Raw genomic sequence first — 123,560 nt, 5'->3', positions numbered from 1 at the left:
CCAACCAAAAGCCCTGAATGAACCATGAGATGAGCAATCAGCTGAGGGCCGGATTAGAGGCTTTCAAGTCCAGTGACTGATCATGGATGACCCATCTTCCCTCTCAGTACTAATCTCCTGCCTTCTCCCCATATCTGTTCAAGCACTGACTAGTCAAGAATCTATCAATCTCTGCCTTAAATATACCCAATGACTTGGCCGCCTCAGCTTCGTTCTAAAAGGACATTCCTCTTTTCTGAGGTTGTGTCTTACGGACTTAAGACTCTCACACCATAGAAAACACCATCTCCACATCCACTCTATTGAGGCCTTTCAACGTTCTATAGGTTTCAGTGAGATCTCCCCTGATTCTCTCAATTCCGATGACTGGAGTCCTAGAGCCATCAAACTCTCTTTATAAAATAAGCCTTTCAATCCTGAAATTATTTTTGGTGAACATCCTTCGAACCCTCTCCAATGTCAGCACATCCTTTCTTAGATAGGTATAATTAAATATAAGTATAAATTTCAGTGAGTATAATTAATTACTACAATATTTTAGGTAATTAATGCACACATTAATTTCCTTTGTGCGCTGGTTGAAAAATGTGTGTGCACGCGCTCAGCTTAGAGGGAACATAGCCTGTGACTATACATAATGATTCAACACCTTCCAATCCTATGTCACCTCTTTCTAATGATTTGATTCATTTCTTTTTACTTACAAAGTCATATCACCCCATCAGCCGACCTGGCTGTCCTTTTCATAAGACCATAAGACATAGGAGCCCATTATCGAGTTTGCTCCATCATTCAATCACGGCTTATCCTTTTTCTCCCTGTCTCCTCCTCAGTTCCCGGCCTTCTCCCCATAACCTTTGATGCCGTGTCCAATCAAGAACCTATCAATCTCCACCTTCAGTACACCCAATGACCTGGCCTCCACAGCTGCATGTGGTAACAAATTCCACAAATTCACCACCCTCTGGCTAAAGAAATTGCTCCACATTTCTGTTTTGACAGGGTGCTCCTCTATCCTGAGGCTGTGGCCTCTTGTCCTAGACTCTCCCACATCTACTCTGTCTAGGCCTTTCAACATTTGAAAGGTTTCAGTGAGATCCCCCCCTCATCTATCTGAATTCCAGCGAGTACAGACCCAGAGCCATCAAACATTCCTCATATGATAACCCTTGCATTCCTGGAATCATCCATGCGAACCTACTCTGGACCAATGCCAGCATATCTTTTCCAAGATGAGGGGCTCAAAACTGTTCACAATATTCCAGGTGAGGCCTCACCAGTGTCTTATAAAGCCTCAGGATCATATCCCTGCTCTTGTATTCTGGACCTCTTGAAATGAATGCTAACATGGCATTTGCCTTCCTCACCACTGACTCAACCTGCAAGTTAACCTTCAAGGTGTTCTGCACAAGGACTCCCAAGTCCCTCTGCACCTCAGATTCCTGGATTTTCTCCCCATTTAGAAAATAGTCCGTACATTTATTTCTACTACCGAAGTGCATGACCATGCATTTTCCAACTTCGTATTTCATTTGCCACTTTCTTGCCCATTCTCCTAACCCGTCAGTCCTTCTGCATCCTACCTGTTTTCTCAACATTAACTGACCCTCCACCAATCTTTGTATCATCTGCAAACTTGGCAATAAAGCCAACTATTCCATCATCTAAATCATTTTTATACAGCATGAAAAGAAGTGGTCCCAACACCAACCCCTGCGGTACACATGAGCCTGAGGCTCCGGAGGGTTCCTGTACTGTGGAAGACGTCCTGCCTCGTCCCTGTGCCAAAGACGCCGCGCCCCAGCAGCCTCAATGACTACAGACTGGTGGCATTGACCTCCCACATCATGAAGACCCTGGAAAGACTTGTTCTGGAGCTGCTCCGGCCTATGGTCTGGCCACACTTAGATCCCCTCCAGTTCGCCTACCAGCCCCGACTAGGAGTTGAGAATGCCATCGTCTACCTGCTGAACCGTGTCTACGCCCACTTGGACAAGCCAGTGAGCACTGTGAGGGTCATGTTTTTTGACTTCTCCAGTGGATTCAACACCATCCGCCCTGCTCTGCTGGGGGAGAAGCTGACAGCGATGCAGGTGGATGCTTCCCTGGTATCATGGATTCTTGATTACCTGACTGGCAGACCACAGTACGTGTACTTGCAACGCTGTGTGTCAGACAGACTGATCAGCAGCATTGGGGCTCCACAGGGGACCCTCTTGTTTCCTTTTCTCTTCACCATTTATACCTCGGACTTCAACTACTGCACAGAGTCTTGTCATCTTCAGAAGTTTTCGGATGACTCTGCCATAGTTGGATGCATCAGCAAGGGAGATGAGGTTGAGTACAGGTCTACGGTAGGAAACTTTGACGCATGGTGTGAGCAGAACCGCAGCTTAATGTGAAAAAGACTAAGGAGCTGGTGGTAGACCTGAGGAGAGCTAAGCTACCGGTGACCCCTGTTTCCATCCAGGGGGTCAGTGTGAACATGGTGGAGGATTACAAATACCTGGGGATACGAATTGACAATAAACTGGACTGGTCTAAGAACTCTGAGGCTGTCTACAAGAAGGGTCAGAGCTGTCTCTATTTCCTGAGGAGACTGAGGTCCTTTAACATCTGCCGGACGATGCTCAGGATGTTCTACGAGTCTGTGGTGGCCAGTGCGATCATGTTTGCTGTTGTGTGCTGGGGCAGCAGGCTGAGGGTAGCAGACACCAACAGAATCAACAAACTCATTCGTAAGGGCAGTGATGTTGTGGGGATGGAACTGGACTCTCTCATGGTGGTGTCTGAAAAGAGGATGTTGTCTAAGTTGCATGCCATCTTGGTCAATGTCTCCCATCCACTACATAATGTACTGGGTGGGCACAGGAGTACATTCAGCCAGAGACTCATTCCTCTGAGATGCAGCACAGAGCATCATAGGAAATCATTCCTACCTGTGGCCATCAAACTTTACAACTCCTCCCTTGGAGGATTAGACACCCTGAGCCGATAGGCTGGTCCTGGATTTATTTCATAATTTACTGGCATAATTTACATATTACTATTTAACTATTTATGGTTCTATTACTATTTATTATTTATGGTGCAACTGTAACGAAAACCAATTTCCCCCGGGATCAATAAAGTATGACTATGACTATGACACCGACACCTCTAGTCACTGGCAGCCTACCAGAAAAGGATCCTTTTATTCCCACATGTTGTGTCCTACCAATCAGCCAATGCTCTATCTTAGTAACTTGCCTGTAATAGCATGGGCTCTTAACTTGGTAAACAGCCGCATGTGTGGCACCTCGTCAAAGGCCTTCTGAAGACCCAAATATACAAGATCCACTACATCCCCTCTATCTATCCTTGTAATCTCAAAGAATTCCAACGGGTTTGTCAGGCAGGATTTTCCCTGAAGGAAACCATGCTGACTTTTTGCTGCTGTTGTGACTCCCGTCTCCCCTTCCCCCACCAATACTCTGCAGCCCCATCTTCCTCAGATCCCACCGTCAGCTCCTGGGCCCTCGGAGGCTCCATCTTCCTCTCACCCCAACCCTCCCCTCTCCACTGACACCCTCAGCCTCCCCCCTCCCCCCTCTGATCCCAGCTCTCATCCGTGCCAGGTCTTTACCATCCCCTCCGACCTTCAACTGTCGGAGGCAGAACGCTCTGTTCTCAGTAAGGGCCTCACGTTTGTCCCCCTTCGCCCACACCTCAGCGAGTTCCGTGTTCACCATGATGTGGAACTTTTCTTCCACCGTCTCCGTCTCCGAGCCTACTACTTCGGCAAGAACTCTTCCACCCCCACCGATGACCCCTTCTCCCGTCTTCAACCCTCCTCTTCTTCATGGACACCCCGCTCTGGTCTTCTGCCTGCTCTGGATCTCTTTATCGCTAATTGCCGACGGGACATCAACCGTCTCGACTTCACCGCACCTTGTCCCCATTCCAACCTCACTCCTTCGGAACGCTCTGCTCTCCACTCCCTCCACACTAATCCTAACCTTATTATTAAACCCGCCGATAAGGGGGGTGCTGTTGTCTGGCGTACTGACCTCTACCTTGCCAAGGCACAGCGACAACTCGCGGATACCTCCTCTTATTTACCCCTCGATCGTGACCCCACTAAGGAGCACCAGGCCATTATCTCCCACACCATCACCGACTTTATCCGCTCAGGGGATATCCCATCCACTGCTACCAACCTTATAGTTCCCACACCCTGCACTTCCCGTTTCTACCTCCTACCCAAGATCCACAAACCTGCCTGTCCTGGCTGACCTATTGTCTCAGCTTGCTCCTGCCCCACCAAACTCGTTTCTGCATACCTCGACACGGTTTTATCACCCCTTGTTCAATCCCTTCCTACCTAAGTTCGTGACACTTCTCACGCTCTTAAACTTTTCGATGATTTTAAGTTCCCTGGCCCCCACCGCTTTATTTTCACCATGGATGTCCAGTCCTTATATACTTCCATCCCCCATCAGGAAGGTCTCAAAGCTCTACGCTTCTTTTTGGATTCCAGACCTAATCAGTTCCCCTCTACCACCACTCTGCTCCGTCTAGCGGAATTAGTCCTTACTCTTAATAATTTCACCTTTGGCTCCTCCCACTTCCTCCAAACTAAAGGTGTAGCTATGGGCACCCGTATGGGTCCTAGCTATGCCTGCCTTTTTGTTGGGTTTGTGGAACAATCTATGTTCCGTGCCTATTCTGGTATCTGTCCCCCACTTTTCCTTCGCTACATAGACGACTGCATTGGCGCTGCTTCCTGCACGCATGCAGAACTCGTTGACTTCATTAACTTTGCCTCCAACTTTCACCCTGCCCTCAAGTTTACCTGGTCCATTTCCGACACCTCCCTCCCCTTTCTAGATCTTTCTGTCTCTGTCTCTGTCTCTGGAGACAGCTTATCCACTGATGTCTACTATAAGCCTACTGACTCTCACAGCTATCTGGACTACTCCTCTTCTCACCCTGTCTCTTGCAAAAACACCATCCCCTTCTTGCAATTCCTCCGTCTCTGCCGCATCTGCTCTCAGGATGAGGCTTTTCATTCTAGGACGAGGGAGATGTCTTCCTTTTTTAAAGAAAGGGGCTTCCCTTCCTCCATTATCAACTCTGCTCTTAAACGCATCTCCCCCATTTCACATACATCTGCTCTCACTCCATCCACCCGCCACCCCACTAGGAATAGGGTTCCCCTGGTCCTCATCTACCACCCCACCAGCCTCCGGGTCCAACATATTATTCTCCGTAACTTCCACCACCTCCAACGGGATCCCACCACTAAGCACATCTTTCCCTCCCCCCCCCCCGCATTCCGCAGGGATCGCTCCCTACGCAACTCCCTTGTCCATTCGTCCCCCCCCATCCCTCCCCACTGATCTCCCTCCTGGCACTTATCCGTGTAAGCGGAACAAGTGCGACACATGCCCTTACACTTCCTCCCTTACCACCATTCAGGGCCCCAAACAGTCCTTCCAGGTGAGGCAACACTTCACCTGTGAGTCGACTGGGGTGATATACTGCGTCCGGTGCTCCCGATGTGGCCTTTTATATATTGGCGAGACCCGACGCAGACTGGGAGACCGCTTTGCTGAACATCTACGCTCTGTCTGCCAGAGAAAGCAGGATCTCCCAGTGGCCACACATTTTAATTCCACATCCCAATCCCACTCTGACATGTCTATCCACGGCCTCCTCTACTGTAAAGATGAAGCCACACTCAGGTTGGAGGAACAACACCTTATATTCTGTCTGGGTAGCCTCCAACCTGATGGCATGAACATCAACTTCTCTAACTTCCGCTAAGGCCCCACCTCCCCCTCGTGCCCCATCTGTTACTTATTTTCATGCACACATTCTTTCTCTCACTCTCCTTTTTCTCCCTCTGTCCCTCTGAATATACCCCTTGCCCATCCTCTGGGTCCCCCACCTCTTGTCTTTCTTCCCGGACCTCCTGTCCCATGATCCTCTCGTATCCCTTTTGCCTATCACCTGTCCAGCTCTTGGCTCCATCCCTCCCCCTCCTGTCTTCTCCTATCATTTTGGATCTCCCCCTCCCCCTCCCCCTCCAACTTTCAAGTCCCTTACTCACTCTTCCTTCAGTTAGTCCTAATGACGGGTCTCGGCCTGAAACGTCGACTGCACCTCTTCCTACAGATGCTGCCTGGCCTGCTGCGTTCACCAGCAACTTTGATGTGTGATGCTGACTTTGTACTACCTTGTCCTGTGTCACCAAGTACTCCGTCACCTCATCCTTAACAATTGACTCCAACATCTTTTCAACCACTGAGGTCAGGCTACCTGTCTATAATTTCCTTTCTTAAAGAGTGGAGTAACATTTGCAATTTTTCAGGCCTCTGGCACCATGCCAGAGTCCAATTATTTTTGAAAGATTATTTCTAATGCCACCACAATCTCTAATGCTACCTCTTTCAGAACCCTAGGGTGCAGTTCCTCTGGTCCCGGTGACTTATGTACCTTTAGGTCTTCCACGTTTTGAGCACCTTCTCTCCTGTAACAGTAACATAGAAACATAGAAAGTAGGTGCAGGAGTAGGCCATTCGGCCCTACGAGCCTGCACCGCCATTCAGTATGATCATGGCTGATCATCCAACTCAGAACCCTGTACCAGCCTTCTGTCCATACCCCCTGATCCCTTTAGCCACAAGGGCCATATCTAACTCCCTCTTAAATATAGCCAATGAACTGGCCTCAACTGTTTCCGGTGGCAGAGAATTCCACAGATTCACCACTCTCTGTGTGAAGAAGTTTTTCCTAATCTCGGTCCTAAAAGGCTTCCCCTTTATCCTCAAACTGTGACCCCTTGTTCTGGACTTCCCCAACATCGGGAACAATCTTCCTGCATCTAGCCTGTCCAATCCCTTTAGGATTTTATACGTTTCAATAAGATCCCCCCTCAATCTTCTAAATTCCAATGAGTATAAGCCGAGTTCATCCAGTCTTTCATCATATGAAAGTCCTGCCATCCCAGGAATCAATCTGGTGAACCTTCTTTGTACTCCCTCTATGGCAAGGATGTCTTTCCTCAGATTAGGGGACCAAAACTGCACACAATACTCCAGGTGTGGTCTCAACAAGGCCTTGCACAACTGCAGTAGTACCTCCCTGCTCCTGTACTCGAATCCTCTTGCTATGAATGCCAGCATACCATTCGCCTTTTTCACTGCATGCCTACTTTCTATGATTGGTGTATAATGACACCCAGGACTCGTTGAACCTCCCCTTTTCCTAATCAGCCACCATTCAGATAATAATCTGTTTTCTTGTTTTTGCCACAAAAGTGGATAACCTCACATTTATCCACATTAAATTGCATCTGCCATGAATTTGCCCACTCACCTAACCTATCCAAGTCACCCTGCATTCTCTTAGCATCCTCCTCACAGCTAACACTGCCGCCCAGCTTCGTGTCATCCGCAAACTTGGAGATGCTGCATTTAATTCCCTCATCCAAGTCATTAATATATATTGTAAACAACTGGGGTCCCAGCACTGAGCCTTGCGGTACCCCACTGGTCACTGCCTGCCATTCTGAAAAGGTCCTGTTTATTCCCACTCTTTGCTTCCTGTCTGCCAACCAATTCTCTATATACACATCAATACCTTACCCCCAATACCGTGTGCTTTAAGTTTGCACACTAATCTCCTGTGTGGGACCTTGTCTTTTGAAAATCCAAATATAACACATTCACTGGTTCTCCCCTATCTACTCTACTAGTTACATCCTCAAAAAATTCTACGAGATTCGTCAGACATGATTTTCCTTTCACAAATCCATGCTGACTTTGTCCGATGATTTCACCACTTTCCAAATGTGCTGTTATCACATCTTTGATAACTGACTCCAGCATTTTCCCCACCAGCGATGTTAGGCTAACCGGTCTATAATTCCCCAGTTTCTCTCTCCCTCCTTTTTTGAAAAGCGGGGTTACATTAGCCACCCTCCAATCCTCAGGAACTAGTCCAGAATCTAAAGTGTTTTGAAAAATTATCACTAATGCATCCACTATTTCTTGGGCTACTTCCTTAAGCACTCTGGGATGCAGACCATCTGGCCCTGGGGATTTATCTTTCTTTAATCTCTTCAAATTACCTAACACCACTTCCCTACTAACATGTATTTCCCTCAGTTCCTCCATCTCACTGGACCCTCTGTCCCCTACTATTTCCATAAGATTATTTATGTCCTCCTTAAGTGAAGACAGAACCAAAGTAGTTATTTAATTGGTCTGCCATGTCCTTGCTCCCCATAATCAATTCACCTGTTTCTGTCTGTAAGGGACCTACATTTGTCTTAACCAATCTCTTTCTTTTCACATATATATAAAAGCTTTTACAGTCAGTTTTTATGTTCCCTGCCAGTTTTCTCTCATAATCTATTTTACCCTTCCTAATTAAGCCCTTTGTCTTCCTCTGCTGAGCTCTGAATTTCTCCCAGTCCTCAGGTGAGCCACTTTTTCTGGCTAATTTGTATGCTTCTTCTTTGAAATTGATACTATCCCTAATTTCCCTTGTCAGCCACAGGTGCACTACCTTCCTTGATTTATTCTTTTGCCAAACTGGGATGAACAATTGTTGTAGTTCATCCATGTGATCTTTAAATGCTTGCCATTGCATATCCACTGTCAACCCTTTAAGTGTCATTTGCTAGTCTATCTTAGCTAATTCACGTCTCATACCTTCAAAGTTACCCTTCTTTAAGTTCAGAACCTTTGTTTCTGAATTAACTATGTCATTCTCGATCTTAATGAAGAATTCCACCATATTATGGTCACTCCTACCCAAGGGGCCTCTCACGTCAAGATTGCTAATTAACCCTTCCTCATTGCTCAATACCCAGTCTAGAATAGCCTGCTCTCTATTTGGTTCCTTGACATGTTGGTTCAAAAAACCATCCCGCATACATTCCAAGAAATCCTCTTCCTCAGCACCCTTACCAATTTGGTTCACCCAATCTATATTCGAAGAAGGAGTCTGAGAGTCTGAGTGGGAGTACCGAGAAAGAGATTTTTGAAATTTTCGTTATTTTTTTTCTCCAACGGCTTTCTGAGAGGCGGGACTGCACAGGCGTGTGACGTCGGGCAGTGCAGCGCGGCAGATTTAAAAGGGCAGACATCCTGCTTCGGATTTGATTCGAAGAAGGAGTCTGAGAGTCTGAGTGGGAGTGCCGAGAAAGAGATTTTTGAAATTTTCGTTATTTTTTTTCTCCAATGGCTTTCTGAGAGGCGGGACTGCGCAGGCGTGTGACGTCGGGCAGTGCAGCGCGGCAGATTTAAAAGGGCAGACATCCTGCTTCGGATTTGATTCGAAGAAGGAGTCTGAGAGTCTGAGTGGGAGTGCCGAGAAAGAGATTTTTGAAATTTTCGTTATTTTTTTTCTCCAATGGCTTTCTGAGAGGCGGGACTGCGCAGGCGTGTGACGTCGGGCAGTGCAGCGCGGCAGATTTAAAAGGGCAGACATCCTGCTTCGGATTTGATTCGAAGAAGGAGTCTGAGAGTCTGAGTGGGAGTGCCGAGAAAGAGATTTTTGAAATTTTCGTTATTTTTTTTCTCCAACGGCTTTCTGAGAGGCGGGACTGCGCAGGCGTGTGACGTCGGGCAGTGCAGCGCGGCAGATTTAAAAGGAACAAAGCCTCATAGAGCGGGCAGCGTAGTTTGCGGGCTGCGGAGTGAGCCGGGAGCAGAGTGAAGACTTAAGGGCTTCGGCTCACCGGGCTAAGGTGGAAGCGGGCGAGGCGAGGAAGATTTGACATTCATTTTCTGTTGCTATTTGAGGAGAGGGGCATTATGACTGTGAGGGCAGTTTGCTGTTCTCGGTGTCGGATGTGGGAGGCCCTGGAGTCTCCAAGCCTCTCGGACGTCTACATCTGCGCCAAGTGCATCGAGATGCAGCTCCTAAGGGACCGCGTTACGGAACTGGAGCTGCAGCTCGATGACCTTCGTCTGGTCAGGGAGAGCGAGGAGGTGATAGAGAGGAGTGGAAGGCAGGTGGTCACGCCGGGGCCACGGGAGGCAGACAAGTGGGTCACGGTTAGGAGGGGGAAGGGGAAAAGGCAGGTGATGGGGAGTACCCCGGCGGCTGTGCCCCTTAACAACAGGTACTCCTGTTTGAGTACTGTTGGAGGGGACAGCTTACCCGGGGGAAGCGACAGTGGCCCTGCCTCCGGCACAGAGTCTGGCCCTGTAGCTCAGAAGGGTAGGGCAAGGAAGAGGAGGGCAGTTATGACAGGGGACTCGATAGTAAGGGGGTCAGATAGGCGATTCTGTGGACGCAGTCCAGAGACTCGGATGGTAGTTTGCCTCCCTGGTGCCAGGGTCCGGGATATTTCTGATCGTGTCCAAGATATCCTGAAGTGGGAGGGTGAAGAGCCAGAGGTCCTGGTACATATAGGTACCAATGACATAGGTAGGAAAAGGGATGAGGTCCTGAAAGAAGAATATAGGGAGCTAGGAAGGGAGTTGAGAAAAAGGACCGCAAAGGTAGTAATCTCGGGATTACTGCCTGTGCCACGCGACAGTGAGAGTAGGAATGCGATGAGGTGGAGGATAAATGCGTGGCTGAGGGATTGGAGCAGGGGGCAGGGATTCAAGTTTTTGGATCATTGGGACCTCTTTTGGCGCAGGTGTGACCTGTACAAAAAGGACGGGTTACACTTAAATCCTAGGGGGACCAATATCCTGGCAGGGAGATTAGCGGGGGCTACTGAGGTGACTTTAAACTAGAATGGTTGGGGGGTGGGAATCAAATTAAAGAGGCTAGGTGTGAGGAGGTTAGTTCACAACAGAGGGATGGGAACCAGTGCAGAGAGACAGAGGGGTGTAAAGTGAGCGTAGAAGCAAAAAGTACAAAGGGGAAAAGTAAAAGTGGCAGGCTGACAAATCCAGGGCAAGCATTAAAAAGGGCTAAGAGAGTTATAAAAGAGCGCCTGAAGGCTTTATGTGTCAATGCAAGGAGCATTCGTAATAAGGTGGATGAATTGAAAGTGCAGATTGTTATTAATGATTATGATATAGTTGGGATCACAGAGACATGGCTCCAGGGTGACCAGGGATGGGAGCTCAACGTTCAGGGATATTCAATATTCAGGAGGGATAGACATGAAGGAAGGGGAGGTGGGGTGGCGTTGCTGGTTAAAAAAGAGATTAACGCAATAGAAAGGAAGGACATAAGCCGGGAAGATGTGGAATCGATATGGGTAGAGCTGCGTAACACTAAGGGGCAGAAGACGCTGGTGGGAGTTGTGTACAGGCCACCTAACAGTAGTAGTGAGGTCGGAGATGGTATTAAACAGGAAATTAGAAATGTGTGCAATAAAGGAACAGCAGTTATAATGGGTGACTTCAATCTACATGTAGACTGGGTGAACCAAATTGGTAAAGGTGCTGAGGAAGAGGATTTCTTGGAATGTATGCGGGATGGTTTTTTGAACCAACATGTCGAGGAACCGACTAGAGAGCAGGCTATTCTGGACTGGGTTTTGAGCAATGAGGAAGGGTTAATTAGCGATCTTGTCGTGAGAGGCCCCTTGGGTAAGAGTGACCATAATATGGTGGAATTCTTCATTAACATGGAGAGTGACGTAGTTAATTCAGAAACAAAGGTTCTGAACTTAAAGAGGGGTAACTTTGAAGGTATGAGTCGTGAATTAGCTAAGATAGACTGGCAAATGACACTTAAAGGATTGACGGTGGATATGCAATGGCAGGCATTTAAAGGTTGCATGGATGAACTACAACAATTGTTCATCCCAGTTTGGCAAAAGAATAAATCAAGGAAGGTAGTGCACCCGTGGCTGACAAGAGAAATTAGGGATAGTATCAATTCCAAAGAAGTAGCATACAAGTTAGCCAGAGAAAGTGGCTCACCTGAGGACTGGGAGAAATTCAGAGTTCAGCAGAGGAGGACAAAGGGCTTAATTAGGAAGGGGAAAAAAGATTATGAGAGAAAACTGGCAGAGAACATAAAAACGGACTATAAAAGCTTTTATAGATATGTAAAAAGGAAAAGACTGATAAAGACAAATGTAGGTCCCCTGCAAACAGAAACAGGTGAATTGATTATGGGGAGCAAGGACATGGCAGACCAATTGAATAATTACTTTGGTTCTGTCTTCACTAAGGAGGACATAAATAATCTTCCAGAAATAGTAAGGGACAGAGGGTCCAGTGAGATGGAGGAACTGAGCGAAATACATGTTAGTAGGGAAGTGGTGTTAGGTAAATTGAAGGGATTGAAGGCAGATAAATCCCCAGGGCCAGATGGTCTGCATCCCAGAGTGCTTAAGGAAGTAGCCCAAGAAATAGTGGATGCATTAGTGATAATTTTTCAAAACTCGTTAGATTCTGGACTAGTTCCTGAGGATTGGAGGGTGGCTAATGTAACCCCACTTTTTAAAAAAGGAGGGAGAGAGAAACCGGGGAATTATAGGCCGGTTAGCCTAACGTCGGTGGTGGGGAAACTGCTGGAGTCAGTTATCAAGGATGTGATAACAGCACATTTGGAAAGCGGTGAAATGATTGGACAAAGTCAGCATGGATTTGTGAAAGGAAAATCATGTCTGATGAATCTCATAGAATTTTTTGAGGATGTAACTAGTAGAGTGGATAGGGGAGAACCAGTGGATGTGGTATATTTGGATTTTCAAAAGGCTTTTGACAAGGTTCCACACAGGAGATTAGTGTGCAAACTTAAAGCACATGGTATTGGGGGTAAGGTATTGGTGTGGGTGGAGAATTGGTTAGCAGACAGGAAGCAAAGAGTGGGAATAAACGGGACCTTTTCAGAATGGCAGGCGGTGACTAGTGGGGTACTGCAAGGCTCAGTGCTGGGACCCCAGTTGTTTACAATATATATTAATGACTTGGATGAGGGAATTAAATGCAGCATCTCCAAGTTTGCGGATGACACGAAGCTGGGTGGCAGTGTTAGCAGTGAGGAGGATGCTAAGAGGATGCAGGGTGACTTGGATAGGTTGGGTGAGTGGGCAAACTCATGGCAGATGCAATTTAATGTGGATAAATGTGAAGTTATCCACTTTGGTGGCAAAAATAGGAAAACAGATTATTATCTGAATGGTGGCCGATTAGGAAAAGGGGAGGTGCAACGAGACCTGGGTGTCATTATACACCAGTCATTGAAAGTGGGCATGCAGGTACAGCAGGCGGTGAAAAAGGCGAACGGTATGCTGGCATTTATAGCGAGAGGATTCGAGTACAGGAGCAGGGAGGTACTACTGCAGTTGTACAAGGCCTTGGTGAGACCACACCTGGAGTATTGTGTGCAGTTTTGGTCCCCTAATCTGAGGAAAGACATCTTTGCCATAGAGGGAGTACAAAGAAGGTACACCAGATTGATTCCTGGGATGGCAGGTCTTTCATATGAAGAAAGACTGGATGAACTGGGCTTGTACTCGTTGGAATTTAGAAGATTGAGGGGGGATCTGATTGAAACGTATAAGATCCTAAAGGGATTGGACAGGCTAGATGCGGGAAGATTGTTCCCGATGTTGGGGAGGTCTAGAACGAGGGGTCACAGTTTGAGGATAGAGGGGAAGCCTTTTAGGACCGAGGTTAGGAAAAACTTCTTCACACAGAGAGTGGTGAATCTGTGGAATTCTCTGCCACAGCAAACTGTTGAGGCCAGTTCATTAGCTATGTTTAAAAGGAAGTTAGATATGGCCCTTGTGGCTACAGGGGTCAGGGGGTATGGAGGGAAGGCTGGGTTCTGAGTTGGATGATCAGCCATGATCATAATAAATGGCGGTGCAGGCTCGAAGGGCCGAATGGCCTACTCCTGCACCTATTTTCTATGTTTCTATGTTTCTATATGTAGATTGAAGTCACCCATTATAATAGCTGTTCCTTTATTGCGCACATTTCTAATTTCCTGCTTAATACCATCCCCAACCTCACTACTACTGTTAGGTGGCCTGTACACAACTCCCACCAATGTTTTCTGCCCCTTAGTGTTATGCAACTCTACCCATATCGATTCCACATCCTCCTGGCTAACATCCTTCCTTTCTATTGCGTTAATCTCCTCTCTAACCAGCCTTTTCTACCCCACCTCTTTTTCTTTCATGTCTATCCCTCCTGAATATTGAATATCCCTGAATGTTGAGCTCCCATCCTTGGTCACCCTGGAGCCATGTCTCTGTGATCCCAACTATATCATATTCATTAATAACAATCTGCACTTCTAATTCATCCACCTTGTTACGAATGCTACTTGCATTGACACACAAAGCCTTCAGGCTCACTTTTACAACTCTCTTAGCCCTTATACAATTATGTTGAAAAGTGGCCCTTTTTGATTTTTGCCCTGGATTTGCCGGCCTGCCACTTTTACTTTTCACCTTACTACTTTTTGCTTCTACCCTCATTTTACACCCCTTTGTCTCTCTGCACTGGTTCCCATCCCCCTGTTGTGAACTAACCTCCTCTCTCCTAGTCTCTTTAATTTGATTCCCACCCCCCAACCATTCTAGTTTAAAGTCACCTCAGTAGCCCTCGCAGATCTCCCCGCCAGGATATTGGTCCCCTTAGTATTCAAGTATAACCCATCCTTTTTGTACAGGTCAAGCCTGAGCCAAAAGAGGTCCTAATGATCCAAAAACTTGAATCCCTGCCCCCTGCTCCAATCCCTCAGCCACGCATTTATCCTCCACCTCGTTGCATTCCTACTCTCACTGTCACGTGGCACAGGCAGTAATCCCGAGATTACTACCTTTGTGGTCCTTTTTCTCAACTCCCTTCCTAACTCCCTATAATCTCCTTTCAGGACCTCTTTTCTTTTCCTACCTATGTCATTGGTACCTATATGTACCACAACCTCTGGCTCCTCACCCTCCCACTTCAGGATATTTCAGACATGATCAGAAATATCCCGGACCCTGCCACCAGGGAGGCAAACTACCATCCGGGTCTCTGGACTGCGTCCACAGAATCGCCTGTCTGACCCCCTTACTATCAAGTCCCCTATTACAACTGCCCTCCTCTTCCTTTCCCTACTCTTCTGAGCTACAGGGCCAGACTCTGTGCTGGAGGCAGGGCCACTGTCGCTTCCCCCGGGTAAGCTGTCCCCCCCAACAGTACTCAAACAGGAGTACCCATTGTCAAGGGGCACAGCCACCGGGGTACTCTCTATTATCTGACTCTTCCCCCTCCCCCTCCTAACCGTGACCCACTTGTCTGCCTCCCGTGGCCCCGGTGTGACCACCTACCTGTAACACCTCTCTATCAACTCCTCACTCTCCCTGACCAGACGAAGGTCATCGAGCTGCAGCTCCAGTTCCCTAACGCGGTCCCTTAGGAGCTGCATCTCGGCGCACCTGGTGCAGATGTGGACATCCGGGAGGCCTGGAGACTCCAGGGCCTCCCACATCTGGCATCAAGAACAACAAACTTCCCTCACACTCATATTGCCCCTCTCCTCAAATAACAACAAAAAATGAATACCAAACCTTCCTCGCCTCACCTGTTTCGGCCTAAGCCCGTTGAGCCCAAGCCCTTAAGCCCTCACTCTGCTCCTGGCTCACTCCGCAGCCCACAAACTACGCTGCCCGCTGTATGAGGCTCTATTCCTTTTAAATCTTCTGCGATTCACTGCCCGACGTCACACGCCTGCGCAGTCCCGCCTCTGAGCGCCAATGGAAAAAAAATGAAAAATTCAAAAATGGCTTCCTCCGCACTCCCGCTCCGATTCTCAGACTTCCTTCTTCGAATTAAACCCGAAGCAGGATTTCTGTCCTTTTAAATCTTCCGCGCTTCACTGCCTGACGTCACACGCCTGCCCAGTCCCGCCTCTCTGAATGCCGATGGGAAAAAAACCGAAAACTGCACCCACTTAATGTGCATATCCTTGGATGTTAGGCTGCTTAACAAGCTATGAGCCCATGGTATTACAGCAAAGATTCTAGCATGGATAAAGCAGTGGCTGATTGGCAATAGGCAAAAAGTGGGAATAAAGAGAGTCTTTCCTGGTTGGCTGGTGATGTTCCACAGTGGTCTGTGTTGGAACAGATTCTTTTTACTTTACATTAATGATTTGTTACAAAGTTTGAGGGAGCTAGGGCTTTACTCTTTGGAGAGAAGGAGGATGAGAGGAGACATGATGGAGGTGTACAAGATATTAAGAGTAATAGGTTGGACAGCCAGCGCTTCTTCCCTAGGGCACCACTGCTCAGTAGAAGAAGGACATGGCTTTAAGGTAAGGGGTGGGAAGTTCAAGGGGGATATTAGAGGAAGGTTTTTTACTCAGAGAGTGGTTGGTGTGTGGAATGCACTGCCTGAGTCAGTGATGGAGGCAGATACACTAGTGAAATTTAAGAGACTACTAGACAGGTATATGGAGGAATTTAAGGTGGGGGGTTATATGGGAGGCAGGGTTTAAGGGTCGGCACAACCTTGTGGGTCAAATGGCCTGTACTGTGCTGTACTATTCTATGTTTGCAGATGATATGAAGATAGGTGGAGGGGCAGGTAGTTTTGAGGAAGTAGAGAGGCGACAGAAGATCTTTGACAGATTAGGAGAATGGGAAAAGAATGAAAGGGTTGACTATTTTCTAAATGGAGAGAAAATACAAAAAAACTGAGGCTCAAGGGGACTTGAGAGTGCTTATGCAGGATTCCCAAAAGGTTAATTTCCAGGTTGAGTTAGTGGTGAGGAAGGTAAATGTGACGTTAGCATTCATTTCAAGAGGACTAGAATTTAAAAGCAGGGATGTAATGTTAAGACTTTATAAAGCACTAGTAAAGCTTCACTTGGAGTATTGTGAGCAGGTTTGGGCCCTTTATCTTAGAAGGAATATGTTGAAACTGGAGAGGGCTCAAAGGAGGTTCATGGAAATGATTCCAGGATTGGATGGCTCGTCATATGAAGAGCATTTGATAGCTCTGGTCACTGGAATTCAGAAGAATGAGGGGTAACCTCATTGAAATTTATCTCATGGTGAAAAGCATTGATGGGCGACATGGAGAGGATGTTTCTTATGGTGGGAGAGTCCAAGACTAGAGGACACAACCTCAGAATATAGGGCAGTCCTTTTAGAATGAGATGAGGAATTTCTTCAGTGGTGAATCTGTGGAATTATTTGCTACAGGCAGCTGTGGAGGCCAAGTGTTTATGTATAGCAATAGTTTTGGGCCCCATAATCTCAGCAAGTATGTGTTGACATTCGAGAGAGTCCAGAGGAGGTTCACAATGATGATTCTAGGAATGAAGAGGTTAACACATGAGGAGCATTTGGCAGCTTTGGGCATATACTCACTGGAACTTAGACGAATGTGGGGAATCTCACTGAGGCCTACCGAATGTTGAAAGGACGAGAGAGGGTGGATGTGGAGAGGATGTTTCCTGTGGTGGGGTATCCTGAACTAGATGGCACAGTCTCAAAATTGAGGGGTGATGTTTTAAAGGAGAAGTAAAGAGGAGTTTTTTTACCCAGAAAGTCTTAAATCTGTGGAATGCTCTGCCACAGACTGTGGTGGAGGCCAAGTCCATGCATATATTTAAGGCGGAGGTTGATAGTTTCTTGACCTGTCAGGGCATAGAAAGGTAGAACATAGAAAATCTACAGCACAATACAACTTACAGCACAATACAGGCCCTTCGGCCCACAAAGCTGTGCCAAACATGTTCTTACCTTAGAAATTACCTAGGGTTACCCATAGCCCTCTATTTTTCTAAGCTCCATGTACCTATCTAGGCATCTCTTAAAATACCCTATCGCATCTGCCTCCACCACCATCGCCAGCAGCCCATTCCACGCACTCACCACTCTCTGCGTAAAAAAACTTACTCCTGACATCTCCTCTATACCTACTTCCAAGCACCTTAAAACCGTGTCCTCTCGTGCTAGCCATTTCAGCCCTGGAAAAGAGCCTCTGACTATCTACATGATCAATGCCTCTCATCATCTTGTACACCTCTAACAGGTCACCTCTCACCCTTCATTGCTCCAAGGAGAAAAGGCCGAGTTCACTCAACCTATTCTCATAAGGCATGCTCCCAATCCAGGCAACATCCTTGTAGATCTCCTCTGCACCCTTTCTATGGTTTCCATGTCGTTCCTGTAGTGAGCTGACCAGAACTGAGCACAGTACTCCAAGTGGGGTCTGACCAGGGTGCTATATAGCTACAACATTACCTCTTGACTCCTAAACTCAATCCCACAATGCACCTTATGCTTTCTTAACCACATAGTCAACCTGCACAGCAGCTTTGAGTGTCCTGTGGACTTGGACCTCAAGATCCCTCTGATCCTCCATACTGCCAAGAGTCTTACCATTAATACTACATTCTGTCATCATATTTGACCTACCAAAATGAACTACCTCACACTTATCTGGGTTGAACTCCATCTGCCACTTCTCAGCCCAGTTTTGCATCCTATCAATGTCCCGCTGTAACCTCTGACAGTCCTCCACACTATCCACAACACCCCAACCTTTGTGTTGTCAGCAAATTTACTAACCAATTCCTCCACTTCCTCATCCAGGTCATTTATAAAAATCACGAAGAGTGGTGGTCCCAGAACAGACTGAGGCACACCACAGGTCACCGACTCTACTGGTGACTGACCTCCATGCAGAATATGACCCGTCTACAACCACTCTTTGCCTTCTGTGGGCAAGCCAATTCTGGATCCACAAAGCAATGTCTCCTTGGATCCCATGCCTCCTTACTTTCTCAATAAGCCTTGCATGGGGTACTTTATCAAATGCCTTGCTGAAATCCATATACACTACATCTACTGCTCTTCCTTCATCAATGTGTTTAGTCTGTGACGACAAACCAAGTTATCAGAAGATTGATGCTGATGAGAGAGATAAGTGAGACAATGGAGAAACATTCAAAATGCTAATAAGAGAGAAGAGAGAGATTAACGAGAAAGAAACACATTTCAGAATATTGACAGACCGGTTGCTTTGAACCTGAACTGTTTGAAGTCTGATGGACAGGCGATACCCCAGCAGGGGATAAAAAGAACAAGTTCGCTAAGGCACGACACACACCACGAGATCACAAGATAACGAGACCCCGGAAGAGCGGTGTGCCCCCACAAGTTGGTGAGAGTTGGAGGTCTGGTTCGAGGGAACTGATCATAGACTGACAGGGTGAAAAGGGACGATCGGTGGGAAACTGGTGTGTGTGTCCGCCCTTGCCTGGGTGCCGGGTTCACCGTGAAAGAACGGTCGTATCCGGAATGGAGGGGTCACAGTCGGTGACTGCAGAAGACATAAAAGGGTTCGCCCGAAAGCTAACTGCGAAGAACATCAAAGGTCTGTTTGAATCAAAATTTGCATTCTCTCTCTCTCTCTGTCCAATGGCACAACGATTACTGTGAACTGTACTAAGCTGAACTGAACTCTGCGTCACTTGAGACTGATCATTTTACCCCTAGACTGCGATAGAGCTTGATTGATTCCTATTACCCTAGATCTGTGTACATGTGTGTTTTATCATTGCTAACCTGTTGCATTTATATCCGTATGATTAGAGTACTGTGTTACTTATTTCTTTAATAAAACTTTATTAGTTTCTGTTAACCAGACTCAACTAAGTGGTCCATTTCTGCTGGTTTGGCAACCCAGTTACAGGGTACGTAACATAAGTGGGGATCTCGTCCGCGATTTCGAACGCCAAATTTGGGACTGGGTAAATTGATTGGGTTAAAATTCCTGAAAGAAAGAAAGGGCATACAGCAGAAATGGAGATTGAGGAATTTCTAAAGGCGCCAACCTTGGAGGCATTAGAGGATGCCAGGAAATCAGAATTGGCAACTGTTGCCAAACGGTTGAATCTTTTTAAGGGAAAGTCGACAATGAGGAGAGTGGAGATGCACAGAGCTATCATAGAGCATTATGTATCTAAAGGTGTGTTTCCCCAAGGGGAGCTGGAGGTGGTATCTATGGGCAAACCTGGTGGAGAAGCAGTTCAGCTGCAGATTGAAAAATCGAGACTCGAGCACGAGTTCCGGGTAAAACAGCTGGAACAAGAAGAGAGGGACAGGCAGTTAGAACGAGAAGAGAAGCAGTTAGAACGACAAGAGACAGAGAAACAGAGGGAAAGGGAATTTGAGCTGGAAAAGTTAAGGATGACGCTAGCGCAGGGGCCCATGCCAAACCAAGGTGGAGGGTTCAGGGCGACCCAGGAGGTTAGGCTGGTTCCCCCATTTGAGGAGGCCGATGTTGATCGGTACTTTCTACATTTTGAAAAAGTCGCTGCAAGTCAGGACTGGCTGAGGGATAAGTGGGCTGTTTTGCTTCAGAGCGTAGTTAAAGGAAAAGCCCAGCAAGCTTACTCGGCATTGTCCGCAGAAGATGCCCAGAGGTATGATGTGGTGAAAGAGGCAATACTCAGGATTTATGAGTTGGTACCGGAGGCATACCGGCAGAGGTTCCGAAATGCGAGGAAGCAGTGGGGCCGCACGTATTTAGAGTTTGCCCGTGAGATGCAGATGTATTGTGAGCGTTGGTGTGCCTCGAAAGGCGTCAATAGGGCTTATGACAGACTGCTACAGTTAATACTGATTGAGCAGTTTAAAGGTTGTGTCCCTGAAGGTATGAGGCCCTACCTAGATGAGAGAGAGGCAGAAACCTTAGCCGCAACTGCTAAGTTAGCAGATGAGTACACGTTAACACACAAGGCAGTTTACCCCGAGTAAAAACTACCACAAGGGTAGTCAAGAGGGTGGAGAGAGTCCGCCAGAAAAGTCAGAAAGTAAGCCGGGGACTAGTGAGAAGGATAAGGAAGACCGGGAGCAGTTTGGTAGGAAGTCTCCTGGGGTCGTATGCTATAATTGTGGGAAAGCTGGACACTTTGCGTCCAGGTGCTTTGCCCCAAAGAAGGAGACGGGGAAAGGAAAAACGACAGTTCCGACTGGCTGTATTGAGCTGGCAAACAAACCGCTAGGGGAGAAGAGGTCTGATAAAGTTCAGGAAGGGCGCGAGAAGTTTATCTCGGCCGGATTGGTGTCGGTGAAGGAGGGGTTAAACCCGGTTCCAGTACGGATCTGGAGAGACACTGGGGCTTGTCAGTCATTGATCTTAAAGAGTGTGTTAGACTTTAGTTCAGAGACCCAGACTGGGGAGGTCAGAGTGATAAAAGGCATTGGGAAAGGGACTGAAGCAGTACCTTTGCACCAGATACAGCTAAAAAGCGACTTGGTCTCCGGACCGGTCATGATAGGGGTGAGGCCCGAATTACCGATGGAAGAGGTGGAGGTCTTACTCGGTAATGACCTCGCCGATAGAAATGTGTTCTCAGCAGTAAAACTGACAAGCCAGCCTGCCAGCATTGAGGCCCCGTCCATGGACTCACAGGTTTATCCCGTTTGCGCAGTGACTCGGCGCATGTCCAGAAAGGCTGCCGAAGTGAAAGTAGATTCAGCTGAGACGTTTTTACCAGCCTTGTGCCAGGAGGGGTTAGAAAGTGAGAAGGGGCATAGTGAAATGGAAGTTGAGGTAGACTTATCATTAGCAAGGAAGGAATTTATACAGGCACAGAAGCAAGACGAGGAGCTGATGGTTTTGATGGAGACAGCTCTCTCCGAAGCAGAATTAAAAAGGGGGCCAGTGGGCTATTATGTGAAGGAGGGAGTACTAAGGAGGAAGTGGAGCCCAAGTACCGTGCCCGCAGATGAGGAACGGGGGGTGGTGCACCAGGTAGTAATGCTCAAAATTTATGGGGATGAGATTTTTAACCTGGCCCACAAGATACCCCTCGGTGGACATTTTGGGGTGAGGAAAACAGTCGATAGAATCATGAAAGAGTTTTACTGGCCGCACAGGAGGAAGGATGCTATTGACTATTGTAGACGTCTGCGGATGCTATTGACTATTGTAGACGTGAGCTAACACAGTTACAGGCTATTAACATGTTAAAAGCTTACCACGATCAGAAAACAGATCTAGTTGGTGTTATCACGAAAATTAATGAGGCTAGGGTGCCACCTGATAAGGGGAAAACCCATTTTGAAAAGATAAGTATGGTGCCGACCAGATGGGAGAACTCTATTGTTTTGGCCAACTTTGCTGATGAGTTCTCTCACTTAACCCCTGAACAGAGCAAGCCGCTGATAAAGCTAATTAACCGGCACGCAGACGTATGTCCGGATGTCCCGAGGCGATGCAAAGAGCTGGTACATGGTGTTGTTGTCACATCAGGTCAGCCTAGTAAGCAACACACCTATAGGATGATTAATTCAGTGACAAAAGGGCTAAGGAACACAGAAGCGTATATTGACGATTTAGTGGTCTGGAGTGACACGTGGGAGGAGCACGTTGTGGCAGTAGAGGAACTGTTTAAAAAGCTGTTTGAAGCCAGCCTGACAGTGAACCTCGCAAAAAGTGAATTCGGCCATGCGAAGGTCACTTATATGGGATTTGTGGTGGGACAGGGGCAGCTGGCACCGATGCAGGCTAAGGTGCGGGCTATCTCTGAAGTCCCCACCCCGACAGACAAGAGAGCCCTGAGAAGGTTCTTGGGGATGGTGGGGTACTATCGGAAGTTTTGCAAGAACTTTGCGGATATTACCCTCCCTCTTACTAAGCTCTTGCCAAAGAATGCTAAGTTTGCATGGGACGACCTTTGTTATATTTGTCCGGGACGGAAACCACTGAGAATTTACACTGATCACAACCCATTAGTGTTTTTGGCCACTATGAAGGATAAAAATAAAAGGTTACTCAGTTGGAGCCTGGTCTTAGAGGGACTTGATATTAAAATAAAACATATAAAAAGAACGGAAAATGTGATTGCTGACTGTCTGTCAAGGTGTTGACAACTTAAAGTTCTCTGTATTAGCCGAATAGCTGATGACCCTGTATATTAGCGTGTATCTAATAATGTATTCATGCCTATAATTTTTACCCTGGTAAAAATCCTTTGAAGGATACGGGTGTGACGACAAACCAAGTTATCAGAAGATTGATGCTGATGAGAGAGGTAAGTGAGACAATGGAGAAACATTCAAAATGCTAATAAGAGAGAAGAGAGAGATTAACGAGAAAGAAACAAATTTCAGAATATTGACAGACCGGTTGCTTTGAACCTGAACTGTTTGAAGTTTGATGGACAGGCGATACCCCAGCAGGGGATAAAAAGAACAAGTTCGCTAAGGCACGACACACACCACGAGATCACAAGATAACGAGACCCTGGAAGAGCGGTGTGCCCCCACAAGTTGGTGAGAGTTGGAGGTCTGATTCGAGGGAACTGATCATAGACTGACAGGGTGAAAAGGGACGATCGGCGGGAAACTGGTGTGTGTGTCCGCCCTTGCCTGGGGGCCGGGTTCACCGTGGAAGAACGGTCGTATCCGGAACGGAGGGGTCACAGTCAGTGACTGCAGAAGACATAAAAGGGTTCGCCCGAAAGCTAACTGCGAAGAACATCAAAGGTCTGTTTGAATCAAAATTTGAATTCTCTCTCTCTCTCCAACGGCACAACAGCGATTACTGCGAACTGTACTAAGCTGAACTGAACTCTGTGTCACTTGAGACTGATCATTTTACCCCTAGACTGCGATAGAGCTTGATTAATTCCTATTACCCTAGCTCTGTGTACATGTGTGTTTTATCATTGCTAACCTGTTGCATTTATATCCGTACGATTAGAGTACTGTGTTACTTATTTCTTTAATAAAACTTTATTAGTTTCTGTTAACCAGACTCCAACTAAGTGGTCCATTTCTGCTGGTTTGGCAACCCAGTTACAGGGTACATAACAAGTCACATCCTCAAAAAATTCAATCAGGCTCGTAAGGCACGACCTGCCCTTGACAAAGCCATGCTGACTATTCCCAATCATATTTTGCCTCTCCAAATATTCATGAGTCCTGCCTCTCAGGATCTTCTCCATCAATTTATTGACCACTGAAGTAAGACTCACTGGTCTATAATTTCCTGGGCTATCTCTACTCCCTTTCTTGAATAAAGGAACAATATCCGCAACCCTCCAGTCCTCTGAAACCTCTCTCGTCCTCATTGATGATGCAAAGGTCATCACCAGAGGCTTAGCAATCTCCTTCCTTGCTCTCCACAGTAGCCTGGGGTACATCTCATCCAGTCCCAGTGACTTATCCAACTTGATACTTTCCAAAAGCTCCAGCACATCCTCTTCCTTAATGTCTACATGCTCAAGCTTTACAGTCCATTGCAAGTCATCCCAACGATCACCAACATCCTTTTCCGTAGTGATACTGAAGCAAAGTATTCATTAAGTATCACTCACAACACGCTGGAGGAACTCAGCAGGTCAGGCAGCATCCGTGGAAAAGATCAGTCGACGTTTTGGGCCGGAACCCTTCGTCAGGACTGAAGAGGGAAGGACAGAGGTCCTATAAAGAAGGTGGGGGGAGGGTGGGAAGGAGAAGGTTCCAGGTGAAAAACCAATAAGGGGAAAGATAAAGGAGTGGGGGAAGGGGGGCAGGGAGGTGATAGGCAGGAAAGGTGAAGAAAGAATAGGGGAAAACACAATGGGTAGTAGAAGGAGGCGGAACCAAGAGGGAGGTGGTAGGCAGCTGGGGGAGGGGGCAGAGTGACATAGGGATAGGGGAGGGGAGGGGAAGGGAATTACCGGAAGCTGGAGAATTCTATGTTCATACCAAGGGGCTGGAGACTACCTAGACGGTATATAAGGTGTTGCTCCTCCAACCTGAGTTTAGCCTCATCATGGCAGTAGAGGAGGCTATGTATGGACATATCTGAATGGGAGTGGGAAGCAGAGTTGAAGTGGGTGGCTACTGGGAGATCCTGTCTGTTTTGGCAGACGGAGCGGAGGGGCTTGACGAAGTGGTCCCCCAATATTCATTAAGTATCTCTGCTATCTCCTCCAGTTCCATACACACTTTTCCACTGTCAAATTTGATTGGTCCTATTCTCCCTTGTAGAGTGTGTTGGGGTTTTCCTTAATCCTGTCCGCTAAGGCTTTCTCATGGCCCCTTCTGGCTCTCCTAATTTCATTCTTAAACTCATTCCTGCTAGCCTTATAATCTTCAAGATCTCTATAATTACCTAGTTTTTTGAACCTTTCGTAAGCTCTTCTTTTCAAAAGATGCTTGCTGAGGCTCTTAGGGAGAGTTTAAAGTAGAATTGCTGTGGGGTGGGAGCTGAACGGAAGTGATGGAGGAAAGGGAGGTTGGCTCATGAACAGAGAAAGCTTGGAGACAGTGCAAGAGGGAGGATAAGCAGGTGATAGAGAAACATAGAAACATAGAAAATAGGTGCAGGAGTAGGCCATTTGGCCCTTCGAGCCTGCACCGCCATTTATTACGATCATGGCTGATCATCCAACTCAGAACCCCGCCCCAGCCTTCCCTCCATACCCCCTGACCCCTGTAGTCACAAGGGCCATATCTAACTCCCTCTTAAACATAGCCAATGAACTGGCCTCAACAGTTTGCTGTGGCAGAGAATTCCACAGATTCACCATTCTCTGTGTGAAGAAGTTTTTCCTAATCTCGGTCCTAAAAGGCTTCCCCTCTATCCTCAAACTGTGACCCCTCGTTCTGGACTTCCCCAACATCGGGAACAATCTTCCTGCATCTAGCCTGTCCAATCCCTTTAGGATCTTATACGTTTCAATCAGATCCCCCCTCAATCTTCTAAATTCCAACGAGTACAAGCCCAGTTCATCCAGTCTTTCTTCATATGAAAGTCCTGCCATCCCAGGAATCAATCTGGTGAACCTTCTTTGTACTCCCTCTATGGCAAAGATGTCTTTCCTCAGATTAGGGGACCAAAACTGCACACAATACTCCAGGTGTGGTCTCACCAAGGCCTTGTACAACTGCAGTAGTACCTCCCTGCTCCTGTACTCGAATCCTCTCGCTATAAATGCCAGCATACCATTCGCCTTTTTCACCGCCTGCTGTACCTGCATGCCCACTTTCAATGACTGGTGTATAATGACACCCAGGTCTCGTTGCACCTCCCCTTTTCCTAATCGGCCACCATTCAGATAATAATCTGTTTTCCTATTTTTGCCACCAAAGTGGATAACTTCACATTTATCCACATTAAATTGCATCTGCCATGAATTTGCCCACTCACCCAACCTATCCAAGTCACCCTGCATCCTCTTAGCATCCTCCTCACTGCTAACACTGCCACCCAGCTTCGTGTCATCCGCAAACTTGGAGATGCTGCATTTAATTCCCTCATCCAAGTCATTAATATATATTGTAAACAACTGGGGTCCCAGCACTGAGCCTTGCGGTACCCCACTAGTCACCGCCTGCCATTTTGAAAAGGTCCCGTTTATTACCACTCTTTGCTTCCTGTCTGCTAACCAATTCTCCACCCACACCAATATCTTACCCCCAATACCGTGTGCTTTAAGTTTGCACACTAATCTCCTGTGTGGGACCTTGTCAAAAGCCTTTTGAAAATCCAAATATACCATATCCACTGGTTCTCCCCTATCCACTCTACTAGTTACATCCTCAAAACATTCTATGAGATTCGTCAGACATGATTTTCCTTTCCCAAATCCATGCTTTGTCCGATCATTTCACCGCTTTCCAAATGTGCTGTTATCACATCCTTGATAACTGACTCCAGCAGTTTCCCCACCACCGACGTTAGGCTAACCGGTCTATAATTCCCCGGTTTCTCTCTCCCTCCTTTTTTAAAAAGTGGGGTTACATTAGCCACCCTCCAAGCCTCAGGAACTAGTCCAGAATCTAACGAGTTTTGAAAAATTATCACTAATGCATCCACTATTTCTTGGGCTACTTCCTTAAGCACTCTAGGATGCAGACCATCTGGCCCTGGGGATTTATCTGCCTTCAATCCCTTCAATTTACCTAACACCACTTCCCTACTAACATGTATTTCACTCAGTTCCTCCATCTCACTGGACCCTCTGTCCCTTACTATTTCTGGAAGATTATTTATGTCCTCCTTAGTGAAGACAGAACGAAAGTAATTATTCAATTGGTCTGCCATGTCCTTGCTCCCCATAATCAATTCACCTGTTTCTGTCTGCAGGGGACCTACATTTGTCTTTACCAGTCTTTTCCTTTTTACATATCTATAAAAGCTTTTACAGTCCGTTTTTATGTTCCCCGCCAGAAGGGACGCACTCAGACTGATGGTTTGAGATGTGTCTATTTTAATGCGAGGAGTATTATGAATAAAGTGGATGAGCTTAGAGTGTGGATCAGCCCTTGGAGCTATGAGTTGTGGCCATTAAAGAGACTTGGATGGTTCAGGGGCAGGAATGGCTACTTCAAGTGCCAGGCCTTAGGTGTTTCAGAAAGGACAGGGAGGGAGGCAAAAGAGGTGGGGGCATGGCACTGTTGATCAGAGATAGTGTCACGGCTGCAGAAAAGGAAGAAGTCATGGAGCAGTTGTCTATGGAGTCTCTGTGGGTGGAAGTTAGAAACAGGAAGGAGTCAATAACTCTACTGGGTGTTTTTTTATAGTCCACCCAATAGTAACAGGGACATCGAGGAGGAGATAGGGAGACAGAAACTGGAAAGGAGTAATAATAACAGGGTTGTTGTGGTGGGAGATTTTAATTTTCCAAATATTGAATGGCATCTCCCTAGAGTGAGGGGTTTAGATGGGGTGGAGTTTGTGAGGTGTGTTCAGGAAGGTTTCTTGACACAATATGTAGATAAGCCTACAAGAGGAGAGGCTGTACTTGATCTGGTACTGGGAAATGAACCTGGTCAGGTGTCAGGTCTCTCAGTGGGAGAGCATTTTGGAGATAGTGATTGCAATTCTATCTCCTTTACCATAGCATTGGAGAGCGATAGGAACGGACAAGTTTGGGAAATGTTTAATTGGAGTGAGGGGAAATATGAGGCTATCAGGCAGGAACTATAAAGCTGTCTCCTTTTAAACTCTTCTCACTGTTCTACCTGGCTGACTTTCACGTGCTTATGCAGTCATGCCCTGATCAAACAGCTGAAGAAATAAAAGGTTATGGCAAGAAGGCAAGTGTACGGGGTTGAGTGGGATCCGGGATCAGCCATGAAGGAATGTCAGAGCAGACCCTGGGCTGAATGGCCTCATTCTGCTCCTATGTCTTATGGTTAAGCTCCCAGCCATAATCTCCTTTCAGCCTCGATTCAGTGATGCCCACATACATGCCAATCTGTAACTCTGCTACAAGTTCATCTACCTTATTCCATATACTGTGTGCACTCAAATATAACACCTTGCCCTGTATTCACCCTTTTCGGTGTTGTCCACCTTTTACATTTCAACTCATCCTGTAGACTGCAATTGTGCCCTATCATCAGCCTCTACTTGCTAGCAGCCTCATTACACACTGCCTCATCCTCAGCCCAAGGAATCCCATTCCCATCTCCCTGCCAGATGAATTTAAGCCCTCCCCAACAGCTCGAGCAAACGCCCGCAAGAGGATATTGGTCCATCTCGGGTTCAGGTGCAGCCTGTCCTTTTTGTCTAGGTCATGCCTTTCTCAAGAAGAGATCCTAATGAGCCATAAATGTGAACCCCTGGCCCCCCCCCCACTAGTTCCTTGGCCATGTGATCATCTGCCAAATCATCCTATTCTCATACCTCTCACTGATGGGTGACATGGGTAGCAATCCAGAGATTACTACTCTGGAGCTCCTGCTTTACTGCTCTCAACCCAGCTCCCTAAATTCTCTCTTCAGGATCCGCATACCTTTCCTACCTATGTCATTGGTGCCAATATGTACTAAGACTTCTGGCTGCTCACCCTCCACCTTTGGAATGTCATGGACCCGTTTTGACACATTCGTAATTCTGGCAGCTGGGAGGTAACATACTATCCAGGTGTCTCTATTACGCCCAAAGAATCTCACCTCTGTTCCTCTGATTATAGAATCTCCTGTCACTGCAGTCCTCTCCACCTCTTCCCTTCAGAGCCACAGCACCAGACTCAGTCACTGCGGTTACCCCGGGACGTCATTTCCATCAGTGGTGTATTTATTACTGAGGGGAACAGCGACAGGGATAAAATAAAAGGCAAGGCTAACAGGGGAGGGAACTGTGGTTAAGGGATATTGAGGCCCTGGTAAAGAAAAAGGAGGCATATATCAGTGTTAGTAGTTCAGCTTTGGCTCAATAGACTTTGACGAGAACATGCTTGGGCAAACACAGGCACAGCTCTAAGTAGGTTTCTAGTAAGTTTCTTCTTCTGTTAGTACATAGTGCAGAAAGAATGGATCCAGAGGTAGTGTTATGTTCCTTGTCTGAGGTTTTGGAACTATGGGAGAGCTCCAGTCTCACTGAAAACTCCATCCGCACAACGTACTTCGAGCTGCAGCTCCTTAGAGATTGTGTTAAGGAACGTGATGATGACTTTCGTCTCATATAGGATTAGATTATGAGGACACTCAGTCCTCGTTTATTGTCATTTAGAAATGCATGCATTAAGAAATGATACAATGTTCCTCCAGAATGATATCACAAAAAATGCAAGACAAACCAAGACTAAAGCTGACAAAACCACATAATTATAACATATAGTTACAACAGTGCAAAACATTACTGTAATTTGATAAAGAACAGACCATGGGCACTGTAAAAAAAAAGTCTCGAAGTCCCGATAGCTACATCATCTCATACAGGCGGTAGAAGGGAGAAACTCTCCCTGCCATGAACCTCCAGCGCTGCAAACTTGCTGATGCAGCATTCTGGAAGCATCCGACCGCAGCCAACTCTGAGTCCGTCTGAAAACTTCGAGCCACCAACCAGCCCTCTGAAACTGAGCACCATCCTCTGCCGAGCGCTTCGACCCCACCCCGACCACCGAACAACAAGCAAAGCTGAGGACTCGGGGCCTTCCCCTCTGGAGATTCTGGATCACACAGTAGCAGTGGCAGTGAAGCAGGCATTTCAGAAGTTTCACCAGATGTTCCTCCGTGCTCTCATGTCTGTCTCCAGCAAATCAGGATTGTGCATGGACCCTATTTGACAGATAACAGATATTCTTCACCGGAGTGGCCGCTGTGTGCTGCGTCGCGCTGCACCGCCATCTTCTCCTCCTCCCGCTGATGGAGGGTATATTATCTGTCAAATATACAGGACAAGATGTTATATTTGACAGATAATGAGGAGCTGATAGATATGAGCTACAGGGAGATCGTCACCCTAAGTTGCAGGAGGCAGGTACATAGGTGACTGACAGGAGAGGGAAGGGAATAGGCAGACAGCTCACACCTGTGGCTGTTCCCCTCTATAATACTGCTTTGGTTACTACTGGTGGGTGGGGATGGGGTGACCTGCCAGAAGCTGAAATGAGGAGGTTTCTGGCACTGTCTGACTCTATCATTCAGAAGGAATGGGAAGAGAAGAAGACTGCAACAGTGATAGGAGATTCTGTGGATGTGAAAAAGACACCCAGATGGTATTTTGATTCCCAAGTGCCAGGGTCTGGGATCTGGGTAGGAAACTGAAAAGCAGGACCTCCAGGATGGTAATCTCTGGATTGCTGCCTGTGCCACACACCAGTGAGGGTAAGAATAGGATGCTTTGGCAGGTGAATATGTGGCTGAGAAATTGGTGCAAGGAGCAGGGTTTTTGATTTCTGGAATATTGGGATCACTTCTGGGGAAGGTATGAACCCAAGGGGGGCCATTATCCTTGTGGGCAGGTTGTGAGAACAGTTGGGGAGGGGTGAAATTAATTTGGTAGTGGGATGGAAACCAGACTGACAGTGCTGAGAACATGGTAGTTGGTATACAATTTGACGGACTGTGTCGTGAGACTTTGAGGAAGGACAGGCAGATGAAAAGGCAAAATAGCAGTTACTGGGATAAGTACATCAAAGTACATACATGTCACCATTTACGATCCTGAGATTCATTTTCTTAAAGTGTAAAATAGGGCAAAATTTAAAAGGGAGATGACTACAAGACTGAAGATTTCTGTGGAATAATGTAGATGAACTTCTAGCACATTTGGGAATTGGGAACAGATGTTCTCAGGGAAATGTACAGAAGAAATGTGGGAAATGTTCAGGGGATATTTGCGTGAAGTTCTGCACAGGTGCGTTCCAATGAGACAGGGAAAGTATGGTGGGGTACAAAGGCTGTTGTACATCTAGTCAAGAAGAAAAGAAGACCTTATGAAAGGTTCAAAAAACTAGGCAATGATAGAGATCTAGAAGATTATAAGGCTAGCAGGAAGGAGCTTAAGAATGAAATTAGGAGAGCCAGAAGGGGCATGAGAAGGCCTTGGCAGACAGGATTAAGGGAAACCACAAGGCATTCTACAAATATCTGAAGAGCCAGAGGATAAGACATGAGAGAATAGGACCAAACAAGTGTGACAGTGGAAATGTGTATATCAGGGGTCCCCAACCTTTTTCGTACTGCAGACCGGTTTCATATTGCCAATATTCTTGCCGACCGGCGGGGGGGGGGGGGGGGGGTAGGGTTGCCAACGTGCAAGAGTAGCAGTCAAATACGTTGGGTTTACCCCGAAAGACTACAATGACCATGAAGCCTTGCGCGGGCACCAGTGCGCATGCGTAATACGTGCCGATTTCTTTAAAACTGTTTTTGCCGAGTTGGCGGCGGCGGCGGCGGCGGGGCGTGTTAATCACGACCGGAATATAGGTGATAAGTGGCTAATACACTCAATTTCGTTTTTAAAAGGGTTTATCTAACGAATTTAATACTAAACACACAGCGCATATTTTCCTAGCATGAATATAGCGATAAGACAATTATCAGGGGAGGACGGGGGAGCTTGAAGTGTTGAACGAACTTCCAGTAGAAGTGGTAGAGGCAGTTTCGATATTATCATTCAAAGAAAAATTGGATGGGTATATGGACAGGAAAGGAATGGAGGGTTATGGGCTGAGTGCAGGTCGGTGGGACTAGGTGAGAGTAGCGTTCGGCACGGACTAGAAGGGGCGAGATCGCCTGTTTCCATGCCGTAATTGTTACATGGTTATATAAGTCACTTATAATAGCATCATAACATTTTAAGTAACGTTTGGATATCAGACACACAGCGCACATTTTCCTCGTATGAACATATAAAATCATTGCAACGCACCAATATCGCTGAATCAGTGGGAGCCCTGGGCTTGTTTTCCTGCAACAAGACGGTCCTATCGAGATGTGATGGGAGACAGCGATACTCGAAGGGCGTTCCTTATATCCAGTCTATTCCGCAATTTAGTTTTCGTTGCATTCATTGCAGAGATATGTTGGAAATGGAAGCAACCTTTTCAGTGCTTTCCTGACTATCTCAGGATATTTAGCCTTGACTTTGATCCGGAATGCCGGCAGAGATGTTATGTCAAACATACTTTCCAGCCCGTCGTCATTTGCAAGCTCATGGAGTTGATCACCTTCCCGCGCTGACATGGATGACGCGCGGGTCATGACCTCACGTGCGTTCAAGTTCAACAGTGGGCGTGACAGGGGATGAGGAAAGGTGCAGCTGACTCCTATCGCCAAATCATATCGTTTCTTCGCGGCCCGGTAGCGCATGCCTTGGGGCCCGGTACCGGTCCGCGGACCGGTGGTTGGGGACCGCTGGTGTATATGGAACTGGAGGAGATAGCAGAGGTACTTAATGAGTGCTTTGCTTCAGTATTCACTATGGAAAAGGATCTTGGCAATTGTGGGGATGACTTACAGCGGACTGAAAAAGCTTGATCATGTAGATATTAAGAAAGAGGATGTGCTGGAGCTTTTGGAAGGCATCAAGTTGGATAAGTCACCAGGACTGGACAAGATGTACCCCAGGCTACTGTGGGAGGCGAGGGAGGAGATTGCTGAGCCTCTGGCTATGATCTTTGCATTATCAATGGGAACAGGAGAGGTTCCAGAGGATTGGAGGGTTGCAGATGTTGTTCCATTTTTCAAGAAAGGGAATAGGGATAGCCCAGGGAATTATAGATCAGTGAGTCTTACTTCAGTGGTTAGTAAATTGATGGAGAAGATTCTGAGAGGCAGGATTCATGAATATTTGGAGAGGCAAAATATGATTGGAATAGTCAGCATGGCTTTGTCAAGAGCAGGTCATGCCTTACGAGACTGATTGAATTTTTTGAGGATGTGACTAAACACATTGATGAAGGTAGAGCAGTAGATGTAGTGTATATTTATTTCAGCAAGTCTTTTGACAAGGTACCCCATGCAAGGGTTATTGAGAAAGTAAGGAGGCATGGGATCCGAGGGGATATTGCTTTGTGGATCCAGAACTGGCTTGTCCACAGAAGACAAAAAGTAGTTTTAGATGGGTCATATTCTGCATGGAGGTCAGTGACCAGTGGTGTGCCTCAGGGACCTGTTCTGTGACCTCCTACTCTTTGTGATTTTTATAAATGACCTGGATGAGGAAGTGGAGGTATGGGTTAGTAAGTTTGCTGATGACACAAAGGTTGGGTTTGTTGTGGATAGTGTGGAGGGCTGTCAGAGGTTACAGTGGGACATTGATAGGATGCAAAACTGGGCTAAGAAGAGGCAGATGGAGTTCAACCCAGTTAAGTGTGAGGTGGTTCATTTTGGTAGGTCAAATACGATGGCAGAATATAGTATTAATGGTAAGACTCTTGGCAGTGTGGAAGATCAGAGGGATCTTAGCGCCTGAGTCCATAGGACACTCAAAGCTGCTGCGCAGGTTGACTCTGTGGTTAAGAAAGCATATGGTGAATTGGCCTTTATCAATTGTGGGATTGAGTTTAGCAACCCAGAGGTAATGTTGCAGCTATATAGGACCCTGGTCAGACCGCACTTGGAGTACTGTGCTCAGTTCTGGTTGCCTCACTACAGGAAGGATGTGGAAACCATAGAAAGGGTGCAGAGAAGATTTACAAGGATGTTGCTTGGATTGGGGAGCATGCTTTATGAGGGTAGGTTGAGTGAACTCGGCCTTTTCTCCTTGGAGCGACAGAGGATGAGAGGTGACCTGATAGAGGTGTACAAGATAATGAGAGGCATTGATCGTGTGGATAGTCAGAGGCTTTTCCCCAGGGCTGAAATGGGTAGCATGAGGGGGCACAGTTTTAAGGTGCTTGGAAGTAGGTACAGAGGAAATTGCAGGGGTAAGTTTTGTTATGCAGAGAGTGGTGAGTGCAGGGAATGGGCTGCCGGAGACAGTGGTGGAGGCGGATACAATAGGGTCTTTTAAAAGACTCCTGGGTAATTACATGAAGCTTAGAAAAATAGAGGGCTATGGGTAACCCTAGGTAATTTCTTAGGTAAGGACATATTTGGTACAGCTTTGTGAGCCGAAGGGCCTTTATTGTGCTGTAGGTTTCCATGTTTCTATGACACACTTTGTATCAAAAAGACAGGCAAGTAGGCAGAAGGGGCACAGTGGCTCGATTGGTTAAAAAAATGAAGTCAAAAGGAAGAGGTAACATGGGATTTATAGATACTGAATTTCTTTTGGGTAGAGTTAAAAAACTGCAAGAGTAAAAAGACCCTGATGGGAGTTGTATACAGGCTGCCAGACAGGAATGAGGATGTGGGCTACAAGTGATAGAGACAGATAGAAAAGGCATGTTAAAAAGGGCAATGTTATGCTTGTCATGGGGGATTTCATTGGGGTGGATTCATTGATGGAGGCGTTGACCAGTCTGACGGCTTGGGGGAGCCTAGTGGTCCTGGTGCATAGTGTCCTCAAAGATGGGACTGAGTGAGACAAACAGTCCATGAGCAGGGTGGGTGGAATCCTCCATGATGGTGCTGGTCTTTTCCCAGCACCGTTCTGTATAAATGTCCTCAATGGTGGGTAGGCTGGTGCAGATGACGAGTTGGGCAGTTTTGACTACCCATTGCAGAACCCTGCTGTCCACCACAGTGCAGTTTCTATACTAAGCAGTATTACAGCTCTTTAGGATGCTCTCCACGGCGTATCTGTCGAATGATCTGGATATCCTTAGAAAATAGATGCGTTGGTGAGCTTTCTTGACTGTGGGGAAAAAAAAGTCTTGAAGCCTGGTGGTACATGTTTTCAGTCTGCTGATGACGGTCTTGGCCCGAAATCTCGACTGTTTATTCCCCTCTTTTGATGCTACCGGACCTGCTGAGGTCGTTTTACCAGTTTGGGTATCAAACCTGGTGGCACCAGACCTGCCCGTACTCGGCACAGACATACATCGGTATATCCCGTTACGCCCAGACCCCGTGCCCCGGAAAGACATGGCGATCGTTTCCGCTATTCAACTCACAAACATGGAGCCAGTTCCCTGTGCTGTGGAGAAAATACATCAGTTCCTCCTGCGTGATTTTTTTTTGTTTTCTTCTAATAATTTCGTGTTTGCAGTATTATGCGTCTATGGCGAGTCTCTTACTCTGTCAGTCACCAATTCCACCCCACCCGCCTCGCACAGATGGACACAAGATCACAAATAAAAGAAAATCTAAGCAACACACACAAAATGCTGGAGGAACTCAGCAGGCCAGATAGCATCTGTGGAAAAAAAAAAGAACAGACGACGTTTCGCGTCGGTTCGACGCTTCGGCAGAGCTGTGTGTGTTGCTCGGATTTCCAGCATCTGGAGATGCTGGTTTCTTTTAAGTCCTGATGGGGTCCGGACCCAAAAGATCGATTGATGATTCCTATCCAAAGATGCTGCCTGACCTGTTGATTTCCTGCCCTATGCCCACCGACACTACCCCACACAGACATGGCATCTGTTTCCCCACTGCCCCGCACAATCATGATACCAGTCATGTGCCCCGATTAGACATGGCATCGAACTCCCCCTTCCCCACACAATCATGGTACCAGTCATGTGCCCCGATTAGACATGGCATCAATCTCCCCCTTCCCCACTGCCCCGCACAATCATGGTACCAGTCATGTGCCCCGATTAGACACGGCATCGATCTCTCGCTTCCCCACTGCCCCGCACAATCATGGTACCAGTCATGTGCTCCGATTAGACATGGCATCGATCTCTCGCTTCCCCACTGCCCCGCACAATCATGGTACCAGGCATGTGCCCCGATTAGATATGGCATCGATCGCCCCCTTCCCCACTGCCCCGCACAATCATGGCACCCGTCCTTGTGCCCCGATTAGACATGGCATCGATCTCCCCCTTCCCCAACTGCCCCGCACAATCATGGTACAAGTCACGTGCCCCGATTAGCCATGGTCCCGATCTCCTCCCTTCCGCACTGCACCGCACAATTATAGTACCAGTCACGTGCCCCGGTTAGACATGGCATCGATCTCCCTCTACCCCACTGCCCCGCACAAGCATGGCACCGGTTCATGTGCCCCGATTAGACATGGCATCGATCTCCCCCTTCCCCACTGCCCCGCACAATCATGGCACCCGTCCTTGTGCCCCGATTAGACATGGCATCGATCTCCCCGCTTCCCCACTGCCCCGCACAATCATGGCACCCGTCCTTGTGCCCCGATTAGACATGGCATCGATCTTCCCCCTTCCCCAACTGCCCCGCACAATCATGGTACCAGTCATGTGCCCCGATTAGACATGGCATCGAATTACCCCCTCCCCACTGCCCCGCACAAGCATGGCACCCGTCCCTGTGGCCCTTTGAGGCGGAGCGGGTAAGAACTCCGCCTCCCGGTTGTTACCTTTGTCGCTCGATGCTGATGTGTCTGCTGTCCGGTTTGAAGGAAGCCCGAGTGTTGAAGCTGCAGGCCTAGGACCGCGAGGCGGAGGCAGGGCCTGCTTCTCTCCGGCGGCAATGGGCCGCCGAGGTGCCGCTGAGTTGTATCGCGCTCCTTTCCCGCTCTACACGGTCAGTGTTCCGCGGGCCGACCTGGTGGTGACCGCGGGAGGAGGAGGCGCCTCTAAGACCGGCATCAGCAATGGAGTGGTAAGTGAAGCGAGGCTCAGCGGCTCCAAGCCCTGAACAACCCAGGCCAAGGGACATCCGTCTGGCCCAAATGGCGGGCGCGTCTCTAGCTGTCATGTACTTAATGGGCCGAACGATCTCCCTGGCCAGGAACACTCGAACAGAGAATATCTGCACTTTTGGATAGTCATAGCTCAGGTGATTACAGAGGCAAGAGAGAGGAGCTGGCCAAACTTGATTGACGGGGGACACGAACATAGATGGCAGTAAAGCAGCAATGGCTAGAGTTTCTCGGAGTAATTCGGAAGGCGCAGGATGGGTTTATGGAAAGAAGAAGCTATTTCAAAGGGATGATGTGGGAAAAGGGGAGTCAGCGAAAGTATTAAAATCAAGAGAGATAGTATACAATATGGCAAAAAATAGTGGGAGGATTGTAAAAACGAACCGAAGGCAACTAAATGTTCAGCACAGAAAATAAGAAGTATGAAGGAGATGAGTTTGTTTGGAATTATGGTATTGGAAGTCAGAGCCTAAGTCAATAAATAATAGTCTGTTTTAGGTACCTTTGTTGTGTGGATGTCCCGGGAATGACAGCTGTCTATACCTTGGCAATTGAAATGCATGTGTAAATGCTTCTTAAATAGCATGAAAGTCTTGCCTCCATCACCTCCTTCAGAATTGTGTTCCAAATTCCAAATGTGCTCTGTGTGGAGAAAAAATAGCTCCAAGGGTCTCTCTAAGCCTCGCGTATCTCACTTTTTACCTATTTCTCCCTCCCAAAAATGTTTACTATTACAAAGTGTATCTCCATATAATTTTATGTATGAGCAAGTTGATGCCTTGAACAAGTGATTCCAGTGATTAAATATCATTAAGGAGACACAAGATTCTGCAGAAACTGATGTGGCAGGGAAATGAACGAACTGCTGAAGGAACTCAGTAAGTTCGGTAGCACTCGTGAAGGCAAGTGGACACCTCTGTATCTTTCACCAATTAGCTTCCCAACTCTTTACTATACCCCTCCCCCAAGTTTCACTTATCACCCTGTGTTTCTCCCCCCCCCCGCCACCTTCTAATCCTGACTCCTCATCTTTTATTCTCCAGTCCTGCTTTAGGGTCTTGACCCGAAACGTCAACTGTACTCTTTTCCATAGATGCTGCCTAGCCTGCTGAGTTCCTCCAGCGTTTTGTGCCTGTTGCTTTGAATTTCCAGCATATGATAAGGTACCCCATGCAAGGCTTATTGAGAAAGTAAGGAGGCATGGGATCCAAGGGGACATTGCTTTGTGGATCTTGAACTGGCTTGCCCACAGAAGACAAAGAGTGGTTGTAGACAGGTCATATTCTGCATGGAGACCGGTGACCAGTGGTGTGCCTCAGGGATCTGTTTTGGGACCCCTACTCTTTGTGATTTTTATAAATGACCTAGAATAGATGAGGAAGTGGAAGGATGGGTTAGTCAGTTTGCTGATGACATGAAGGTTGGGGTGTTGTGGATAGTGTGGAGGACTGTCAGATGTTACAACGGGGCATTGATAGGATGCAAAACTGAACTGAGAAGTGGCAGATGGAGTTTAACCTAGATAAGTGTGAGGTGGTTCATTTTGGTAGGTCAAATATGATGGCAGAATATAGCATTAATGGTAAGACTCTTGGCAATGTGGAGGATCAGAGGGATCTTGGGGTCCGAATCCATAGGACACTCAAAGCTGCTATGCAGGTTGACTTTGTGGTTAAGAAGACATGGTGCATTGGCCTTTATCAATCGTGGGATTGAGTTTAAGAGCCGAGAGGTAATGTTGCAGCTATATAGGACACTGGACAGACCCCACTTGGAGTACTGTGCTCAATTCTGGTCACCTCACTACAAGAAGGAACGTGGAAACCATAGAAAGGGTGCAGAGGAGATTTACAAGGATGTTGCCTGGATTGGGGAGCATGCCTTATGAGAATAGGTTGAGTGAACTCGGCCTTTTCTCCTTGGAGCGACGGAGGATGAGAGGTGACCTGACAGAGGTGTACAAGATAATGAGAGGCATTGATTGTGTGGATATTCAGAGGCTTTTCCCAGGGCTGAAATGGCTAGCACGAGAGGGCATATTGTGAGGGGATCCAGGATTGCCCCTATTAACTGTTTGAAGAAAGACAGAGTTATTTACCACCGATATGTTGTGTTGAAGAGAGAGAGAGACAAAGATTAACGGTTGGACTGTCACTTTAATGCATTGGAAGTAACTTTGGATTTCTACTGAATTGGGTTTGGAGACAGCACCGAGCAGCTTGAAGGTTGCTATGGTGACTGAAGGCAGATTGTTGATGTTACTTTCAAGGACATGTTGCCTGCCTGTGCATTTCTTCACAGACAAAGGGAGGAGGAACTCTTTGAATGACAGGTGATGCTCAGCACAGAGAAATAAATAGGAGGTCAGATGATACAGACCTCAGACACATGATCTGGATACTGAATGAGCATTGTTGTGCCCGCAGAGAAAGTGGGTTTTTGCAGGATCAATCAGGCGGATTGATCCAAATTGCTATTCTATCGGTGAGGAAGGGGTTGACTGGTGGGGAGTTGTCTATGTGTCCACCCTCGCCTGGGTGATAGCTCCACCACAGAAGACCGATCCCCCGGTTAAAGTCACAGTCGATGACTTGTAAAGGATTTTGGAGGACGACGAGAAGATCGACAGCATCAGCTCACCTGAAGACTCAACTCGCTCTCTCTCTCTCTCTCCATCACTACTCAACTAAATACCACGAACTGAACTGAACTTTACTCAACATCGTAAGTCTGTATCTTTTTACCCCTAGACTTAAAGAAGCTTGGTTTTTCATACATATATATTCCACACTTACTTTTATATATAATCATTGCTAACCTGTTTGATTTATCTACATTTATATTTACTGTATTGCATAGTTACTAATAAATATTAGTAGTTTATAGCAATACGAGACTCCAAAGTGGTTTCTATTTCTGCTGGCTTCTTTATCCCCGTCACGGGGTAGGTGACATAATTGGGGCCTGCGTCCGCGATATGAACAAATTGGTCAGGAGGCTGGTTTGATTGATTGGGGAAAATCCCTTTTGATTTGGACTTTTGATTTGGTTGTGTGGAAAAACAGCAGAAATAGATGTTAGGGACTTTCTGAAATCACCAGACCTGGTGACTTTGAAGTTAACTAAAAAGTATGAGTTACGGGACATTGCTAAAGAATTGAAAGTTGAGGTAAAGAGAGGTATGACAAAGGTAGAAATTAAAAGGAAAATAGTTGAATATTATATAGATAGGGGAACATTTGATGAGGAGGCGTTAGAGGTGTTCGTGGAAGGTGAACCTACTGAGGATGAGTTTCAGCTTCTGTTGGAAATATTAAGAATGGAGCATGAATTGAAATTAAAACAGCTCAAGAGAGAGGCCAGAGAGGCAGAGAAACGGAGAGAAGAAGCAGAAAAACAGAGGGTCCATGAGGCCAGAGAGGCAGCAAGACAGAGAGAAAAGGCAGCAAAACGGAGAGAAGAGGCAGAAAGACAGAGACAGCTCAAGACGGAGAAATGGCAACGTGAAGGTCACGTGGCAGAAAGGCAGAGACAGATTAAAAGGGAGAGGTTGCAGCCAAGAGGTTTAGTGTCGGACCCTGATGATTTTTACAGCTCAGAAGGACTAGAGTTGTGTGATGAATTTAAGAGTTGTGTTCCTGATGAGGTAAGGGCATACCCAGTGGCAGAGGATGCCCCTACCCTGCAGGGGTCTGTTGAGAAAGCAGATGAAGAAGTTTTAACCCACGAGGTTGGGTTTACTCCAGAAAAGAGTTTGCTGGAGCTGGGAATAGCTGGGAGGATCAGGATAACCTGGAATTTGAAACTGGGACTAGTGATGAAGGCCTAGAAGAGGCAGCTGTCCCAATTGAATGTGTTCAGGTTGTTGAAGTACCTGTGGATTCACAGGGTGCTGAACCTTGTGTTGAAACTCAGTTAAGGTCTGAGGTGTCTGACTTGGTTGAAAGGGAATGCAGTCCTCTTGTGTCAGATGATCTTGGTTCAGTGAGTAAGGGGTTAACCTTGGTACCAGTGGAATGTGAGGATTCTCAGTCATTTGTAGTAGACCGTGTTTTAAAAATTGGTGAGGTCAATGTTGCTGGAAGTAATGGGAAAAGTGCTGTTCCTGGACTTTTGGATAAAGTGCTGGAAAAGGTTGGATTGGTTGTGCGACCTTTGACCCTGCTTGCAGGACAAAGGCCTGCTGAGACAGGATGCTCTAGTTTGTTGGATTTTGTTTGGACATGTGGAAGTGAGCACCTGCAAGGTCATGCTGTTATTCAGAGTACTGTGATGGAAGCAAGGCGTAGTGAACGTCGGAGAAAGTTGATAAAGAGATTGTTTGGCCTCTTTTATATTCTGATCACCCTGATGATGGTACTGAGTTTAATAAACAATGGAGGCATGTTGACAGCTCTCCAAGATAAGAGTGTTTCAGCAATTCAGCTAATGAGCAAAGTTGCTATTGAGACCTACAATAGAAAAACCAAAGGTTTAAATTATGAGGTGTCACAGACTTCTCTACCTTCCAGATTTCAGCAGGACTTAGGAGGTAGTACAATTGATAAGGGTAAGGTGTATAAGAAAGGTTTGTCTTTATTGAGGAAGGATTTTACAGAGGAAGAGAGTGAGATTCTGGAATGGTGGCTTTAAGGGAGATGGCTGTCACAGGAGAGGAGGTTCAGAGAGAGTCAGTGGGATGTTACCTTAAAGATGAGGTGTTGATGAGGAAGTGGAGACCAGCCACAGTGCCGGCAAGTCACGTGGTGGTTCTGGAAGGTTACAAGGCTGAAATTTTAAACATGGCTTACAGTATGCCTTTAGGTGGACATCATTGTGTGAGAAATGAGGAAAATGGGAACGAGGGGGTTCCTCTCTTCTTATTTAGTGGTGGAGATTCAATTCAGAAGGCAGTGAAGGGTAATTTGTTGGAACCTGTGTTCAGTTACAGGCCAAAAGGACCTTTGACCCTACTCAGAGAACTCTGGAAGGGATTTAGTAAGCTTCGTGACTTTGCCAAGGAAAGTTTACAAAATGGTTGAGTCAAAATGAGACACTTGTTTACTAGAATTGCAGCTGGGAGAATGGCTGTAGAACAAAATGGAATCGTGAAATCTGATAATGGACTGGAAAGGCATGTTTACCCACTGAATCTAGACTCACCAAGATGTCAGAATTCCATTGTTTTGAAAAATATTACTGATAAGGTCCACCAGTTGGACCCAAAGTGGAAAAAACAAGTAAAAGGACTAATTGGTGTTTTGAAATGGTGCACAGGTACAGTGGAATTATGAATTTAGTCCAGTTTATGAAATGGTATCTTCACAGATTGAGCTTTGAGGAAAGTAAAATGGGTGAAGAAGAAATTAGAAACAAGAAAGAACAAAGAAAGAGAATGGATGACTGTATTGATAGAGTGGGGAAGGCTAAATACCTTTTTGAGATTGACTTGTTAACAGGATACCTGGGTGTTCCTTTAAAGAGATATCAGTATTTGTGACACCGTCTAGACTGTATGAATACAATGTTTCACACTTCGGGATGAAAAATCCTCTAGAAACGTCGTGGGAGCTGAATTCTGAAGGAAGGCAGTTTTTTTTTAAAACTTCTTCGAGTGCAAGAAGGACGAGACTGCGCAGGCGTGTGACGTCAACAGGACCGCGCGGAGAGTTTAAAAAGGAGACCACCCTATACAGCGGGCAGTGGAGTGAGTGGGAGCAGAGTGTAGGGCTTTGGCTTCAACAGGCTTCGGCGGTAAACGGGAAGAGGCAAGAGCGAGGCACCAACTCTTTTTTTCTCCCCCCCCCACCCCTTTCGCGAATCAGCCCGGACAGACTGGAACAGCAGGGCTCTCACAGCTAACGGTACGAGCTAACGGTTTAAAAAGTTTGTCTCTTTGGCGAGGTAAGTGGGTGAGTAGACTTATTTTTCCTGTTTCATTCCTGTAGAATTAGGTAGCATGCCTGCAGGGTTAGTGCTTTGTTCAGAGTGTCAGATGTGGGAATCCTGGGAGACCTCCAGCCTCCCTGATGGCCACATCTGCGCCAGGTGCACCGAGTTGCAGCTCCTCAGAGACCGTGTTAGGGATCTGGAGCTGCAGCTTGATGACCTACTGCTTATCAGGGCAAGTGAAGAGGTGATCGACAGGAGCTACAGGGAGATAGTCATCCCTAGGCTACAGGGGTCTGAAAACTGGGTCACTGTCAAGAGAGGGAAGGGAAATGCCCAGATAGTGGAGAGCACACCTGTGGTTGTCCCCCTCAGCAACAAATATCTTGTTATGGATGCTGTTGAGGGGGATGACCTGACAGGGGACGCCCACGGTGACCGGGTCTCTGGCACTGAGCCTGGCGCTGTTGTGCAGGAGAGAAGGAGGGAGAAGAGGAACGCGGTAGTCGTAGGGGATTCCATAGTCAGGGGAACGGACAGTAGATTCTGTGAGCCTGACAAAGATACCCGCATGGTGTGTTGCCTCCCAGGTGCCAGGGTACGGGATGTCTCGGATCGGGTCCTGAATATTCTAAAGGGGGAGGGTGAGCAGCCAGTTGTCTTGGTACAGGTTGGTACCAATGACGTAGATAGGACAAAGGAGGAGGTCCTGAAGAGAGATTTCCAGGAGTTAGGAAGGAAGCTGAGAAGCAGGACCTCCAGGGTAGTAATCTCAGGATTGCTACCTGTGCCACGTGCTAGCGAGGGCAAGAATAGTCGGATCAGGCAGATGAATGCGTGGCTGAGAGACCGGTGTAGGGGGCAGGGCTTCAGATTCTTGGATAATTGGGATCTCTTCTGGGGGAAGTATGATCTGTTCAAAAAGGACAGGTTACACCTGAACCCGAAGGGGACCAATATCCTGGCGGGAAAGTTTAATAGAGCTGTTAGGGAGGGTTTGAACTAATTTGGCAGGGGGATGGGAACTGGAATGATAGAGCGGAGGAAGGGCAAACAGAAATAAATCTAAGATAGTGAGCAGTAAAGATGTCAGGAAAGACAGGTAGGTGATGGGGCAAATTTAAGCCATTGGGATGAGTTGTAGTGCAATAAAGTTGCAGTGAAATCAAAGCAAAAAGTATCAAATACTGGTCTTAAGGTGTTTTACTTAAATGCACGCAGCATAAGGAATAAGGTGGATGATCTTGTTGTACGGCTACAGATTGGCAGGTATGATATTGTGGCCATCACTGAGACCTGGCTAAAGGATGCATGTCTCTGGGAGCTGAACATCAAAGGATACACAGTGTATCGGAAGGATAGGAAGGTAGGCAGAGGGGGAGGCATGGCTTTATTGGTAAGAAATGATATTAAATCATTAGAAAGAGTTGATATAGGATCGGAAGGTGCAGAATCTTCATGGGTTGAGCTAAGGAATAGCAGGGGTAAAAGGACCCTGATGGCAGTTATTTATAGGCCTCCAAACAGCTGCAGGGATGTGGACTACAAATTACAACTGGAAATAGAAAAGGCTTGTCAGAAGGGCAGTGTTATGATAATTGTGGGGGATTTTAACATGCGAGTAGATTGGGAAAATCAGGTCAGCACTGGATCTCAAGAGAGAGAATTTGTAGAATGTCTGCGAGATGGCTTTTTAGAACAGCTCGTTGTTGAGCCCACTAGGGGATCGGCTGTACTGGATTGGGTATTGTGTAATGAACCGGAGGTGATTAGAGAGATTGAGGTGAAGGAACTCTTAGGAGGCAGTGATCATAACATGATTGAGTTCACTGTGAAATTTGAAAAAGAGAAGCCGAAATCTGATGTGTCGGTATTTCAGTGGAGTTAAGGAAATTACAGTGGCATGAGAGAGGAACTGGCCAAAGTTGACTGGAATGAGACACTGGCGGGAAAGACAGCAGAGCAGCAGTGGCTGGAGTTTATGCGAGAAATGAGGAATGTGCAAGACAGGTATATTCCAAAAAAGAAGAAATTTTCGAGTGGAAAAAGGATGCAACCGTGGTTGACAAGAGAAGTCAAAGCCAAAGTTAAAGCAAAAGAGAGGACATACAAGGAAGCAAAAATTAGTGGGAAGAGAGAGGATTGGGAAGTTTTTAAAACCTTACAAAAGGAAACCAAGAAGGTCATTAAGAGAGAAAAGATTAACTATGAAAGGAAGCTAGCAAATAATATCGAACAGGATACTAAAAGCTTTTTCAAGTATATAAACAGTAAAAGACAGGTGAGAGTAGATATCGGACCGATAGAAAATGATGCTGGAGAAATTGTAATGGGAGATAAGGAGATGGCAGAGGAACTGAACGAGTATTTTGCATCAGTCTTCACTGAGGAAGACATCAGCAGTATACCGGACACTCAAGGGTGGCAGGGAGGAGAAGTGTGCGCAGTCACAATTACGACAGAGAAAGTACTCAGGAAGCTGAATAGGCTAAAGGTAGATAAATCTTCTGGACCAGATGTAATGCACCCTCGTGTTCTAAAGGAAGTAGCTGTGGAGATTGCGGAGGCATTAGCGATGATCTTTCAAAAGTCGATAGGTTCTGGCATGGTTCCGGAAGACTGGAAGATTGCAAATGTCACTCCGCTATTTAAGAAGGGGGCAAGGAAGCAAAAAGGAAATTATAGACCTGTTAGCTTGACATCAGTGGTTGGGAAGTTGTTGGAGTCAATTGTCAAGGATGAGGTTACAGAGTACCTGGAGGCATATGATAAGATAGGCAGAACTCAGCATGGATTCCTTAAAGGAAAATCCTAACTGACAAACCTATTACAATTTTTTGAGGAAATTACCAGTAGGCTAGACAAGGGAGATGCAGTGGATGTTGTATATTTGGATTTTCAGAAGGCCTTTGACAAGGTGCCACACATGAGGCTACTTAACAAGATAAGAGCCCATGGAATTACGGAAAAGTTACATTAATGGATAGAGCGTTGGCTGATTGGCAGGGAACAGAGAGTGGGAATAAAGGGATCCTATTCTGGTTGGCTACCAGTTACCAGTGGTGTTCCACAGGGATCAATGTTGGGGCTGCTTCTTTTTACATTGTACATCAATGATTTGGATTATGGAATAGATGGCTTTGTGGCTAAGTTTGCTGACGATACGAAGATAGGTGGAGGGGCCGGTAGTGCTGAGGAAACGGAGAGTCTGCAGAGAGACTTGGATAGATTGGAAGAATGGGCAGAGAAGTGGCAAATGAAGTACAATGTTGGAAAGTGTATGGTTATGCACTTTGGCAGAAAAAATAAACGGGCAGACTATTATTTAAATGGGGAAAGAATTCAAAGTTCTGAGATGCAACGGGACTTGGGAGTCCTCGTACAGGATACCCTTAAAGTTAACCTCCAGGTTGAGTCAGTAGTGAAGAAGGTGAATGCAATGTTGGCATTCATTTCTAGAGGAATAGAGTATAGGAGCAGGGATGTGATGTTGAGGCTCTATAAGGCGCTGGTGAGACCTCACTTGGAGTACTGTGGGCAGTTTTCGTCTCCTTATTTAAGAAAGGATGTGCTGACATTGGAGAGGGTACAGAGAAGATTCACTAGAATGATTCCAGGAATGAGAGGGTTAACATATGAGGAACGTTTGTCCGCTCTTGGACTGTATTCCTTGGAGTTTAGAAGAATGGGAGACCTCATAGAAACATTTTGAATGTTAAAAGGCATGGACAGAGTGGATGTGGCAAAGTTGTTTCCCATGATGGGGGAGTCTAGTACGAGAGGGCATGACTTAAGGATTGAAGGGTGCCCATTCAGAACAGAAATGCGAAGAAATTTTTTTAGTCAGAGGGTGGTGAATCTATGGAATTTGTTGCCACGGGCAGCAGTGGAGGCCAAGTCATTGGGTGTATTTAAGGCAGAGATTGATAGGTATCTGAGTAGCCAGGGCATCAAAGGTTATGGTGAGAAGGCGGGGGAGTGGGACTAAGTAGGAGAATGGATCAGCTCATGATAAAATGGCGGAGCAGACTTGATGGGCTGAATGGCCTACTTCTCCTTTGTCTTATGGTCTAAACATTTCAAAGAATAATCAATTCTGTGATTGGAGGGTTAGAAAGCACAGGGGTTTATATCAATGATTTAGTGGTCTGGAATGACACGTGGGAAGAGCATATTGCAGCTGTGGGAAAACGGTTTGACAGACCTTCCAAGGCCACTCTTACGGTGAACCTTGCTAAAAGTGAATCTGGCCATGCCACAGTCACATATCTGGGTTATGTGGTGGGCCAAGGCCAACTGGCTCCTGTACAGGCCAAGGTTCAAGCTATTGCTGAAGTTCCTGTTCTAACCGACAAAAAAGCTTTAAGAAAGGTTTTAGGAATGGTTGGGTATTATAGAAAGTTACATAAGAACTTTGCTGACATCACTCTCCCCCTAACAAAACTCCTAGGGAAGAGTGAAAGATTTGAATGGAGTGACCTTTGCCAGGAGGCATTTGAACGTCTGGAAACCATCCTGTGTTGTCATCCTGTGCTCAAAGCACTTGATTTTTCAAAGCCATTTTCTATAACGACCGGTGTTAGTGACGAAGCTGCTAGGGCAGTACTGTTACAGAAGGGAGTGGATAACATTGAACATCCAGTAGCTTATTTCTCAAAGAAATTTATTGTGAACCAAAAAAATTATTCAACTGTTGAAAAGGAATTACTAGTACTTATTCTGGCTTTACAACATTTTGAGTCCTATGATCAGAGACCTCAAAACCTTTCTGTTGCTCAGAGACCACTTGTGGTTTACATAGGTTATAACCCTTTGATGTTTCTAACTAAGATGAAGGATAAGATTAGAAAGTTGTTAAATTGGAGTCCGATATTGCAGGAAGGTGACTTAAAAATCAAACATGTGAAAGGTACTGACAATGTTATAGCTGATTAGTTATCCAGATGTTAAGTTGAAAACTGTAACCGTTTTTGCTTGTCACCCTGTGATGGACATTTTAAAAAATATCTTTGACAATTTTTTTCCCCTGAGGAAGGGGAGTGTGAGGGGATCCAAGAGTGCCCCTATTAACTGTTTGAAGAGAGACAGAGAGAGACATTTATCATTGATGGTTTGTTTGGAAAGGAGAGAGAGACAGTTATTTACCACCGATAGGTTGCTTTTGAAAAGAGAGAGAGAGAGAGAGAGAGAGACGAAGATCAACAGTTGGACTGTCACTTTAAGGCATTGGAAGTAACTTTGGATTTTTACTGAGTTTGGAGTTGGAGACAGCACCGAGCAGCTTGTAAGTTGCTATGGTGACCGAAGGCGGTGTTATTTAATGGACACTCGATGTAATGATTTTCAGCAGGTTGTTGATATTTCTTCAAGGACTTGTTGCCTGCTTGTGCATTTCCTTTACAGACAAAGGAAGGAGGGGCTCTTTGAATGACAGGTGATGCTCAGCACAGAGAAATAAATGGGAGATCAGATGACACAGACCTCAGACACATGATCTGGACCCTGAATGAGCATTGTTGTGCCCGCAGAGAAAGTGGGTTTTGGAGGATCGATCCAAATTGCTATTCCAACGGTGAAGAAGGGGTTGACTGGTGGGGAGTTGTCTGTGTGTCCACCCTCGCCTGGGTGATAGCTCCACCACAGGAAAACTGGTCCCCCTGGTTAAAGTCACAGTCGGTGACTTGTAAAGGATTTCGGAGGACGACGAGAAGATCGACGGCATCAGCTCACCTGAAGACTCAACTCACTCTCTCTCTCTCTCTCTCTCCATCACTACTCAACTAAGTACCACGAACTGAACTGAACTTTACTCAACATCGTAAGACTGTATCTTTTTACCCCTAGACTTAAAGAAGCTTGGTTTTTCATACATATATATTCCACAGTTACTTTTACATATAATCATTGCTAACCTGTGTGATTTATTTGCATTGATATTACTGTATTGCATAGTTACTAATAAATATTAGTACTTTATAGCAATACTGGACTCCAAAGTGTTTTCTATTTCTGCTGGTTTCTTTATCCCCGTGACGGGGCATGCGACAATAGTTTTAAGGTGCTTGGAAGTAGGTACAGAGGAGATGTCAAGGGTAAGTTTTTTTTACGCAGAGAGTGGTGAGTGCGTGGAATGGGCTGCCCATGGCAGTGGTGGAGGCGGAAACGATAGGTTCTTTTAAGAGACTCCTGGATGGCTACATGGAGCTTAGAAAAATAGAGGGCTGTGGGTAAAGCCTAGGTAGTTCTAAGGTAGGGACATGTGCGGCACAGCTTTGTGGGCTGAAAAGCCTGTATTGTGCTGTATGTTTTCTATTTTTCTATATGTTTCATATGCACATTTTGTCTTGTTTGTAATTGGTTTAATGGGTTGAGATTCCGTCCGGATGAAGGGTCATGACCCGAAATATTGTCTGTTGGTTTTCTTTACAGATGCTACCTGACCCTCTGAATTCCTCCAGTAGTAATGCGATCACTCGAGTCGAGTATGATGTTCTTCTGAGGGATTATTTCCTGTCTGGAGAATGCCCTTACGTGACTTTGTTTAACGTGGGGAGGCTGACGCATGGTCTTGACAGAATGGGGTTGGAGTCCAGTGGCACGGAATGATGGCCACTGTGGACCCTCCACAGCTGTAGCCTTCCTCCAGCAGCTTGTTTTATACCAGACAGGTCCTGTTTAAAGACTATTAACCCTAAGGAGAGTTTGGTGCATTGAAGGGTGAGAGGACAACTGACAGAAATTTGTAAAATGTTGAGAACTATAGACAGACTTGACAGCCAAAGTCTTTTTCCCAGGGTGGAAATGTCAAATGCTAGAGGACTTAGGGTTAAGGAAGTTTCAAAGGATTTTTTAATGGAACAATTGGAAGGCGCCTGGAATGCATTGCTGGTGGAAACAAACACGAGATTTTTAAGAAGCATTTAGACAGGTACATGAACAAGCAATGTGCCACACATCAGGGAGGGTAGAAACAAGATGATTTGGTAAATTAATGTGTGATTGAGAAGCTGGAGCAGGGGGCAGGGCTTCAGGTTTTTGGATCATTGGGATCTCTTCTGGATGAGGTATGACCTACTCAAAAGTGATGGGTTGCACCTGAACCCAAGCAGGACTAATATCTTCAAAGTTGCTGGTGAACGCAGCAGGCCAGGCAGCATGTCTAGGAAGAGGTACAGTCGACGTTTTGGACTTAGTCCTGACGAAGGGTCTCAGCCCAAAACGTCGACTGTACCTCTTCCTAGAGATGCTGCCTGGCCTGCTGCGTTCACCAGCAACTTTGTTGTGTATTGCTTGAATTTCCAGCATCTGCAGAATTCCTTGTGTTTAAGGACTAATATTCTTGCGGGTTTGTTAGAAATGTTGGGGAGGGTTTAAACTAATTTGGCAGGGGGGTAGGATCCTGAGTGAAGAGACTCAGGATAGGACTGGTGGTAAAAAAGCAATGAAAGCATGCAGTCAGACTGTCAGGTAAATGATGGGGAATAATTGCAGCCAGCAGGGTGAGTACCAGTGCATTAAGGATGTAAAATCAAAAAGGGTAGCAAATATGTTATGTTTCAATGCACAGAGAATCAGAAATGAGGTGGATGATCTTGCTGCACTATTACAGATTGTCGGGTATGATATTGTGGCCATCACTGAATCGTGGCTGAAGGGTGGTTGTAGTTGGGAGCTGAATGTCCAGGGTACACGTTGTATAGGAGGAGGAGGAAGGTAGGCAGAGGGGGTGGCGTCAAATCGGTAGAAAGATGTGAGTGGGATTGTAAGATGTTGAATCCTTATGGGTTGAGTTAAGAAACTGCAAAGGTAAAAGGACCCTGATGGCAGTTATATACAGGCCTCAACCTCCATATGTGGACCACAGGTTACCACAGGAAATAGAAAAGGTGTGTCGAAAGAACAATGTTGTGATAGTCACGGGAGGTTTCGACATGCATGTTTGATAGCTCTGGGTTTGTACTCACTGGAATTTAGAAGGATGGAGTCAGGGAATCTCATTGAAACCTTTCGAATGTTGAAAGGCCTAGACAGAGTAGATGTGGAAAGGATGTTTCCCATGGTGGGGCAGTCAAGAGGGCACAGCCTCAGGACAGAGAGGTGTCTAGTTAAAACAGAGATTCAGAGAACTTTCATTTGCCAGAGTGTGGTGAATTTTTAGAATTTATTACCACGGGCATTTGTGGAGGTCAGGTCACTGGGGGTATTTAAGGCAGAGCTTGATGGGTTTTTGATTGGACATGGCATCAAAGGTTATGGGGAGAATGCTGGGGAGTGGGGCAGATGAGAGGAAAAAAATGATCAGCCATGATTAAATGGCAGAGCAGACTCAATGGGCCAAAGGCTTCATTCTGCTCTGGTGTCTTGTGGTCTTATGTTCTAAGCAAGGATTGGAGAGACATGCATCACGCTGAGGCAGATGGGATTAATGTAAGTTGGCATCATGCTCACACAGTGCAAAAACCACACTTAAAAGCTATTTGGCTACATAGGTGGTGAGAAAAGGTTCGCAAAAAGTTTAAACTAGATTTACAGAGGGGTGGGAACCGAATTGAAGAGGCAGAGGATGGGGCAGTTGGCGCACAAGTAGAGACAGTTTGTAGGGAGTTTGTGAGGGAGGATAGACAGATGGTAGAGCAAAGAGGCACTCAGCCTGATTGTGTGAGATGTGTCCATTTTAATGCAAGGAGTATCATAAGCAAAGCGGACGAACTTAGAGCGTGGATCAATACAGGGAATTATGACATTGTGGTCATTATAGAGACTTGGATGTCCCAGGGACAGGAAAGGCTGCTGAGTGTGCTGGGCTTCAGATGGTTCAAAAGGGACAGGGAGAGAGGCAAAAGAGGTGGGGGGAGTGGCAATTGTAGGAACGACTTAAAAGAACCTTGGGGGCGTGGCATTGCTAATCAGGGATAGTATCGCAGCAGCAGAAAAGGAGAAAGTCATGGAGGGATTGTCTACTGAATCAGATTGGATGGAAGTCAAAAACAGGAAGGGGGCAGTAACTCTGCTGGGTGTTTTTTTATAGACCCCCCCCCCAAGTAGTAACAAAGATATCGAGGAGCAGACAGGGAGGCAGATTCTGGAACAGTGCAATAATAATAGGGTTGTTGTGATGGGTGATTTTAACTTTCCTAATATTGACTGGCATCTCCTTGGAGCAAGGGGTTTTGATGGGGTGGAGTTTGCTAGGTGTGTTCAGGAAGGTTTCCTGACGCAATCTCTCCCATGACTACTACAACATTACCCTTTTCTATTTCCTGTTTTAATCTGTGGTCCACCTCTCAGCCACTGCTATCAGGATACTTTTACCCTTGCAGTTTCTTAACTCAACCCTCAAGGATTCAGTGTTTCCTGACGTAATATGTAGACAAGCCAACTAGAGCAGAGGCTGTACTTGATCTGGTATTGGGAAATGAATCTGCTCAGGTGTCGGATGTCTCGGTGGGAGAGCATTTTGGAGGTAGTGACCACACCTCTACCTTTTTCATCATAGCACTGGATTTCAGTAAAATTTAATAAGGTTCCCCATGCAAAGTTCATTCAGAAAGCACTGAAGCATGTGATCCAAGGGGACCTTGCTTTGTGGATTCAGAATTGGCTTGCCCACAGAAGGCAAAGGGTGGTTGTAGATGGTTCGTATTCTGCACGGAGGTCAGTGACCAGTGGTGTTCCGCAGGGATCTGTTCTGGGACCCCTCCTCTTTATGATTTTTATAAATGATCTGAATGAGGAAGTAGAAGGGTGGGGTTAGTAAGTTTGTTGATGACTCAAATGTTTGGGGTGTTGTGGATCGTGTGGAGGGTTGTCAGAGGTTACAGTGCGACATCGATAGGATGTAGAACTGGGCTGAGAAGTGGCAGATTGAGTTCAACCCAGATAAGTGTGAGGTGGTTCATTTTGGAAGGTCAAATTTGAAGACAGCATATAATATTAATATAACATTCTTGGCAATGTAGAGGATCAGAGAGATCACTCAAAGCTGCTGCGCAGATTGACAGTGTTGTTAAGAAGGTGCATGGTGTGATGGTCTTCATCAACAGAGTGATTGAGTTCAAGAGCCATGAGGTAATGTTACAGTGATATAAGACTTTAGTTAGACCCCATTTGGAGTGTTCAGTTCTTTGTCATCTCACTACAGGAAGGATGCGAATATTACAGAGAGAGTGTAGAGGAGATTTATCAGGATCTTGCCTGGATTGGAGAGCGTGCCTTTTAAGAATAGGTTGAGGGAACTTTGCCTTTTCTCCTTGGAGCGACGGAGGATGAGAGCTGATCTGATGGAGGTGTATAAGGCTACATCCACACTAGACCGGATTAATCAGTAACCGAAGCTTTTGCTCTTCGTTTTGACCCTCTGTCTACACTGAAACGGCGTTTTCATCCCCTGAAAACGGAGCTTTTCTAAAACGCCCTCCAGAGTGTGTAAATTTGAAAACGCTGATTGTTCAGACCAGTGTTGATGGGGTAACCACAGATTTCTAAAAACGCTGTCATGACGTGCCGGAACAGATGGTGGTGGCAGCGCGGCATTTCATTGTTTTCTTGAACACAACTCCCCACACAACCTAACAATTTCAGAACAGACAGCAACGAGACTGAAGCCAGAAGAGTTAGAAATGTACTCACCAAATGCTTTGACCCATATCTTACTGAATAAATAAGTATACTCACTTTGCCCTGTTTTCTGTCCTTGCTTGTATGAAGGTGGTTTACCTATTTATGCAAGTACTTCTCTGACAGTAGATGTGTAACAGCCTAATGTAACATTGTATGGAAATACAAGATAACACTGATGCAGACATGTTTTATACGTTTAACAAGGTGCTTTATTAATGCAACAGAGTTAGTCAGTTTTTCAGTGTTCGTCGTCAGCTGGGTCATACTGTCTGTGAACTCCCTGTTGGTTGCCTCCATACGCTCCAGTATTTGTTTTTTTTTAGTTTTAAGTCCTGCTGCATGAGAGCCAACAGCTGTCCCTCGTTTGGCAATTTCCTTTTAAGTTTTTCTAGTCTGTAACTGCACAAACGCGCACTTTCACAGTGAGATTTGACGGCAAACATGTTGCTTGTTTTCTGTAGATGTGTCCTGCGCATGCCCTGTAGGAGAGGATTTGCCCAAATACCCATTTTAATGTGGGCGGAGGTATTTTCAAAAATGCTTATCATTTTTACGCAAAACCGGCGTTTTCAAAATTATCCGGTCTAGTGTGGACGTAGCCTAAGATGATGAGGGATATTGATCGAGTGGATTTTCCCCAGGGCTGAAACGGCTAACACAAGGGGGCATGGTTTTAAGGTGCTTGGAAGAAGGTACAGGGGGGATGTCAGAGTTAAGTTTTTCACACTGAGTGGTGGGTGCGTGGGAGGCACTGCCAGCAACAGCGATTGAGGCGGATACAATAGAGTATTTTAAGAGACTCTTCGATAGGTACATTATGCTTAGAAAAAGAGAGGGTTATGTGGTAAGGAAATTCTAGGCAGCTTCTAGAGTAGGTTACATGGTCAGCACAACATTGTGGGCCGAAGGGCCTGTACTGTGCTGTAGATTTCTATGTTCAAAATGTTATAACACCTTTAGACAGAGGAGCAGAATTAGGGCATTCAGCCCATTGTGTCCAATCCATCATGGCTGATTTATTATCCCTCTCAACCCCACTCTGTTGCCTTCTCTCTGTAACCTTTGCTACCCTAGCTATCTCTCTTTCAATCTTTTTTTTATTGATTTAAAAGAATAAGGATAAATACAAACCAGAGGAGAGGTTGTCTCAAATACATATTTAAATAATAGTACAAACAAAGAAAGGAACATACATTGTCAGAAACATATATAGTATTAAGCTAATATAAGGAGAGAAAAGAACCACTTCTCCTCTTAACAGTTCATGGAAAAAAGACTCAAGATTTCCTGTTATTGAGGAAAAAAAAACCCCACTAAACTAACCTAAAACAAAAAAAAGGGGGGACTGAGCAGTCCATTTTGAGGATACAGTTTAAAAAAAAAGGGAAAATCCTTCTGGTCAAATCTAAAACTTCGCGGAGAAGAAAAAAGAAATAACTGGAAAAGTGAAAGGAATTAGATCATATGAAAATATTGAATAAAAGGTCGCCAAGTTTGCTCAAATTTAAAAGATCTATCAAACATCCAACTCCTTATTTTCTCCAAACTTAAACAAGGCATAATGGAGGAGAGCCAAAAAAAAACAGGTGGATTGGGTTCCTTCCAGTACAATAGAATAGCTCTCCTAGCCAATAAAATTGAGAAAGCTATCGTGCGTGGAGCGGAAGCAGGGATTGGAATAATCCCAAAGATCTCCCCCTCCCCCTGCCACTTTCAAATCTCTTACTAGCTCTTCTTTCAGTTAGTCCTGACGAATGGTCTCGGCCTGAAACGTCGACTGTACCTCTTCCTAGAGATGCTGCCTTTCCTGCTGCATTCACCAGCAACTTTGATGTGTGTTGCTTGAATTTCCAGCATCTGCAGATTTCCTCGTGTTTGCGTCATGCTCCTTTATACTGATTTGTGCCACGAGTTCACTGACCTTATTTTGAATACTATGGGCATTAAGATAAAGTTCCCTTTCACTCATTGGGCTTTTAAAATGTTGTAATTTTTTACTCTTTTGCACTTGACTTTTCTTCACTCCACTCTTACTTTTCTTTTTTTATCTTTTGCTTTTTCCATACTTTATCCACACTTCTCTTTTTTATTTTATCCATACTTCTCCAATCTGTTGAACTGACCCCCCCTACTATTTAGTTTAAAGCCCTATCCACAGCCCTAGTAATGTGATTCACCAGGATCCAGGTCCCATCACAGTTCAGGTGGAGCCCGTCCCATTGGTACAGCTCCCTCCTTCCCAATACAGGTGCCAGTTTCCCATGAACTCAAACCCACTTCTCCCACACCAATCTCTGAGCCACACATTTAACTCTCTAATCTTCTTGATCCTATGCCAAATTACCACTCAGGTAGTAATCCAGAGATTACGACCTTTTTGGTTCTGCTTTTTAATTTAGTCCCTAGCTGCTCAAATTCCCTCAGCAGAACCTCTTCCCTCATTCTACCCATGTCGTTGGTACCACATGGACCACGACAACTGGATCTTTCCCCTTCCACTACAAATTCCTCTGCAGGTCAGATAAGATGTCCCGAACCCGGGCACTAGGCAGGTAACACAGCATCTGGGAGAACTCTGACTATTCCCCTGACTGTACTATCCCCAGTTATCTCTAGATTTCTCTTCTTTCTTCCCCCCCCCCCCGAATGGTTCGCTGAACTACAGTGCCACCGTTATGTTGCTCATCCTTCCTACAGCGACACAGGGAGCGAGAATCTCAGACCTGTTGGACAAGCACTGCCTCCAGCACTGTCTCTTGGATCCCACTACCCACCTCACTCGCAGTCTCACTCTCTTGTCCCTGACCACAGAACGAATTTGAGGCAGCTAATGTAATAGGTGTGACTACCTCCTGAAACAGACAATCTAGGTAACTCTGCCCCTCCCTGATGTGTCGCAGTGTTTGAAGCTCAGATTCCAGGTCATCAACTTTGAGCCCGAGTTCCTCGAGCAGCCAACACTTGCTGCAGATGTGGTCACCAGGAACCATAATGGGGTCCACCAGGTCCCACATCATGCAGCTACAGCACATCACCTGATCTTGAATCATCCCCTAATTTAATTAGTTGTGATTTAGTGACTTTTTATTCAACCACTACAAAAACCTTACCTGCTACTTGCCTGGGTCTCCTCACCAAAGCCTCAAGTTCCCACTCCTGCATTGGTCCACTCACACAATGGCAGCTTTGCTTTGACCCTGCTTTACTTTTATTTGCTCCTGCTAATGAATCGCAAATCGATTGGTCCGCCACTAATATGCTCCTTTTTTAAACTCTTCTCCCCGATGTGTGTGAATCAATCTCCCCCTCTCCCCTCTCCCCTCTCCCCTCTCCCCTCTCCCCTCTCCCCTCTCCCCTCTCCCCTCTCCCCTCTCCCCTCTCCCCTCTCCCCTCTCCCCTCTCCCCTCTCCCCTCTCCCCTCTCCCCCCCCCCCCCTTCCCTGAATCAATTGGTCTGCCGCCAATGCCTACTGGAGTCTAGGATAACAGGGCACAGCCTCAGGGTAGAGGGATGTCTTGTTTAAAACAGATGCGGAGAAATTTCTTTAGCCAGAGGATGGCGAATTTGCGGAATTTATTACCACAGACAGTTGTGGAGGCCAGGTCATTGGGTGAACTTAAGGCGGAGATTGATATGTTCTTGATTGGACACGGCATCAAAGGTCACAGGGAGAAGGCTGAGGAATTGGTTTGCAGAAGGGGAGAAACAATCAGCCATGATTGAATGTTGGAGCAGACTCAATGGGCCAAATGGTCTAATCCTGCTCCTGTGTCCTATGGTGTTATGAGATTTGGGTGGTGACAAGGAGTTCAGTAGTTTATGGCCTGGGGGAAGAAGCTGTTTTCCATTCTAACAGTCCTTCTCCTAATGCTACGGTACTTCCTGCATGATGGTATGGAGTCAGAGATTGTTGGACCGATGGGAGGGATCATTGACAGTGCTAAGGGCCCTGCGTATGCAGCACTCCTGATAAATATCTTGGATGTCTCGGTTTGCAGATGGTTGGTGGTGTTGTGGATCGCATAGAAGGTTGTTGTAGATTATAACAGGGCATTGATAGGCTCCAGGTAGGATAGAGAAATGCCAGATGGAGTTCAATCCGGAAAAGGAGTCACACTTTAGAAGATCAAACCAAAGGCAGAGTATAGGGACAATTACAGGACTCTTAGCAGTGTGGAGGAACAGAGGGATCTTGGGGTCCAGATCCATAGATTCTTCAAAGTTTCTGTGCAGGTTATAGGATTGTTAAGAAGATGTATGGCTTGTTGGCCTTCATTAGTTGGGTAATTGAGTTTAAGAGCTGCAAGATAATGTTGCAACTCTGGAAGATCAGAATGATAATCCATGTTTGGAGACAAAAGAGATTTTAAATGCATTTTTTTGCATCTGTATTTACTGAGAAGATGGACACGGAGTCTATCAAAGTGAGGTAAGTGGCATCAACTTTCATGGAACCTGTACAGATTACAGAGGAGAAGGTATTTGATATCCTGAGGCAAATCAGGGTGAATATATCCCCAAGGGCTGATAAGGTGTTCTCTCTGCCTCTATGGGAGGCAAGTGCAGAAATTACTGGGGCCCTGGCAGAGACATTTAAATCATCCTTGGCAATAGGAGAAATACCAGAGGGTTGGAGGATAGCCAATGTTCTTCCACCATTAAAAAAATTAAAGGCCAGTGAGTCTGACATCAGTAGTGGGAAAGTTATTAGAAAATATTCTAAGGGACCAAATATATGAGTATTTGGATAGACTTGGACCGATTAAGAATAGTCAGCATGGCTTTGTGTGTGGTAGGTCATGTCTAAGATAGACATAGACATAGACATAGAATAGTACAGCACAGTACAGGCCCTTCGGCCCACAATGTTGTGTCGACCCTCAAACCCTGCCTCCCATATAAGCCCCCCACCTTAAATTCCTCCATATACCTGTCTAGTATTCTCTTAAACTTCACTAGTGTGTCTGCCTCCACCACTGACTCAGGCAGTGCATTCCACGCACCAACCACTCTCTGAGTAAAAAAACCTTCCTCTAATATCCCCCTTGAACTTCCCACCCCTTACCTTAAAGCCATGTCCTCTTATATTGAGCAGTGGTGCCCTGGGGAAGAGGCGCTGGCTATCCACTCTATCTATTCCTCTTATTGTCTTGTACACCTCTATCATGTCTCCTCTCATCCTCCTTCTCTCCAAAGCGTAAAGCCCTAGCTCCCTTAATCTCTGATCATAATGCATACTTTCTAAACCAGGCAGCATCCTGGTGAATCTCCTCTGTACCCTTTCCAATGCTTCCACATCCTTCCTATAGTGAGGTGACCAGAACTGGACACAGTACTCCAAGTGTGGCCTAACCAGAGTTTTATAGAGCTGCATCATTACATCGCGACTCTTAAACTCTATCCCTCGACTTATGAAAGCTAACACCCCATATGCTTTCTTAACTACCCTATCCATCTGTGAGGCAACTTTCAGGGATCTGTGGACATGTACCCTGAGATCCCTCTGCTCCTCCACACTACTAAGTATCCTGCCTTTTACTTTGTACTCTGCTTTGGAGTTTGTCCTTCCAAAGTGTACCACCTCACCTTCTCTAGGTTGAACTCCATCTGCCACTTCTCAGCCCACTTCTCCATCCTATCAATGTCTCTCTGCAATCTTTGACAATCCTCTACACTATCTACAACACCACCAACCTTTGTGTTGTCTGCAAACTTGCTAACCCACCCTTCTACCCCCACATCCAGGTCGTTAATTAAAATCACGAAAAGTAGAGGTCCCAGAACAGATCCTTGTGGGACACCACTAGTCACAGTCCTCCAATCTGAATGTACTCCCTCCACCACCACCCTCTGCCTTCTGCAGGCAAGCCAATTCTGAATGCACCTGGCCAAACTTCCCTGGATTCCATGCCTTCTAACTTTCTGAATAAGCCTACCGTGTGGAACCTTGTCAAATGCCTTACTAAAATCCATATAGATCACATCCACTGTACTACCCTCATCTATATGCCTGGTCATCTCCTCAAAGAACTCTATCAGGCTTGTTAGACAGGATCTGCCCTTCACAAAGCCATGCTGACTGTCCCTGATCAGACCATGATTCTCTAAATGCCTATAGATCCTATCTCTAAGAATCTTTTCCAACAGCTTTCCCACCACAGACGTAAGGCTCACTGGTGTATAATTACCCAGACTATCCCTACTACCTTTTTTGAACAAGGGGACAACATTCGCCTCCCTCCAGTCCTCTGGTACCATTCCCTTTGACAATGAGGACATAAAGATCCTAGCCAGAGGCTCAGCAATCTCTGACTAACCAGTCTTTTAAAGTTTTTTGAGGAAGATACCAGGAAAATGGATGAAGGCAAGGCAGTGGATGTTGTCTTCATGGTTTTCAGTCAGGATTTGACAAGGTTAGTCAAGAAGGTTCAGTTGCTCAGCATTCAAGATGAGGTTGGAAATTGGATTAGACATTGGCTTTGTGGGAGAAGCCAGAGAGTGGGAGTAGATGGTTGCCACTAGCGGAGCGCCACAGGGATCAGTACTGGGTCCATTGTTGTTTACCATCCAGATCGTTGATAAAGGTGACAATGTGGTTAACTGGATCAGCAAATTTGCAGATGACGCCAAGATTGGGGGTGTAGTGGACAAAGTTTAAAATTACATTTATTATCAGGGTACATAGAGTTACCACATGAAACCCTGAGATTCCTTTTCTGCAGGCCAAACTTAGCAAATCTATAGAACAGTAACTGTAACCATTAGGAACTGTTAACTGTAAGCAAACTGTGTAAATGCAGATGGAAATAAATAGCAATAAATAACGAGCATGAAATAGGAATATAACAGAGTCCCTAAATGAGTGTAGCTGTCCCCTTTTGTCAAGAACCTGATGGTAGAAGCTGAACCTGGTGGTGCGAATAATGAAGCACCTGTACCTTCTACTTTATGATAGCAGTGAGAAAAGAGCATGGCCTGGGTGGTGAGGATCTTTGATGATTGATGCTGTTTTTCTACGGCAATATTTCATGTAGATGTGCTAAATGGTTGGGAAGATTTTACCCGTGATATACTGGGCCAAAGGGACAGCAAAGAAGGTTATCATGGCTTGCATAGGGATTTGGATCAGCTGGAAAATGGCAGATGGAAATTAATGCAGACAATTGCAAAGTATTACCCTTTGGTAGGACCTGCCAGGGTAGGTCTTGCACAGTGAATGGTAGGGCACTAAGCAGTATGGTAGAACAAGGGGATCTGGGAATACAGGCCCATAATTCATTGAAAGTGGCATCACAGGTAGATAGGATCATAACGAAAACTTTTTGCACATTGGCCTTCATAAATCAAACTATTGAGCACAGGAGATGGGATGTTACATTGAAGTTGTATAAGATGTTGGTGAGGCCTAATTTGGAGTATTGTGTACAGTTTTAGTCACCTATCTATAGGAAAGATGTAAACAAAATCTTAAGAGTGCAGAGAAGATTTACAAGGATGTTGCTGGGTCTGGAGGACCTGAGTTATAAGGAAAGATTGAATAGCTTAAGACTTTATTCCTTGGAACATAGAAGGCTGAAAGGAGATTTGATAGAGGTATACACAATTGTGAGTGCTATAGGCAGGGTAAATCTAAGCAGGCTTTTTCTACTGAGGTTAGATGGGACTACAACCAGTCGTCATGGGTTAAGGGTGAACGATGAGAAGTTTAAGAGGAACATGAGAGGGACGCTTCTTTGGTCAAAGGGTCGTGAGAGCATGGAATGAGCTGCCAGCACAAGTGCAAGCTCGATTTCAATGTTTAAGTGATGTTTGGATAGATACGTGGATGGTAGGGGTATGGAGGGCTATGGTCCCAGTGTAGGTCAATGGAAGTAGGCAGTTTAAATGGTTTTGGCATGTACTAGATGGGCTGAAGGGTTTGTTTCTATGCTGAACTATTCTATGTCTCTATAACTCTTAAAAAAAAAAACCCTGGTTAGGCCACACTCACAGTATTGTATTCTGTTCTGGTCACTTCATTATTGGAAGGGTATGGGAGCTTTAGAGAGGGTGTAGAGGAAATATGCCAGGATGCCTGTCTGGATTGAAGAGCATGTCTTAGGAGGATATGCCAACTGAGCTAGGGCTTTTCTTTCTGGAGCAAAGAGGATAAGAAGTGATGATAGAGGTGTATAAGATTATGAGAAGTGTAGAAAGAGTGGACATCAAACTCCTTTTTCCCAGGGTAACACTCGCCAATTCTAGAGGACATCCTTTTACAGTGATTGGAGGAAAGTGTAGAGGGGATGTCAGAGATATTTTTTTTCTAACACAGAGTGTTGGGTGCTTGGAATGCTCTGCCAGAGGTGGTGGTCGAGGCAGATATATTAGGGACATTTCAGAGACTCATAGATAGGCACATTAGTGGAAGAAACATTGAGGATAATAGGGTGTGTAGGTGGGAAGGGTTAGATTGATCTTAAAGTAGGTTAAGAGGTTGGCACAACATTGTGGGCTGAGGGCCTGTAATGAGCTGTATTTTTATTTATTTATTTTATTGAGCTACAGCAACAATTAGGCACTTGTGGCACTTTGAGCCGCGCCACACAGCATCCCCCTATTTAACCCTAGCCTAACCACTGGACAGTTTGCAATGACCTATTGACCTATTAACCGGTACGTCTTTGGACTGTGGAAGGGAAACGGAGCACCCAGAGGAAACCCACACGCTACGGAAAGGACTTACAGGCTCCTCAAAGATGACACTGGGATTGAACTCTGTATTCCGATGACCCACTCTAAACACGACAAGGCTATGTTCTATGTACACCATGGACTGAAGGGCTTCCTCCTAAGCTGAATGACGTGATTCTACAGTTTTCCATCCAAATCCATTTGCTTTGTACATTCACTGATTTGACTTCTCCCTTGTTTGATGTTCCTGCAGCATTTCCTGCGATTGGAGCGTGTCGCTGGCAACTTGTCAGCAACGCTCCTCCATTCCCATGACACGGAGACCCGAGCCCCCATGAACATGGCCGTGGCCGGAGATATTCTGGCCATTGGACAAGACTCCACTTGTCACATCCTCCAAATCCATGAAGAGAAACGGAAACCTGTCGAGCCAAAAAACAGCAAAAAAGAGGAAACGGGTAACAATGAGAGTCCGATTTCAGCTGGAACCTCCACCCACCCTGATCAACCCTTGTTGACCCCCTCCCCACCCACCCCTCCTTCCCTTTAACCCATCCACCCTGCTCTACCTCTTCTACTGTGGTCAGTCTGTCTGTCTCCAGTCTCAGTTCCTGTTTGGTTTTCTCTGGACAGTGAAGAAGATGGAAACAAAGAAGCGAAGACAAGCCACTAAAACGAGTAATGCAAGTGGGGACATGCGGAATGAGAGTGCGGAGATTGTGGTGGAACCACTTCACGTTGTCCACACTGACTTCAGTTCAGACGCCCTTCAGAAGAGTGTTCGTTTTAACCAGGAGCACTCCATTCTCGTAACCGGTGGTGTGGATGGATGTATTCGGCTATGGGAGGTACAAAGATTTTGTGTGTGTTAATTTGTGGTTGTTGTTGGCACGTGGCCAAGTGGTTAAAGTGTCAGTCTAGTGATCTGAAGGTCGCTAGTTCGAGCCTCAGCTGAGGCAGCGTGTTGTGTCCTTGAGCAAGGCACTTAATCACACATTGCTCTGCGACAGCACCGGTGCCAAGCTGTATTAGCCCTATTGCCTTTCCCTTGGACAACATTGGTGGTGTGGAGAGGGGAGACTTGCAGCATGGGCAACTGCTGGTCTTCCATACAACCTTGACCAGGCCTGCGCCCTGGAAACCTTCCAAGGTGCAAATCCATGGTCTCATGAGACTAACGGATGCCTAAAAAAAATATTGTGGTTGTGGTGCCTGCGTCAGTAAATTAAGTGCAAGTGTTCTAACTAGCTTGTGCGCAACGTGTGTCAGAGTCTAGCCCCTACACTGAGGGCCTCTGCCTGCTGTCTCTGACTGTAACAACTAGAGTAAGTCCAGTGCCACTCAAAATTACAAACCGCACACAGCACTGACTGTCATCAAATCTCCAGGCAGATTCAAATCAGGGCATCACTGTTTCACTTCCTCTATTCTGCATTCTTACAACTCGGATCAGGTCCACTGCAGTGGCCTCTTCCTCCTCCCTCCATGGAACAAGGTCTTAAAGTTCCAGCACCACAAAGGGCCCGAACATCAACTCCAAACAGGTGTCCCTTTGTACCAGAGTCCTGTCTCAACCTATTTCTCCCCTTTGCCCCCACATCTCAGTAACGTTGGGTTACCCTGGATTGATGCCAAATGGGGTAAATATGGATTAGACCAAGTTAGTATCCTGACTCAAGTGAAATCAAAATGGTTCCCTGCTGCTGGTCACCATTCTGTGGCTTCATTTGAAAGCTGGTTGTTCACCAAGGCAGCAGTGAGCTGAGTTTCTCTGACTGATTTCCTGGATCCCTTGTTCCCTGTTGCTGGTCACCAATCTGTGGCCTCATTTGAAAGCTGACTATTCACCAAGGTGCCAGTGAGCTGAGCAGATGTTGCACATGTGGAAGATTATACCCACAGATATGCATCTAGCTCTCAGGGTGGACTTCAATGACTGTTTTGCTCTGAGGGAGTGTCTAAACAAGGAATAGGACTTTAAAAAAAAACTAGTTAATGGGATTTCAATGTGAACCATGTATATTTCTACTTCCAGTTCCCAAGTATGAAGAAATGTTTTGACTTCCAAGCTCATGAAGGAGAGATTGAAGATTTGGACATTAGCCCTGACAATAAGGTTTGATTTCCCATAGATTCCACTATTTTGTTAATTTACTGAAGTGTGGTAATGGAAGAGTCTAATGTGGTTTACTGCTCTGTCAGTTAGAAATAAGAGACCAAGGGTTAGGACATACAGCAGTGCAGTTCAACATGTAACTCTCGCTTTGGGAAGCAGCTTAATCTAGGGGGTGATAGCCCCCAGCCCGGCCAGACTTAAGAAATCTCGTTTGGGTGGATGCTGTGCGATCTGTCCCCTATTACAAATCAGTACTCCGAAATAACAAACAGTACACAATATGCGATTAAACGATTAAGCTTTACAATTCTTACTTTGACAATATGGTTAGTAAAGAAAATGTAAAAAAAAGGGCCCATTCTTATGAAACAGTCTATTGTGCAATGTTGGAGCTCACTGATAAGCCGGTCGTCCACCATCAACCTCTTCCGATCGTCACTGCCCTTCGGACCCTTGCTCCAAGTCCACTCGGTCCAGTGGTCTACCAACTCTTTCCATTCGCTTCTTCTCTCCTCATCTCTCCCCGGCAAAAGACCACGAAAATCTCTTCCAAACTCATAAGAAAGAACAACAGCATTCCAAACCCTGTTATCTCTAGTCATAACCCAAACATTGCTGCTACAGAGAAACCAATACATTATCAGTGAAACCTTACAGCATGTTACACAGCAGTAAAACCTTAGGCATTCAACAGACTCACTCTCTTGAGATCCATTACCAACCTGATTTTCCCAATGTTGAAATCTCCCATGACTATCATAACATTGCACTTTTGACCCACTTTTTGTATTTCCTGTTGTAATCTGTGGTCATATCCCAGCCACTATTGGGAGGCCTGTATGTAACTGCCATCAACATCCTTTTACCCTTGCAGTTTCTTCACTCAACCCACAAGGATTCAACGTCTTCTGATCCTCTGTCACATCTTTCTACTGATTTGATGCCATTCTTTACCAGTAGAACCATACCATCCCCTTTGCCTGCCTTCCTATCTCTCTGATACAACATGTAACCTTATACATTCAGCTCCCAACTACAACCATCCTTCAGCCATGATTCAGTGATGGCCACAACATCAAACCTGACAATCTGTAATATTGGAGCAACATCATCCACCTTATTTCTTATTACCCTGTGCATTGAGATATAACACTTTGAGTACTGTATTTGCTACCGTTTTTGATTCTGCATCCCTAATGCACTGACACTCACCCTGCTGGCTGCAATTTTGTCCTATCATCTGCCTGCCCTTCCTGACAGATGACTGCACACTATCTTTGCTTTTTTACCATCCATCCTATTCTGAGTCCCTTCACTCCGGTTCCCACCCCCTGCCAAATTACTTTAAATCCAGTCCAAGGGTTCTACTCCATGTCTTATGGTCTTGTCCTTCCTTATATTCATGTTACACCCATCATCAACTTGTAAACCTGCTGGCTCATCCTCAGCTCTATCTTTCTGGTTCCCATCACTCACAACACGCTGGAGGAACTCAGCAGGTCGGGCAGCATCAGTGGAAAAGATCGGTCGACGTTTCGGGCTGGAACCCTTCGTCAGGACTGTAGAGGGAAGGGGCAGGGGCCCTATAAAGAAGGTGGAGGAGGGTGGGAAGGAAAGGCTGGTAGGTTCCAGGTGAAAAGCCAGTAAGGGGAAAGATAAAGGGGTGGGGGAGAGGAAGCAGGGAGGTGATAGGCAGGAAAGGTGAAGAAAGAATAGGGAAAAGAAGGAGGTGGAACCATGAGGGAGGTGATAGGCAGCTGGGGGAAGAGGCAGAGTGATACAGGAATAGAGGAAGGGAGGGGGAGGGAATTACTGGAAGTTGGAGAATTCAATGTTCATACCAAGGGGCTGGAGACTATCCAGACGGTATATGAGGTGTTGCTCCTCCAACCTGAGTTTAGCCTCATCATGGCAGTAGAGGAGGCCATGTATGGACAAATCTGAATGGGAGTGGGAAGCAGAGTTGAAGTGGGTGGCTACTGGGAGATCCTGTTTGTTGTGGCGGATGGAGCGGAGGTGCTCAATGAAGCGGTCCCCCAATCTGCGTCGGGTTTCACCGATGTAGAGGAGGCCGCACCGGGAGCACGGATGCCATAGATGACCCCAACAGACTCACAAGTGAAGTGTTGCCTCACCTAGAAGGACTGTTTGGGGCCCTGATTCCCATCCCTCTGCCATATTAGTTTGAACTACTCCTAACAGCTCTTGTAAATCTGCTCGCAAGAATTTCAGGCCCCTTCAAATTCAAGTGCAACTCTTCCCTTTTGTACAGGTCCCAATTTTCCAGAAATCTGAATCCCTGCCCTGTGCTCCAATTCTTCAGCCACGTACTTATCTGCTACCTCATTCTATTCCTATACTCACTGTCGCGTGGCACAGGCAGCAGTCCCGAGATTACTACCCTTGAGGTCCTGCTTCTCAGCTTCCTCCCTGGCTCCCTGTGTTCTTCTCTCAGGCCCTCCTCCCTTTTTCTATCTAAGTTGTTGATACCAATATGTACCATAACTTCTGGCTGCTCACCCTCCCTTTTCAGGATATTGTGGACACGCACAGAATTATTGCGGACCCTGGCACCTGGGAGGCAAACTACCATCCGTGTTTCTTTTCCACGTTCACAGAATCACCTATATGTCCCTCTAATTATAGAGTCCCTATTACTGCTGCCCTCCTCTTCGGTTCCCTCCCCTTCTGAGCCATAGGGCCAGACTCAGTGCCAGAGACACGACCACTGTCCCTTCCCCCAGGAAGGTTATCCCCCTCAACAGTACGTACTCAAGTGCTCCATTTTAAGACCAGGGTCTTGTATAGCCGTAACATTACCTCATAGCTCTTGAACTCACTCCAATGGTTGATGAATGACAACACTCCTTACACCTGTGTTTTGTTATTGTTGAGCTGACGGCCGCAGGGGTGCTCTCCACTATCTGACATTCCTCATTTCCTCTCCTGACAGTCACCCATTTATCTGTCTCCTGTAGCCTTGGGGTGACTACCTCCCTGTAGCTCCTGTCTATCACCTCTTCACTTTCCCTAACAAACTAAAGGTCATCGAGCTGCAGCTCCAGTTCCTTAACACGGTCTCAAGGAGCTGCATCTCGATGCATCTGGTGCAGATGTGGCCATTGGGGAGGCTGGTGATCCCCCAGAAATCCCACATCTGACCCAGAACAGAACACTGGCCCTGCAGATATATTCTATATTTTCTGAATAGTTAAATAAGAAATAAGGGATAACCTCTGCATGTTCTCGCCGAAGCCCTGTTAGGCCAAAGCCTTACCATTCTGACCCAGACCACTCTCACAATGATCACTCTGCTATTCGGTACCCCTCTTTTATGAAGACTGGGTTTTTAAAACTGTTCGCTGGACCTGCACGGGAATGATTCTGCTGCGTCTGTACAGCACTCTAATCAACAATCAAGTTGATAGATTCCTGATTGGTCAGGACATCAAAGGATATGACTAGAAGCTAGGTGTATGAGTGGGATTGGGGATCAACCGTGATGGAATGGCATTGCAGACTGAGTGGGCTGAATGGCCTAATTCTGCTCCTCTGAATGGTCTATGGTCTTGACTGTCACGCTACATTTCAATGGAAAATTCTACAAAAGGTAGTGGATTCAGCCCAGTATATTATGGGAAAAGCCCTCCCAACCATTGAGCACACCTACATGAAACTCTGTCATAGGAAAGCAGCATCCATTATCAGAGATCCCCACCACCCAGGCAGAATCAGAATCAGGTTTATTATCACCAGCATGTGTTGTGAAATATATTAACTTAGCAGCAGCTGTTCCATGCAATGCATAGTGTAATGCCCTGGTTCACATCTGTACTGTTATGGTGTAGGTGTTTGATTTGGCAGCTCTGTGGGAGTGATTTGCTCTGCTTTCAGCCTGTTTGGGTTATTGTTGAAGATGAGGGATGATGTGCAATGTGTGCCATCCAATTAGCGGGAGGTTTTTCTTGGTGACGGACAATAGGTTAGTCGGGCTTGTGTTTGTCGAGAGATGAAAAGAGAAGACACCGGGGAGAACCAGTGGTAGGACACGACCCGGTGGGAGACTGGTTTGTCTGAGATGGATTGCGAGTGACACTCGGAAAGTGGTGTGTGCTTTCACGCTGACCAAGGGCCCAGCGTGTGCGTGACAGTGAAGTTCAAGATGAGCTCCAACTTGTGCACATTTGACTGTTGGGCCCTGTTCTTTTTGATTTTCTTTACTAACCCTTTAGTTAAGTTAAGATTCATTAATATATTTCCTTTAATTGTATGCAGTGTGCTGTCTGTTATTTCGTGTCACTAATTTGTAACAGGGTAGCAAATTATACAGCATTCACACAAACTGGGGTTTGAGGTGGGATGAGCCATCTCAATCTCCCAAGTCTGGTGGGACTTGAGAGTTTCTTCCCTAGAATTATGCAAGAAGCCAAGGTGTTTCACTAATATAGAAGAAGAATGCTCTTCTCTTGCTGCTGCCATCAGGTAGAAGGTACAGGAGCCTCAGGATGCACAGCACCAGGTTTAAGAACAGTTTTTACCCCTCAACCATCAGGCTGTTGACCTAAAGGAGATAACTAAGGACTCTTTATCTCTTTATTCATTGCTATGTACTTATATTGCACATTTTGTTGTCTTCTGCACTCTGGTTGATCTTTCATTGATCCTGTTAAAGTTACTATTCTATAGATTTGCTGAAAATCCCCACAGGAAAAACAATCTCAGGGTTGTATGTGGTAACATATATATACACTGATAATAACTTTTACTTTGAACTTAAACCTAAATGCTAGCAGGTTCTAACCTTCAGAATTGTCTCCAGTAACTTGCCCACCACTGATGTCAGACTCAATAGCCTGTAATTCCCTGACGTGTCTTTGCTGTTCTTCTCGATAACACTACAACACTAGCCAGCCTCCAATTTTCCAGCATTTCACCGATAATTAAAATGTCTCAGGCAAGACCATTCAATTTCTTCCCTAGTTTCCCACAAGGTCTACGGATATACTTGGTCAAGACCCGGGGATTTATCTTCCTTAATGTTGCTTAAGACCACTAATTCCTCTTCATTGGTCATTTGTATGTGGTCCAAATCATCATAACTCATTTGCATCCATTCCTTAGCTTATGTGATCTTCCCTACAATAAAGACTGATATGAAATATTCATTCAAACCTCACTGTGCCCCCACACACCAACAGCCATGCTGATATTTAAGGAGAACTTCTCTCTCTCTTTCATTCTGAAGATCTTAAAGAAACTCTTGGGATTTTCTTTAACCCTGACTGCTAGATGTATCTCAGGCCCACTTCTATGCCTTCCTGATTTCCCTTCAGACAATAAGATATAGGACCAAATTAGGCCATTTGGCCCATCGAGTCTGCTCCGATATTTCATCACAGCTGGTTGCATTTTCCTCTCGGGCTCCAATCTCCTGCTTTCTTCCCGTATCCCTTCATGCCCTCACCAATCAAGAATTGATCAGCCTCCACCTTAAATATACACAAAGACTTGGTCTCCACAGCTGCCTGTGGCAAATAATTCCACATATTCACCAATCTCTGGCTAAAGAAATACCTCCTCAGCTCTGTTCTAAAATGAAGCCCCTCTATTCTGAGGTTGTGTCCTCTGGTCTTAGACTCTCCCACCATATAAAGCCTCCTTTCCACATCCACTCTATCGAGGCCTTTCACCTTCAATAGGATTCAATGAGGTCACCCTTTATTCTTTTGAATTCCAGCGAATACAGGCCCAAACCCATCACAAGCTCTTCACATGACAAGTCATTCAATCCTGGAATCTCACTTGATAATTCCCAATTATCACACTTTTAAAAACCTACTTATAAAATGTCCGTTTCTTTGCAAACAGGCTCGCCCAAACAACCTTTGCAAGTACCCTTCTAATATTTCCAAGATTGTGCCATCCCAATTTAAGATCTTATTTGAACAATCCTGTCTTGTGTTTTACTTATTTAAAACTAATGGCATTGTGGTCACTGTTTCCAAAGTGCTTCCCCACTAATACCCGAGTTAGTGGCCCTGCCAGTGCTGTGCCAGCCCCCACAACATTCTGTAATGAGGAGACCAGAACTGAACACAGTACTCCAAGTGTAGTCTAACCAGAGTTTTATAAAGCTGCAACATAATTTCCTGATTCTTCAACTCAGACTAGCCTCAATTATTAAAAGTAAGCATGCCATATGCCTTCATTACCCCCTATCAACCTGTTAGGCCACTTTCAGGGAGCTAGGTATGTGGACCACAAAGTACCTCTGCTCATTATACTGTTAACTGTATTCCCTTTATATTGGATCTGCACACTTGATAGAATTCTGCCATTTCTCTGCCCATATCTGTAACTGATCAATTTTCTGCTGTAGCACACAAAAAAATGCTTTATTCAGTAGGTTTTCTATGTTTCTATGTTTCATTTCCATAGATGGTGTCTGACCTGCTGAATTTCTCCAGCATTTTGTGAGGTGTACCCCAGGCTACTGTGGGAAGCAAGGGAGGAGATTGCTGAGCCTCTGGCGATGATCTTTGCATCATCAATGGGGACGGGGGAGGTTCCGGAGGATTGGAGGGTTGCGGATGTTGTTCCCTTATTCAAGAAAGGGAGTAGAGGTAGCCCAGGAAATTATAGACCAATGAGTCTTACTTCAGTGGTTGGTAAGTTGATGGAGAAGATCCTGAGAGGCAGGATTTATGAACATTTGGAGAGGCATAATATGATTAGAAATAGTCAGCATGGCTTTTTAAAAGACAGGTCATGCCTTACGAGCCTGATTGAATTTTTTGAGGATGTGACTAAACACATTGATGAAGGAAGAGCAGTAGATGTAGTGTATATGGCTTTCAGCAAGGCATTTGATCAGGTACCCCATGCCAGGCTTATTGAGAAAGTAAGGAGGCATTGGATCCAAAGGGAAATTGCTTTGTGGATCCATAACTGGCTTGCCCACAGAAGGCAAAGAGTGGTTGTAGACAGGTCATATTCTGCATGGAGGTCCGTCACCAGTGGTGTGCCTCAGGGATCTGTTCTAGGATACCTATTCTTTGTGATTTTTATAAGTGACCTGGATGAAGAAGTGGAGGGATGGGTTAGTGAATTTGCTGATGACACAAAGGTTGGAGGTGTTGTGGATAGTATGGAGGGCTGTCAGAGGTTACAGGATAGGATGCAAAAATGGGCTGAGAAGTGGCAGATGGAGTTCAACCCAGATAAGTGTGAAGTGAAAACGCAAACACGAGGAAAGCTGCAGATGCTGGAATTTCAAGCAACACACAAAAAAAGCTGGTGAACGCAGCAGGCCAGGCAGCATCTATAGGAAGAGGTACAGTCGGTTAAGAAAGTTGTTAAGAATTTAAGAACTGTGGTTAAGAAAGCATACGGTGCATTGGCCTTCATCAGTCATGGGATTGAGTTTAAGAGCCGAGACCCCACTTGGAGTACTGTGCTCAGTTCTGGTCACCTCACTATAGGAAGGATGTGGAAGCCATAGAAAGGGTGCAGAGGAGATTTACAAGGATGTTGCCTGGATTGGGGAGCATGCCTTATGAAAACAGGTTGAGTGAACTCGGCTTTTTTTCCTTGGTGCGACAGAGGATGAGAGGTAACCTGACAGAGTTGTATAAGATGATGAGAGGCATTGATCATGTGGATAGTCAGAGGCTTTTTCCCAGGGCTGAAATGGCTATCATGAGAAGGCACAGTTTTAAGGTGCTTAGAAGTAGGTACGGAGGAGATATCAGGGGTAATTTTTTATGCAGTCAGTGGTGAATGCGTGGAATGGGCTGCTGGCGGTGGTGGCAGAGGTGGATACGATAGGGTCTTTCCAGAGACTCCTGGATAGGTACATGGAGTTTAGAAAAATAGAGGGCTATGGGTAACCCTAGGTAATTTCTCAGGTAAGGACTTGTTTGGCACAGCTTTGTGGGCCAAAGGGCCTGTGTTGTGCTGTAGGTTTTCTATGTTTCTATCTATTAGGACCTGGGCACTGTTGCAGTACAAAGCTCTGGGGCTAGACCACACTTCCCAGCGACTTGCTCTGGGCCCCGGTTTCAGCACCCAGACTAGAGCTGCTCTGAAATTCTTGAAATCGTTTTGGCAAACAGAGCAATCTAACTTCACATGTGTTCAAGTTGTACGGACATCAGGACTCCCCAGCCTCAGCTTCTCCTCTCTGAATGGCTCACTCTGTCTGCATCGATTCTGCACAACTCACCCCTTGAACTGGTTTCTCCTTCGCTCGCCTCTTCATTGCAGTGATAGTTTCCCACAATTCACTTCAAATAAGGTGTTATTAGTAATGCTTTCAGTTGGATTTCTTGCCTTTTGAACTACCAGTGAGCTGTCGCTTGTGTTCAGTAGCACCATCTTAAACCAGAAGGGAAGGTGTCCACAGGAGATACCAGGCTCCACTTTCGTGACCCGATGGGTAAAAATAATCACCATTTCTTCATCATCATTTGGTCCGAATTGTGCAATTCATTTACCTGACAGCATCAGATAACTATTATGTGAATATTAATGATGGTAATGATATTTCTTTGGACAGATAGTGACTGTGGGACGAGACTTTAAGTGTTGCGTTTGGAAAAATGACCAGTTAGTGACAGAACTATGCTGGAATGAAAACATGCCTCAGATTACAGACAAGATGTACCGATATCAAGCATGCAGGTTTGTATTTCTACTTTGCACTTTATATCCCTTTGCATAAAAAGTAAAAACTGGCATTGATGGGGTAAATGCAGTCATTGATCAGGTAAATGATGTCATTGGTGGGGTAAATACTGCCATTGCTGGGTTACTGGGGTAAATACTGTCATTGGTGGGTACTGGGGTATATACTGTCGTTGGTGGATACTGGGGTAAGTACTGTCATCGGTGGGTTAAATATTGTCATTGGGGGTACTGGATTAAATATTGTCATTGGTGGGTACCGGGGTATATACTGTCATCGGTGGATACTGGGGTAAATATTGTCATTGGGTACTGGGGCATATACTATTGTCAGTGAATACTGGAGTAAATACTGTCATCAGTGGGTTAAATATTGTCATTGGGGGTACTGGGTTAAATATTGTCATTGGTGGGTACTGGGGTAAATATTGTCATCAGTAGGTACTGGGGTAAATATTCTGATTGGTAGGAACTGGGGTAAATATTGTCATTCGTGGGTACTGGGGTAAATAATGTAATTGGTATGGTAAATATTGCCATTGGTGGATACTGAGGTATATACTAGCATTAGTGGTGATGTCTTGGAGGTTGGTCAAGAATTATCAGTCGTTTGACATTTAAGATGAGGTGGTTAATTGGATTTGACATTGGCTTTGTGGGAGAAGCCGAATAGTGGTCCTAGATGGTTGCTTCTGACTGGAGGCCTGAGATCAGTTGTGTGCTGTAGGGATCGGTGCTGACTGTGGTTGCTTGTCATCTGTCAATGATCTGGATGATAATGTAGCAAACCAGATCAGCAAATTTGCAGATGACAGCAAAATTGGGGATGTAGGAAGATTATCAAAGCTTACAGCAGGATCTGGACTAGCTGGTGAAATGTGCTGAGCACTGGCAAATGGAATTTAATGCAGACAAGTGTGAGAATGAGAGGATATTTTATAGTAGCATATAAAAGTATGGAAGGGATAGATAAGATCGAGGCAGGAAAGTTGGTTCCACTGGTAGCTGAGACTAGAACTAGGGGACATAGCCTCAAGATTAGGATGGAGCAGACTTGATGGGCCAAATGGCCCAATTCTACTCCTATATTTTATGGCCTTATAGTTTAAGGGGAACAAGGCAGATGGTGAGAATGTGCAATGAGCTACCAGCAGAAATGGATGCAGGTTCGATTTCAATGTTTAAGAGAAGTTTGGATAGGTTCATTGATGGGAGGGGTATGGGGGGCTATGGTACCAAGCAGAATGATAGTTTGGCATAGATTAGATGGGTTGAATTGCCTGCTTCTGTGCTGTAGTGTTTCGTGACTATGACTAGAATGGCCTTTGTCTGTTTGTAGCAGTGGAGAGCTTATTTCAGAGGGAATGTTCAGGCTTTGCATAAAATACAGCATTGAACAGTATAGGCTCTTTGGCCTTGATTACTCCACCATCAATCTAACCATTCTCTCCTACACAGCTCATTACCCTCAATTTTTCTGATATTAGACATAGCAGCAGAATTAGGCCATTTGGTCCATCGAATCTGCTCCACCATTCAATCATGGCTGATCCTTTTTCCCCCTCCTCAACCCCAATTTACCGGCCTTCTCCGCATAACTTTGATGCCATGTCTAATCAAGAACTTATCCATCTTGCCTTAAATACACCCAACGATCTGGCCTCCGCAGCTGCCTGTGGTAAGAAATTGTACAAATTCATCACTTGAAATTTCTGCACATCTTGATTTTAAATGAACGCCCCTCTATCCTGAGACCGTGCCCTCTTGTCCTAGACTCCTTCACCATGGTAAACATTCTTTCCACATCTACTCTGTCTAGGCCTTTCAACATTTGAAAGGTTTCAGTGAGATCCCCCTCATCCTACTGAATTCCAGCGAGTAGGGACTCAGGGCTATCATATGTCCCTCACATGATAACCCTTCCATTGTCAGATTCATCCTCTGACCCTCCCCTGGAACCTCTCCAATGCCAGCACATCTTTTCTGAGATGAGGAATCCAAAACTATATAGAATACTCAAGGTGAGGTCTCATCAGTGCCTTATAAAGCCTCAGCATCACCTGCTCTTGATAATCTAGAGCATTTGCTTTCCTCACCACTGACTCTACCTGCAAGTTAACCTTTACGGTGTTCTGCACAAGGACTCCCAAGTCCTTATGCAACTCAGATTTTAAAGAGTGGAGTGACATTTGCAATTTTCCAGTCCTCTGGCACCATGCTGGAATCCAGTGATTTTTGAAATATCATTGCTAAGGCCTCCACAATCTCTCACACTACCTCTTTCAGAACCCTCTGGTGCAGTTCATGTGGTCCAGGTGACTTATGTACCCTTAGGACTTACAGCTTTTTGAGCACCTTCTCCCTTGTAATAGTAACTGCACCCACTTCTCTTCCTTCACTGCAACATCTGCCACACTGCTAGTGTCTTCCACAGTGAATACTGATGCAAAATACTCATTTGCCATCTCCTTGTCCCTTGTTATTATATCTCCTGCCTCATTTTCGAGCAGTCCGATTATACACTCTCATTTCTCTTATTCTTAACCTACTGGAAAAAACTTTTACTATCCACTTTGATATTGTTTACTAGCTTGCTTTCATAATTCATCTTTTCCCTTCTAATGATTCTTTTAGTTACTCTCTGTAGGTTTTTAAAAGCTACCAAATCCTCTATCTTCCTGCTAACTTTTGCTTTGTTGAATGTCCTCCCTCTTTTGTTTTTACAATAGCTTTCATTTCCCTTGTCAGCCACAGTTGTGCTGTTTTGCCATTTGAGTATTTCTTCATTTTTGGAATACATCTGTCCTGCACCTTCCTTATTTTTCCCAGAAACTTGCGCTATTGCTGCTGTGCTGACATCCCTGCCAGCGGCTCCTTCCAATTTACTTTGGCCAACTCATCTCATACCACCCAATCCAGTATAGCTGATCCCCTAGTAGGCTTAACAACAAACTTCTCTAAAAAGCCATCACCTAGGTATTCAACAAACTCACTCTCTTGAGATCCATTACCATCCTGAATTTCCCAATCGACCAGCATGTTAAAATCTCCCATGACTAACATAACATTGCCCCTTTGACTCACCTTTTCTATTTCCTGTTGTAATCTGTCTCTTTCAATATTTTTAATTAATTTATGTATATATATATAAGAGTACAGAGTACAGGGAAAAAATATATATGTCAATATGTTAAGCTAAATCGCATATAAAGACTCCTTACCCTATATTCGTACAAGTCAATTAGTTCGTACCATTGAAAAATGATAATTTTATTATGTAAAAAACATCTAACCCACTACCAAGACGGAAACTGATTAGCAGATAAAAAAGAAAAAAGATTGTTAGTCATCATCTGTGCTTTAACAGCAAATCAAGGTTTTTAAAATAATTCAGAAAAGGTCCCCACAATGTTTGACGGTCTTGATTAGATTCAAAGATTGAACATCGAATCTTCTCTAAATTTAAACATGACATCACACAGGAGATTAGTGCAAACTTAAAGCACACGGTATTGGAGGTATGGTATTGATGTGGATAGAGAATTGGTTGGCAGACAGGAAGCAAAGAGTGGGAATAAATGGGACCTTTTCAGAATTGCAGGCAGTGACTAGTGGGGTACTGCAAGGCTCAGTGCTGGGACCCCAGCTGTTTACAATATATATTATTGACTTAGACGAGGGAATTAAATGCAGCATCTCCAAGCTTGCGGATGACATGAAGCTGGGCGGCAGTGTTAGCTGTGAGGAGGATGCTAAGAGGATGCAGGGTGACTTGGATAGGTTAGGTGAGTGGGCAAGTTCATGGCAGATGCAATTTAATGTGGATAAATGTGAGGTTATCCACTTTGGTGGTAAGAACAGGAAAACAGATTATTATCTGAATGGTGGCTGATTAGGAAAAAGGGAGGTGCAACGAGACCTGGGTGACATTGTATACCAGTCATTGAAAGTGGGCATGCAGGTACAGCAGGTGGTGAAAAAGGCGAATGGTATGCTGGCATTCATATAGCAAGAGGATTCAAGTACAGGAGCAGGGAGGTACTACTGCAGTTGTACAAGGCCTTGGTGAACATAGAATAGTACAGCACAGTATAGGCGCTTCGGCCCACAATGTTGTGCCGACCCTCAAACCCTGCCTTCCATATAAGCCCCCACCTTAAACTCCTCCATATACCTGTCTCGCAGTCTCTTAAACTTCACTAGTGTATCTGCCTCCACCACTGACTCAGGCAGTGCATTCCACGCACCAACCACTCTCTGAATAAAAAACCTTCCTCTAATATCCCCCTTGAACTTCCCACCCCTTACCTTAAAGCCATGTCCTCTTGTATTGAGCAGTGGTGCCCTGGGGAAGAGGCGCTGGCTATCCACTCTATCTATTCCTCTTATTAACTTGTACACCTCTATCATGTCTCCTCCCATCCTCCTTCTCTCCAAAGAGTAAAGCCCTAGCTCCCTTAATCTCTGATCATAATGCATACTCTCTAAACCAGGCAGCATCCTGGTAAATCTCCCCTGTACCCTTTCCAATGCTTCCACATGCTTCCTATAGTGAGGCGACCAGAACTGGACACAGTACTCCAAGTGTGGCCTAACCAGAGTTTTATAGAGCTGCATCATTACATTGCGACTCTTAAACTCTGTCCCTCGACTTATGAAAGCTAACACTTCATAAGCTTTCTTAACTACCCTATCTACCTGTGAAGCAACTTTCAGGGATCTGTGGACATGTACCCCCAGATCCCTCTGCTCCTCCACACTACCAAGTATCCTGCCATTTACTTTGTACTCTGCCTTGCAGTTTGTCCTTCCAAAGTGTACCACCTCACACTTCTCTGGGTTGAACACCATCTGCCACTTCTCAGCCCACTTCTGCATCCTATCAATGTCTCTCTGCAATCTTTGACAATCCCCTACACTATCTACAACACCACCAACATTTGTGTCATCTGCAAACTTGCCAACCCGCCCTTCTACCCCCACATCCAGGTTGTTAATAAAAATCATGAAAGTAAGGTCCCCAGAACAGATCCTTGTGGAACACCACTAGTCACAATCCTCCAATCTGAATGTGCTGCCTCCACCACCACCCTCTGCCTTCTGCAGGAAAGCCAATTCTGAATCCACCTGGCCAAACTTCCCTGGATCCCATGCCTTCTGACTTTCTGAATAAGCCTACCATGTGGAACCTTGTCAAATGCCTTACTAAAATCCATATAGATCACATCCACTGCACTACCCTCATCTATATGTCTGGTCACCTCCTCAAAGAGCTCTATCAGGCTTGTTAGACAGGATCTGCCCTTCACAAAGCCATGCTGACTGTCCCTGATCAGACCACGATTCTCTAAATGCCCAGAGATCCTATCTATAAGAATCTTTTCCAACAGGTTTCCCACCACAGATGTAAGGCTCACTGGTGTATAATTACCCAGACTATCCCTTCTACCTTTTTTGAACAAGGGGACAACATTCGCCTCCCTCCAATCCTCCGGTACCACTCCCGTGGACAACGAGGACATAAAGATCCTAGCCAGAGGATCAGCAATCTCTTCCCTCGCCTCGTGGAGCAGCCTGGGGAATATTCCGTCAGGCCCCGGGGACTTATCCGTCCTAATATATTTTAACAACTCCAACACCCCCTCTCCCTTAATATCAACATGCTCCAGAACATCAACCTCACTCATATTGTCCTCACCATCATCAAGTTCCCTCTCATTGGTGAATACCGAAGAGAAGTATTCATTGAGGACCTCGCTCACTTCCACAGCCTCCAGGCACATCTTCCCACCTTTATCTCTAATCGGTCCTACCTTCACTCCTGTCATCCTTTTTTTCTTCACATAATTGAAGGATGCCTTGGGGTTTTCCTCTACCCTACTCGCCAAGGCCTTCTCATGCCCCCTTCTTGCTCTTCTCAGCCCCTTCTTAAGCTCCTTTCTTGCTTCCCTATATTCCTCAATAGACCCATCTGATCCCTGCTTCCTAAACCTCATGTATGCTGCCTTCTTCCACCTGACCAGATTTTCCACCTCACTTGTCACCCATGGTTCCTTCACCCTACCATTCTTTATCTTCCTCACCAGGACAGATTTATCCCTAACATCCTGCAGGAGATCTCTAAACATCAACCACATGTCCATAGTACATTTCCCTGCAAAACTATCATCCCAATTCACATCCGCAAGTTCTAGCCTGATAGCCTCATAATTTACCCTTCCCCAATTAAAAATGTTCTTGTCCTCTCTGATTCTATCCTTTTCCATGATAACCATACCTGGAATATTGTGTGCAGTTTTGGTCCCCTAATCTGAGGAAAGACATTCTTGCCATAGAGGGAGTACAAAGAAGGTTCACCAGATTGATTCTTGGGATGGCAGGACTTTCATATAATGAAGGACTGGATCGACTAGGCTTATACTGTCTGGAATTTCGAAGATTGAGGGGGGATCTTATTGAAACGTATAAAATTCTAAAAGGATTGGACAGGCTAGATGTTCCTGATGTTGGGGAAGTCCAGAACGAGGGGCCACAGTTTGAGGATAAAGGGGAAGCCTTTTAGGACCGAGATGAGGAAAAACTTCTTCACACAGAGTGGTGAATCTGTGGAATTCTCTGCGACAGGGAACAGTTGAGGCCAGTTCATTGGCTATATTTAAGAGGGAGTTAGATATGGCCCTTGTGGCTCAAGGAATCAGGGGGTATGGAGAGAATGCAGATACAGGGTCCTGAGTTGGGTGATCAGCCATGATCATACTGAATAGCAGGCTCGAAGGGCTGAATGGCCTATTCCTGCACCTATTTTCTATGTTTCTATCACATCACCTAACCATTGGGTGTGAATAGGAGGGGCTGCATCTTTCCATTTAAGCAAAAGTGGCCTTCCGGCCATAAGGGACATAAAAGCCAAAATGTGCAAATCAGAAGGCTCCAAAATAATATCCTTTCCTCCAACAATACCAAATAAAGCAGTCAAAGGATTAGGCTTAAAATTTACTTTAAAAAGTATGGAAAAGTTTTGAAATACTTCTTTCCAATATTTTCCAAGACTTGGACATGTCCAAAAAATATGAATGATTGAAGCTTCTCCATTACTACATTGATCACAGTACAGAGATATATGTAAATAAAAATGAGACAACTTATCCTTAGTCATATGGGCCCTATGGACCACTTTAAATTGAAGGAGAGAGTGACGGGCATATAATGATGAAGTGTTGACCAATTTAAAAATTTGATTCCAAGTTTCCTCAGAAATTGAAGTCTGTAAGTCTTGTTCCCAAAGATTTTTAATTTTATCTGAAGGAACACTTCTCATTCCCAACAGTATATTATAAATATTAGATATAGATCCATTATAAAAGGTTTTAGATTAAAAATTACATCTAGTAGATTCTTATCAGGACTTTTAGGAAATGTACTTATTTGAGACCGTAAAAAATCTCTTATTTGTAGATATCGAAAAAAAAAAGAGTTTTGGGTAAACTATATTTAGTTGGCAATTGTTCAAACAAAAAAGACTTCCCTCTACAGGCAAGTCCTGAAAGCATTTAATACCTAATCTATCCCATTCTTTAAAAGCCACATCAATCATAGAGGGTTTAAAAAAATAATTAGAAAAATTGCGACTCAAAAGAGAAAATCTCAATAAGCCAAAATATTTTCGGAATTGTATCCAAATCCTCATAGTGTGTTCAACTACCAAATTACCCAAAGAGAAATGAAGTGAGGATCCAAGAAGAGAAATAATAGAGAATTTATTAACAGAATTAGCTTCTAAGAAAACCCACATCGGGCAAGGCTGATCTTCCGTTCTGCTTATCTTTCTGAAGATGAATTTTATTTTATCTAGAATGCTTATTCTTCCATATATAAGAAGATACAATAGAGTCAAGAGAATCAAAAAAGGATTTAGGAGTGAAAACTGGCAATGCCTGAAAAAGATATATAAATTTAGATAATATATTCATTTTGATAGAGGTAATTCGATCATTTAACGATAACGAAAGAGGCGACCAATTTAATAGTATTCTTTTTACATGATTCAATAGAGTAAGAACATTTTCTTTAAATAGACACTTATAATTTTTTAGTAATTGTTACACCTAAATAAGTAAATTTGTTTCTTGCAATTTTAAAAGGAAGGTTAGAATTGTTGGTATCAAATTGTTCAAAGGGAAAAGTTCACTTTTATGTAGGTTTAATTTATAACCTGAAAATTGGTTAAAACAGGAGAGTAAAGAAAGCACATGGGGTAATGAAGTCTCAACATTTGAAATAAATAGCAGCAAATCATCAGCGTACAACGAGCAACACACATCAAAGTTGCTGGTGAACGCAGCAGGCCAGGCAGCATCTCTAGGAAGAGGTACAGTTGACGTTTCAGGCCGAGACCCTTCGTCAGGACTAACTGAAGGAAGAGCTAGTAAGAGATTTGAAAGTGGGAGGGGGAGGGGGAATCCAAAATGATAGGAGAAGGCAGGAGGGGGAGGGATGGAGCCAAGAGCTGGACAGGTGATTGGCAAAAGGGATATGAGAGGATCATGGGACAGGAAGCCCAGGGAGAAAGACAAGGGGGGGGTGAACCCAGAGGATGGGCCAGGGGTATAGTCAGAGGGACAGAGGGAGAGAAAGGAGAGAGAGAGAGAGAAAGAATGTGTGTATATAAATAAATAACGGATGGGGTATGAGGGGGAGGTGGGGCATTAGCGGAAGTTAGAGAAGTCAATGTTCATGCCATCAGGTTGGAGGCTACCCAGACGGAATATAAGGTGTTGTTCCTCCAACCTGAGTGTGGCTTCATCTTTACAGTAGAGGAGGCCGTGGATAGACATATCAGAATGGGAATGGGATGTCAAATTAAAATGTGTGGCCACTGGGAGATCCTGCTTTCTCTGGCAGGCAGAGCGTAGGTGTTCAGCAAAACGATCTCCCAGTCTGTGTCGGGTCTCGCCAATATATAGAAGGCCACATCGGGAGCACCGGACGCAATATATCACCCCAGCCGACTCACAGGTGAAGTGTCGCCTCACCTGGAAGGACTGTCTGGGGCCCTGAATGGTGGTAAGGGAGGAAGTGTAAGGGCGTGTGTAGCACTTGTTCCGCTTACAAGGATAAGTGCCAGGAGGGAGATCGGTGGGAAGGGATGGGGGGGATGAATTGACAAGGGAGTCGCGTAGGGAGCGATCCCTGCAGAAAGCAGAGAGAATGGAGGAGGGGGGGAGGTTTCAGCAAAACGATCTCCCAGTCTGCGTTGGGTCTTGCCAATATATAGAAGGCTACATCGGGAGCACTGGACGCAGCCCATTCCATTCTGATATGTCTATCCACGGTCTCCTCTACTGTAAATCCACATCCCATTCCCATTCTGATATGTCTATCCACGGCCTCCTCTACTGTAAATCCACATCCCATTCCCATTCTGATATGTCTATCCACGGCCTCCTCTACTGTAAATCCACATCCCATTCCCATTCTGATATGTCCATGGCCTCCTCTACTGTAAATCCACATCCCATTCCCATTCATACACACATTCTTTCTCTCTCTCTCCTTTTTCTCCCTCTGCCCCTCTGATTATGCCCGACCCTCATCAACCTCTCTTGTCACCTTGTCAGAAAGGCATTGTTACAAACTAAATCCACAGTACATTGCCAAGGAACAGAAGACTGGTGGCCAAAGCCATTTGCTAAATGTAAAGGACCTAAACCCAAAAATCACTCTTAACAGTCCCTCCTCTTGGCCCTCCTGGACAAAAATAAATTTGTACCAGGAAAGGCCAACCTAAGAGGATCTACTCAAATAGGGCAGCAAAAGCCCCCTGCCTTGAAAAACCCCCACCCCCCCCCCAATTTTTGTGTGCCTCAATATCTACCTTAGCAATCCCTAATCGCTACCTACCAAATGTTAAGCAGAGAGGCTGTTCCAGAAATTTGAAAAGTCTTTGGAAATGCGGTTTCTTTCAGGTGCCTGTGGGCTCTTTCCCTGCAGGCTGATTGCAGCTTAATCACATTTCCTGGTCGCTGAAACTCTCTTTCCAGGAACACCCACAGACCCTCTCCCCGGTGGCACCCGCTTCTGAATTGTCCAGTCGATCACTGGCCCGGCTGCTGAAAGGGCCCAGCTCTTCATTCAGACTGAGGATAACTGCCTTCAGATGTCATGTGCAGTCTGAAATGCCATCAAAGTTGTGGAACTTGCTGTCTCTGCTTTAACTTAAGAATCCCTCCCTATCTATTTTCCAATATCTTTTCCTGTTTTCTGCTATTAAACTAATCATCTACCTTCAGCAACCAGCCTTCTTTACAGAGTACCATCATCATCACACTTTAAAAGGCTATTCATGGTTTTCCAACACGCTCTCAGTGTCTTCTGCCATGTTCTCAGCATTTTCTGCCTTTGCGTTTCCTCTGGGTATGTTTTCATCAGCTGTGGTCAGGTCTGGCATGGCCGGCTGGTGTTCCTCTCTTAGGTCTCTGTAATTACATGGTTACTGGGTACACTTGGTCCCCCGTCCTGTCTATGGGAGCAACAAGAGGGTGAGTCATATGCTTTAACCTGAGTCCAGTGTTTCCACTGGCTGCCTCGCCGAGTCTGTACACAGACACAAGTATCATTGGTTAAGAGTACCATCTGTGGTCCAATCCTCCTGGGGACAAACCCTGGCCTTTCCGGCAGCACCCTCACCGTAACTTGGTCGCCTGGCTGTGGAAGGACTATCTCCTTTCCCTCTGGCTCTCTCTGATCAGCGATTCGCTGCTGTTGTTTCGCTCGGTCCTTAAACACTTTAAGTTGGTTACAAAGGTCTTTCACATATTCTGTTATTCTATCACTGTAAACCCCAGGCTCCCCACAACCCGTTATTACCCCATAAAGAAGTTGCATTGCTCGCCACATCAATAATTCGTAGCGGCTGCGACCCAACGTGCAGTTCAGGGCTGCGCGCAATCTCATCAGGATTCCTGGTCATACATCAAACCGTGTCTTTCCTGTCTCAGTTATAGCTTTGGCTAACGCATTCTTGATTGTTCGGTTCATCCTTTCTACCATCCCTGAACTCTGGGGTGGTAGGGTACGTGGAACCGTTGTTGAATCCCTAGCAGTCGGCACATTTCCTTCATCATTTTCCCCGTGAAATGTGCTCCCTGATCCGAGTCCACCTGAACTGGGGTTCCCCACCTTGGGAGGATTTCCTGAACTAGGATCCATGCAGTGGTGCTTACCCCAACTGGAAAAACTTTGTTCTGGAGACAAGCCATTCAGGATTGTTGCAGGGCCCGCCACTGTGGGATGCAATCTCGGCCTGGTCTTAAGGGTGGTATAGCCTGTTGTTGATGGATATGATCCACTGGGCTTCACTGGCCATACAGGCAAGTTAGTAGTGGCCACAGTCTCTCTGAGTATCCCCTGGTGTTTTTGTTCCTTCGCTATACCTTGCACAGCGGTCAGTGCGTCAGATTTTATAGGGTACTGCATCTGGGGTTTACACAGACTCTCCTCTATTTTAACTGGGTTTATCTTTACTCGACCACAATCTGGCTTGTGGCTAGCCCACACTGTTGGGAACTGCTGACAAAGTAACCCATAGACACCATCCTGGCTCCAGTCTCTGGAGACTGATCAGGGCAGCTGCGACTATGCTAGCCAGGTTGTGTATAATGTTTGTTGTATGCGTTCACTGCCCCTGATTCGTCCATATTACTTCTCCCTTTCCCGAATCTGTAACAATTCCTGCTTCCCTTAGGATGTCTATTCCAAGGATAGTGCCCTCGATATTTGGACATACCCAGAAATACACTGGAAGCTGCACTCCCCCAGTTTCTAGTATTTGTGACTCGCTTCTTTCAAATATAAATTACCTGTCCGGTTGTTGGCAAGGGTAGGTCTGTTATTGATACTGATGCCCTTGTGTCCACTAACATATTGCATTGCTGTCCCCTAACGTTGCTGTTGTATACATCCACAGGTCACCAGTGCTGACAGTGAGGCCCGCCGCCACATCTTTTTCTGACCTAGGAGCCATCTTTACTAGCTCTTTGATCTGATCGATAGTCAGATTGGTCAGACTGGGCACCGATGGGATGAGAGATTGTGTGTCTGCTGTGATATTCACCTGTTTTTCTTTCCTCTGTTTTGGACACTGCCTCCAACCATCTCCCAATAGGCCACACCTATAGTATATCAACTCCTTTACCCTCCCAGGTCTATTCCAGCAATTCCTCACTTCCTCACTTCGTGCTCTGGCTGCCGGCAAACAAAACAATCTCTCTGGGACATCACAGCAGTTGCATCCACTATAGCCACTTTACGATCTCTCTTGCACTTTCTTCGGTCTATCTCACTGGCCCAGGAAACTATCGCAGAGTAGGTCGACCCCACCGTTATGCCTTAATCTAAAATTTCCTGGTGGGCTGAGCTCAGGCCTTCCTTCAGCATTTTCAGGAAACCTGGGTCGTCCCTCCTTGGATTATCCAATCCTGAATACTCCTCGTATGCTCGATATTTACGTTATGCATAATCCATGGCCGTCTCATCAGCTTTTTGAATCACTGCCATTATCGTTCCCCAGTTACTCTCACCTCCCCTCAGTCGCTGCCTCACTTCCCCTTTAAAAAAGTGATATCTTTCTTCTTTGCCGGCGTTCCCGATAGTTGCCCATGTACCTTCCTGCACCCCCTGGGCCATCCTGTCCCACGTATTCCCCAGGCACTTCGCTTTTACTAACACATGTATACCTTTAGGGTGCATCTGGTGAATTTCAACCATTTCTTCAAGCTTATGGCAGAATTCTGAATTCCCACAGGCGACTTTAATTGAGTGCAACTCTGACAAAATTCTCTATTTCTCCCCGGGGGTGAAGGGCTTATGAATGGTCGTAACCATTGTCAAAGGCTGGCTTGGATCATTGGGGTTCTCAGCCTGATGTTGCCTGACCTCAATAGGTGCCATCCTAGCAGACATATCTGGGTAAAACTTCTCCCTGAGATATCTCCACACCAATTTCCATACTATGCAAAATATAAAAGGCGGGTACCAGTTAAACAGCACATACTTAAAACCACAAAGTATGTACTCCACAATCTGCCACTTTTGAGCACCTGAACTCATTATGCCTGCTGTATTCCTTTGCATCACACTTGCAAAACATACACTAAAATTCAGCTCCCCGAACGAGTATACACGCCCCAGCTCTGGCATTCCGAAACGTCGGTAACCACCCTTCGCAACTGGTGGTTCCGTCTCACTAAGTTAACACGCCAAGTTTCCTCACTTACATAAACACACATGCACGCACACACACCACTTTTATATCTATCAGTTCAGCTCTCCGCGTTCGTGATACCTCGTGTTCCCATGTACCACTGACCCGAACAGATCCAAGTGTGAGTGCTATTTTAGAAAATACTCACCCACTTAGACTGCTAAGATCGCTGGCCACACGATGGGTCACGAAGGTGTCCCACTCCTGATACCAAATGTTGTTGCGTGAATGAAATCACCGGAAAGAGAGTTACTGGTAGATACAAAGCAGCTTCTTTATTCAACAAAACAAGATATAGCAGGCATCATACGGAGACGCTTTCGGTGGAAAGGTGTGCTGGCTCAGTGTGGGGCTCGATATTTATTCGCTAAATACAAAGGGCAATCCATATTTACAAAGTATAGACAATGCTTTCTTTTGAAGCTACATACAAACTTCACACCTTCTGATTACATCCATCCCACCGGTGCCATCAGCATCTGGACTGGGATTCACAGCTTTTAGGAAAAGCATTGTTACAAACTAAATCCAAAGTACATTGTCAAGGAACAGAAGACTGGTGGCCAAAGCCATTTGCTAAATGTAAATGACCTAAACCCAAAAATCACTCGAACAACCTGCCACGCAGAAAGCCAGACTAAATTTCCCTAATTAGGCCATGGGTTTCCAAAGCTCATATATTCTAGCTCTTAAGAATTTTCTCCAGCAATTTCCCTACAATTGACGTGAGATTCAGGGATTCCTATAGTTCCCGGGATTTTTGCTTGTTCCCTTCTTAAATACAGATGCAACATTAGTCACTTGCCATTCCTCTGGAACATCGCCCCTGTCTAGAGAGGACGTGACGATACTGGTGAATGGCCCAGCAATCTCATCTCTTGTCTCCTTTAATAACTTGGGGTAAATCCCATCAGGCCCTGGGACTTATCCACCCTAATACTCATTAGGAGACCCAAAACTTCCTACTCCTTGATCTCTAAGTGTTGTAATGTACTCTCGGTACTGATCTCTTTCCCCCTTACACTAAGCAGGTCCCATTTTATATTAGGAATGCTGAAATCCCCCATGACAATACCCTATTATTTTTACACATTTCCTTAATCTGATTACATATCTGTTCCTCAATGTCCTGGTGGGCAATCAGTGCACCCTTCCTAGTCCTGAGTTCCATACAAATGAATTCTGGTTCCACAAAACAAGGTCCCCTTGGATCCCATGCCTCCTTACTTTCTCAATAAGCCTTGCATGGGGTACCTTGTCAAATGTCTTGCTAAAATCCATATACACTACATCTACTGCTCTTCCTTTATCAATGTGTTCAGTCACATCCTCAAAAAATTCAATCAGGTTCTTAAGGCACGACCTGCCTTTGACAAAGCCATGCTGACTATTCCTAATCATATTATGCCTCTCCAAATAATCATAAATACTGCCTCTCAGGATCTTCTCCATCAACTTACCAGCCACTGAGGTAAGAATCATTGGTCTATAATTTCCTGGGCTATCTCTACACCCTTTCTCGAATAAGGGAACAACATCTGCAATCTTCCGAAACCTCCGCTATCCCTATTGATGATGCAAAGATCATTGCCAGAGGCTCATCAATCTCCCTTGTCTCCCACAGTAGCCTGGGGTATATCACGTCTGGTCCTGGTGATTTATCCAACTTGATGCTTTCCAAAAGCTCCAACACATCCTCTTTCTTAATGTCTATATGTTCAAGCTTTTCAGTCCACTGTAAGTCATCCCTACAATCGCCAAGATCCTTTTCTGTAGTGAATACTAAGCAAAGTATTCATTAAGTACCTCCACTACCTTCTCTGGTTCCATACACACTTTTCCACTGTCACACTTGATTAGTCCTATTCTGTCACGTCTTATCCTCTTACTCTTCACATACTTGTAGAATGCCTTGGGATTTTCCTTAATCCTGCTCACCAAGGCTTTCTCATGGCCCCTTCTGGCTCTCCTAATTTCATTCTTAAGCTCCTTCCTGCTAGCCTTATAATTTTCTAGCTCTCTATCATTACCTAGTTTTTTGAACCTTTTGTAAGCTTTTCTTCTTCACTAGATTTTCTACAGCCTTTGTACACCATGGTTTCTGTCCCCTACCATCTTTTCCCTGTCTCATTGGAACGTACCTATGCAGAATGCCACGCAAATATCCCCTGAACATTTGCCACATTTCTGCTGTACATTTTCCTGAGAACATCTGCTCCCAATTTATGCTTCTAAGTTCCTGTGTGATAGCTTCATGTTTTCCCTTACTCCAATTAAACGTTTTCCTGACTTGTATGCTCCTGTCCCTCTCCAATGCTATGGTAAAGGAGATAGAATTGTGATCACTATCTCCAAAATGCTCTCCCACTGAGAGACCTGTCACCTGACCAGATTCATTTCCCAATACCACATCAAGTACAGCCTCTGCTCGAGGCTTATCAACATATTGTGTCAGGAAACCTTCCTGAACACACCTAACAAACTCCACTCCATCTAAACTCCTTTCTCTAGGGAGATGCCAATCAATATTGGGGAAAATTAAAGTCTCCCAACACAACCCTGTTATTATTACACCGTTCCAGAATCCGTCTCCCTTTCTGCTCCTCGATGTCTCTGTTACTGTTGGGTGGTCTATAAAAAACACCCACTAGAATTATTGACCCCCTTCCTGTTTCTAACTTGCACCCACAACTTATGCAACTGTGACACTATCTCTGATTAGTAGTGCCACAACACCACCTCTTGATTGGCAACATCGAGGGAATCTTTGAACGTGAACTCCAAGATCCTTCTGTTCCTCGAAACTGCTAAGAATCCTGCCATTGATTCTGAACTCTTGGACTCTGCCTTTGAACTCAACTTTCCAAAGTTTATTACTTCACACTTTTCTTGATTTAACTCCATTTGCCACTTCTGTATCCACCCTGGCAGTGCGTCATTGTAACCTATGACAACTTTCTATGCTCTGTACAACTCCACTAATCTTTGTCATTTGCAAACTTATTAACCCACTCTTTCATTTCCACATCCAAGTCACTTACAAAAAAATCACAAAAGGCAGGGTCCCAGAAGAAATCTCTGGAGGTCACTGACCTCCATGCAAAATGCATTCCATCTTCTATCACCGTCTGCCTATTGTGAGCAAACCAATTCTGAATTCATACAGCCAAGTTTTTCTGGATCTTGCCCACCATTGACAACATCTACCATAAACGCTGCCTGGGCAGGGCGAAAAGCATTATCAAGGATGCATCTCACCCTAACCATAGACTTTTTACTCTCCTCCCATCGGTAGGCGCTACAGGAGCCTCTGCTCCGCACCAGCAGGCACAGGAAGATCATCTTCCCTGAGGCTGTGACCCTGCTGAACCTCATCACAGCGCTAAGCAGTATTGCACCCATATTGTACTGTCTCAATACTTTTATATTTGTGTGCTGTAGCACTTACTTTATATTCGCAGTTATTTTGTAAATAACACTATTCTTTGCATTTCTGATTAGATGCTAACTGTACTTCATTGGCTTTGTATCTGTACTCGACACAATGACAATAAAGTTGAATCTAATCTAATCTCAAAACCACCACATAACATTGGTAATTTCAGGACTTTCTCTGCTCCTAGAATAATTTAAACCTCTGCATCCTCTGCACATATCCAGTCCTTCACATTTGCATTCATTCTAGTAAATTTCCACGTTACAATGGGAGATAGATAGGATGCAGAGTTCAGTGGAGAAGTGGCAGATGGAGTAAGGCAAGGTGAAGGGCAACTCTCATACAGAGTAGGGGGTGGGTTACACGGAAAGAGCTGCCAGGGCAAACTCTTTCACTCAGAGTCGGGGGGCTGGTGGGAAGATATATGGAAAGAGCTGCCTGGGACAAGTCTTCCACTCCACAGATGCTTAACTCACTGAGTTCTTTCAAGGGTTTAGAGAGATATGGGCCAAATGCAGGCACATGGGGCTGACTGAGGAAAGCACTGATGAATGGTCTGAAGGGCCTGTTTCCGTGTTCTATCACTCGAGCTCCAGCCCCAAGAGAATCTGACTGGAATGACACATGAGACTGAAAGGCAGAACATTAGTAGCTCTCTGATATATTCATTTTTCTCTGGTTGTTTATCTGTCTCTGTCACATCTTTATTGCTACTCACTGGGTCATTGTTTTGCAGGTTTGGGAAGGTTGAGGATAATAAGGAAGCTCTCCGTCTCTACACTGTGCAGATTCCACATAAGCGAGAGCGGAAACCCCTTCAGTGCTACGTCAGCAAGTGGGATGGGAATAATTTCCTGCCGCTTCTCACTCGGCCCTGTGGCAATGAGGTGATCTCTGCAATGGCAGTCAGGTATACCTTTTTTCGGGAATGGTGGTTTATTTTGAGTTCAGTAGCTAGCCTTGATTTTCAGCAATTCCACAGTGAGGTGAAGGCCTTCATTGGGCAGAGTTGACCATGGATATTGCATTCCTGCTCTCTAGATACGCAAGCCTGGGTGGTATGATATGGAGAGCAAGCTCCCCATCTCCACACATCTGATGAATCCAAAGAAACGTCGAGACCAGTACAGTTTGGTACCAGCAGCATTTTAGGAGTTGTCAGACAACAGTGAACTCAACATACAACTGTCTTAGGGACTCCAGCTTGGGGTTTACTCCTGAAGTCTTCCCCATAAGTAGATATGACCGCAAGGCAGTAGAGGTTTGAGATCAGAGTTTTCCTTCTCCTAGATGAGCTGCCATCTACAGCTGACGAGCCCCATCTGCCCGAAGCAGCTGGTTTTAAGGTGCCAGTAACCCACCTTTGCCCCTTCTCCTGTCAGTAGAAACGGTTTCACTGGGCTTCGTAGCTAAGCCACACGTGAGGGCCAGGAGCTGGACTTGGTTGTCAGACGCTATTTGAGGCACATGCCGTTGGTAGCATTAATAGGTAGTGGGAGCTTGTCCCCATTACCACTCACAGCTATAGCAACCTTAAGGAACCTTAGCAGTGAAATACTAAAAGCAGCTCTGACAGGAAGTGGGTAGGTTTAGAGTAGGTAAGCACCACAACTGGTTTGGCCAAGGTGGGCTGAACGAACCCATGTCACTGCCATATGTTTCTATGATTCTATGAATGTCATTGTCTTCAGAACTGCACCCAGCTGAGAACTGGTGCCTGGAATGGTACCCCAGTGCGAATCAGTGAGGAATTATTCTCAGTAAGGGCTGGCATCTGTAGACCCTGTATTCTAGTATAACTCTTTGCCATTGGCTTTCAGTGTCCTTTTGATGATGGCTAGCGTGAAGCTTTGTCAGTGATATCCAACAGTCCAAAAAATGAATTAAAAATTCCCACCAAATTACTATGTGTTTGTGCCTATTAAACATAGGCAAGATTGGTGCCTATGAGAGTCTGTGTCTGAGGAGTTCACTTCCTCTGTGATTAAAAACAGACTCCCCAGTATGTGTGGACCGAGATGTCACTGAGAAATAGTTTTCTTGGTCATTTGTGTTTATTATTTTTATTATTTTGAGATATAGCACAATAACAGGCCCTTCTGACCCAACGAGCCCAAATACACTCAATACTGACCTGTACATCTGTGCACAGTCAGAGCAAACCCATCTCATTCCACTATATCAGAATCATGTTTATCATCACTCACATGTCATGAAATGTGTTTTTTGTTGCTGTACAGTGCAATACATACAATTACTGTTTTCTTTTATGTGCCACACTCTGTTAGAGCCTCGGTGATCACTTTTTAAAATGGTTGTCTTGGAGGAAAGATTCTGTGAGTGGTCCCCCACGTCCTTCTCACAGCGCAGTTTTTTTTTACGAGGCCGAGTTGCGAGCTCGACACTCAACCCAGCACGGATGGAAAGCGTGCCGGGGAGCAGCCGGACTGGAATCGAACTTAGGAACCTTCGCTCCAGAGTCCGGCGCTGATGTCACTGCGCCACCAGCCGGCACAATTACTGTAGTACTGTGCAAAAGTCTTGGGCACCCTAACTATATATATATATGTGCCTAAGACTTTTGCACAGTACTGTATGCGTAAAACCAATTCCCCAATGAAGGTCAGTGTCTGGAGAACCCACACCTCAGTGAGAGTGTTTGTAGGACTTGTACCTCAGTAGTAGTTAATATCTTTAAAAACAAGAGAAAATGCTGGAAATCCAAGCAACACAAACAAAAATGCTGGTGGAATTCAGCAGGCGAGGCAGCCTCTATGGAAAAGAGTAGAGTCAATCTTCTGGGCCCGAAACATCGACTGTACTTTTTACCATAGATGCTGCCTGGCCTGCTGAGTTCGTCCAGCATTTTATATGTGTTGCTTAATTAATATTTTTGTTGTCTTTGCCCTGTTGGGAGAAAATTGTATGGGGCGCATTCTGCAATGAAATTCCAAATCTGTGGAGCCTGTATCACAATGTATATTGACTCAGAGAAAGTCAATGCATTTGTGAAGTAAAAGAGTGAACAGGTTATTTTCCATTCATTGTTCAATGTGACAGCATTCTGATCATACTCTCTCTCATGCTGTTTGTAAGATGCTCTCTTTTTCTTCCAGTGATTTGGGAACATTTCTAGGACTTGGGACTGTGACTGGCTCTGTAGCTATCTACATTGCCTTCTCTCTCCAGGTAATAAAACAACCTTCTTTTTTGCCTATACTTGTCACTTTTGTTTTTGATCCCTTTTGGACTTCTGATAGAATTCTGTGAGACTTGCTTCCACCAAGAATGGTGGAAAGAATAAAGATAAATGATTTCACAAGAAATTGAAGGATAATGTTACAATAGTCGCGGGGATCTCAGTATGCAGGTAGATTGGGAAAATCAGGTTGGTGCTGGATTCCAAGAGGGGCATTTTCTAGAATACCGATGAGATGCCTATGGTTGAGCCCACTAGGGGATCAGCTATTCTAGATTGGGTGTTGTGCAGTGAACCGGAATTGATCAGAGACCTTTGGGTTAAAGAACCTTAGCAACATGTGATCATAATATGATCGAATTCACCCTGAAATTTGAGGAGAAACTAAAGTCAGACGTATCAGTATTACAGTGGAGTAAAGGAAATTACAGCAACATGAGAGAGGAGTTGGCCAGAATTGACTGGAAAGTACACTGGCAAGGATGAGGACAGAGCAGCAAAGGCTAGAATTTCTGGAATTACTTCTGAATGCATAGGATATACATATCCAAATATGAAGACATATTCTAAAGGTAAGATGACACAGCCATGACTAACAAGGAAAGTCAAAGCCAACATAAAAGTCAAAGAGAAGGCATGTAGTAGAGCAAAAGCTAGTGGGAAGTTAGAGGATTGGGGAGCTTTTAAACACCAACAGAAGGCAACTAAGAAGTCATTAAGAAGGTTAATGTGGAATATGAAAGTAAGCTTCCCAATAATACTAAAAGTATCCAATATTATATTAAAAGGGACCTTTACTCTTCGTGATTTTTATAAATGACCTGGATGAGGAAGTGGAGGGATGGGTTAGTAAATTTGCTGATGACACAAAGGTTGGGGGTGTTGTGGATAGTGTGGAGGGCTGTCAGAGGTTACAACAGGACATTGATAGGATGCAAAAATGGGCTGAGAAGTGGCAGATGGAGTTCAACCCAGATAAGTGTGAAGTGGTTCATTTTGGTAGGTCAAATATGATGGCAGAATATAGTATTAATGGTAAAACTCTTGGCAGTGTGGAAGATCAGAGGGATCTTGGGGTCTGAGTCCATAGGACGCTCAAAGCAGCTGTGCAGGTTGACTCTGTGGTTAAGAAGGCATACGGTGTATTGGCCTTCATTAATCATGGAATTGAATTTAGGAGCCGAGAGGTAATGTTGCAGCTACATAGGACCCTGGTCAGACCCCACTTGGAATACTGTGCTCATTTCTGGTCGCCTCACTACAGGAAGGATGTGGAAGCCAAAGAAAGGGTGCAGAGGAGATTTACAAGGATGTTGCCTGGATTGGGGAGCATACCTTATAAAGACAGGTTGAGTGAACTTGGCCTTTTCTCCTTGGAGCGACGGAGGATGAGAGGTGACCTGATAGAGGTGTATAAGATAATGAGAGGCATTGATCGTATGGATAGTCAGAGGCTTTTTCTCAGGGCTGAAATGGCTGCCACAAGAGAGCACAGGTTTAAGGTGCTGGGGAGTCAGTACAGAGGAGATGTCAGGGGTAAGTATTTTATGGAGAGAGTGGTGAGTGTGTGGAATGGGCTGCCGGCAACGGTGAAGGAGGCGGATACGATAGGGTCTTATAAGAGACTTTTGGATAGGTACGTGGAGCTTAGAAAAATAGAGGGCTATGGGTAAGCCTAGTAATTTCTAAGGTAGGGACATGTTCGGCACAACTTTGTGGGCTGAAGGGCCTGTATTGTGCTGTAGGTTTTCCATGTTTCTATGTTTCTTCAGCTACATAAAGTGTAAAAGACAGGCGAGAGTGGATATGGACCACTGAAAAATGATGAAGCTGCAGAGGTTATAAGTGGGGCAAGGAAATGGCAGACATATAGAATAAGAATTTTGCATCAGTCTTCATGGTGGAAGATATTAACAGTATCTTAGACACTAACAGACACGGTGGAAGTTCCAGGTGTCAGGGGTAATAAAGTGTAGAAGTTACCATAACTAAAGAGAAGATTATTGGGAAACTGAAAGGTCTGAAGATAGATAAGTCATCTGGACCAGATGGTGCGCACCACGGAGTTCTGAAAGAGGTGGCTGAAGAGATTGTGGAGGCATTAGTAATGACTTTCAATGATCACTAGATTCTGGAATGGCTCCTGAAAACTGGAAAATTGCAAATGTCACTCCACTCTCCAAGAAGAGGGCGAGGCAGAAAAGAGGAAACTGTAGACCAGTTAGTCTGACCTCAATGGTTGGGAAGAGGTTGGAGTTGATTGATAAGGATGTAGTTTCAAGATACATGATAAAATATGCCGTAAACATCATGGTTCCTCAAGGGAAAATCTTGGCTGACAAATCTGTTGTAATTCCCTGAAGAAATAACAAGCAGGATAGACAAAGGAGAATTGGTTGATATGTGTACTTGGATTTTTAGAGGGCTTTTGACAAGGTGCCACACATGAGACTGCTTAACAAGCTACGAGCCCATGGTATTAGGGAAAGATTCTAGCATGGATAAAGCAGTGGCTGATTGGCTGGAGGCAAAGAGTGGGAAGAAAGCGAGCCTCTTCTGGTTGGCTGCTGGTGATTAGTGGTGTTTCACAGGGCTCTGTAGAAACAGTTCCACCAGACCTAGTAGCTAAGTCACACATGAAGGCCAGGAGCTGGACTTGCTTGTCAGAGGCTATTTGAGGCACATACAATTGGGAACATTTAATTGGTAGTGGGAACTTGTCGTCATTACCACCCCTCGCTATAGCCACTTTAAGGAACCACTTTACGTTATATGTCAATGATTTGAATGATGTTGCTTTGTTGCAAAGTTTGCAGACAATATGAAGGTAGGCGGAGGGGCATATCGTCTTGAGGACATAGAGAGGCTATAGAAGGAATTAGACAGATGAGGAGAATGGGCAAAGAAGAGGCAGATGGAATACAGTGTCGGGAAGTGTTTGGTCATGCACTTCGGTAGAAGAAATGAAAGCGTTGATTATTTTCTAAATGGAGAGAAAATACTGTGGTAAGGTAGGCAAATGCATTATTAGCATTCATTTCAAGAGGACAAGAATATAAAAGCAGAGTGTAATGTTGAGACACTGCTGAAGCCTCACTTGAAGTATTGTGAGCAGGTTTGGGCCCCTTATGTGGTGGAGCTTGTTAAGTGTGTTCTGGAAGGTTTCCGTAAGTCCATAAGACATAGGAGCAAAATTAGGCCTTTTGGCCCATCGAGTCTGCTCCATCATTCAGTCATGGCTGATCCTTTTTTTTCCTCCTCAACCCCAATTCCTGGCCATCTCACCGTAACCCTTGACCCTTCTTGATGCCATGTCCAATCAAGAAGCTATCAATCTCTGCCTTAAATACACCCAAAGATCTGGTCTCCACAATCGCACGTGGCAACAAATTCCACAGATTCACCATACTCTGGCTAAAGAAATTTCTCCGCATCTCTGTTTTGAGTGGACACCCCTCTATGCTGAGACTGCGTCCTCTTGTCCTAGACTCTCCCACCATGGGAAACATAACTTCCACATCTACTCTGTCTAGGCCTTTCAACATTCAAAAGGTTTCAATGAAATTCTCCCTCATCCTAAATTCCAGCAAGTACAGCCCCAGAGCCGTCAGATGTTCCTCATATGAAACCCTTTCATTCCTGGAATCATCCTTATGAACCTCCTCTGGACACCTTCCAATGCCAGCACATCTTTTTTAAGATGAGGAGCCCAAAACTGTTCACAATACTCAAGGTGAGGCCTCACCAGTGCTTTATAAAGCCTCAGCATCACATCCCTGCTCTTGTATTCCAGACCTCTTGAAATGAATGCGAACATTGCATTTGCCTTCCTCAACACTGACTTAATCTACAAGTTAACCTTTAGGGTGTTCTGCACTAGGACTCCCGAGTCCCTTTGCATCTCAGATTTTTGGATTTTCTCCCCGCTTAGGAAATAGTCCACACATTTATTTCTACTACCAAAGTGCATGATCATGCATTTTCCAACAATATATTTCATTTGCCACTTTCTTGCCCGTTCTTCTAATCTGTCTAAGTCCTTCTGCAGCCTACATGTTTCCTCAACATTACTTTCCCCTCCACCAACCTTTGTATCATCTTCAAACTTGGCAACAAAGCCATCTATCCTTGAACTGCAGCATACAGTGGTGCTAGAAAGTCTGTGAACCTGTAGAATTTTCTCTTTTTCTGCATAAGTATAACCAAAAATGTGATCAGATCCTCACATGTCCTAAAACTAGATTAAAAGAAACCAATTAAATAAATAACACAAAAACATTATACTTGTTCATTTATTTATTTAAAAAAATGATCTAATATTCAGCACAGCTTTGTGGGCCAGAGGGCCTGTATTGTGCTGTAGGTTTTCTATTACATGTATTTGTTGGGAAAGTTATGTGAACCTTTGCTTTCAGTAACTGGTGTGACCCTCATGTACAGAAATCACTTCAACCAAACATTTCCGGTAACTGTTAATCAGTCCTGCCCGTTGGCTTGGAGGATGAGGGCCGTTCCTCCTTACAAAACTGCTTCAACTCTGGGAATTGGGGGGCTTCCTCGCACGAACTGCTTGCTTCAGGTCCTTCCACAGCATTTCAATAGGATTATGGTCAGGACTTTGACTCAGCCACTCCAAACCACGAATTTTCTTCTTTTTAAACCATTCTGTTGTTGATTTACTCTTGTCTTTCAGATCATTATCTTATTGCATTATCCAACTTCTATTAAGCTCCAGGTAACGGACTGCTACCCTAACATCCTCTTGTAAAATGTCTTGATAGAACTTTGAATGAATTGTTCCCTCAATAGTTGCAAGCTTTCTTGGCCCTGAGGCAGTGAAACAGCCCCAAACCATGATGTTCCTTCCACCATGCTTCACGGTTGGGATGAAGGTTTTTCTCATCAGGCCATAGAACATTGTCCCAGAAATGTTTTAGAACATCCTGGTTGTCTTCTGCAAACTTGAGACGTGCAGCAATGTTTTTTTTTGGAAAGCAGTGGTTTTCTCTGTGGTGTCTTTCCATGAACACCATTCTTGTTCAGTGTTTTTCTTATATGGACAGATGACCAGAGATTTTAGAGATTTCCTATTGAGGGGAATGGCCACAGGGGTGCCCTGCACGAATGGCCTGTTCACATTTCCATTTCTCCTGACAGTCACCCAGCTACTCACCTCCTGCAACTTTGGTGTGACTACTTCTGTAACTTATCAATTATCTCCTCACTCTCCCGTACAAGCCGAATATCATCCAGCTGCTGCTCCAGATCCCTAACATGGTCTTCAAGGGATGTCTTTGTTTTCTGAAGCTGTGTCTTTCGCCGCCCCTCGTGATTTTATACACCTCTATAAGGTCATCTTTCCAAAGAATAAAGTATTTGCTTGCCTAACCTCTCCTTATAGTTCATGTTCTGGAGTCCTGACAGCACTCTCGTAAATCTTCTTTGCACCCTTTCCAGTTTGATTGCATCTTTCCTCTAACCAAAGCTGTACACAACAGCTGTGCCAGTTGTTGTTGTCTTTAGCCCACCTTCCTGATTAAGGAAGATTTTTTGGGCACATTTAACAAGTTCCACCCCATCCAAACCCTTTGCATGATGCGTGATCCATATTAGGGTAGTTAAGTTAAAATCTCCCACTCACTACCCTATTCTGCTTCCTGCTATCTACAGTCTCCCTCCATCTCGGCTCTTAATTCCCACTGATTATTGCGGGCCTGTAGTACAGACCCATCAAAGTGTTTAACTCTTCCTTCTGTCCACATGTCCTCACGGAACAATCCCCCTGAAAATCCCCTCTAAGCACTGCTGTTATATCCTCACTCATCAGAAGGGGAAAAGCCCCTTCCCCATCACCCCCACAGAACGTAGAACAATACAGAAGAGGAACAGGCCCTTCAGCCCACATTGAATTGACTTTATTTCTTACATCCGTCACAGACATGAGGATCTTTACGTTATGTCTCCATCTCAATGTGCAATCATAGTAATTCATAATAAATAGAACAGTCAATCTAATATAGACTACACTGAAATCAGCGTGAGTTCATCAGTCTGATGGCCTGGTGGAAGAAACTATCCTGGAGCCTGTTGGTCCTGGCTTTTATGCTGTGGTACCGTTTCCTGGATGGTAGTAGCTGGAATAGATTGTGGTTGGGGTGACTCAGGTCCCCAATAGTTCTATTGGCCCTTTTTACAACCTGTCTTTGTAAATGTCCTGAATCATGGTAAGTTCACAACTACAGATGCGCTGGGCTGTCCGCACCACTCTCATGTCATGATTTACTTTATACACTGCTGTAAGGTTACCCTCAATCTCATTTGTGCCTGAACAAGCTCAGATGAAACTAATTCTCTTCACCTGTACGTGATCCATCTTACTCTATTCCCGGTATATTCATGTGTCTATCAACAGCTTATAAATAGCACTGTTGTATCTTGCTGCACCGCTCGCCAGCAATACATTCCAGGCACCTACCACACTCTGTGTAAACAACAAAACTTGTCCCTCTCACTTTCAATGTATGCTTTCTAGTACTTGATACTTCTACCCCGGGAAAAAGATAGTTTGTCTTCCCTATCTATACTTCTCATAATCTTATATACCCTTCGGATCTCCTCTCAGTCTCCACTGCTCCAGAGAAGATAACTCAAGTTTGTCCAACCTCTCATTATAGCTCAAAGCGGAGGTTGATAGGTTCTTGACTGACCATAAGATATAGGAGCAGAAGTAGGCCATTCGGCCCATTGAGTCTGCTCCGCCATTCAGTCATGGGCTGATCCAATTCTTCCAGTCATCCTCACTCCCCTGCCTTCTCCCCATACCCTTTGATGCCTTGGCTAATCAAGAACCCATCTATTTATGCCTTAAATACACCGAAGACATGGCCTCCACAGCTGCTCATGACAACAAATTCCACAGATTTACCACTCTCTGACTAAAGTAATTTCTCCGCATCTCTGTTCTAAATGGACGTCCTTCAATCCAAGTTGTGCCCTCTTGTCCTAGACTCCCCTACCATGGGAAATAACTTGGCCATATCTAATCTGTTCAGGCCTTTTAACATTCGGAATGTTTCTGTGAGATTCCCCTCATTCTCCTGAACTCCAGGGAACACAGCCCAAGAGCTGCCAGAGGTTCCTCATACTGTAACCCTTTCATTCCTGGAATCATTCTTGTGAATCTTTTCTGAACCGTCTCCAATGTCAGCACATTCTTTCTAAAATAAGGAGCCCAAAACTGCACACAATGGTGAGGGCATCAAGGGTTATGGGGAGAATGCAGGAAAATGGGGTTGAAAGGGATAATAAATCAGCCATGATGGAATAGCAGAGCAGACTTGATGGGCTGAATGGCCTAATTCTGCCCCTGTGTCTTATGTCCCCTAGTCTAGGGAGCATTGTGGTGATCCTACTTTATACTAAGTGCAGCCTAGCCAAAGTTTTATACGGCTGCAAAATGACTTTCTGACTCTCATACTCAGTGCCCTGACGAATGAAGGCAAGTATGCCATACAACTTCTTTAGTACACTATCTACTTGTGTGGCTACTTTTAGTGAGCAATGGTCTTAGACCCCAAGATTTCTCTGCACATGAAAACTATTAAGGTGTTGCCATTAACTGTATACTTACCCCTTGCATTAAACCTTCTAAAATGTAACACCTTGTAGCGGTGTGCTACACACAGCGCTAGAATAACCACACGGAGTCGGTGAGTTAGAGTTACAATGAAAGAGATTTATTCAAACTTCGCGGCCTGCTTTAAAGCCTTCCTGGTCCCGCCCTCCCTGGGGCGGGACTGCTGTGGGGAATGCATATTCCCAGACCCTTTCTGCGCGCGGGATTGTCCTCCTGCTGGTGAAGATGGCCTGGCGCCCTTTTTGGGGCTGGCCCTCTGTCTGCATGCGCTGTTGTGAGCCAGTTCGTGGGTGCCAGAAAGTGGGTCGCCACATAATCCCCCCCCCCCAGAACCGGCGATACCTCCCCCAATGTCCACAGTCTGGATCGGCCTCTGTTTGGGAGGTCTGCCCCTGCGCCGCGGTGCCTGAGCCTGGACCGGCTGTGCCAAGTCCACATGGGCCGGTTTGAGTCGGTCTACTGTGAAAACCTCCCCTTTCCCCCCAATGTCCAGCACGAACGTGGACCCGTTGTTCCTGATCACCTTAAACGGCCCCTCGTAGGGCTGCTGTAGCGGTGCCCGGTGTCCGCCCCGTCGTACAAAAAGAAACTTACAGTTCTGCAGGTCTTTGGGTACGCAGGTCGGGCTCTGTCCGTGCTGTGAAGTGGGGATGGGGGCCAGGTTACCGAGCCTCTCCCGTAGTCTGTCCAGGACTGCTGTGGGTTCTTCCTCTTGCCCCCTTGGGGCTGGTATGAACTCTCCTGGGACTACCAGGGGTGCGCCGTACACCAACTCAGCCGACGAGTTGTGCAGATCCTCTTTGGGCGCCGTGCGGATTCCGAGCAGGACCCAGGGAAGCTTGTCCACCCAGTTAGGCCCCTCCAGGCGGGCCATGAGAGTCGATTTCAGGTGACGGTGGAAGCGCTCCACTAGTCCGTTCGACTGTGGGTGGTAGGCAGTTGTGTGGTGTAGCTGAGATCCTAAAAGCCGACCACAGGCTGGAGGTGAACTAGGCGCCCCTGTCGGAGGTAATGTGGTCCGGTACCCCGAAGCGGGCTACCCAGGTTGCGATCAGTGCTTGGGCGCAGGATTCGGAGGTGGTGTCGGTGAGCGGGACTGCCTCTGGCCATCTGGTGAACCGGTCTATCATAGTTAGGAGATACCGCGCTCCTCGTGACACTGGCAGGGGCCCCACGATATCCACATGGATGTGGTCGAACCTCCGGCGGGTGGGTTCGAACTACTGCGGCGGAGCCTTGGTATGCCGCTGCACCTTGGCCGTTTGGCACTGCATGCACGTTTTGGCCCATTCACTGACCTGTTTACGCAGTCCATGCCACACGAACCTGTTGGCGACCAGCCGGACGGTCGTCCTGATGGAGGGGTGCGCTAAGTTGTGAATGGACTCGAAAACCTGCCGGCGCCAGGCTGCTGGGACGACGGGGCGGGGTTGGACGGTAGCTACGTCACATAGTAGGGTCCTCTCACCTGGGCCTACGGGGAGGTCTTGGAGCTGCAAACTGGAGACTGCAGTCCTGTAACTGGGGATCTCAGCGTCTGCCTGCTGTGCCTCTGCCAGCGCTGCATAATCCACCCCCTGGGACAGGGCCTGTATGGTAGGTCTGGAAAGTGCGTCCGCCACGACGTTGTCCTTTCCAGAGACATGCCGGATGTCCGTCGTGTACTCGGAGATGTAGGACAGATGTCACTGCTGGCGGGACGACCAGGGGTCGGACACCTTCATGAACGCAAAGGTAAGCCGTTTGTGGTCAGTGAACGCGGTGAAGGGCCTACCTTCTAAGAAGTACCTGAAATGCCGGATTGCCAGGTATAGTGCCAATAGCTCCCGGTTGAAAGCACTGTATTTGAGTTCAGGTGGTCGTAGGTGTTTGCTGAAGAACGCCAGGGGTTGCCAGCGGCCCTCAATGAGTTGTTCCAGCACTCCACCGACCGCTGTGTTGGATGCGTCCACTGTGAGGGCAGTAGGAACGTCCGTTCAGGGGTGCACTAGCATCGCGGCATTTGCCAAGGCTTCTTTGGTTTTAATGAAAGCGATTGCGACCTCTTCGTCCCAGGTAATGTCCTTGCCCTTACCCGACATTAGAGTGAACAGGGGTCGCATGGTTCGGGCTGCTGAGTGGAGGAAACGGTGGTAGAAATTCACCATACCCACGAATTCCTGCAGGCCTTTGATTGTGTTGGGTTGGGGGAAGTTGCGGACCGCGTCTACCTTGGCGGGCAGCGGGGTTGCTCCGTCTTTAGTAATCCTGTGGCCCAGGAAGTCGATGGTGTCGAGTCCGAACTGGCATTTGGCTGGGTTGATTGTAAGGCCGAATTCGCTCAGGCGGGAGTAGAGCTGGCGGAGGTGGGACAGATGCTCCTGCCGACTACTGCTGGCTATGAGGATGTCGTCCAAATAGATGAATGCAAAGTCCAGGTCGCGTCCCACTGCGTCCATTAACTGCTGGAAAGTCTGTGCAGCATTCTTTAGACCAAACGGCATTCGGAGGAATTCGAAAAGTCCGAACGGGGTGATAAGTGCTGTTTTGGGGACGTCGTCCGGATGTACAGGGATTTGATGGTATCCCTGGACGAGGTCTACCTTGGAAAAGATCCTTGCGCCGTGTAGGTTTGCTGCGAAGTCTTGAATGTACGGCACAGGGTAGCGGTCTGGCGTTGTAGCCTCGTTCAGTCTGCAGTAGTCACCGCATGGTCCCCAGCCCCCCGTTGCCTTGGGCACTATGTGAAGGGGGGAGGCCCATGGGCTGTCGGACCGTCGTATGATCCCCAATTCCTCCATCTTCTTGAACTCCTCCTTCGCCAGTCGGAGCTTGTCCGGGGGAAGCCTTCGAGCACGGACGTGGAGGGGTGGTCCCTGGGTCGGGATGTAGTGCTGTATTCCGTGTCTGGGCATGGCTGCCGTGAACTGCGGTGTCAGTACTGATGGGAAATCCGCCAGGACCCTGGTGAATTCGTCGTCGGACAACGTGATGGAGTCCAGGTGTGGGGCTGGCAACTGTGCTTCACCCAGGGAGAACGTTTGAAAAGTCTTGGCGTGGACTAATCGCTTCCCTTGCAGGTCGACCAGCAGGCTGTGGGCTCGTAGAAAATCCGCCCCCAGGAGTGGTTGGGCCACGGCGGCCAGTGTGAAGTCCCATGTGAACCGGCTGGAGCTGAACTGTAGCCGTACTGTGCGGGTGCCGTAGGTTCGTATTGTGCTGCCATTTGCGGCCCTCAGGGTGGGTCCCGGTTCTCTGTTGCGGGTGTCGTAACTCGTTGGAGGTAAGACGCTGATCTCCGCTCCGGTGTCGACCAAAAAGCGGTGTCCCGACTGCTTGTCCCAGACGTACAGGAGGCTGTCCTGATGGCCAGCCGCCGTAGCCATTAGCGGCGGTTGGCCCTGGTGTTTCCCGGGAATTTGCAGGGTGGTCTGCAGCGGCGGCCCTCTGTGCCCCACCGCTGGTGGTAGAAACACCATTGTTTGTTGGGCTCCTCACTCCCGTCGCCGGGTTTTGTAGGCTCTGCTACCAGGCCTGGTCTGGTCTGCCGCTGGGCACGCGGCTTGGTGATCTGTGCGACGGATGCCCCTCTCTCTTTCCTGGCATTCTACAGCACATCTGCTTGGGCCGCCACCTCCCGGGGGTTGCTGAAATCTGCGTCGGACAGCAGCAGGCATATGTCCTCAGGCAGTTGCTCTAGGAACGCCTACTCAAACATAAGGCAGGGTTTGTGTCCTTCAGCCAGGACCAGCATCTCGTTCATTAATGCTGACAGCGGCCTGTCTCCCAAACCATCCAGGTGCATTAAGCGGTGTGCTCGTTCGTGCCGTGAGAGTCCGAAAGTCCTTATGAGCAGGGCTTTGAATGCTGTGTATTTGCCGTCCTCTGGGGGCGACTGTGTAAACTCCTCAACTTGTGCAGCTGTCTCCTGGTCAAGTGAGCTCAGCACGTAGTAGTAGCGAGTGGACTCCGAGGTTACCTGCCGAATGTGGAATTGTGCTTCTGCTTGTTCGAACCATAATTGGGGTCGCAGCGTCCAGAAGCTTGGCAGTTTTAACGAAACTGCGTGAACAGATGCAGCGTCGGTCATCTCTGGTCCAAATATAGTTTGGGCCGTCGGGGTCACCAATTGTAGCAGTGTGCTACACACAGCGCTAAAATAACCACACGGAGTCGGTGAGTTAGAGTTGTGATGAAAGAGATTTATTCAAACTTCGCGGCCTGCTTTAAAGCCTTCCTGTTCCCGCCCTCCCTGGGGCGGCACTGCTGTGGGGAATGCATATTCCCAGACCCTTTCTGCGCGTGGGATTTTCCCCCTGCTGGTGAAGATGGCCTGGCGCCCTTTTTGGGGCCAGCCCTCTGCCTGCGCGCGCTGTTGTGAGCCGGTTCGTGGGTGCCAGAAAGTGGGTCGCCACAACCTTACATTTTCACCTCCTCTGTTACCTGTATTTCTATTGCACCTGTAGCATTTGTGTCCTGGAACTTGGGGTTGCCAGTCCATCTCTTCTTTAACCACATTCCTGTTCATGCTGTAATGTTTCAGTTCCTGAGCCAAACCACAGGCTGAATTGTTCACCTTAAGCCTCTTACTTTGAAAAAGATGCAGTTTAGGCCACCAGTCTTTACTCTCTCTTTGCTGTGTTCCTGGCTGATCTGACTTCTAAACTCACAGCATTTGTCCCCTACTTCTCAACTGCCTCATTTCTGGTCAGAGGTCCTCACCCCTGCCTTCTGGTTGTAACTCTCCTAGGTAGTACGTCATCAGTTGTGCATGAAAGGAGAGACCTCAGTGTGAAAATCTTTGAATGTGGCAAAGTTCATTGAGAAGGCCTTTGGAAAGAAGCAGGGAACCAGATGGTCAGTTGGTCTTAGCTGAAGGAGGATTTAAAATCAGACAAAGTGCTTTAAAAAGATTGTGAAGTCCAGGAGGATGCTGGAAAGAGTCACTGGTAATACTAAGCAGGAGGGATGAGTTACCTGGGAAATTTTGAAGTGGTGGAGAGGAGATGGGAGAGACTGATGGTATTTTGATGAAGTAAAGAGGAAACAAAATTGAATTACTCTGTTCCTTTTTGTTTTGCTGAACACAGCAAGTTTACTACATGAGAGAAACACATGGGATTGTGGTGACTGACTTGGCCTTCCTACCTGATGTCCGTCGAGCCAGGGAGATGACTGGGGAGAGTGAGGCTGCATTGTTGAGTGTGGCTGTAGACAGCCGATGTAAATTGCATCTGGTTCCCAGCAGGCGTAAGTCCCAGATTTATGGAATTCTCTAATCTGTCCTCAGAACAAGCTGTTTGATTGATGCTTTCTTCTCCAAGTTTATAACTCATATGTTAATGTAGAAAGCTGGTTTAGACAGAACATCAGACACCAGGCTGTTCTTCTGTCTCAGGTGTGCTTATTTTCCATCATGTATTGGTTTACCTAACAACACCACATCAGTTAAAGCATGATGCTGAGTCTTATTGTCTCAGCCCGTCGCCATCTCACGCTCTGCCTGCCACCTAGCCCCATGTTGGCTCTGCATTCCTGTAGTGGGGGCTCAAGAGTGATGATTGTGGGGAATGTATTGCACTGTACTGTAATGATGGCCGATAACAACAATAATTTGTTTTACAGAACTGTTCCCTGTCTGGGTGGTGATGCTGCTGTGTGGATTGATCATCGTGCTCACAATTGTCCTTTTGCAGCACCTGTTTCCTGGACTTCTGTAATCTTCTTCCTCAGGAAGATGCTAGTTCAGTTAACATGATCCTAGTAGAACTGGACTGAAATGAACAGCCATGTTGTGGGCTTCTCAACACTCCTTGTGTAAAATGAAATGTCTGTGAGATAGTGCAGGGATATGTTTCGCACTATGCACAAGGACCTTCTATTCGCAATAGCTCCTCAGGCAGTGAATTCCAGATACCAGTAACTACATTTCCTCTGATATTGTGCATCTGTTCACCAGTTAATCCCCCCATAATCATTTCTGTTTATTTTTCTCAATCTCATTAAATTGGTCCTAGATTTTGGATTCATTGATGGAGCCATTGGAATTCTGACACATTTGCGAATAAGTTGAGAAATTCCATGTAAGTCCTGAGTTGTATTGGATCATCAGCAGCCACTGATCTGACTAACATAGGTGGAATTGCAGTGTTCACAGAACAGACTGTATTCACTTACCCCCACCTTCTGTCCCCTTTACCCTGTCCATTTTACTTCCCCAGTATGTAACTACTAATGGCAAAAAGTATGAGGAGCTGGAATTCCTCCTTTAAATAACTTTAACAAATGCAACAAAGTACAAAACTTAAAATGCTATTTCTTCTTTGTCTGAATTCCTCTTCAGCACCCATGGCAACCACAAGTTATGGAGTTAATGTCTTTCTCCAGGGGCACCCGGGCAAGGAAGTAACCTTGAATGAGGGGCAAGATTGGGATGATTGGACATTTTGTTCAGGCCCAGGACCAAACTGACCAGAAGGTCCCTTAACAAGCTTGGCTGTCCAAAGATCAACAGTGTGGCTCTGAGGCATAATCCGAACAGGAACAGCTCTTTAAAATGTGCAAAGGGGGCTGTCATTTTATATACAAATTGATATGCACTGAAAGTGCAGGTGGCCTGAATTTTTAAAAATCTGTTAAAATCAGTTAAACTGTACAAAATGGAAACAGCCCTTCAGTCCATATGTGGCCATGCTAACCAGTAAGTATATCCAAGGTAGTCTCATTTTTTAAGAACTTAACACCATAAGACATACGAGCAGATATAGGCAATTTGGCCCATCGAGTCCGCTCCGCCATTCAATCGTGGCTGATCCTTTTATTCCCCCTCCTCAACCCCACTTCCCGGCCTTCTCCCTGTAACCTTTGATGCCATGTCAAATCAAGGACCTATCAACCTCTGCCTTAAATACACCCAATGACCTGGCCTCTACAGCTGCCTGTGGTAATATATTCCACAAATTCACTACTCACTGGCTAAAGAAATTTCTCCACATCTCTGTTTTAAGTTGATGCCCCTCTATCCTGAGGCTGTGCCCTCTTATCCAAGACTCCCCCACCCCTCAACATTTGAAAGGTTTCAAAGAGATCCTCCCCATCCTTCTTATTTCCAGTCAGTACAGACCCAGAGCTTCAAGTGTTCCTCTTATTGAAGGCCTTTCATTCCCATAATCATCTTTGTGACCTCCTCTAGACCCTCTCCAATGGGTGCCAGCACATCTTTTCTTAGATAAGGAGCCCAAAACTGTTCACAATAGTCAAGGTGAGGCCTTACCAATGCCTTATAAAGCCTCAGCATCACATCGCTGCTCTTGTATTCTAGACCTCTTGAAATGAATGCTAACATAACATTTGCCTTCCTCACTACCAACTCTACCTGCAAGTTAACCTTTAGGCTCTTCAGCACAAGGACTCCCAAATACCTGTACATCCCAAATTTTTGGATTTTCTCCCTGTTTGGAAAATAGTCTATATATTTATTTCTACCACCAAAGTATATGACCATGCATTTTCCAACATTGTATTTCATTTGCCACTTTCTTGCCCATTTTCCAAACCTGCAGCCTACCTGTTTCCTCAACTACTTGCTGCTCCACCAATCTTCTCATCATCTCCAAATTTGCCAGCAAAACCATCTATTCCATCATCTAAATCATTTATATACAGCGTAAAAAGAAGTGGGCCCCTGTGGAACAACACTAGTCACTGGCAGCCAAGCAGAAAAGGATCCTTTTAGATTATGAGAACACTCAGTCCTCTTTTATTGTCATTTAGAAATGCATACATGTATTAAGAAATGATACAATGTTTTTTGATTCGAAGAAGGAGTCTGAGAGTCTGAGTGGGAGTGCCGAAAAAGAGATTTTTGAAATTTTCGTTATTTTTTTTTCTCCAACGGCTTTCTGAGAGGCGGGACTGCGCAGGCGTGTGACGTCGGGCAGTGCAGCGCGGCAGATTTAAAAGGGCAGACATCCTGCTTCGGATTTGATTCGAAGAAGGAGTCTGAGAGTCTGAGTGGGAGTGCCGAAAAAGAGATTTTTGAAATTTTCGTTATTTTTTTTTCTCCAACGGCTTTCTGAGAGGCGGGACTGCGCAGGCGTGTGACGTAGGGCAGTGCAGCGCGGCAGATTTACAAGGAACAGAGCCTCATAGAGCGGGCAGCGTAGTTTGCGGGCGGCGGAGTGAGCCGGGAGCAGAGTGAAGACTTAAGGGCTTCAGCTCACCGGGCTTAGGCGGAAGCGGGTGAGGCGAGGAAGGTTTGACATTCATTTTCTGTTGCTATTTGAGGAGAGGGGCATTATGACTGTGAGGGCAGTTTGCTGTTCTCGGTGTCGGATGTGGGAGGCCCTGGAGTCTCCAAGCCTCCCGGACGTCTACATCTGCGCCAAGTGCATCGAGATGCAGCTCCTAAGGGACCGCGTTACGGAACTGGAGCTGCAGCTCGATGACCTTCGTCTGGTCAGGGAGAGTGAGGAGGTGATAGAGAGGAGTGGAAGGCAGGTGGTCACGCCGGGGCCACGGGAGGCAGACAAGTGGGTCACGGTTAGGAGGGGGAAGGGGAAAAGGAAGGTGATGGGGAGTACCCCGGCGGCTGTGCCCCTTAACAACAGGTACTCCTGTTTGAGTACTGTTGGGGGGGACAGCTTACCCGGGGGAAGCGACAGTGGCCCTGCCTCCGGCACAGAGTCTGGCCCTGTAGCTCAGAAGGGTAGGGCAAGGAAGAGGAGGGCAGTTGTGATAGGGGACTCGATAGTAAGGGGGTCAGATAGGCGATTCTGTGGACGCAGTCCAGAGACTCGGATGGTAGTTTGCCTCCCTGGTGCCAGGGTCCGGGATATTTCTGATCGTGTCCAAGATATCCTGAAGTGGGAGGGTGAAGAGCCAGAGGTCCTGGTACATATAGGTACCAATGACATAGGTAGGAAAAGGGATGAGGTCCTGAAAGAAGAATATAGGGAGCTAGGAAGGGAGTTGAGAAAAAGGACCGCAAAGGTAGTAATCTCGGGATTACTGCCTGTGCCACGCGACAGTGAGAGTAGGAATGCGATGAGGTGGAGGATAAATGCGTGGCTGAGGGATTGGAGCAGGGGGCAGGGATTCAAGTTTTTGGATCATTGGGACCTCTTTTGGCGCAGGTGTGACCTGTACAAAAAGGACGGGTTACACTTAAATCCTCGGGGGACCAATATCCTGGCAGGGAGATTAGCGGGGGCTACTGAGGTGACTTTAAACTAGAATGGTTGGGGGGTGGGAATCAAATTAAAGCGGCTAGGTGTGAGGAGGTTAGTTCACAACAGAGGGATGGGAACCAGTGCAGAGAGACAGAGGGGTGTAAAGTGAGCGTAGAAGCAAAAAGTACAAAGGGGAAAAGTAAAAGTGGCAGGCCGACAAATCCAGGGCAAGCATTAAAAAGGGCTAAGAGAGTTGTAAAAGAGTGCCTGAAGGCTTTATGTGTCAATGCAAGGAGCATTCGTAATAAGGTGGATGAATTGAAAGTGCAGATTGTTATTAATGATTATGATATAGTTGGGATCACAGAGACATGGCTCCAGGGTGACCAGGGATGGGAGCTCAACGTTCAGGGATATTCAATATTCAGGAGGGATAGACACGAAGGAAGGGGAGGTGGGGTGGCGTTGCTGGTTAAAAAAGAGATTAACGCAATAGAAAGGAAGGACATAAGCCGGGAAGATGTGGAATCGATATGGGTAGAGCTGCGTAACACTAAGGGGCAGAAGACGCTGGTGGGAGTTGTGTACAGGCCACCTAACAGTAGTAGTGAGGTCGGAGATGGTATTAAACAGGAAATTAGAAATGTGTGCAATAAAGGAACAGCAGTTATAATGGGTGACTTCAATCTACATGTAGACTGGGTGAACCAAATTGGTAAAGGTGCTGAGGAAGAGGATTTCTTGGAATGTATGCGGGATGGTTTTTTGAACCAACATGTCGAGGAACCGACTAGAGAGCAGGCTATTCTGGACTGGGTTTTGAGCAATGAGGAAGGGTTAATTAGCAATCTTGTCGTGAGAGGCCCCTTGGGTAAGAGTGACCATAATATGGTGGAATTCTTCATTAACATGGAGAGTGACGTAGTTAATTCAGAAACAAAGGTTCTGAACTTAAAGAGGGGTAACTTTGAAGGTATGAGACATGAATTAGCTAAGATAGACTGGCAAATGACACTTCAGGGATTGACGGTGGATATGCAATGGCAGGCATTTAAAGGTTGCATGGATGAACTACAACAATTGTTCATCCCAGTTTGGCAAAAGAATAAATCAAGGAAGGTAGTGCACCCGTGGCTGACAAGAGAAATTAGGGATAGTATCAATTCCAAAGAAGTAGCATACAAATTAGCCAGAGAAAGTGGCTCACCTGAGGACTGGGAGAAATTCAGAGTTCAGCAGAGGAGGACAAAGGGCTTAATTAGGAAGGGGAAAAAAGATTATGAGAGAAAACTGGCAGAGAACATAAAAACGGACTGTAAAAGCTTTTATAGATATGTAAAAAGGAAAAGACTGATAAAGACAAATGTAGGTCCCCTGCAAACAGAAACAGGTGAATTGATTATGGGGAGCAAGGACATGGCAGACCAATTGAATAATTACTTTGGTTCTGTCTTCACTAAGGAGGACATAAATAATCTTCCAGAAATAGTAAGGGACAGAGGGTCCAGTGAGATGGAGGAACTGAGCGAAATACATGTTAGTAGGGAAGTGGTGTTAGGTAAATTGAAGGGATTGAAGGCAGATAAATCCCCAGGGCCAGATGGTCTGCATCCCAGAGTGCTTAAGGAAGTGGCCCAAGAAATAGTGGATGCATTAGTGATAATTTTTCAAAACTCGTTAGATTCTGGACTAGTTCCTGAGGATTGGAGGGTGGCTAATGTAACCCCACTTTTTAAAAAAGGAGGGAGAGAGAAACCGGGGAATTATAGGCCGGTTAGCCTAACGTCGGTGGTGGGGAAACTGCTGGAGTCAGTTATCAAGGATGTGATAACAGCACATTTGGAAAGCGGTGAAATGATCGGACAAAGTCAGCATGGATTTGTGAAAGGAAAATCATGTCTGACGAATCTCATAGAATTTTTTGAGGATGTAACTAGTAGAGTGGATAGGGGAGAACCAGTGGATGTGGTATATTTGGATTTTCAAAAGGCTTTTGACAAGGTCCCACATAGGAGATTAGTGTGCAAACTTAAAGCACACGGTATTGGGGGTAAGGTATTGGTGTGGGTGGAGAATTGGTTAGCAGACAGGAAGCAAAGAGTGGGAATAAACGGGACCTTTTCAGAATGGCAGGCGGTGACTAGTGGGGTACCGCAAGGCTCAGTGCTGGGACCCCAGTTGTTTACAATATATATTAATGACTTGGATGAGGGAATTAAATGCAGCATCTCCAAGTTTGCGGATGACACGAAGCTGGGTGGCAGTGTTAGCAGTGAGGAGGATGCTAAGAGGATGCAGGGTGACTTGGATAGGTTGGGTGAGTGGGCAAACTCATGGCAGATGCAATTTAATGTGGATAAATGTGAAGTTATCCACTTTGGTGGCAAAAATAGGAAAACAGATTATTATCTGAATGGTGGCCGATTAGGAAAAGGGGAGGTGCAACGAGACCTGGGTGTCATTATACACCAGTCATTGAAAGTGGGCATGCAGGTACAGCAGGCGGTGAAAAAGGCGAACGGTATGCTGGCATTTATAGCGAGAGGATTCGAGTACAGGAGCAGGGAGGTACTACTGCAGTTGTACAAGGCCTTGGTGAGACCACACCTGGAGTATTGTGTGCAGTTTTGGTCCCCTAATCTGAGGAAAGACATCTTTGCCATAGAGGGAGTACAAAGAAGGTTCACCAGATTGATTCCTGGGATGGCAGGTCTTTCATATGAAGAAAGACTGGATGAACTGGGCTTGTACTCGTTGGAATTTAGAAGATTGAGGGGGGATCTGATTGAAACGTATAAGATCCTAAAGGGATTGGACAGGCTAGATGCAGGAAGATTGTTCCCGATGTTGGGGAGGTCTAGAACGAGGGGTCACAGTTTGAGGATAGAGGGGAAGCCTTTTAGGACCGAGGTTAGGAAAAACTTCTTCACACAGAGAGTGGTGAATCTGTGGAATTCTCTGCCACAGCAAACTGTTGAGGCCAGTTCATTAGCTATGTTTAAAAGGAAGTTAGATATGGCCCTTGTGGCTACAGGGGTCAGGGGGTATGGAGGGAAGGCTGGGTTCTGAGTTGGATGATCAGCCATGATCATAATAAATGGCGGTGCAGGCTCGAAGGGCCGAATGGCCTACTCCTGCACCTATTTTCTATGTTTCTATGTTTCTATGTTTCTCCGGAGTGATATCACAGAAAACAGGACAAACCAAAGACTAACACTGACAGAACCACAAAATTATAACGTATAGTTACAGCAGTGCAAAGCAATACCATAATTTGATGAAGAATAAACCACGGGCACGGTAAATAAAGTCTCAAAAGTCCTCGAGACGATCGACTCCCGAGTCCCCGATATCAGGCAGCGAAAGGGAGAAACTCCCTGCCAGAATCCTCCAGGCACCGTCAACTTGCCGATGCCTTAGAAGCAGCCGACCACAGCTGACACTGAGTCCATCCGTCCGAAAACTTCGAGCTTCCGACCAGCCCTCCGATACAGCCTCGCGAGCACCATCCTCTGCTGAGCACCTTCGACCTCGTCCTGGCTGCTGAAACACACAAAGCCGAGGATTTCGGGGTCTTCAGCTCCGGAGATTCCGGTTACCCCACAGTAGCAGCGGCAGCGAAGCAGGCATTTCAGAAGTTTACAGATGTTCCTCCGTACTCTCACGTCCGTCTTTCCATCAAATCAGAATTGTGCACGGTCCCCTACTTGACAAATAACAGACATCACCACTGAAGTGGCCACGCGCGCTGCCGTCGCACCATCTTCTCCAAGTAGGGTTATTTATTCCTACTTGCTGCTTCTGCCAATCAGCCAATGCTATAAGCATGTTAGTAACTTTCATGTAATACCACGAGCTCTTAACTTGGTAAGTAGAGGCATGTCTCCTTGGTCTACCTCGCTCTCAATTCTTGCCATCCATAGACCTGGCCACATACTTCGTAAATGTATCGAATGTGCCTGCCACTTCTAGCAGCTGGTTCCAGATATCTAACACTTGCTGTGTGTGTGTGTTTAAAAAAAAATAAATCAATTCCCTTCAGGTTCTTATTAAACCTTTCACCTCTTTCCATCAAACCATCTCCCTGTAGTTTTCAATTCCCCAAAACTGCTCATGCTATCTATACCCCTCCTGATTTTGTGTAACTCCATGAAATCACTCCTCAGCCTCCTCCATGCCAAGGTACAAAAGCTCAGCTGTCCTAACCTCCCACGATAGCTCAGTCCCTTGAGAACCAGCAACATCCTTGTACATCCATTTTCAGTTTAATCACATCCCTTCTATAACAGTGGGACCAAAACTGACAAAATAATCCAAGTGTGCAGGATGTACAGAGAAAGCCTGCTGCTCATTGGGTCACAGACATGTTTGTTAGTTTACCAACGTCTTGTACAATCGCAATATAACCTTACATCCTTCTATATTCAAGGTCTGACTGGTGAAGGCCAGCAAGCCAAAAAACTTCTTCACTGCCCTGTTTTCCCATGACTCCATTTTAAAGGAACTATACACCTGTACTCCAAGGTCCCTCTGTTCCACAAAAGTACCCACTGCCATTCCATTCAATTTTGAATGCCAACATTCTTTTTGTCATTTCAAAATGTAACACTTTGCAGTCAGCTTTGTACTGTGGAACTCAATGAGCTTCGGCCCAATGAGACCCAATGATCTTCAGTCCAGTGAGATGCAGTGGGACCTAATGAGCTTCAGTCCAGTGAGACCCAATGATCTTCAGTCCAGTGAGATGCAGTGGGACCTAATGAGCTTCAGTCCAGTGAGACCCATTGAGCTTCAGTCCAGTGAAACCCACTGAGACCCAGTGATCTTCAGCACAGTGGGACCTAGTGATCTTCAGTTCAGTGGGATCCAGTGAGCCTCAGCCCAATTAGATCCAGTGGGACCCAAAGAGCTTCAGCCCAGTGGGACCCCGTTAGTTTCGGCACAGTGAGACCCAATGGGTTTCAGTCCAGGAAGACTTCGTGGGACCCAATGAGCTTCAGCCCAGTGGGAGCCAAGGAGCTTCAGATTGGTAAGACCCAGTAGGACTCAATGAGTTTCAGCCCATTGAGATCCAGAGAGACCCAGTGAGCTTCAGACCAGTGAGACCGAGTGGAACCCAATGAGCTTCAATCCTGTGGGACCCAATGAGATTCAGTCCAGTGGACCCAAGTTGCATCGACCAGTGGGACCCAATGAGCTTCAGACTAGTGCAACCCAGTGAGATCTAGTTGGACCCAATGAGCTTCAGACCAGTGAGACCCAGTGGAACCTAATGAGCTTCAGTGCTATGGGACCCAATGAGCTTCAGACAAGTAGGACCCAATGAGCTCCAGCCCAACGGGATCCAATTAGCTTCAGTGCAGCGAGACACAGTGAACATCAGCCCAGTGGGACCCAATAAGCTTCAGCCAGTGACACCCAATGAGATTCAGCCTATTGAGATCCAGAGCAACCCAACGAGCTTCAGACCAGTGAGACCCAATCAGCTTCATCCCAGTGGGACCTAACAAGCTTCAGTCCAGTGGAAACCTGTGGGACACAATGAGCTTCAGTCCAGTGGGGACCTGTGGACCCAATGAGTTTTGGCACAGCGAGGCTCAATGAACTTCAGTCCAGTGAAACCCAGTGAGCTTCGGCCCAGGGGGACCCAATGAGCTTCAGTCCAGAGACACTGTGGGACCTAATGAGCGTCGGCACAGTCAGACCCAATGAGCTTAATTCCAGGATGACCCAGTGGGACCCAAGGTGCTCGTGACCAGTGGGACGTAATGAGCTTTAGCCTAGTGGGACTCGATGCACTTCGGCCCAGCGAAACCCAGTGGGACCACATTAGTTTTGGCACAGTGAGATCCAGTGACGTCCAGCCCAATAAGATCTAGTGGGACCCAATGAGCTTCGGCCCAGTGAGACCCAGTGGGAGCCAATGAGTTTCAGTCCAGGGAGACCTAGTGGAATCTAACAAGCTTCAGCCCAGTAGGACCCAATTGGCTTCGGCACAGTGAGACCCAATGAGCTTCAGTCCATTGAGGCACCATCAGCTTCAGCCCAATGGAACACAATATGCCACAGTGAGATACAGTGGGACCCAATCCGTTTAAGCCCAGTTAGACCCAGTGGAACCCAATGAGTTTCAGTCCTCTGGGACCCAATGAGTTTCAGACCAGTGGGGCCCAGTAGGACCCAATGAGGTTCAGTCTGTTGAGATCCAGAGGGACCCATAGAAAACATGGGGGGGGACAGCTTACCCGGGGGAAGCGACAGTGGCCGTGCCTCCGGCACAGAGTCTGGCCCTGTAGCTCAGAAGGGTAGGGCAAGGAAGAGGAGGGCAGTTGTGATAGGGGACTCAATAGTAAGGGGGTCAGATAGGCAATTCTGTGGATGCAGTCCAGAGACCCGGATGGTAGTTTGCCTCCCTGGTGCCAGGGTCTGGGATATTTCTGATCGTGTCCAAGATATCCTGAAGTGGGAGGGTGAGGAGCCAGAGGTCGTGGTACATATAGGTACCAATGACATAAGTAGGAAAAGGGATGAGGTCCTGAAAGGAGAATATAGGGAGCTAGGAAGGGAGTTGAGAAAAAGGACCGCAAAGGTAGTAATCTCGGGATTACTGCCTGTGCCACGCGACAGTGAGAGTAGGAATGCGATGAGGTGGAGGATAAATGCGTGGCTGAGGGATTGGAGCAGGGGGCAGGGATTCAAGTTTTTGGATCATTGGGACCTCTTTTGGCGCAGGTGTGACCTGTACAAAAAGGACGGTTTACACTTGAATCCTAGGGGGACCAATATCCTGGCAGGGAGATTAGCGGGGGCTACTGAGGTGACTTTAAACTAGAATGGTTGGGGGGTGGGAATCAAATTAAAGAGACTAGGCGAGAGGAGGTTAGTTCACAACAGAGGGATGGGAACCAGTTCAGAGAGACAGAGGGGTGTGAAGTGAGGATAGAAGCAAAAAGTACAAAGGAGAAAAGTAAAAGTGGCAGGCCGACAAATCCAGGGCAAGCATTAAAAAGGGCCACTTTTCAACATAATTGTATAAGGGCTAAGAGAGTTGTAAAAGAGCGCCTGAAGGCTTTATGTGTCAATGCAAGGAGCATTCGTAATAAGGTGGATGAATTGAAAGTGCAGATTGTTATTAATGGTTATGATATAGTTGGGATCACAGAGACATGGCTCCAGGGTGACCAGGGATGGGAGCTCAACGTTCAGGGATATTCAATATTCAGGAGGGATAGACATGAAGGAAGGGGAGGTGGGGTGGCGTTGCTGGTTAAAGAAGAGATTAACGCAATAGAAAGGAAAGACATAAGCTGGGAAGATGTGGAATCGATATGGGTAGAGCTGCGTAACACTAAGGGGCAGAAGACGCTGGTGGGAGTTGTGTACAGGCCACCTAACAGTAGTAGTGAGGTCGGAGATGGTATTAAACAGGAAATTAGAAATGTGTGCAATAAAGGAACAGCAGTTATAATGGGTGACTTCAATCTACATGTAGATTGGGTGAACCAAATTGGTAAAGGTGCTGAGGAAGAGGATTTCTTGGAATGTATGCGGGATGGTTTTTTGAACCAACATGTCGAGGAACCAACTAGAGAGCAGGCTATTCTGGACTGGGTTTTGAGCAATGAGGAAGGGTTAATTAGCAATCTTGTCGTGAGAGGCCCCTTGGGTAAGAGCGACCATAATATGGTGGAATTCTTCATTAAGATGGAGAGTGACATAGTTAATTCAGAAACAAAGGTTCTGAACTTAAAGAGGGGTAACTTTGAAGGTATGAGACGTGAATTAGCTAAGATAGACTGGCAAATGACACTTAAAGGATTGACGGTGGATATGCAATGGCAAGCATTTAAAGGTTGCATGGATGAACTACAACAATTGTTCATCCCAGTTTGGCAAAAGAATAAATCAAGGAAGGTAGTGCACCCGTGGCTGACAAGAGAAATTAGGGATAGTATCAATTCCAAAGAAGAAGCATACAAATTAGCCAGAGAAAGTGGCTCACCTGAGGACTGGGAGAAATTCAGAGTTCAGCAGAGGAGGACAAAGGGCTTAATTAGGAAGGGGAAGAAAGATTATGAGAGAAAACTGGCAGGGAACATAAAAACGGACTGTAAAAGCTTTTATAGATATGTAAAAAGGAAAAGACTGGTAAAGACAAATGTAGGTACCCTGCAGACAGAAACAGGTGAATTGATTATGGGGAGCAAGGACATGGCAGACCAATTGAATAATTACTTTGGTTCTGTCTTCACTAAGGAGGACATAAATAATCTTCCAGAAATAGTAAGGGACAGAGGGTCCAGTGAGATGGAGGAACTGAGCGAAATACATGTTAGTAGGGAAGTGGTGTTAGGTAAATTGAAGGGATTGAAGGCAGATAAATCCCCAGGGCCAGATGGTCTGCATCCTAGAGTGCTTAAAGAAGTAGCCCAAGAAATAGTGGATGCATTAGTGATAATTTTTCAAAACTCGTTAGATTCTGGACTAGTTCCTGAGGATTGGAGGGTGGCTAATGTAACCCCACTTTTTAAAAAAGGAGGGAGAGAGAAACCGGGGAATTATAGACCAGTTAGCCTAACGTCGGTGGTGGAGAAACTGCTAGAGTCAGTTATCAAAGATGTGATAACAGCACATTTGGAAAGCGGTGAAATGATCGGACAAAGTCAGCATGGATTTGTGAAAGGAAAATCATGTCTGACGAATCTCTTAGAATTTTTTGAGGATGTAACTAGTAGAGTGGATAGGGGAGAACCAGTGGATGTGGTATATTTGGATTTTCAAAAGGCTTTTGACAAGGTCCCACACAGGAGATTAGTGTGCAAACTTAAAGCACACGGTATTGGGGGTAAGGTATTGGTGTGGGTGGAGAATTGGTTAGCAGACAGGAAGCAAAGAGTGGGAATAAACGGGACCTTTTCAGAATGGCAGGCGGTGACTAGTGGGGTACCGCAAGGCTCAGTGCTGGGACCCCAGTTGTTTACAATATGTATTAATGACTTGGATGAGGGAATTAAATGCAGCATCTCCAAGTTTGCGGATGACACGAAGCTGGGTGGCAGTGTTAGCAGTGAGGAGGATGCTAAGAGGATGCAGGGTGACTTGGATAGGTTGGGTGAGTGGGCAAATTCATGGCAGATGCAATTTAATGTGGATAAATGTGAAGTTATCCACTTTGGTGGCAAAAATAGGAAAAGAGATTATTATCTGAATGGTGGCTGATTAGGAAAAGGGGAGGTGCAACGAGACCTGGGTGTCATTATACACCAGTCATTGAAAGTGGGCATGCAGGTACAGCAGGCGGTGAAAAAGGCAAATGGTATGCTGGCATTTATAGCGAGAGGATTCGAGTACAGGAGCAGGGAGGTACTACTTCAGTTGTACAAGGCCTTGGTGAGACCACACCTGGAGTATTGTGTGCAGTTTTGGTCCCCTAATCTGAGGAAAGACATCTTTGCCATAGAGGGAGTACAAAGAATGTTCACCAGATTGATTCCTGGGATGGCAGGACTTTCATATGAAGAAAGACTGGATGAACTGGGCTTGTACTCGTTGGAATTTAGAAGATTGAGGGGGGATCTGATTGAAATGTATAAGATCCTAAAGGGATTGGACAGGCTAGATGCAGGAAGATTGTTCCCGATGTTGGGGAAGTCCAGAACGAGGGGTCACAGTTTGAGGATAGAGGGGAAGCCTTTTAGGACCGAGATTAGGAAAAACTTCACACAGAGAGTGGTGAATCTGTGGAATTCTCTGCCACAGGAAACTGTTGAGGCCAGTTCATTGGCTATATTTAAGAGGGAGTTAGATATGGCCATTGTGGCTACGGGGGTCAGGGGCTATGGAGGGAAGGCTGGGGCGGGGTTCTGAGTTGGATGATCAGCCATGATCATAATAAATGGCGGTGCAGGCTCGAAGGATCGAATGGCCTACTCCTGCACCTATTTTCTATGTTTCTATACAGCAAAATACAGGCCCTTCAGCCCACAAAGGTGTGTCGAACATGTCCCTACCTTAGAACTACCTAGGCTTTACCTATAGCCCTCTATTTTTTAAAGCTCCATTTAACCATCCAGGAGTCTCTTAAAAGACCCTATCGTTTCCACTTCCACCACTGCTGTCGGCAGCCCATTCCACACACTCACCACTCTCTGTGTAAAAAACTTACCCTGACATCTCCTCTGTACCTACTTCCAAGCACCTTAAAACTATGCCCACTCGTGCTAGCCAATTCAGGCCTGGGGAAAAGCCTCTGAGTATTCAGTCGATCAATGCCTCTCATTATCTTGTACACCTCTTATCAAGTCACCTCTCATCCTCTGTTGTTCCAAGGAGAAAAGGCCGAGTTCACTCAACCTATTCTCATAAGGCATGCTCCCCAATCCAGGCAACATCCTTGTAAATCTCTGCACCATTTCTACGGTTTCCACATCCTTCCTGTAGTGAGGTGACCAGAACTGAGCACAGTACTCCAAGTGGGGTCTGACCAGGGTCCTATACAGCTGCAACATTACCTCTCCGCTCTTAAACTCAATCCCACGATTGATGAAGGCCAATGCACTGTATGCCTTCTTAACCACAGAGTCAACCTGCGTAGCATCTTTGAGTGTCCTATGGACTTGGACCTCAAGATCCCTCTGATCCTCCACACTGCCAATGAGCTTCAGACCAGTGAGACCCAGTGGAACCCAATGAGCTTCAGCCCAGCGATACCCAATGGAATCTAAAGTGCTTCGGCACAGTGAGGTGCAGTGGGACCCAACGAACTTCAGTCCAACAGGTCACAATGAGCTTCAGCCCAGCGAGGCCCAATGAGGTTCTCCCAGCCAGATCCAATGAACTTCAGTCCACTGGATCCCGATCAGCATCAGCCCAGTGGGACCCAGTGAGCTCCAGCCCTGTGACACTTAATGAGCTTCGGCCCAGTGAGACCCAGAGTTTCAGCCAAGTGGGACTGCATTAATTTCAGCCCAGTGAGACCCAGTGAGCTTCAGCCAGTGGGACCCAAATGGAACCCAATGAGTTTCAGACCAGTAAGACCCAGTGGAATCCAATGAACTTCATTCCAGTGGGACCCTGTGGGACCCAATGAGCTTCAGTCCGCTGAGAACTGATGGAATCCAATGTGCTTCAGCCCAGTGAGATCCTGTGAGCTTCAACCCAGTGGGACACAATGAGTATCATTGCAGCGGTATCCAATGAGCCTCAGCCCAGCACGACCCGGTGAGCTTTAGCCCAGCAGGACCCAATGAGCTTCAGCCCAGTGAGATCCTGTGAGCTTCAGCCCAGCAGCACACAATGAGTATCATTCCGGCGAGACCCAATGAGTGTCAGTCCAGTGGGAACAAATGAGCTTCAGCCCATGAGACCCATTGAGCTTCAGCCCAGTGGGACCCAGTGAGCCTCAGCCCAGTGGGACCCAGTGAGCCTCAGCTCAGTGGGATCCCATTAGTTTCAGCTCAGTGGGACCTCATTAGCTTCAGTCCAGTGAGACCCAATGAGTTTCAGCCAGTGAGGCCCAAATGAGTTTCAACCCAGTGACACCCAGTTAGCTTCTGCCCTGTGGAACCCAATTAGCTTCAGCCCAGTGAGACCCAATGAGCGTCAGCCTAGTTGGATTCAGTGAGCTTCAGCCCAGTGGGACTCAATGATCTTCAGTCCAGTGGGACCCCATTAGTTTCGGCACAGTGAGACCCAATGAGCTTCAGCCCAGTGTGACCTAATTATCTTAAATCCAGTGGGACCCAATTGTGACGGGGAAAGTAAAATGGTTGAACAAGAAATTGGAAACAAGAAGGAACAAGGAAAGAGGGTGGATGACTGTATTGATACAGCGGGGGAAGGCTAAATACCTTACAAAAAATTGACCTGTTAAAAGGATACTTTTAATATTAATACCCAACAATTAATATTAATACCCACTGATTGAACCTTCCTAACTAACCTTCCATGTGGAACCTTGTCAAAGGCTTTACTGAAGTCCATATAGACAACATCCACCACTTTACCCTCGTCAACTTTCCTAGTAACCTCTTCAAAAAATTCAATAAGATTTGTCAAACATGACTTCCCACGCACAAATCCATGTTGACTGTTCCTAATCAGACCCTGTCTATCCAGATAATTATATATACCATCTCTAAGAATACTTTCCATTAATTTACCCACCACTGATGTCAAACTCACAGGCCGATAATTGCCAAGTTTACTCTTAGAACCCTTTTTAAACAATGGGCAATATGCCAATCCTCTGGCACCATCCCTGTTTCTAATGACATTTGAAATATTTCTGTCAGAGCTCCTGCTATTTCTACACTAACTTCCCTCAAGGTTCTAGGGAATAGTCGGGTACAGACAACTGGGATGAAATGAATCCCTGGAGGGGAGAGGGAATATAGAGGTGTACTCAAGAAAAGTTAGGAATGTAAAGAGGGACCTGAGATAGCTTTGACAGTGACCATTAAGGAGGATCCAAAGAGATCTGATATGAAGGGAAAAATAATAACTAGAGAGAGTAGAGGGTCCAGCGATGACCAACGCGGATATTTTATATATGGGGCCACAGGAAATGGGGGAGGTCCTCAATGAATATTTTGATTTTACCATGGAGGACTTCAAGACATCAAAGTGAAGGAAATGTCATGTGGAGATCTTGGGAACGGTTCACATTACAGTAGAGAATGAGCTGGCTATCTTGAGCAGAAACTAGTAGAAATTTGGCTAACGGACAGGAGGCAAAGAATGGGAATAAAGGGAGTCATTTCTGGTTGGTTGTTGGTGACTAGTGGTGTTCCATAGGGGTCGGAGTTTGGACCGCTTCTTTTCATGTTACAGTATATGTCAATGATTTGGATGATGTAATTGATGGCTTTGTGGCCGAGTTAGCGTATGATATGAAGATAAGTGGGTGTTACCAGGGAGTCTACAAAGACTTAGACAGATTAGGAGAAAGGCCAAAGAAGTAACAGATGGAAGATAGTGTTGGCAAATTTATGGTATTACACATTGGTAGAAGGAATAAAGGCTCAGACTATTTTCTAAAATGGGAAAAAACTCAGAAATCAGAGGTACAATGGGACTTGGGAGTCGGTTTGTGGGATTCCCAGTGGTTTTTATGCCTTGAACCCCTACTATTAACCGAGGGGTCTGTGGATCCCAGGTTGGGAACCCCTTCCATAAGGGTTATCTTGCAAGTTGAGTTGGTGGTAATGAAGCAAGTACAAACCTAGCACTCATTTCGAGAGGACTGGAATTTAAGAGCAAGGATGTGATGCTGAGGCTTCATAAGTCATTACTCAGCCTGCTTTTGGCATATTGTGAGCAGTTTTGGGCCCCTTACTTAAGAAAAGATGTACTAGCATTGAAGAGAGGCCAGTGCTGGAGTTCAGAGACAGCTCACAAAAATGATTCTGGGAACGAAAGAGTTAATACATGAGGGGCATTTAATGGGTCTGGGCCTGTACTCGCTGGAGTGTAGAAAAATAAGAGGGGATCTCATTGAAGCCTATCGAATTCTGGAAGGCCTAGATAGAGTGGATGTGGAGAGGATGTTTCCTATAGTGGGAGAGTTGAGGACCAGAGAGCACAGCCTTAGACTACCAGGATGTCCTTTTAGAACATAGACAAGGAGGAATTTCTTTAGCTAGAGGGTGGAGAATCTGTGGAAGTTATTGCCACAGATGGCTGTAGAGGCTGTCATTAGTCATATTTAACTCAGAACATAGAAAACTGCAGCACATTACAGGCCCTTTGGCCCACAATGTAACCTACTCTCGAAACTGCCTAGAATTCCCCAGCACATAGCCCTCTATTTTTCAAAGTGCCATGTACCAAATTTAAAGCAGAGTTGGACAGGATCTTGATTAGTCAGGACGTCAAAGGTTATGGGGAGAAGGCAGTAGAATGTGGCTGAGAGGGATAAGACTACCGGACCTTAGATGTTTCAGAAAGGAGAGGGAGGGAGGCAAAAGAGGTGGGGGGGGGGGTGTGAGGCACTCCTGATCAGGGATAATGTCACGGCTGCAGAAAAGGAGGAAGTCTTTTTTTTTCCCTTGGCAAATCGGCCTGGACAGACAGAGGAACAG

General features: G+C 45.9%; 1 protein-coding gene across 3 annotated transcripts; it reads left to right on the top strand.

The window, feature by feature from the left end:
* Window positions 1-36,493: 36,493 nt before the first annotated feature.
* On the top strand, window positions 36,494-106,594 carry preb (prolactin regulatory element binding). Of its 3 annotated transcripts, none has more exons than XM_063055359.1 (9): window positions 36,497-36,796; window positions 62,251-62,455; window positions 62,631-62,845; window positions 64,033-64,113; window positions 72,671-72,795; window positions 90,232-90,405; window positions 92,612-92,684; window positions 105,400-105,559; window positions 105,935-106,588. In XM_063055359.1, exons 1-9 carry the CDS (start codon window positions 36,665-36,667, stop codon window positions 106,027-106,029), a joined length of 1,260 nt encoding a protein of 419 aa, XP_062911429.1. In that variant the 5' UTR covers window positions 36,497-36,664; the 3' UTR covers window positions 106,030-106,588. The 3 variants fall into 3 exon arrangements, with proteins under 3 accessions (XP_062911431.1, XP_062911429.1, XP_062911430.1); XM_063055360.1 differs by lacking the exon at window positions 36,497-36,796 and adding an exon at window positions 39,248-39,560 and having other exon boundaries at window positions 105,935-106,589; XM_063055361.1 differs by lacking the exon at window positions 105,400-105,559 and having other exon boundaries at window positions 36,494-36,796; window positions 105,935-106,594.
* The last annotated feature ends 16,966 nt before the right edge of the window (window positions 106,595-123,560 follow it).

Source organism: Mobula hypostoma, chromosome 8 (genome assembly GCF_963921235.1).
Source record: "Mobula hypostoma chromosome 8, sMobHyp1.1, whole genome shotgun sequence".
Taxonomy (NCBI): Eukaryota; Metazoa; Chordata; class Chondrichthyes; order Myliobatiformes; family Myliobatidae; genus Mobula; species Mobula hypostoma.
The sequence above is the reverse complement of the archived record's forward strand: the minus strand, read 5'-3'. Positions and strand labels throughout refer to the sequence as shown.

What these genes read in the sequence shown, in the direction of transcription:
- preb (XM_063055359.1), top strand. Translation starts at nt 36,665, where the DNA reads ATGGGCCGCCGAGGTGCCGCTGAGTTGTATCGCGCTCCTTTCCCGCTC. An exon ending in CCGGCATCAGCAATGGAGTG is followed by an intron (nt 36,797 to 62,250) that starts GTAAGTGAAGCG and finishes ATGTTCCTGCAG; the next exon opens with CATTTCCTGCGATTGGAGCG. An exon ending in ACATTAGCCCTGACAATAAG is followed by an intron (nt 64,114 to 72,670) that starts GTTTGATTTCCC and finishes TTCTTTGGACAG; the next exon opens with ATAGTGACTGTGGGACGAGA.